The 139,006-nt window shown below is 36.4% G+C and overlaps 1 protein-coding gene across 1 annotated transcript; it reads left to right on the top strand.

Moving 5' to 3' along the window:
- Window positions 1-28,531: 28,531 nt before the first annotated feature.
- Window positions 28,532-101,656, top strand: hs6st1b (heparan sulfate 6-O-sulfotransferase 1b). The gene is made up of 2 exons (XM_065258470.2): window positions 28,532-29,439; window positions 99,392-101,656. Exons 1-2 carry the CDS (start codon window positions 28,919-28,921, stop codon window positions 100,095-100,097), a joined length of 1,227 nt encoding a protein of 408 aa, XP_065114542.1. The 5' UTR covers window positions 28,532-28,918; the 3' UTR covers window positions 100,098-101,656.
- Window positions 101,657-139,006: the final 37,350 nt, after the last annotated feature.

Genomic DNA, 139,006 nt, shown 5'->3' with positions numbered 1-139,006 from the left:
GTCCAAACTGTTCATCATCTGTTTGTCTGTCTGTTTGCCTACTGTTTGCTTGTTTGTCTGTCTATCCACTGTGTCTGTCTATCTCCTGTATCTGTCTGTCTGTCTGTCTAACTCCTTTGTCTTTCTGTCTGTCTATCTACTGTATCTATCTACTGTGTCTTTCTGTCTGTTTTTTCTATCTATCTACTGTGTTATATGTTGGTCCATCCCTCTGTCTGTCTGTTTATCTTCTGTATCTATCCGTCTGTCTGTCTGTCTACTGTATCTGTCCATGCTTCTATCCATCATCCATCCATCTGTTTCAGACTTTTAGAAGATTTGGTCAAGCAAATCACTGGATGTGTGCACAAATCTACTGCAGAAAGATGTTTATTGAACATTTTTACTGTACTGATACGTTTTAGAAAATACAACAACCTAGGGAGAGATGTTGGATGTGCACAGCTGTTATTCTCTTCTGTTGTTTCTGCATGAGCAGTCATAATGTAAAGGGCAGAAGTTGTCTGTGCTTCAGTGCAAAGGGAAACAGCTACATTTCTGTTCCCTTTATTCTTCACACATCTGGAGCATCTTTAGCAGTTTCTGCAGAAAAAAATAATAATTTGGTGCTGTATTGTCCTGATGATATTTGGTCTAATAATTGATGCTGGTTCGAGTATTATTTGAATTCTGGCATTAATCTAATTGTTTTGGCCACGTGGGTCGTAAACAGCACCGTTTGAATTTGCACATGAAAGATGCGAGACATTTGTTTGGGGGGCGTTTCAGAGATAAGTTGGCATGCTTTAGTGTTTAAAAACCTCGAGAGGTTTTAAGAATGTAAAAAAAAAATATTATTACGTATTATTAAAGCTACACATCTCTTTACTATATTATGTATTTTATTGTAAATGTAATAATGACTTTAAAAATAGCTTATTCTTAATATCAACTTAATCATAGGTTATGTCAATTTTAACATGCTTAGTAAAAATAGAAAATGTATATGCTATATGATTGATGTAAATGTATAAGAGAACATTATTAAGATAACATAAATAATCACATTAAATAATTAAAAGTATTATGCTATTTTACAGTTTTTCTCAGTCTCTTTTGTACATTTCTCGAATCATCCTTGACATTTGCAAAGCAATAAGTGCATTTCTCAAAACAATTTGTAGAAATAGCAAAACACCATGGATAACCTGCAAAAGCCACTCTCTTACTAAAAATCCTTAGTTCATCTCTCAAAAGTAAATATCGGTGTCAATGAACATGTCATTGCCATCAGAATGACAAGCCCTTGTAAGACAGTCAAATTGTTTAGTCATTTTGTCAACAGTTTACTTTGGAGGAATGTTCTGATGTAAACTATGGCTAAAGCTTTGATGATAGTTATTGTAAATTGTAGGTTACATCTTCGTGTAAGTTATGTGAGAGTTTGCAAGAGACTGGACAAAATTTACATTTACGCTTTTACTGTTTGTCATACAGAAAGAAAAGACAGCACTGCATAGCATAAAGAAAAAAACAAAAGTCGAAATGTGAACATAGGGCAATCTCCTTAGGGAAAACTGTACATGCAGTGCTGTAGGAATTACACTGAAGTCTTCCTATACCTCCTGACCAAGCAAGCATGTTAAAACAAGGCTAAATTTGGACTGCTAGTGAAAGTCTAATAGACGTCTAACCATAGCCCCAAAAAAGACATACCGGTACTTTCAGAACATGTAAAAGAAACAAAAGCAAACATCTTGAACACCTGCTGACCTTGCTTACATGTTGAAATATCATACATCTTCAAGTTATTTTGGCTAAAATGGCATGTAAACAAATTCAAGGTTATTTAGGGTAGAAGTGGGTTACTCATAGCCGGACTATATTGGGTCTATAGTTAGCCATCATTTCAACGTCTCAGTTTTTGCTTGCTGGGGACGTTCCTGTCTGTTATAGAAAGTCAAGATTCACTTGGGAGCAATTTACCAATTCAGGACACATTTAGAAAAAACGTGTAATGGAAATGTATAGAAATATGTTTGACCAAACCCTGTATTATGACAACTTGTTCAACCATTTTGCATGTTAAGACTATGTATTATACTATGAACTGATGCCTAAATGTTGTGGGGGGTGAGACTATTCAAAAGAGACCCATTATAATACATTTTGATCAACATGAGTGGTTTTGAGAATTTCAATTCTGATCTGAGAAATGTACCAAAGCGATTGAGAAAAACTGTAAGAAAATTAGCATAAACCGAATACCCAAAACAAGTTTGTCTAGAGAGTGAAATCACTTTGAGCACATTGATTATTCTGCGGATCCTGCAAGACATGAAGGAACATGAACCTATGAAAAAACAACTTTGTTCAAATCTCTGTTTGACCTGAGGACAGGCATAAAACATTTATCACTCTCTATTATACTGCAGTTTGATCCCATAACCGTTTGAATTGTTAGATTAGATGGCTTTGTCATGCCATTACTTATATTGATTTGTCTTTAAACATCTATTATGGGGATTCTCTGCTTGTTTAGACATCCTTTCCTGTGACCTTAGAAGAATGTTTATGAGTCATTTTATGAGAGTAAGTTATGTTGTAACAGAGCTACCCACTGATGTCATGTATGTTTTTTTGTAGAAAGCTTTAATTTGGAAACCACAAGCCATTTAACTTCCATAGTATTTTGCTTTTTGTAGGCATTGCTCAACACAGCACACCAGCCTGAGGGACGTAAAGGTTGTTTCATGAGAAAAAGTTATTGCATTTAGATTAAAGATTACAAAGACAAACATTTTTCTTTGAAATAAGATGCGCTTATAATTCGTTCATAATAGGACAAGCAATGTACGTTTTGAAAACAAATATGTTCAGTCCTTATTTCATGTTGACTATAAATTGAATTTGTGTTCAGCAGTCGAATAGCAGACCTATAAATTTGGATGATAAAATCGAAACAAGATAAACCCAGAGAGACAGAAAGGTTTTGCAATGCAGCTCTGTTCAAAACATTTTGTTTGGGTGTTGTCTGTGTAATGTAGTGGTTACAATCGCACTCGAGTGATTCTCACGAAATCTAGTTTCCATTCTCACGAAATCCGTGTCCAGAATCAAAAAAAAAAAAGCTTGAAGCCAATTTTTTTTTTGCACGTATAAGATTAAGGTCTGAATTTACGATAACCATTATTTTTAGAGGATTTTAAACTAGATTATCATTATAAAAAATTATCATTACCGCAACATGATATAATAAATGCATTTACAAACTTTTTTTTGGTAATGAGAACTAAAAAGTTGTCTAGGTACTATGACAAACAAAATTAAAAATTTTATCTGGAGAGAAAAAATAAGAACTGCTTACCTGGTAGCCATCTTGAGTGTCACTGTCAATTATGTCCCTTCCAACAATTTTTTTTTTAAATGTTAGTTCCTTGAGGGCTTAAACAATGATTGAAAATTGTTGCGGAGGATGAGAAAATTGGTCTTGGACACATTTATATTCCTTATTATTGTCTCTACATTTACCAATGATCACCAAATACCACATGTTTCTTTACTGTAAATGTTTATAGTATAACATGCACTGAAGCTTTTTATTTTTATATTTTTTAATTATAAATATTTTCATGTCAAAGAACCCAAATCCTGTCATGGACACGTTGCGGTAATGAAAATTTTCCCCTTAAATGTGGAAAAAAACAACAAAATTGGTTTGTATGATGTCATTTGAAATCATGTGCAAAATAGTACATGAAGAGATGTTTGTAACTGTATGCTTCTTATTTTGATACTCTTACGTTGCATTTACTTTTTTATCAACATTTTTTTTATATCACCCACTCTTGATTTAGTCATAAAACCCATATATTTTACCAATTTGTAAAGCATTGTGTTGTGTTAACATCACAAAGATCATAGGTTCGATTTCAGGGAACACACACTTCATGTATTTTCACATACTTAATATGTTTTTATACAGGTGTTTTTAGTTATTTTACAAAGATAAACTGTATTTTAAAATAATATTACTGTATAAATACAGAGCAATTTAATAAAATAACGTATATTTACAGGGATTAACCTGAAAAGTAGTTGTATTTCATGTATTTTCACATAATTTATCTACAGTTTTATAACAATTATTAACAGTAATATTCTGTCATTTAATGAATTAGGACTGTAAAAGATTCTCTGTATTTTTACGGTTTTTTTATGTAATTTTGAAAAACATTTTTTACCGTAATTTGACGGAATTTCTCTGGCAACTTTGCTGCCAGAGATTTACCGTTTTTTTACGGATTTTTTTAACAGTGTACTGACGAAAATTGTATAGTTTAAATGAACTATAAGTCGCTTTGATAAAAGCCTCATTGAAATGCACAAATGTAAATGCATTTATAAGAGCACATAGCACAGGAACGGCGTCTCTTACTTTGTTCCACAGTGCAAATACCTAAATTCCAGTTTCAGCGGATGAAACCGGTCGATTTCATTTTGCGAGAGGCATTTTGGCTGTGTGCACTTTGAGATATGACTCACTTTTGGGCAGTGGGGGTTATGGAAGCAGATAAAAGACAGGGTGTCTACAGCTGACGTACAGGATTTTAGATGTTCGGCGAGCACAGAAACACACCCTCGGCGAGGCAGAAGGTCACACGCGGGAGGAGGCAGAACTGTGTGAAATGCAAACGTCGTCTCTCGGCCCCTCTCTCTTCGCACCACCAATTAGCAGAGGAGAAGGGTGTGAGGACTGCTGTGTTGACAAAGTGCTCTCGTCCCCCCGCGCGCCTCTCAGCACGCTGTCGTACAGCGTTTTCTCACATCGGCCCGTGTGCTTCTGAGGCAGTGCCTCGTGTCCTCGCCCGACTGCACAGACGCCCTTTATTTGCAGTGAGCGCCGCAGTCATTAGAGCCAAGGTGACCTAGCATTTGCATACACGGTGGTACAAAAGGTACAGGAATAGAAAGAGAAGAGAGTTTTACAAACCCTTTTCCATGACACCAAGAGCATGTCTTTGCTTTCATTGTCTCTTTGATATCATCCTGCAAACACTCGATTAGAGAAATTGAATGTTTGCATTTTTTTAAAAGCTTCAAGTTCATCCCTAGAATAGAGATTGTCAGTTTATGCTGATGACTTCAGATTTGATGTTGATGTGAAGACGGACAGATTGAATAGTCGATAAGAAAGATGAGAGCCGCTCAGCAGATAAATGGAGAAGGAGTAGACTGACTGAAGGACATATTGTTTAATAGCAAAGAAAAGATTTTCTTTTGAACTTTAGCCGGAATCATACTTGTATAAATTCTGTCCTTCACCGTCCCCTGTATACATAGAGTGCACTTTACCAATACAAAGAGTGATTTATCTTGTTTGTGAACTGCTGAGATTTCTCAAAAGCTACTTCTTTATAGAAGTAAACAATTGGATGACCGTAATTGGGCATCAATTGCAATGCGGTTTGTCCAAGGTCAGCCGTTTACACAAGAAATTGTTCGGAAAGAACGTTATTTCGTTCCCACTGTTTAGCTTGTAATAAATCAGCTCTCTTCTGATGCATAACCTCTGCCGGTTGGATTTATACAGAGGGTTGTTATGTAAGCATAGCGAAACCTGGCAAGGGTGAAAAAGCCTTATATCCTCTATTCCACTGCTTGATAAATGAGATGAGAAGACGTTTGGAGTTCTAATGTGTCGGAAATGAAATTCCATAAATATGGAGATTGAAAGCTGCATATAGTACGGTCACACAGCTCGTGCCCAATCTCCATACTCACCCTGGTATCCCATTTTGTGTTGTATCGCAACCACCTGCAGAGTTTTAAGGACATTTCTCAAACCTTGCAGGACAATGAATCATAAATCATTACAAGGCTTAGCTTTAATATCTTAATGGGTGACTTGGAGCCTCCAAGGATTTTAATGTATTGCACATACTGAAATAATAAAAACTGAGTGTTTGAAGAAACACCAACAAGAAATACAGACAAAGATTATGCTGGGTTGTTTCAACACATGGTTTTGACCCAGCTCTGGATAAAAAATACTTTCTCCAGTATCGTAAAGGGACACTTCACTTTTTAAAAAAAATATGCTCATTTTACAGCTCCACTAGAGTTAAACATTAGATTTTTACCGTTTTGGAATCCATTCAGCTGATCTCCGGGTCTGGTGCTATCACTTTTAGCATAGCTTAGCATAATCCATTGAATCTGATTAGACCATTAGCATTGCGCTAAAAAATAACCAAAGAGTTTCAATATTTTTCCCATTTAAAACTTGAATCTTCTGTAGTTACATCATGTACTAAGACCGACGGGAAATTAAAAGTTGCGATTTTCCGATATGGCTAGGAACTATACTCTCATTCTGGCGTTATAATCAAGGACTTGCTGCTGTAACATGGCTGCAGTTTCCGTCAATCTAAGTATTTTAAATATTTTTAAAGTTTTAAATAGGAAAAATATCGAAACTGTTTGGTTATTTTTAAGCGCGATGCTAATGGTCTAATCAGATTCAATGGATTATGCTAAGCTATGCTAAAACTGGTATCGCCAGACCCGGAGATCAGCTGAATGGATTCAAAAACGGTAAAAATCAAATATTTAAATCTAGGGGAGCAGGAAAATGAGCATATTTTCAAAAAAGTTGAGTGTCCCTTTAATATAAACACATTAAAACTTTTCACAAATTTGCAGCAGATCGCGTTCTTTATGTGGATATGTAAAAGAACTGTTTTAAATTTAACACATCCCTTCATGTCAAGTCTTAAAATGTAGTATGTTGTTTGCCTACATTTTAGTTATTACAGGTATGTGATGTCTGACTTAAATCAAAATGATTCTGATTCTGCCCTTTGAGATCCTTTACGAATAATCACATAATGCATTGCTACAAGAAGTAGACTGGACTGTTTTCACGGGAGGAAGTTCTGTCTCATTAAAAATAGATCATTTTGTCCAAAGTGTTTTTGTGCTTAGTGGAATATTGGATCATTAGTTTAGTCATTTCCTAACTGTGAGCATTAATCTTCAAGTCTCTCATGCGATTCACAGCATACACATGGTGCATGTGTGTTGCTATTAAGTTAATTGGAAGCGATCTCAAATCAGTAACTTATATAGTACTCATTTATATCGGATGTTACGTGTACAGAAAGGTCTCTTGGTTTTTACAGCGTATTTAACATGCTACTTAAACAAACCTTATGTGTGCATTTATAAGTTATGGGTGTAGTACACCAGCAATGCATTAGCAGTATTTCTTAGCATTTCTTGTCTTTAGGTTGACCATCTGTATCGCGTCATTGCAGGTCGTGACTGATGAGCCGACATACTGTATCTCATATTTACAGTGTCTTCTCACCATGAATGTGTCAGCCAGTCTCACAACTCAACATAGGTTGACAAAATTCAGTATGCACTCTGTATTCACTTTGTTATGCATAAATTATATCCGCATTAAATATATTGAGATGATGTGGCATATAGAGCTCAATTGATAGAGCATTGCATAAACAGCACAAAGGTTGTGTGTTCGAATCCTAGAAATTCACATGATAAAATATACATTAAATGCACTGTAAGTTGCTTTGGATAAATGCATCTGCAAATGCATAAATAATGAACCAATTTGCTTGAAGCATTTAGCTTGGGTAAATGTAATCCTATCGTTTTTCATGCTTCACAGATGCAAAACCTAGTTTAGTAATTATGTGTCACTTTGGATAAAAGCATCTGCTAAATTAATACTTGCTAGTGGAGATGTAACTGATGAATTGGTAATTGGTTTTTAATTAATTAGTGCCTATACTGTATATCTATGCCAGTCACCTAGGTTCATATGTTTATGTCAGTGTGTACTTCTACAGGTCATACCAAAACCATTTTATCAATCCGGACGTGTGATTGGAATAATAAATAGGACAAGATAATTAAAGAGAGATGTGTCTTAGAAGGTTGAAACGCAGATTTGAGTCTGATCTTTTGTTGTTTGTGTGCCGTAAGATGGTGTAATAACCATTCACCGCTGTGTTATTTGATTACATCGGTTTGCTGGATGAAACTGCACAACATATGTCAATTTTATGCAGTTGTGTCTCAGAACAATATTTTTAATTGACTTATTTTATATGCCTAAAAGCCATTTTGTAAAGCTGTTTATCTTGCAAATCTAATGTACTTGTGCTATTTCAACCCATGGTTAAGTAAAATACACAGAAACCTATGCATTGGTTTAATTAACTTAGAAAATGTCGATATTTGACCCAACCATGGTTTCAAACAACAAAGCATAGGTTAATATTTATTGACCAACACACATGCACAAACAAATATGATAGCATACATATGCAATGCTATTATTATTATTATTTTGAGATGAAAATGTTTTTGACACCACATGGTGACCATGACCAATATTTTTTTGTTATTTACTGTTTACTGCCAAAAATTGTCTCAGTCTGTCACCGGGGCAGTACCATTAAAAAAGGCCCCAATATTCACCATTTCGGTACATATGAAGAGTTTGGTTCCAATACGCAATAAATGTCTTTTTTTCAATGTGTTACATCCAAAAGTATTAAAAAGTAAATTCTTAATTTTACACAAAATCCAATATTTGTTGTTATATCTTTTCTCCCTCTTTTCCCAAAACGCCATAAATTCCACTCCTCCTTCTATAAAGAATGCAATAATTCGCACTATTCAACGCACTGTAAACAATAATGGCGGTGGTTGAATACACACTGAATCCTAGTTTTCCTAATCTACTTTGTACTTCATGATCAACAATCAAACAAAAACAAAATAATACTTCAATGGCATTGATAAACCTGTGGTGGTTTTCTGTGATGGGGAAGAAACGTAATCCATCAAAATCGAATAATTTACGTGAGAGGAACTCTGGAGACGGAAAAATGCCGTCTGTTTCCTGTTATCCTGACAGCATCAAGATTCTGTCATGCTAACACATTGACCCATGGGGATCTTATGAAAAAATGTCCATGATTTTACTCGAAGCCAACAAAAATCGAGCAGAACCAAAACATTTAACAGCCGATCGCTGTCAAATAAGTTTAGCGACGACGTCCTGACACAGCCCAGACTCACGAAATTTTGTTATATAGTCACGTAATTGTTTGACTCTTTTTGACTCTTAAATTTCCACGTTTTTTCGTGATCGTACAACAAATTCCTGTTTTCATGTGATTATCATGTATTGGTATCAAACTCTTCAGATATTTATATTACATTTGGTACCAGTATGTACCTTTGAGATACAACTCTTGGTAACAAAATGTTCCTCTGAGGTACTAACATGAACTTTTCATATGCAAATTACATTTTGTGTAAATATAACCAATATATTTAATATTGACTGAGTAAGGCCATGTTTTTTAAATCGAACCTGATAACATTTTATAATTATGAGAAAGCAAGTAAATCAAAACTTTATTTTAAACCTTTATTATGCTGATCAGGTTCAGTATTTCAACATATTTAATATAAATTCAGCTACAGAGCATAGCCATTGCCATCTGATCCCTACGTCTTCAGTGTCCTTCTAGACTCAATATGTGATTGTAATCAATAGAAGGAATCCCAGTCTGATTATATCAGCACGCTTCTCTGTGAAAATTATGCCAAGACAGCAAGGCCTTGCTCTTGTCTTGAACCCTTCATCTTTCTAAAAATCTGTGTGCCCATTGGTCGAGAGCCCCTGTGTGTCAAGCTATGCTAAGGTCATACTTTTTCATGCTGAATAATTTATTCTTCCTGTCTTATGCTCTGTATCAGGGTCAGTTTCAAAGGTGATACAGCGCATATCAGTACATGAGCCATTTGCAGTGTCATGGGGTTTGGAGAATAGAGGTTGGAATTTGAATTGAACTTTGCTAACCTAACGTTGGGTTTAAAATAACCTATGCTGGGTTGTTTCAACCCAAAGTCGGGTCAAATATGGACATTTTCTGAGGTCATTTAAACCAATGGTTGGGTTTGTCCATATTTGTCCAGGTTAAAACAGCCCAGCAGGACACAGTTTCAACCCATGATTGGGTCAGAAATGGGGTTTTACTCAAGATTGTTAAAAATGTCCGAATATGTACCATTAAGGTTTAGATATAGACTTTTAGGTGCAAATGTGTACTTTTTGTGTAGCGGTAGCACACCAATGACAGCAAAGGACAATTTTTGACAATTTTTTCTGATAATACAGGAGTTAGTGTATTTTTAATTTATGTTTTCACCTATGTGTTAAACTAAGGAATGTCATATGTTTCACAATTTAAATGAACCCTGAACCTTGTCTCTCGCTGCCTCCTTCAAGGTCCCTGTGGCTGTCCTCTCACTTTCCACAGCTGGTAATTAAGCCGCTCAATTCTTCACAACGTCAACCCTGAAGGCTTTTTCATTGCAACAATACGTCTTCTCAAGGACATCAACCGCGACTAACCCACCGACAGTACCTTGACCCCACCTAAATTTTGTACTGGCACTAATTAGGACACCCTCCCTTGTGTTAACAGCGATGCAGGGAGGAATCAAGGTGTGATGAATGTTGCATAGCAGTTTCACCAACCATCTCTTGTGACAGCCAAAGGCATATTTAAAGGAATATTCCATTTTCTTTAAAAAAAAAAATCCGGATAATTTACTCACCACCATGTCATCCAAAATGTTGATGTCTTTCTTTGTTCAGTCGAGAAGAAATTATGTTTTTTTGAGGAAAACATTGCAGGATTTTTCTCATTTTAATGGACTTTAATAGACACCAACAATTAACACTTAAATCAACACGTAACAGTTTTTTTCAACGGAGTTTCAAAGGACTATAAACTATCCCAAATAAGGGTCTTATCTAGCGAAACGATTGTCATTTTTGACAATAAAAATAACAAATATACACTTTTAAAGCACAACTTCTCGCCCAGATCCGGTCGTGATGCGTCAGCGTGACCCCATGCAATACGTCATCACATCAAGAGGTCACAGAGGACAAACGCGAAACTCCGCCCCAGTGTTTACAAGTGTGTTGAAAGAGGACCGTTCCTACGTTGTTGTATGTCAACTGATACTAATGAATGTCTTTGTGTCAGTTTATTGTTTACAATGGTTTTATAATAAACCAGGGTTAACTATTTCCAGTGTGAAAAGCCTGTGACAACTGGCCCCAATGTCTTTAAGACAACTTGCCCCAAACTATAAGAAAATTGATTATCCAAAAAATAAGAAAATTGTGCTAACGTCAGATTGAACCCATGTGAACACGAAGTTGACTATAAAAGAAGTCGTCACAAAAAGTAATTTTGAGATCAAGAGTGCCTCTAGTGTTTGAGTTATGAACAGTGTGACAACTTACCCATGTGACAACTTACCCCGCTCTCCCATACTAATATTCAGTGTTACACATTACAAGTAACTTGCATTATGTAATAATATTACTTTTCTGAAGTAACGAGTAAAGTAATGCATTACTTTATTAATTTAATTTAATTTAATTTAATTTAATTTAATTTAATTTAATTTAATTTAATTTAATTTAATTTAATTTAATTTAATTTAATTTAATTTAATTTAATTTAATTTAATTTAATTTAATTTAATTTAATTTAATTTAATTTAATTTGAGTTACTTTTCAGTTTAATTAATTAGATTTTAAAAAATTATGTACTGAATTTCTGAATGCAGAACTTCATAAAAACACTTGCAAGGCCTGAAAGTGATCAAGCCTTAGCCAACTAAGAAAAACTAACGCAAAAGTTACTTAAAAGTAACGTAAGTATAACTTTCCATGAAAAGCAACTAAGTAGTGCACTTAGTTACTTTTTTGGGGAGTAACTTAATATTGTAATGCATTACTTTTAAACTGCTATCATGCACTCGTTGGTACCAATGTGCACCTCTGAGATACTTAAAAAACCTCTTTAGGTGCAAATGTGTACTGGTACCACCCCAGTCACAGCTAGGGACCATTTTTCAACCATTTTTTCTGAAAGTGTAGCTGCTGTATCAGTCTATTACACCTCAAGACATTATAGGCTTTTTAGATAACAAATTGACTTCTGGGGTTTTGAAGCATTGTAAATTGATGGTTGGTTCTTTATAGAAATCAAAAAAGTTTCTCTACTGGCATCAGACTGTTAACTCTCTTTAGTTCTGACCAAAACCTTTACTGTTGAGATTTGCTGGTCTATGTTATAGTCCTCTATTGCCTGAATCATATAGAAAGCAGGTATAAGAATATCTCCGGCATTAAACCTTATATAAAACCTGCTCTTTAGAGAACTTTAAAGTCGAATATAGGACCTCAATAACATGTTTCAGTACATTATCCCAGATTGTGTGGAAAGGTGAACGGGATGGGATCATATCGCTTCAGGGTAATCTCTCTCTGGCTGGGCTGGGGAACTTCAGTAGAGTGAATGTGACTCTCTCCTCCCACTTGGTGACTTCTGCCCATGCATTCAGGCTGATTAATCTCCATTTCCACCGCTGAGCGTGGAGGAGTTTAGAGGGGATATCACATGCGCTTACTTATTCCCTATATTAGTGCCGTGGGCGTGGGTCACCTCGCTGAGGAGTCTGTAGAGTCTTTCTTTATCTCTCTCGCTCTCTCTCTCTTCTCGGCCCACGTTCTGAATCAGCTGTCAGGACTGCAAAGGTTCCTCTCTTCCAACAACTTTTGTTTCTGTTGTGAATTATAAATAAACCTCAAATGCACCTCTTGATAGGGTGGGAGAAGATTTTTATCAGGACTTTTACAAGAGAAACAGAACAGTTCCCTTGTTTTTGTCATTGTAATCTCAGAGTGATTGGATTCGGTTGCTCTTGAATGGGCTCTGAGATTGGACCATTTTTCTTCCAGGCGTTTTAATTTTCCCCAAAATGGATTCCTAGCTTTCTTTGCATGTATGTTTTTGTGCGATAGCATCGTTTTTCTTTAACGTCGGCGTGTAGGGAAGAAAATTAATAAAGGATATGTGTTTCATCACAGACAGCATGAAGTTAGATAAAATGTAGAAATTCTGCTTAAGTCTCTATGAAGAGAAAACCTTAATAATCTTACCCATCTCTTCTTTTGAGTTTTAGAAAAAATCTAAACAATTTCAAAGTCAAATTTCAATATAACATTTCTCTAATCTAATTAATCTAAGATTACACATTTGGCGGACACTTTTATCCAAAGGGACTTAAGCTAAAAGTATAGTTGCGTTTTTTCGTATACGCTAGGGGCTGCGTACAATGCACGTGACTCAAATTTCGTCAACAAAATAGTAAGTGTGCACCGCATATTTTGTAGCCGTAGGTTGCGCATGCTCATACATGAGAATGTAGAATGTAGCCCAGGAGATGCATTGCATGTTGTCGCAATGCACATGCATCGAATGTCTGTGTACACTTACGAGTCAAATAAACTATGTTTTTAGTGTGTAGGACTGTGCGCGTATGTTCGCGTATACACGTAAAAAACAAACTTACAGTGCATTCAAGGTATACTTTTTTTATTCATACTGATCTCATGGAAAGTCGTGTTATAGTCACAAACAAATTATTATTTTATTTGTGTCCATGGCATGAAATTCAACTTTTTGTGTGCATTGAGCACGATTTTTTTTTCATGTCAGTCGCACAAATTTCTATAAATAGTTTTTCGTGTCCATGGCACGACTTTTTATTCGTGGCATTTTATGTATTGTTTTCTCGTTTTTTTTCCAATTTTCTTACCATTGTCACTTGGGTTGGGGTTAAAATCACTTTCTGTTACATTTTTAGACATCCTAACCCAAATCCCAACTCCAGGTGAGAATAGTTTTAAAAGTGGAGGAAAAACACCCAAAAACCCAAACACCAAATCTAACCCCAAGTGTCGATTTAAAAAAAAATGATAAAAAAATTAGAAAACAATACATACAATGACATGAAAAAGACAATTATGCCACGGACACAAAAACTATTTAAGAAATTCGTACGACCCGTTACGAAAAAGACATTGTGCTCAAGCAACGAAAAAGCTGAATTTTGTGCTATGGACACGAATTAATTAATCAAATTTTTGTGATTATAACATGCCTTGCCATGAGATCATGTTGTTTTATTAGTACACTGTAAAAATATGCTGTAGTTATGCAGCTGGTTGCCATTAACTAACTGTAGATTTAAATGTATGTTATTTACTGGCAACAGTTTGTTCAAAGTTAAATGAACATTAAACATTGACAATTCTTCGTCTTTACAGAATAAAGCTATAAAATAACAGCCTCATGCAAAGCATTCTGGGATTTTGTTTCCCAGAATGCTTTGCATGATGCTGTTATTTTAGTTTTATTCTGTAAAGTTCATGTTTCATGTTCATTTAACTTTGAACAAACTGTTGCCAGTACATAACATACATTTAATTATTTACAGTTACTGCCAGTAATACTGTAATTTCTACAGAAATGTTTAACAGTGTATGTCTATTCCCTGAGAAATAAACCTATGACCTTTTGCGGTGAAACTACAGTGAAGTCTACATATTCATTTCTAAATTACAATAACACTCATATTGCCATCTCGATCATGTCACTCCTCTTCCTTTGTATATATTGCGTTTTTCATGTTTTGTGTTTATACTTAATATCATTTGAGCCTTTGGCAAGAATTTAACATTGTGAAACATGTTGAATTATTAAATTGTGAAAGTTAACGTTTTGTAACCACATACAAAACTTGTTGAACACTGTTCATTTCATAATCAAGATAACGGCAACTTTCAGTCACCCTGCAGGCAAACTCCTTGTGCAGTTTTGCTTTGCATAACCAGCACAATAAAATCTGTCTTGTTAAAATGATGAAAGAGAGCTTTTTAGCCTAGATGAAGAAAACCGCACTCAATCCTGTCATTCTGGTGCAGCATGATACTGTAATACATGGTACACTTGAACGTATCCTGCTATTCCTTCTTGTGTAACCAAATATTGTTTGTGTTGCTCTACGCTGCTGGATTTTACTTTCCTGGATGAATGCGATATCAGCTTTGGTGAGCAAATAAAATGGCGTAACTGTCAGTGGCGGCCGGTGACTTATTTTTTGGAGGGCGCTTGATGCGAAGTTCATCACAATATGTATGTAGCCCGTCATGTGTGTGGTTCGTAATTTCAAAATATGTATTGTGCGCGTTGAGAGATTCTATGTGCATCACGTGTCTTGTCAAAATAAGTGCCTCCTGCAGACGCGTCTAAAGGGTTTATGATAAAAGAGACGCTCACATTTGCCAGATGCTCGCTTAATGTCATGCGTATTCAGAGTTAACTGTTAAGGGAGTGTCTTGCGTGTATTTTGTAAACGTGAGCGTCTCTTTTACCATAAACGGTTTTGACAAAACACGTGATGCACATGGTTCACATGACGCAACAAACACATTTTTTGAAACAATGCACTCCGAACACTTATGTTAAATTGAAAACTTATTTTAAATTGAGTCACCAGTCGCCACTGGTATCTGTCCTGACCTCTGTTTCAGGAATGTAGATAAAAACATGATTGAAATCATGAAGAATGATGGTCTGACTGTTGCTAATGTAAGCAAATTAAATGAAGGAGATTTAAATGTTCAACTACAGAAAAGCTCTCTCAGTGTGCCGATGTCCGATAGTGGGAAAAAAATCAGCCTGATCTCATCTGAATTTGTACACATTTTAAAGGTGACATACACTCTAAAAACAAACGGTGCTATATAGCACCAAAAGTGGTTCTTTGCTCGTTATCATAGAAGAACCGTTTTTTTGTGCCATATAGCACCGGTGAAGCACCAGTGAACCACCTGTGTAGAACCAAATAGTGCTATGTAGAACCATATGTGGTGCTATAGTGGTGCTATATGGCCCCTATATGGTTCTACACAGGTGCTACACAGGTGAGTCACCGGTGCTATATGGCACTAAAAATGGTTCTTCTATGGTTACGATCCAAAGCAATAGTTTTGGTGCTATATAGCACCGTTTGTTTTTTTAGAGTGTAGAATGATTGAATGGGGTATTTATCCTTGTTTTGTGATGAGACATGTAGATCAAAATCTTTTTGTTTGGGTCTGTAATGCCTTAGAAGCTTCCTAAAAACCTCTCTCAGATAGCTCTATTAGGGTGGGGGATTTTAAACAAGTGGTTTTGCACCTATTTGGCTCCCCCTAATGGCTTAACTTGCAATCTCATTACTGATTGGCTGACTTTGCTGCCACTCTAAAAATGTAGCCAATCATTTTAAAGTGGAGCGGCAGGGCGATGCCTGTGATGTCATAAGCATCAGTTTTTCAGATTGGGCCGTTTTCTGGCTGACATTTCTAAAAGAGGAATTTCTATGAGACTGAGATGTTTAGCATGTCTAGCATTTTTTGTATGTTTGTGAATGTGGGTAGACTACCATTATTCAACAAAGACAAGGTAAAAATGGTTTTTCATTCTCTGTCCCCTTTAATTGATTTGTACGAAGTTAATTATGCAAAAACGTACAATTATCATCAAAAACAATAACGAAACCCCACCCCTAACCCCAACGTCAGAGGGGTCAAAGCAAATCGTACAAAAATGCACTGAAAAAATGATTCATTCAATTTACTAAAAAGTAAGTGGTCCAATCAATTTATTTAAAGGAACAGTATGTAGGATTGTGGCCAAAACTGGTATTGCAATCACAAAACTTGTGGCTAAAACTGGTACTGCAATCACACAGCTGTGGCCAATACACAAAATGACAACATAAACATCAGTTGAGGGCTGCAACTCCACTTTTTAAATGACAATATCCTGGCCAGACCACTGTTGTCAGTGATATAATTATTTGAAATGAAAATGATTTCTTAATGTCTAGTGACATATCAGGGCCATTTTATGATTAATTGATATAAATTTCTTACATACTGTTCCTTTAAGCTACATTTAAACAAAAAACAATTAGAAATACAAAACAAAATTTTTTTTTTAAATGTAGCTTAAATAAATTGATTGCAACCGCTTACCTTTAAAAACTTGAGTAAATTGAATGAATAATTTTTTTCAGTGTGTATGAATGTGGTCGTACGAATTAATATGAATTAGCCACATCGTAAAATACGTACGAATTGCCATGAGATAGCGTTGGAAAAAATCATTTTATGTGCGATACCGGTTACACTCTAAAAAATGCTGGGTTGTTTTTAACCCAGGGCTGGGTCACTTGTAGACAGAACACATTGCTGGGTTAAAATGACCCAACTGGGTTGTTTCAACATGATTGATTAACAATAACCCAGCAGTTGGGTTAAAACAACCCATTATTTTGGGTAATTTAACCCAGCAATGTGTTCTTTCCAATAGTGACCCAGCCCTATATATATCGGTGCATCCCTATATAAACAAATATATCAAACTTCTGTGTTTGATGATTTCATAAAAATAACTAATTTCCACATATATCCACATAATGAACACTATGTAGGGACCTCGTGTATCAGTACGCAGCTTGTGAGAACAGATGGACCGTACTGATAAGAGCGAACTGTAGAGTCATATCCATCAATCCTGCATTAGCAGTCTAGCGGGACTCACATGTGGTTGGCTTCCGTCTGTCACGTTTCCAAGTATAGGTCTTAAAAACACACACATACTGAACCCTGACTCATGGGTGGGCTGCAGCAGAGTCCAGACCTCCAGATGTGCACCTCCAGATGAGCATCACTGTCCTATTTTATGCCTCTTTTACTTTTTAATCCTTTCCATGCAATGTTTCTTCTAAGCTGTGCAGACTTCTAAAATTCGCAGAAAGCAGACCTAAACATTGAGATTGTTGAGGTTAAAGTTTGTAATTCCTGCACCTAGACAGACATAATTGCAAAATATTATAAAAGTCACCCTTTATCTGCAAATATGTACTCTTGAAATTTTGTCAAGGTGCATTTTCCAGCTCCCCTAGGATTAAACATTTGATTTTTACCTTTTTGGATTCCATTCAGCTGATCTCCGGGTCTGGCGCTAGCACTTTTAGCGTAGCTTAGCATAAGCCATTAAATCTGATTAGACCATTAGCATCTCGCTCAAAAATAACCAAAGAGTTTTGATATTTTTTCTATTTAAAACTTGACTCTTCTGTAGTTACATCGTGTACTAAGACTGATGGAAAATTAAAAGTTGCTAGGCTAAGCTAAGTCTAGGCTAAGAACTATACTCTCATTCTGGTGTAATAATCGAGGACTTTGCTGCCGTAACATGGCTACAGGATGCGGAATGATCTTACGCACTGTTGAAAATAGTCCCCTGCCATTGAATGTTACTAAGGGGACTATTTTCGGCTGCTGCGTAATATCACTGCGCCTCCCGCAGCCGCAACCTGATCTCACGAATTTCCGTGGCATAGTCACGAAATTTTGTGCTCATTTTTCCGTGGCATTCTCACGGATCTCCGCATTTTTCCGTGGCCCTGCTACGGACTGTCTTTTTTTGTGGCATTATCACGGATTGGTTACTCAACTGTTTTGTCCTGTTTTCTTCCCATTGTCGCTTCGGTTTAGGGTTAGATTTACATGAAATGACATCCCTACCCAAACCCAACTCTAACCCCAACGCCAGGCGACAGTTGATTAAAGTTTAGAAAATATAAAAGAATAAATCAGAAAAAATTATATAAACCAATAGTTAAAGTGACATACTAATGCAAACACCAAATCTAACCCTAAACCGAAGCGAAAATGGTTTGAAAATAGGAAAAAGCAGTTGAGTAACCAATCCGTGAGAATGCCACGGAAAAAGACAGTCCGTAGCAGGGCCACGGAAAAATGCGGAGATCCGTGAGAATGCCACGGAAAAATGAGCACAAAATTCCGTGACTATCCCACGGAACTTTGTGAGATCATGTTGGCAGCCGTGTTACGGCAGCAAAGTTCTTGATTATTACCCCATAGCCATATCTGCCGAGAAGATCGCAACTTTTAATAATCAGGCTAGTATTTTGACATAAGTTTACATGATGCATCACATATTTTGACATGACGAGCCACACACATGACGGACATGTTGTGATGAGCTTTGCATCGAAGCCCTTGGAAAAGAAATCACCGACCGCCACTGATGATGTATATGTTGCTATGAATACACAAAGTGGATACACAGATCAAAGTCGTTAATGGAAGTTGTGCCATTCGGCAGCCATGTTTGCAACACCTCCAGGCATTTGCAAACTATTATTTTTTAGGTTGAAAGTCCTGTCGACTTAGACTCACACCTGTACCTTGCATTACCTTCCTCACCTTATATAACCTTTCTCTTTTACCAAAAATTTGGCCTGAATGTTCCTTCTTCCTTTGTACTATAATCAGGAAACACTTCTCCGAGTCTCTTTGAATGTAACATTTAATTAACCCTGCAATTATTGCATCTGGAGCTTATTAACATATCAAATGAGCAACCGCTGTGCATAAAGGGAGCCTGGGCTTTGGGGAGGCATTGATTACCTTTTCAATGCACTGCTTGCTTTAATATGACTCATTGTGTTCAAAGCAGCCCGTTCATTTTCCCCAGTGCTCATTTTGTTAAATGTAAATGCGTTTTAGCGCATTTTCTCAGTTCATTAGTTTGAGGTCCGCGTTGGCAGCACAGAGATGCTTCGGATAATGGAGCTGGTGGAGGCAGGATTGCCATGTTGGAGAATATCCGAATCATTTCTTGTTTGTTTGTTGATACGTATGATGGGATGGCTTTTGGCAAGAAGCTCACTGCAGCTCTGCAGGAGGGTTGGCAGCGTCTTTAACCTGTCATTCAAACCCTGTGATCAGCTTGGTCTTAGCTGTCATTTCAAAGCATGTTATACACAGAGAGACTTCAGTACTGATACTGTATTACTCATAAAGATGGGTGGCTCTAACTGCAGAGACCTGACATATGTGAGACAGCTGGATAGCTTTGTACTTGTCCTCCGTGTTTGATTTCTCTTCATAAAGTTAGTAAGGAGTACAGTGTTTTAGATGTATGCAGGAATTATACTGTAGCATCATTAATTTTGACAGTAATAATAGCATCATTTAAATCTGCAAGAGACCATTGAGATTTTCTTTAGAAAAGATGAAAATGTAGATGAAACTTCATGCGTTTGCTCTACTAAAACGAAAACCTGACTGGTTAGCAAATATTGATTTGCACTAGCTTGAAATTATTTATTGAATTCCATGATTCAGAATTTTGGCCAATCACATCGTTGAAAGAGTGCAACTAATTTCAAACAATCGATTTTGCCGAATAAAAGCACAAGATTGACCAATGTTGTTCTTTGGAGCGGTTGCTTAGCACAGATGGCTTTTATTGTGATTTTACAAGCATGATGAATTCTGCACCTCAGAAACACAATAAGCACTTTGGCAGCTAAACAGATGCAGACCTGTTCGAGTGGAGAGAGGTACCAAGCACGAGGGTATTGTCATGAGGTCTTTCAATGGACAGCCAATGGGTTCATATGCTTTGCTGTATTAAGAATTTACTTTGTCCTTGACAAATAAAGAAAGAGTGAGTGAGTGTGCGTGCGTGCGCGCGCGCGCGCGCGCGAGAGAGAGAGAGAGAGAGAGAGAGAGAGAGAGAGAGAGAAACAATGCTGTTATTTCTGAATCTGGTGCACAGGTCTGATAATAAAATATCCTTATCATGATCTTTATCTAACAGATACTTAGCAGTCTGTGTACAGTATATGAATAGTTTAGTTGCAAAACGAGATAACTCCGTTTTTTTAATTTTTCAGAAATCTCGTTTTTTGGTTGTGCATTCCAATTAATATCAATTCAACTGCAGTTGGTTTCTTTGATTTAAACCTTCATAACTTAAATAATACAGCTAAGTAGCACCATAAAACAAAATAATAACATGATAACATAATAATAAACATGTTTTGACCAAAATGTTAAAACGGATTTATCTTGTTTTGCAACGAAACGCTTCATATATTAAACAAGGCAAATTTATTGCGAATGCATAATTTTATTTTTTTATTATTTATTGCCTTTTTTAAACAACAATTTTGCCCCTCCCTAAAAAAAATATAGATAAAAATAAATAAATAAATAAAATATATATACACATATAAGAATTTAGAAAAATCTAGTAATTTATAAAGAAATATAAAATAATAGTAACATTTAGAAATCATTTAAAATCACAATAGGTATGTTTACATGCAAACAAATATATTGGGTTTTCAATCGGATCGAAAAGCCTTCATGTAAAACCTTAATCAATGCAACTGAGGTTGATCAGATGCCAATTTCAATTGCATTGAAAGGGGTGGTGTAGTCCAATCGGTGATCTGATCATCAGGAGAGAAGTATGCATGTAAACACATGAATCATAGTTTTGGATGCAAAAAATACCTTGTGCACATGCGCAGAACAATTGTGCTTAAGTTCATGTCTTATATTTACACAATAAACTTTAGTTTACAAAGACTTGAAACTCACCGAGTGGTCAGGGGTGTTCACTGATATGCTCGCTGCAAAAGATCCTTTCCAACAGGTTTTATCGTCGTTTTTTCCAACTCAATTGACTTGTATTAGATGTGCTGTGAGGTACGGTATTACTCAGCGCCGGGAACTTTGTTTCTATTCTTGCAATTGGCAAAGGCAGATTATCGCCACCAACTGGGCTGGAGTGTTTATTATTCACAGCGGAAGAATATACGGGTTTGAGGCGTTTGGAAAAATAGGTCCACAAGTTTACAACGAATGCTAAAACACCTGTCAGAGGTGTTTGCCTGCTAATTTAAGGGTTTTTTTTTATATTTTGCAGACATGAATTCACTCATACAGACTAGCAAATTATAACACCAGCAAAAATACCTTAAAACAATGGTTTTGTAGCTGCCTCCGGGTAACATGTAACACACGGTCTACTCCACTATCTCCACTGTATACTCCACTCCATTTGATAGACTTATTAATTTTGGGGTGGCTAAGATGACATACAGGGTCGATGTTTCCTCGAAAGAAAGTCTGCACGAAAAATAATGAATGCACCACAGTACTCTGGTGTCCAACAAGGTTGTTGAAAGCATTTTGCAGGTTGAGGTCTCCTGTTGTGCATGTAAGCCCTTTAAAGGACAGATGTTATTTCATTATTTCATAGAGTTGCTGGAGTTGGAGGTCATGATGGAAAGTCTGAATTTAACAACACTTTGCTTCCATGGTGCTTCGACAAGCCACCTTGTCTTTGGGAGGCTTTGTCTAATCTAATTTTGCCATGCAGCTGCCTCTGTCTCTGACGTTAGTCCTTTGTGCTTCAAAGGCAAACTCACAGAAACTCAGCGACAGGGAAATATGCAGGGAGTTATTCTGCGGCCTGGAGGAAATTCATAATTTTCACAGCGATACGCTGGACGTTGTGTCTTTGATACAGCATTTCATAGCATTTTAAAAGCTTGTTTAACAGCATCAGCAGTCGGGCATGTTAAATCAAAGCAGACATACTTTCTTGTTTGTTACAGTAAACGAGCTGGCTGGGAAATAGCATGGGACATGTGTAGACCTACAATTGCTATGAAAGTCCACTTATGATTCTCATATTGTTTAAATGCAATTCTCAGATCTGAACTTTTAAATGTAATCTCACTTTAAATCTTTTTAAACATTAACATTTTGTTAATTAATTTGAATTGTAATAATTTATGAAAATTAAAATAATTAATTTTTTTTTTTTAATTGAGGATGCACTGTTGACGTATAGCTCAGAAGTTTACACATTTCAGACATTGCTTTAGCAGTGCAAAAGGTATTCAGGACAGAAGTGGTCGAAAGTGGACAAAACACCAGGTGTGAATTGGCATGTCCACTTGTGATCCACATCTTTATACGAGGTGTACACAAAGGCCTAAGTTTATTTGTGATTGAACTTTTCCTTCAAAGCATTCTGTTACATTTAATGCACACTATTAAACTATAGTACGGCTGGTGTCTGTTCTTTCTCCTCTAAACTGTAGCTTATAAATGATTTAATCACTAAAAAACTCTTGCACATAAGACTTTAAACAGCTGTGTGTGACCACACTAACCAATTAAGCAACATGATTCTAAACTGGTGTCACATTATGTCACATATACTGTACATTACTTCCTATACTGTAACATGCACACCATCAAACAGTCAGTCAGTAGCTGCAAAATGCTGTGATGGAGGAAGTGTTTCCTGTTCTGTGCACTTTTTTATATCACTTCTGTAGCCAAAAGCAACATATTGTGCACACTTGCATACCCTTAGTCTGTCCACATTAAAGTGAAACGTTTTCGTTTGTGTGCAGATGAGTTGAACAAACGTATTGCACATCACAAAGGTATCATCACAATCAGATATAACTACATATGTTGAAGACTAAAGGCTCAATATGTAATATTCTTGCATTAAAATATCCAGCATTATATATTTTGTGCACATGTACTTACATTATCCCAAATATAAATCTTTATTTCAATACTTCCTCCATGAACATGATATAAGGGCTCTATCGGATCGACTATACTCCAATCATTCCATGCTCTTTTACATTGTTGTTATTAGTTAAGCAACCTCTACTGGTAAAAATTACACATTGATCCTTTAACAAAGATTATTAAATGCTGTAAAAATATATCTCTTACTGTTAAAATAGTTAAAGCCACAATAGGTAGATTTTCACCACTAGAAGGCGCTGTTACACAATAACACAAAAACAAAGGTGAAGCTTAATTGCGTTATGAAGAAGAGTGGAACGACGAGAGGTGTTATTTTCGCATTCAGAGTTGGCATGGAATTCGCTTATCATGTTCACAAATGCTTTTTTTACCCGTATGTTTGATAACATTATCGTATGCCATCGTAATGAATTAGCTACAAGGCACAACAACTGCATACTAGGTGCTGTACTGCGTTCGTCCACTTATGTTGCCATAGTTTTTACAACCGGAAACTGTGGATAGCGCAAATATAAAGTCACTAAAATTAATAAATGAATGAGCCAATATTTAAAACAGGAATTTTTCTGGATTTACAACTGTTGGGATCATGTAAGTAAACTTCATTAAGTATATCATACTAAGCAAGTGGATTTTGGATATTTTATTACAAAAATCTTACATAATGTAGCTTTAATGGTAGTTCATGCAATAATTAAAGTCTCTGACATTTCTGAATGTCTTTATTCTCTTTGGGGTGGTTTCCCAGACAGGGATTAGACTAGTCCAAGACTAAAATAAATTTATTTTATTTTAAAGCTCACGTAACACGCTGTTTCTGATGTTAATTTGGAGTACCTATAAACTAGTATTACATCCTTTATATCTTTGAAGAGCCTTTAGTTTAATCAGATTTATAAAAGAATGATTAGCTTTACCGAATCTTTCCGATAACGTACGAAAAAATGAAGAAGGAGTTACTACCGCAGGAGGAGCGAGTACGAGTCATGCAACGCTATACAACACTGTCTAACTTATGATTCACTGCATGTTCTTGTCATTTATATAATATGCACGCGCCTATTTCCAACATAAGACAGAAGTCTTACTTACCGCATGCAACCCAGTTGGGACTGAAATCCAGCACATCAAACACACACGCAAAACTCCGTTGCTACCCCAGATAATAAACTATATCCATTGTTTTCATAAGGCTGTCTTTCTACTCCTTACATTCAAAAACACACTTCTTTTTTTTCCTGCCATTGTTGAGTTTTGAAATTAAACAAAGCTGTTGCGTGTTGTGATGTTTGCAAGTTCTAGCGTCTCTCGCTGATTGACGGGTGGGGCGGGGTTTTCCGGGGGAAGTGCCCAAATAAAGAAGTGATACGTATAGAAAGCCCCTGAAACGTCAACTGGACCTGTAATTAAAAAAAGCTTTCCGAAACTTGTACGAACCCTGGCGAAGTGCATTCGGCACACTGCTTTTTTGACACTTTGCCTACGTTTAGCATGAGGAAACAACACTATAACTGTGTTAATAAGTCAGAATGCTTGAAATACCATTAAACCACCCCTTTAAGAACTGTCAAAACTGAGAACAGCTTGCACTAACATATCTTAAAAATACATCACTGCCATTTGTTTAGCCTCAAAATGCACACAAGTAATGTTTTTAGTAAAGCATGTTTGTTAAAACTAGTTATATTTCCTAATTAAACTAAGGCCTGGCTTAAGCCTGTCTTTAAAACCACCCCTACATCTATTAGAATAAATTGTGACAGCTATAGTTTGAACCTGCAAAGAAAATGTTTGTTGTGCGATCTGGCACAAGCATTTGTTGTTTTAGGTGCTAAATGTGTCATTTGATGAAACAAATAAATAACAACATGAGCAATTAACCATGCAAAACACGCAAAGTGCTACGGCTTTACTTGAAACGTTTTCTCATTTGAACCAATAAATGCAAGCCATCTGTAGTACAGTGAGGCGTATTGATGACAAAACAGTTGAAAAGTGACACCAAACATATGGTGCAACAGTTCTTCCACATTTTTATGCTGTTTGCCTGGATTTTTTCTCCGGAGATTATCTCTGAATGGCTGGACTCTAAAGCCACTGGTCAATAAAGGCAATAATTAAATGCAGTTTAACTTGGGGTCGGGTTTCTGTGTCCTTGCTCATTAAAGGAACTTGAACCACTTTTCTGCTTCAACGCTTTCATCCCTAAAGCCACATAACTAAGGTTAATGGCAGGGACATTAAGACAATGTTCTAACCAACACAAACTACATCAATCGTCATTTGCAGACCTTTCTGACAACAACAGGTTTCATTAAAATCAATCTCATAAATTTGGATGTAGAAATACTGTAAGTATAGTTTACTGGGTTTATATGAATAAAGAACATTCAAGATACTTATTTGATCTTTGTGTGTTTTCCCGAAGATTTTAACTCACTTGGCGTTGCTAGTGTGCCATGCTTAACCTACAGATGAAATAAAGGTGTGAAACATCATTGAGTTAAACCTGAAAACTTCTCCAACTGGTATTAGAAGAAAAAGTTCTGTAAGGAAATATAATTTTCACATTGTGGGGTGTCAGATGATTCAGCCAACTAGACATTTGATGAAGTCATTTGTCGATAATAGAAACCTAATAAATAGTTATTACCTGTCTGGTGTTGTTAGATGAATACAGTTTGCTAAATCAATATAAGTCACTGTCTGTCAGGATAGGGGCCATATTCTTAAATAGGGTTATTACATTTGACTTATTGTGGTTGAAACGTGACCAAAGTGCTTCATGTATTCCAAATGTTAAGTGTTATAAATATAAAAGTCAGGAGGCTGCTCAGGTTGCAGCAACAGTACAATTTGTCCAGTTAAAAGTTGTTCTATCACTGAAATAATTTTAGAGACATTATTTAAAGGTAAAAAAACTACATAGCGTTGCTTTAATCTACTTTGTGATTAAATAGCTAAAACTTTTTTTTGAAAGTAAAGATTTAAATTTTGCATGATTTAAAAACATAAAAATGCTGCTATGGCTTTTGCTTGAATTATTTTCATGTGCTGGACTAATGGGCTCTCTCGCATAGAAAAACACTGCTGATCGCTTCACTGAAGTGGAGAGAGTTCACCCCGTACAAACAAATACGCTTGGGGTCAAGTGATACATTCTAGCCAAACTGACATAAACATGGATGTTTACCATGTAGCCATTGTTAATTTATTGTATGGTTGACACTAATGCGTTTCAGTATTTGAGCTAAAAGGATCAAGGTCACATGCGTCCTACTGAAATTTTAGACTGACAAATGGAATTGGAATGCAAGTAAATGCCTTCATCACTATATGAGGAAAAAATGGAGGGCAAAGCTAGTTGAAATGGAAAAACATGGTTTGGGTTTTCCCACAGTAACATTCACTAACAATGTAAAGTATGCATACTTTTGAGCTTTATTGTCTTTAATAGTGTGTTCTAAAACTGAACATTTTAAACCCTATGGCATGGTTTCCCAGACAGGGATTAGACTAGTCCTAGACTGAAATAAATGTAAGTGCTGTCCAAACTGAAAACAACTTGAACTGACATATCTTAAAATACATGAATGCCCTTTGTTTTGCCTCAAAATTGACACACACAAGAAATGTTTTTAGTAAGGTATGTTTGTTAAAACTAGTTATATTTCCTTATTAAATGAAGGTCTAGTCCTGGCTTTAGATAATCCCTGTCCAGGAAACCACCACTTTTTGTAATACTATAGGCTTAAAACATTTCTTAAACTTTTACTTATATAAAACTTTGCCACTATTGGACAATAATCTATACCTCTACTTTCAGATGTGCTTTGGTCAAAACAGCTTCTGTAAGATACATGATGAAAATGTAGTGAAAATAAATGAAACATAAATGCCATGGAGAAATAAGAATCCAATGGATAAGAATTCAAAACCCAAGATCAGATCAGTAATATAAGCTTCATATTATGTTTGATTAAATTATTTATTCTATCGAATTCATTTAAACATATCTATCATCAATATGTTATAATAATGTGTTTCTTAAATGAAACGAAACAGTTTTGACACGTCCATGTCAGTCCCCATATTCCTCCGTGTCACCCCCTATCGGTTCTCAGGGGAGTTGCAGCAGTAACTCTAAATCTCATCAATCAGGTTTGATGTTTTGGTTCACGCATTTAATTTTTTTTGTACTCGAAATCACATATCTGTCTGCTACAATACTATCACTTTTTTCAGCTTGTGCAAATACACCATAAATCAATTGTTTTGTACTTTTTTGTTATTTCGTCAACAGATTAACCTTAACAATATCCTAAAATCCTCATTTAAATTAAAATCATGTAAATGATTATATTTGGAAGACCCTTTTATCCAAATATTTAAAACAGGAATTTCTAATTTACAAAGCATAATTTTGTCATTGTGTGTGTGTGTGTGTGTGTGTGTGTGTGTGTGTGTGTGTGTGTTATCTGGGAATCGAACCCAGGACTGTAGTAGGGATGCTAAACAATTAATCGCGATTAATCGTTAGCAGAATATACGTTTTTGTTTACATCACATATGTGTGTAAACTGTGTATAATAAATATGTATATATATGTATATGAACACATTCATGTATAATTTTAAGAAAAAAAAGTATATATTAAGTATTTATATTTATATATAATATAAATTATACATAAATATACAAATGTATATACATGTAAAATTTTCTAAAACATACATGCATGTGTGTACATTTATTTATACAAAGTTATTATACACAGTTCACACACATATGATGTAAACAAAAACTTTAATTCTGCTAACGATTAATCGCGATTAATCGTTAAGCATCCCTAGACTGTAGTGATACTTATTGTTCTGAGCTACAGGAACATTTTATAATTATTTAATTGTGCGACCCAAATTTTGCATCACGTTTCATTTATTGGTTTTGAGTATAACAATTGTGAGGAATAAACAATATAATAGTCCAAAAACCAACGCGTCAAATATGTTACAAGCGTGACCACCAAGCGAAAAATTAAAGCCCTGTTCGCTTGATATGTGTGTGCGCGCGCGGGAGTGAGTGAGGGAAAGTGGGTGTCGCTCTTGTGGCCGTATAGAGTAATTATACGAGACAGGGGAAGCATTTTCTGACTGCTGGCTACACAGAGGACTCAACAACAAGGTTTGCGGATTGTTGGGCTGTAATAGGAGTCCCGTGGACGAATTTGAGCTGGTTTGTGGACAGGTCGGAACAAGACTACCGCACGAGTGCCATGTGGATACATGTATCCAAACGCGTAGCGTGAATGTATCGATACTTTTTACAGTGTGTATGAATTTGTACTCTTAAGCGGACATGGACCATGTTTTTACAATGTATCTGATCGCAAGCGGACACAGACTTCTCTATATAGTATGATGATCTGTATGTGGAGAGACGAAAGGGCAAAGCCCCAAAGAAACAGCAAGGACTCGTTGTCGTTTGAGAAATGATTACAAATGCACGACACGGAAAGGAACATGATTGAAAGGACCAGTAAATTTCTGCTGATCGTCGTGGGATCGGTGTTTTTCATGCTGATAATGTATCAGTACGTGGCGCCCGGGGTGATAAACTTCGGCTCCCCGCATGGATACCTTCTCGGTGAAGAGGACATGACCATTTTCCCCTCTCCGGATCCCCATTATGTGAAAAAGTACTACTTTCCTATTAAAGATCTTCAACGCAACATAGAGTTCGAGATAAAGGGAGAAGATGTGATCGTTTTCCTCCACATCCAGAAGACCGGCGGGACCACATTCGGAAGGCATCTGGTCCAAAATGTTCGTCTGGAGCTTCCGTGCGATTGCAGACCCGGACAGAAGAAGTGTACATGCTACCGTCCGAACCGTAAGGAGACCTGGCTGTTCTCCCGTTTCTCAACCGGCTGGAGTTGCGGGTTACACGCTGACTGGACCGAGCTCACCAATTGTGTACCGGGAGTTCTCAACAAAAGAGAGAGCAAGTCTAAAAATTCGAGGTGAGTTGTTTGACTGTTGCATTACAAGGTTTTCAAAACATTCAATAGGCTACACGATGAGTTTACAAGAACTTAAAAGCTTGAAGGCAAATTGTTTATTGCTGCCCCCGCTGATAGACTAACATTACCCTGCTGACAAAACAACAGAAACCATCAGAGAAATTGTAATGGTTTAATGGTGATAATGGGAAATAGATTGGTTTACTATAATGGTCTATGTGGGTCTTTACAGGTAATGTGTTGGTTGGATGTTATATGGCACAACAGAACACTATTAAATCCTACTGGAATAAGACCCAAAACATAAAGGAATTTTGTAATGGTTCAGCTGATGGTCCATTTATAATGAAAACCATAAACTATATATTGTTTTTTTCCAAGTGTATTTTAATACTGTGGTTCTTTTTAAATGAAAGAGGTTACACAAGTTCAACAAAGGCACGTTTAGACAGGCAGTTATCAAAGAAAAATCTTGTACCTGCTACGGTTAAAATTCCACCAAAGTTCCGATGGAAAGTTAACTTGGTGACTAATTGTTGTTTACCAGACACGTTTAAATCTATATTTACATTTGTGCAGTGTTTAACAGAAGACACAACTGTAATTGTTCAATTGTTTCGTACCTCCTGGGTTTGTGGAAGTCGTATCGACTCTTAAGCTACTATTACTGCTGTAAAAAAACAAAAAATATATATTAAATGTCTCCCAAAATCTGTACAATGTTTTTTATAGTTTTACTGTGGCATTATAGTTTAAACCAGTTTTTCTCTTTGTGTCCAGTCATTTCTCTAAGTTAACATAAAAATAAAGTGGCTCGGTCATGTTTATTATCACAACGACTTGAAAACCAAAGCACTTTCACTTGATACACAAGGAAGTTCACCATCTGTGTAACCAGATAAAAGTAAGTAGGTTGTTATAAAAGGTCTGTAGAAAGAGCTGAAATACACTTTTACATCTTCGACCACATCTTTCATGACATTTCTGTGTTTTTTTTTAAAACCTCTCTTGAATGTGATAATGGACACGGTGACTCGTGACTTGGGTAAGCGACTGCTTATTTGATGACAGAAAGTTTAAGACTGTTTGAAACTTGTCTTACCTTTCACTTTCCCAGGTGCTTTCCTAGGTTTTTAAAAAAAAATTCCAATAGTTGAATGACTAAGCATTCCGGTGTACTTTTAGCGGAAGGTCATTTAACGTTTAAACCTTTAATCCTTTTTGATAATGAAGGTATAAACTCACACTCTACAGTAAAGACCTTTTCTGTGTTTGTGAAAATGCCTCGATTCACATGTATTGTGAAAAATCACAGCCAACGTTGTGGATCTAAGTTGAACGTTCGGTCAACTTCAGGCTTAGTTGATGAAAATTGGGAATTTCATGGATGGTTATGCCTAATCACTGAGAGAGAGGCTTTAAAAGCCGACCCGACCAGCGTAATAGGCACCTCAGTCACTGAGTCCACATGCCTTGGCACATGGGCCTAAGTGTGTATTGCACTACTGAGAGAGCCATCAGTTGTTACTAGTTGATCTCAATGGCCTTACACTGTCAGCCACGGCTACACTTAAACAAGCAGAGCACAGTTAACACACTCCCGCTGTTGACGTGTTTGTGCACAGTGAATATGAAGTAGGCATGGGCTGATTACCGGTTTTAAGGTATACCGAGGTTTAAAACGGTCAAGGTTTCAAAACCACTAAAATGTTCTGTGATACTGTCTCCAAGGTATGAGCTGTGCTTATACAAAATTCATTAAATCATGAAGTCATGTGATTGATTTGATGTTTACATTTAATATACATTACGAAAATGTTATATGTGTTGAAAGCATATTATAATTTAAAGGCTTTATTGTACCTGGCTTTTGAAAATAACACATTTTAGTGTTGCAATGGCAAAACCGCAACACCGTGAAATCGTGGTATTTTTGCTAAAGGTTATCATACCGCCAGAATCTTATACCGGCCCATGCCTAATATGAAGTTCAATAGCACAAAATTCTGAGTTGTGGATGTGACCCTGGGTTAAGAGGTAAGGTTTTTAAAATAGCTAAGATGGTACATTGCTAAAATTCCCTGTTGCACTTACATTTTAAATTTTTTTTAATCTAATAAGTTTGAAATTGATTTTAACTTTTTTGACTAGTGAGGAGAAATGGACATATTATGAAATTTTTGCAAAAAAAAAACAAGATGCATAAATCTTTATTGTCCCCAGAGAATATGTGAAGCTTTAGCAAAGTACCATATAAATAATTTATTATAACATGTTAAAATTGCCACTTTGATGTGAGCAAAAATGTGCTGGTTTTGGGTGTGTCATTTTAAATGCAAATGAGCTGATGAAATGCAAACATTGATCGCCATAATAGTGGTTTGTTGAAATTGAAACTTAATTGTGCTGTCCAGTGTTTCCCACAGGATTTTGAGATACTGTGGCGGCGATGACGTCACACGCTGATTAGCATATATGTGACGTCATTGCGTCGTGTTTTACTTTGATCCGTCAATTATATTGCATTTTAACACAACTAGAATGCTATTTTACATAGTTTCTGTTCTGTTGTCTATAAAATGGTGACTAAACAGGACCCAGTAACGACCCACGACTCAGTAACTCTTTGTTTAATCCAATCAGTTCTCTCTTAAACTGCTGCTAAAAACGCGACCTTATCTGAAAAAATCATCATACGTTTACATTGAGGCTGTACTGGTGTTGCTCTTCTCATCAGTGTTGTTGTGTTTTGAGCGCTTTTTTTATTAGAAATACGAGTGGTATTTTATTGTATAGCGCAAACAATTTGTTGCAAATTCAGAAATGTGAGAGAATACACAGTTGCTGTTACTACAGAACACGTGCATGGGCATGCCGCATCATAGGTAGGGAGAGAGCGAGCTCGGACACAGACTCACATCAGAACGGGTATATGTGGGAAACAAGTCACTCTCATGATGAACTTAATCAGCCATCGACTTCTCTGTTAGTAACACCCGTGACTGTTGACGTTTACGCGAAAAAGAGAAACTACACGGAGGAACACGGAGTTAAATACTTTTCACTGTTATGTGAGAGAGGTGCAGGCTCAGCAAAGAGAGGGGAGGGAGCCGGGGGCGCGCGCTGTTGCGCTGCACACAACGAGAGAGGGAGGATGGAGGCGCGCTGAGCGCTCCCTGCAATGAATTAAGCCGTTTTAAATAGTAAAATTAAAATGTAAATGGGAATCATGAAAAATCTATTTGTGGCGGCCAGTGTTGATTCTGTGGCGGCCCGCCACAGATAAATGAATATATGGGAAACACTGCTGTCAATTATTTTTTTCTCTTTCGCTCTGCAAGAAATGGCAGTGCTGAGGTTGGGTAGTGCAGATTAAGGGACGGTATAATTATAATAAGATCCCCTTTTGACATCCCAAGGGGAGGTAAATTTCAATGATGAAAATTTACATGCTAGCAGAGAATGGTTTTCCAAAACTAAGTTACTGGGTTGTTTTTTTTTTCATATTTTCTAGGTTTTCACCCAATTATAGCCCTTAAATATAGGGTTGGGTATCGTTTGAGTTTGAACGATTCCGATTCCTTGTTTTCGATTCTGGTTCCTAACGATTCTCGATTCCGATTCTTTTAAGAGGCAAAAATGTTTAGGATATTTTAAATGAGCTAGCTAACCAATGGTCTTGAAGGAAATAGTCTGACCTTCTCCATCAATTTGAATATTAACTTTTTACTTGTAAGCTTTTTTGGGCTGTTTTTACCTACAAAATAAATATCAAATTTATGAACTTGAATATCGGAGCCAGAGGAAGAGGCAGAGGAGGACGGTCGGCACAGCGCATTGTCATGTTTGACGTGCATAAACAATATTTGCGCAAATGTTGCATTTTGCAGAGATTTCGTGTCTGTTTAGAAAAGTGAAGTCACACTTTAGACCGCCGACGCAAGCTATCCATGTTCGACTCGCTAGGTTATGCCAACACTTCTGGTAGACGCTTCTTCGTTGGTGTTCAGCTGTTTGTTTTCCGGTCGGCGGACTGGGAATCGAAACTAGGAATGGAAATTTTAACTTTTGAATGATTCTGGGAAAATCGCGAAGCTAGTCCCGGTTTCAATCGATTCTCGATACCCAAGCCTACTTAAATATGGAAAATGTCAGATTTTCATAATATGTTCCCTTAAAAGCTAATTCAACTTTATTTTTATAATTTATAGCAACTCCTCACTAGTCTAAAAAGTTTAAATGAATTGTAAAGTTAGGTTGATTAAACTTAATTTAAGTGCAATAAGGAATTTAAATAGTGTATGGTATGGCGCTAGCATCGGCACAGTAATGTGTTGGATTTCCAAGGATCAGTCTGTAAAATCTTTTGGATAAAGTTTGATATACTGAACTGTATTTACTTTTTCCCTTGAAAATTATGTTTGAATGTTCACTTTTTAAAAGTTTCAAGTTAAGACATTTTCATTAAAATCTTTATTCAATTAAGTAGTCATTTATCATAATTTCCATATTTTGTCTGTGCATTTGGCAGATGCTTTTATCTAAAGCAACTTATTTGTGTGTTCCCAGGGAGTCGAACCCATGACCTTTGTGCTGCTAATGCAATGCTCCTGAGCTACAGGAACATTTTTAACAATTTAATTATGCAACGTAATTGTTGTAGTAAATTAGTTTAATTTGCTTTGAGAATAACAGTAAAAGGGAATAAACAGCATAATGGTCCAAAAGCCAATGCGTTTCCAAATTACTCCAAATAACTACATCATATTTATTGCCTCTAATAGCTCTTATCCTATCAGACTCATAAACAAGTCTTGTTTTATGTTTTTTAGTATATTGTTTATCTCTAGTTGCTGGTTTACTGTTTATTCCAGTACTCATTAAATCTTATTTTTAATAGTTTTATGGTGAAGGCAGTAGCATGTTATGATGATCATAAGTCTGGAGTAAAGGCTCATTATCAGGTTGTTCCCATGGGTAGTGTTTCGAACACACACATACACAGAGGCAATTTGACTCGCGACCAGAAATAGAATAAGGTTAGTTAACTCTTGAGGAAAATGCTGTAACTGATAGTACAGCTTCTGAGCTCTACTAAATTAATTTTGTAGCATGCAGATGGCTGGTTAGGTGCTGTATTCATAATGTAAAAAACAACTAATAAATGTTTTAGGTTTTAAAGAATAATCAGTAATCCGCCCTGTTGTTAACCTCTCACCCACACGCTCTTAGTTTTCACCTAAGCAGCATCTGTAGACGGGTGAAAGACCAATCTGTCTGTAACCCCTAGCAACCGACTGTTAACAACGTCTGTGTGCAATTCAAGTTGCTTATCTTAATAATTATGCAACCGTGGCATCATCCATAACCTATCCATGTAGTATCAAAGCTCTTTAATAACCTGAGATTATGATGCAATATCTTGCATAGCACCACACCTTATCCTGCCTTCTAATGTGGAGGTCAAAGTCGAGAACTGGATCAGGCAGAATTGTGATAGATTTAGACACAGTGCTGCTTTTGTGTTAAATGTGGGTTTGTAGCTCCACCGGGACAAGTTTTGGGATATAATGTGAAGGTATGACCTCTTTGTAGGTTGAATGGCTAAAAAAAATTTGTTTTGGACTTTAACGCCTATAACCAGCATCAGATCTTTAGTTTGATATTTCACCAAAGCTGATACGAGTGATGCTTGTTGCCCGTAAAAGTCATGATCATAGGACATTGCTTTCCAAGTGTTGTATCAGTGTTATTGCAATTTCGGATGTATTGTAAATGATAGGTGGTTGTATTCTGTCCCAAGTAGTATTTTTACTTTCACTTTTTTGTCAGTCAAATTAAAAGAACAAATCTGACCACTTGGAAAGTAGTTGTCCGCCAGAGTAAACTTTCCCACAGGTCCTTGAAAGTTTGTAAATCTGGGGGAAGAAATTCAAGGCCCTGGGAAGTTGTTGAAAGTATACATACATAGATACAGGTCATTGAAAGTGCTTGAATTTGTTTTATGCAAGAAGTTTTCTGAAAAAAAAAAAATCATATTATTCCCTGTGTAGTGTAGGATAATATCCTCAAAATGTTAGACTTTTTAAGCACACATAAACTGTTCAATTTAAATGCTTATATATTCTGTATGTGAATGTTGATTCATAGCAAAATGCTTTTTTGCATAGTTGTGTTTGACTAATGAAAATGTCTCGGGTTACGTATGTAACTGTTGTTCCCTGAGAAGGGAACGAGACGCTGCGTCTCCTTTGCTATACTTCCTGCATCCCTGTAATGCCGTCTTTGGCAATATTTCAGATAGCGATATACTTCCTGGCTCCCACGTCACCCTGTCTTTGTCGTTAAGCCTCACCATTGGTTGAATTTGATATACACATTCACACGCACTTACCCCTGGAGGCGTCCCCAAAGTGTCTTTGCAGTGACGCAGCACGAGTTCCCTTAAAGGGGACTGTAACAATGTATCTTTAAAGGTAACACGATGTTATCTTGCTCTCACTTGAAATGTGTCCCCATATTTAGTCCTGGACCTGGAAAGTGCTTGAAAGGTCCTTGAATTTGAAGTTAACTAAGGTGTGGGAACCCTGTTTGGCCTTTCAGTCAAGTACAGTATTACATTTACCTTACATTCAATGCATTTGGCAGATTTTTTATTCAAAGCAACTTACAGTGCACTACAAGGTAGGTATTCATTTTATCTCTGTTCTCTGGGTTCGAACCCATAACCTTTTGCACTGCTAACACAATTATCTACCAGCTGACCCACAGGAACAACATAATTTTAGCTTTTTTAGACAGTAGAGCATAAGAACAATGGGTCAAGAGAACACTTGCATCATTAAATATAGTTCTCAACAGGCGAATCCTCTTTGTGGTCTTGAAGAAGGTGCGTGGACCCGTAATAATAACGGCTTAGGCTGCAGGCTGTGATTTAGTGAGCTGGAAAGACAGGACAGCAGCCTGCTCGGGAACAACCCAGCGGTAAGCCACTAACTACCTGTCCGCAGAGACAAATGAGAGCCAAATTCTCTTAGACTTTCCCCCTCTCTTATTTTCTTGTTGTGCTCATTGTATTTTCGGCTGCATGTACTTGTCTTGCTTTCAGGTCTCCGTGTAGTCATCGTGTGGTAGGCCATGCATTTCTGGTGCTGTAGGGGTGTACGGACACGTTCCCGTCAGCTGTCATCTTCGTTCAGCGTAACTGTAGCGTTTCTCTCCTTTGATGTAATACTGCACATTTATAATCGCATTACTTGCTTAGTAAAACCATGCTGCCTGCCGCAGTGAGGCTCTTAAAGGGATAGTTCACCCAATATTAAAATTTGGTCACTTTACTTCTACTTTGGAGCACAATGTAGTGCAAATAAAGGAACATTTGAAGATCAACTGGCAGGGCATTGCATTGGCAATGGGTTCGATCCCAGGGAACACACATACAGAGGGGCGCAAATTCAAAATATGTGTTCGGAGTGTTATTCGTGTTGCTCATGTTTTCAAAATATGTGTTTGTTGCGTCATGTAAACCATGTGCGTCACGTGTTTTTGTCAAAATAAGTGCTATTTTTTTATAATAAAAGAGACGTTCACAGAATACACGCAAGACACTCCCTTAACAGTTAACTTTGATTACGCATGAGTTTATGCGAGTATCTGGCAAACGCAAGCGTCTCTTTTATCATAAATCCTTTAGACGCGTCTGCAGCAGGCACTTATTTTGACAAGACACGTGATGCACATAGGTTCACTCGACGTGCAGAACACACATTTTGAAATGAAAAACCACAAACATGACGGGCTACATACATGTTGTGCTGAACTTCGCATTGTGCGCCCTAAAAAAAAAATAATACGTCAACGACCGCCACATGTTGCCTTAATTCCAAAATCCTTCAATATGAACCTTTTTTGGTGATTTAGGAGCTCAACAGTCCTAATCCTCCTTCACTTTTATTTTATGAAAAGAAGCAGCTGAGATATTCTTCAGGAATGTGCCTTTTGTGAAAACAACAGGTCTGGACATGAGCCCTCTAAAAATGGCTGGGCTATTTTTAAACCATAATAAGTAAATATTGGACAGAATGCATGCTGGGTCAAAAATGAGTTGACTGGGATGTTATGCAAACATGGGTTAAACAACCCAGCATTGGGTCAATTTTCTCTCCAATATTACCCAACATGGCTTAAAAATAACCCAGCCATTTTTAGAGTGAGGGTAAGGATTCATGTGAGCAGACTAATGTGTCTGCTTCAGGGAAAACTGCATAGTCAGTTATATGTATCTGTGGCTACCTGGCATGTAAGTTTAATGCAGTAGACTTGAACCCTTTAGGCAGACATTTCCTGCAGCAGGCATGAAAGTGGATGAGGTTGGGATGAGCAGTGGTCTGTAGCGCTGTGAGACCCAGGATGTTTGGGGCTAAATTGAATCAGATGTTGTCTGGCTAAGATGGCTTATGGTACGGTGAGAGCCACTCACACACACTTCAGAGGTAATTGGAGGACTTTTTTCTTTAACCTCACATTCGGTGCTTTATCACTAGCATTGCCATACTCATGAAAAACTGGTATTTTGATATTACACAGTTATCAGGCTTTTAGACCCTATCTACATCTTTTGGAGAGGTGCGCATCAGGATATGCACAGCGTATGGCATAGGGTATAGGATAAGGCTGCACAATTAATTGAAAAACTTATTGCGGTTACAATTATGGGTAAAAAATTACATAATCACCCATAATCATTCCTTTAGCATTCCCTCCAGAAAAACGTGATTATGCGATCGCATGATTCAATGCATAATCAGCCAAAGTCGGCATATTTATGCGGGGGGGCGCATTTTTTAAATACACCACATTTTTGCGGCATAAATGGCAGATTTTTGCACGCCGAATATTTGGGGCTTGCATGATTTTGTAATCCCTGCATTTTCGTAGCAAAAAGTCATATATATCTAAGCAGAAAGTTGCAAAATGTTGCATTTACTTCACACATGCGCAGCCATTTCCCCTGTTGTCATGGGAATGTTAGTAAGTGACATAAACGCGACGTGAACATAAATGAACATCAATGAAAAGCTGCAAACAGTTTTGCAAGTTCACACAGTTTTTGCAAGTTCTCGCAGTTTTGGCAAGTTCCATGCAATTTCATTGCTAAAAATTGCATAAATATCCCGCATAGGGATGGGATGATTACCGGTTTCACGATTAACCACGATAAAATGTCCTGATGGTTAGTATTATCATTTACAATTGAAATATCATTATTACCGTGATTTTTAAAACTTGCGGTAAATCTTGTCCAGCCAAAATCAGTTTGACGCAGGTGCGCAAATGCTACATAGTTTTTTGCACAAGAAGGCATTTAAGGGATAATGTATTGCATTCATTCACGATAAACTTATTAGACAGATTTATTTATTTTTTTACCACAGAAATAATTTCAGGTACATGAAATATTAAATTGTGATTTTCAAAATAAAACTTGTTCAAATGTTTTCAGTGTGTCTATCAGTTTTTTTTTTTTTTAAACCTTTCCATCTCATTTTAACAAACCATGATAATATTGATAACCGTGATAACAAGTTCAAGAAACTATATTATCCGTGAGGGGCAATTTGTTGTGCAGCAGCATACAATTGGTCACTTTGGTCACTATAATCATGATATGAATTTTTCATACTCTCCCATCCCTAATCCGTCATATTCCATTGCATTTTTTTAAGAAAACGTGCAGCAAAATCATGGGTTTTTGCCCGCAACCATTACAAAAAAACTCTGCCTTTTTATGGAAGGACTGCTTTAGCCATTCGTTTGGATTTTTTACTTACAACATAACTCCCATAATTATTTGTTATTTACATTATATTATTTAGTTTTGGATGTTTAGAATTGCAGCTGCTTCACAGAAAAATATCAAAACTTCAACGTAAAATGTATTAATCGTCAATCATAACAGCAATTACAATACAAAGGGGAAAAAGCGTCAATTGTGATTATTTTTGGTCATAATCGTACTAGGCATGGGGCGGTATGAGATTTTGGCGGTTTGATAACCTTAAGCAAAAATACCACGGTTTCACCGTATTGTGGTTTTGCCATTATGAACACTAAAATGTGTTATTTTCAGACGTATACAAACAACAACTTTTTAAAAAATCTTTTTTTTTTAAGCAACATACAACATGTATGCTGGGTGAAAATTAAGCCTTAAAATTATAATTTTCTTCTTTAAAAAATATTTTTGTATTATTTTAAATGTAAATTACATGACTTCATGATTTAATGAATTTTGTATAAACCCAGCTCATACCTTGCAGAATGTATTACAGAAAATTTTAGTGGTTTTTAAAACCTCGGTATACCTTGAAACCGAAATCCTAGAGGCTGTTTACACTTGGCATAAACATGCGTTTTCGTCGATCGGATCACAAGTGGACGACGTTAATGCCAGGTGTAAACGGTGTTCAAAACGTTTTGAGCTCGTCCACTTTCGACCACTTTCAACCACATCCAGAGGTAGTCGAAACCACTTTCGATCGGCTCGCTTTGGAGTTGTGGAACGCAAATGTGGTTGAATGTGTTCGAACAGCCACACGCGACCGCCTTCTCTCCGCCCATTTATCTAATGTATTAAACACAAGTTTTACGTCTTTTTTTTACTTCTGGTGTGAACATACGGTGAACAGCGCTATTTTTAGCCTTTCATTGATAAAACTACTGCGGGTGTTCTCCGCAGTTTCGTTTTGAAAGCGTGAAAGTTGCGCGATCCTATTTCATCAGTTGCGCTGAAAATTCAGAGAAAGCTCCAACATATAAACGTACAAAACACTGTGCAGCATGTATACTTGCTAAACAAGCAGCGGACTCCGACATAATATTAGTTTGCGTCCATATAAACTCCCGCTCGCGTTTGAATGACAGCCTCGCCCACCGTCTCACGGACCGTCCCCTCACAGTATTCAGAACAGAAGAGGTCGAAAGTGGACAAAAGAGACGGATTTAAATACCAGGTGTAAACGTAATGTGTCTCTCTCGTCCACTTGTGATCCGATCGATGGTGCGATCCTAGGTGCTCAAATGCCTGTTCAGAGCTTTTTTGTAAGGACAGTAGGTCAGGAGACGCATCTGAACCTTGGGATGTACGTGGCATCAGAAACCACACATCGCATGATAGCATAGTGCACAGCCATGTCCCTAAGAGCTGGGACAGCCTTAGTGTGTTAATCCAATCAGATCAGCAGGGTATTAAAGGCCGTTGTCTCTAAAGACGTCTATGGAGTTACGCTAATCTCTTTAGCAATGTGTGCTGAGGCCAGAGTCTCTAGTGACAAATAGACCGAGACAGTCAGTTCTTAAGTTTACTCAAGGTTATGTTTCTCAAAAGAGGAACATAGTTGATGTTGTTGGCAGATTGAAAGAATTCTGATAAATTATATTACATTTACATACATTTCCTCAGTGTGTTTGTGTTCCTGGCATTGAACCTATCACCTTTGTGTTGTAACACAATGCTGAGCTACAGGAACATGTCATTATTATCAACCTCTGTCATCATGTACTCTTTTGCATGTCATTTGAATCCAAAGGTTATCTAAACTTCTCCATTTTCTTTTTTACACATGAAAGGAAGTCATTTGGGTTTTGAAATCAGGATGATTTTCATTTTTGGGAAAACTTAAGTCATGAAACACTTGTCCGTACCTACCCAAGCGACACAAAATCTTGTTCGGCACAAAAAAGTTGAAATTGATGCTTATGTATGCGTTACACTTTTAATGGTAAAAAATCCTGCTTGAATTCTCCTCACACTGCCTCAGTGATTAGATGACTGATCTTCAAATCATTCGCCAGGACTCAGTGCTGTATGAAATTGAATTTAGGAAAAGCGAAGAACGCAAGATGAGGATTAAAAACAGCTGATCATTGTGAAAAAGGTTCATCCATTTGTAAAAAAAAAAAAAAAAGGATTAAATCAGAGAAAACGTACAGTGGCTTTGCCGCACCGGCGAAAGCTTTTTGCTCGATGTGTTGAAATATAAAGATTAGAAGCATCTCTCACTTTTATTGCTCTCTTCTCGACCGCCTCGTCTAGCATCAAGGCTAAAATGACAGTCGTGTTTTTTAACCTTTGACTTTTCATTGAATCGTTCCGCCGTGAACTTTGATTTCCTTTGTGTGCCAAAAATGGATGACATGATTTCTCAGAAGAATGACATCTTACTTAGGCAGTCTCTTGTGTTATACTGGTACATGCAGGAAATGGGCTGTCCTGGTCCTTCAACAGATTGGTGCTTTACAAGGGCAAATTACAAGGTAATTGGTGGTTAGCAGGAGACACTCTTTAATTACGGCTTGATGGTCTGGAGTGAGTCTGATGGACAGCTATGGATTATTGTGTTTCTCTTTGTTGGTGTGTGCCCGGATGTTTTAAACACCGGCGGGTTCATGTCTCACACTTTCTCCTGTATTTTTAGACAAATCCAAATCTGGAGGTCCATCTCGAGGCGACTAATAATAGGTTGGGATCCTATTATAATGATGACATGCAATCTGTCCTGCTGGACAGCTTCTCTCTCTCTCTCTCTCCATCTCTCTCTGGGAGACTGGGCTCATACTAGCTCATTAAAACATAGTCTTATTTAAACTTGTGAAAAAGGGCTGATGAAGAAGATAAATTTGTGTGGGAACGATGACAGTAAGCTGTAACCAAACAGTGGCTCCCAGTGGGGATTTATTATCAAGCCGTCAGGCACGTCAACATATTTACACATGCACACTTAGTGGTATGTGGTTTTGTATTTGACTGCATTGGACGTCATTGCAATACACATATAGGCCCACATAGAGTATGTCTTATTCTGTACTGCTGAGGAAGCATGTGTTTTATTTAAAATAATATATTTTTAAATTATATATTACTTGTGTTTTGCAAGCCCTTTTTTTAACAAATTGAAAGAGTCCAAGCTGTTTTTCTTTAGTAACACCTAGTAACGCAGTACTAGGTGGGCTCCCATTACCCCAATTTTATGGTGATTAAATAGCCAAATTTTAAATAAAAATCACATAATACGTTAAAGTTTGTACACACATTTGAGGTGGTTTTTGACCTCGAAAAACAGTAAATGCCAAAAATGGTGGATGGAAGCACACTTCAGAATAAATTTTGATATAGTGAACATTAAACCCATGTGACATTGTCTAACATATATGGGGCTCGATTTTGCTCAGTCATGAACAGCTTGATGGAAACACACCTAATTTGCATTTGTTTGGTTTTCTTTTTTTGTGAATTCTGAAAAGATTCACTTCTCGTTTGGTTGGAAAACCCCCTATTGATGAATTTCAGTCATGTGACCTTTTACGCCATTTTAGTTGTCTGCCGCCATCTTGAGTACCTACCGAGTACCGGGGGGCAGGGTTTCATGTTTTATTGAAGCAGCCCTGGGCACCGCCCTTAGCTAGCGGACCCCCACCTGCTCTTAGCATTCCATTGACTCCCATTCATTTTGGCGTCACTTTGACAGTGAATAACTTTACATCTGAGGCGTTTAAAGACTCAATTTGTGCGTCAATTATTTCTAAAGAAACACGAAAATGTATAAAAGGCTCCATTACCTTGTATCTTACGTTATGGCCCAGTAGAAGCAGTTTTAGTAAAACTATGCTAACGATTGCGTCATAACCACGCGACTCTCTATCGCACAGTAGATAAATTACCGTATGGACAGGAGGAGAAGCGCATGTAGAATATGGCGTACTGGCGTTAAACTTTAAAATAAATAAATACTATGCAAAATGACAAAGTAATTAATCAGAATACTAAATATACTTAAAGGAACAGTATGTAAGAAATTTATATCAATTAATCATTAAATGGCTCTGAAATGTCACTAGACATTAAGAAATCATTTTCATGCCATATACTTATATCCCTCACAACAGCTGTCCGGCCAGGATATTGTCATTTAAAAAGTGGAGTTGCAGCCCTCAACTGATGTTTATGTTGTCGTTTGGTATATTGGCCACCAGCTGTGTGATTGCAGTACCAGTTTTAGCCACAAGTTTTGTTATTGCAATACCAGTTTTGGCCACAATCCTACATACTGTTCCTTTAATACAAAATGTACTCCTGTTCACGCTCGCCGTTTCTGCAAGATTCGGTGGGTGATTCAGATTTCTCTTGGCACAGCTATTAGAAGCCTTACAAGTGTCAGACAGGTTGCTCACGTCACCAAGCTCAGTTTGAGTCTGCGCAGTACGCTCGACCCCCCCCCGGAAGTGTGAGCTTCTAATTGCCTTCACTTGTCTCCGTTGAATCCAACGGGGTCGCTGTGTCCATTTCTTTTACTGTCTATGCCGAGTACCAGTAGACTATTGACAAGCATTGGCTTGCTTGCTACGATTTACGGATTTCTTATCTTTTACTGTCTATGATTCTTACGGATACGGGAAATGGCTACAAACGGCAACATTTCGCACCTTGACTGTCATGGGTGTGTTGCTACTCGATCCCTGATGCGTTCTTCCAGCCGCTGTCCACTGCTACTGAACTACCACTATTTTTACAACACTAAGAAGGCGCGACACAACATGAAACTTTGCTTGAAGTATCACCTGGATCTCTACACATGAACACGAGCATTGCGAACATTGTTTGTGTACACAGAGTTTACTAAGAAGAAAGGTTTTGAACAACTGACTTTGGCTGTTATGGTGTCCATTCGCCATCTTTGCCAGACGTAAATAATCGATTTCCGAATGTGAATGAATGAATCTCATGAGAGGCTCCTTTTTTAACTAGAAGGTCAATATTGTTTTTCTCTTGAGACAAAACAACAAATTATTTTTGTATTTATATGGAACTATGCTTTAGGAGCTATCCATCTTTACTCTCCTCCCTCCTTACATTGCATTCGGAGATCGATACATCTTGACTGGGAAGATGGCGGCAAGCGGACCCAAAACAACCAGTCAGTTGTTCAAAACCTTCTTTTTAGTAAACTTTTTGTACACAAACAATGTTCTCAATGCTCAAGTTCGTGTGTAGAGACACAGGTGATACTTCGAGCAAAGAATGATGCTGTTTTAAGCCTTCTTTATTGAAGGCATAGCTTTTAGTTCTTTTGCGACCACTTCAGGTACTCAAGATGGCGGAAGACAAGTTTGAGATGTTAGTGACGTTAGCTGATATTCATGAATTGAAGCAGACATGATGATTTGCATCTTGCAAAAATAACTTGAATTTTACTGACACACAATATTTTGCTGCACCCCCCAGTCCGGTTCAAGTTAGAAAGGTGTGAAAAGGAAACAAGACCAAAGTTTGGGGCTGTCACCCTTTGTAAGCGAAAGGGGGATATAAAGCAGAGAATAACAAAAACACGGTTGGCAAAATTTTATTATATAAAGGTTTTTTTATATTTGGTCTGATGGATGAATTCAATCTTCCATTTCAGAGCCGTTCACCACCTACTGCCTTTACTATCTTAGCCTGTCAACATGCTTACAGTAATTCCTATCTCACTCCGGTTGCTGTCTGGTTTTACCGATTCATTTTGCATGACATAAATCTTCCCATAGCTCTCCTAATGCTCCGAGATCAGAGCCGGGAGGGAATCTTCTTCATCAATCCAACAGCAGGGCATCCAAACCCACCCAAGACACAGCTGATTTTGTGTGGATCTGAACAAACCGCATCTGTTATTCTAAAGCGTAAGGTGTTAAATAAGGAAAAGAAAGGCTGAGCTTGCGAAAACTGATCATTTGGCTGTCGTCTCATATGTTTGCTGCTTTTTCTCTTTGTTGCTGAGCAGATGTCTTCATCCAGTGAGAATTGGGTTCTGTGAAATTTGGGCTGGCATTCTGTTATTAGACATCTGCGTGCTGTTGCATGATATTTGGCTGCGCAGCAGCTGAGGGATTTAGACAGGGGTTTGTTTTTCTTGTGCATTTGGTATACAGTTAAAATGCTGGAGGAATGTCAAAGACAAGGAGAAATTGTCCATATGCGACTTAAACTAGTTTTTTATTTTAAGGATGGTATAGGTGGTGGTATGCAGGCAGCATTGTGGAGGTTCCCACTTCACTCGAGATATTATTATCCATTTATGTTACTATTTATACATCTGCTGGGCTAGCGGTATATCGAGGGAAGTGAGGTCACGTATGTTGAGCTGGCCGGAGGCTGGTTTACATTATACGGAGCATGATTTATTAATGCTATGATGGAGGTCAATAATAGGCGGCTTTTCTGCAGATATTCGTGTGGAGAAGGCGGGCAGAGCCTGAGCTTGCCTGCAGCTATGTGGTGGATGTGGGTGGCTTTGCTTTATGTGTTTTCCCAAACATGAATCAGAATGGCAACAAACAGGGTGTTACTGTAAGGATCTCTGTGGTTTAGACTTAGGTTTATTGTAATAAAGGTTTGAGATTTGTATGAGGAAGAGGTTGGTAGTGATAAAACTGAAGGGAAGAGATAAATTGTGCAAGAGCGGGAGCAAGTGTGCGTGAGAGAGCAAGCGATCGAGAGACATTGATGACAAGACAAAAGATTTACAGTGACCTCCAGAACTGTCTTTGAAGAGTAATTGTAGGTGAAGATTAATAGTGTATTGTTTCCTTCCTTCAAAATTAAAAAGAAAGTATTAGAATCTATCAATCTATTATCTATCTATCAATCTATCACTCGTTCTCTCTGTGTGTGTGTGTGTGTGTGTGTGTGTCTGCTTCTTATATGGTCATACTCGCTTTATGACTGTTTTTAAATGAACCGTCTACTAAATTGTTCTTCTGACCACATAAATCTTGTTTGCTGTGCTCACAGGAGCACAGATAATATATCTAGTATGACTCTCCTCCTCTCCCAAGATCAACTGATGGGTTTTGCTGTAAAGTTTTATTTCGGGTTCAAAAACAATAAATTCTGCATCTCGAATTTGACTTTAACTGTTGTGTTGAATCATATTAAAAAGATATTTCAAACAGAACATTGCTTTCTTAAAAACTTGTCTTGCCAGAGGTATGCCAAAAATATTAGTGACCCACTGGAATAGTCTTTCAATAATGCAAGGGAAGTATTGGAGCACTTCAAACATGCACTTTAGTCTGGGACTAGGATAAGACCTGTCTGGGAAACCAGATTTTTCAAAATAAAATACTAACTTTGTTTCCACCTCAATACTTAGGATTATCACCAATAAGGATTCACGTGTTATGCTACGTACAAACCAAACGTGGAACATTGCGTTACTCGCTCTAGATTACTTGCGGGATTTACCTACGTCTAATGCAAATTTTTCGCTCGAGTTGAATATTTTGCTCGTGTTTGAGGCGAACAGCGCGTGTTTTTGCTGCTAACGCGGCGCCCATATCGCGTCATTTGCATTGCCCCACGCGAGGATGCGTCTGATCGCGTCTTTGCATTGACTTTGTATGTAATATACTCGCACGTTGAACTCGCGTCTGGACTTGTTTGAGGTGTCAAATTTGTGTTTACCGCGGCTAGTTTGCTGCTTGAACATTTTGACATTACTCACTTTAACGTGTGAAAGCCGCACATGAAATTCTAGTCATCGAGACATTCACATGGAAATGCCTGTCATGGGAGGGGCTCCTGTGACTTTGCTCGCTTCCTTAAATCACGTCACTACTAGAGCAAGCTCCTGATTGGTACACGCAACACGTTTTTCCGCCAAAGTAAAAAATTTTCAACTCGCGCATTTCCCGCGGCAGCGCTCAATTAGTGCGAACTAGACGTGTGAATAAGGCGGAATTGCATCTACCGCATCACGCTAAATGCATTATTTCCACCGCAAGACCTCCAGACGCGCGTTAACGCGTTTTCACATTGACTTAACATTGAAATCACTCACGCTTGATGCCTCTACAGTGGCTGGTGTGAACGCGTGCCGTTTCTGTTGCGTGTCAGGTGTGTGTGGCTTTGTCGCATTTTCTGTGTCTTTAGGCGCAGAAAACGCCAGACCGTGCCTGACGCGGCGCTGGCGCGCTGCTGCTGCTGTAGGCGACATATTCATGTTAAGCATAAATATAAAGCCTAATGATAAAGGACACCGCCAACACTGTATTTGTGTACCAAATGACATATAAACATATTTTCCTATTCTATTTTGCCTGGAAATGCTTCCAACATGCTTGCGTGTCGCGTGAAAAATAGGCGTCTGTTCTATTTCTAGCATGCACACGTTTTCCGCGCGGCTCACGCAGGCAGTCTGCAAGCTCTAACCTGTTAACATGGGAGCCGAATTAAAAGTGGACACGCCACGCATCCAGTGTGTCACCGGCCTTAAGGATCATAAGAGAGCAAGTCTTTAAGTTCTTTAGGTTTGATGGTGTGTATGTTTGTTCAAATTACACGGTGTGTTTGGTTTTAATATGTCTGGATCTTTATTGCCTATGGGAGAGCAGGGGAGCTTTGCTGAACTACTCTCCAAATTGACAAGTAGATTGAATTTGGAAAATGGATGATGAAATGCTGTTGAAAAATTCATTTTGTTCTCTACGCTGCAGACGGGTCACACACACACGCACACACACACAAATCCCAATACTGCTTTACTTAAAAAAGTGTCACATATTCTTGACTGCACAGCTGTTTCAGCTCAAGCGAGAGTCCCACAAACTGACACATTTCTCTTGATGATCAAACTTCAATAGAAAATGAAAAGAAGAACAAACTTTCCCACCACAGTGACATCAAATCAATCCAGTTGTGTGTTATTACATGTTCTTAGGTGTTGATGTGTGTGCTGTGTAACTATAATGAAATTGAAAGATGAAAGGAATTCTGGGAACTTCCCAGATTTTTTTAGTCAGAGGTTGCTTGTGCAGAAACTTAATGGAGTTCCTGCTCCTGTTAAAGAAATAAACAGTCACAAATGAGTAAGATTATGCAGTTAAAATAAACATAGAAAGCATAATAAAGGTTCTTAAAAGTTTTTTATGGGGCTGTATGGTTTTATGAAGAACCTTTTACATCCAATGTAAGGCGGATATCCTGGAAATGATTGATAGGAAATATTTGTTTATATTAAAATCTCACTTTCCATTGGCAAGACCTTGGCACAGTTCTTTCTTTGTAAACTCCAAAGGAATGAAATGTGTGAGATGACTCCTGTGTCTTAGAAGAGAAATCTGGAAGCAGAACACTAAGACAAGAATCTCAATTTGCTGTCATTTTAATATCATGCTGTCTAGAAGCAACAATTGAGCTATTAAAAAGATTTTACTTGTGATTTCTCTTTCCTGTCGGCTGTTAGAATTGGCACTAAAGAAATCTTGTGAACTATGGCAGTCTGTTTGACAAGCTCGATAATTGAATTGTCGAAATGCAAATCCATTTCAACGACTTCTGACCAGTTAAAACAAATGAAGGTCCACCTGTGTGAACATCTGTATGCTCAATGTTGTCGCCACACCATGCAAAGGAAGACGTACATCTTGTTGATCGATTTTTGTGAAAGACAATTGTAATCATAATTTAAGCAACACATAAGTTAGCAACACAAGCTGCATGGCCGTAACCACATCTTGAACATTTCCGATTCCGATTTTACATTTCCTTTGGTGTATAAGTGTGTATTAGTACATGTTAACGATATGCAAAAGGTACATACCCCAAAGTAAACGATGATGTGAGTTATCGTCTCCAACGTAAATCTCTTTACTTGGACAACAACAAACACACGGATTGTAGGCAACAGTTTACTTCCTGGGATTGGTGATGTAGACAAGACCGACATTATCACAATTCCTCCCGCTTCGGACTCACAGCTTGTAGGTTAACTCATGTTAGCATTGCATTGTGACCGAATCTTTCAAATATGGTAAAAAGCGTCACCTTTACGGCTGATTTCAGATTTATTCAGACCAATCACAACGTACAGATTAGCTGGCCAATCAGAGACACCGAATTTTCGGTTCTCTGAAAGGGCCGGGAGGATAGGGCTTAGTCCGGGGGGAGTGCATAAGAGTGGGATGCGGTGGGAAGCGGTGCTCCGGTTACGGGCTCCAGGGTGTCAGTGGCGGGGTCCTAGGCCGGCCTCGGGCACATGGTTGGTGGGTAGAACGGCCGATGTTCCTGGGTCCACGGAGATGAGGCTAATCGGAAAGGTCCCTCTGCGGGGCATCCATGGGTTTCAGTCCCGAAGGGTTGGGGTGAACGGTGCCGGAGCTACGGCCGTGGGAATATCAAGGGGAGGTATGCTTTTCAAATCCGTGAGTTAAGAGAGTCAAATCTGGAGCTACAAAAATGTACGGTATGTGGAAAATAATGTGTTTTTTAACCATAAACCACACAAACACATTGTATTATACCAAATACACAAAATTTTGTTTTTAGCAATGAAATAGGCGCTCTTTGATGTGTAAAGTAGTAGTAACACAAACTCAAAGTGAAATTTTAACTGCTTTCTGTTTTGACTGTCAAATTTCAATCTTTGTTGCCAGGCTATATTCCTACCAACTGTAAGAAAACAACATTAAAGAAGTCTGTCTGTTTTCTGATTGGTTGACCTTGCCTTATACAGTGTGGTGCAGCTTGAGGGCATGTTTTTCAATGAATGATTTACCGATCAGACTGGGTTTATTTGGACGGCCAGCTATCCATCACTTTTATCAATGAAGCATGTCCCCGCAGAACCAACCTGCCTGTTCCTTCAATATCCCCGAGTTAGAGCTTTCAAAAGTTTGTTCATTGAAAAAACTGCTGAAGGTGGTTTTCCTGTGAAGCATAGCGCCCAGTGCTGTATAGTGGTCTGTGTAATGTGATGATATGATTGAAAGCTGAACACGCAACCTTTCAAGAAGATCAAATGGAAGGAGTTCTTCATCTCTCCAGTGTGCCATGTTTTCCTTGGCTTAGTGCTGATGCACAAAGCCCCACTTTTTCTTTTGATTTTTTTTGGGGTTGCCCTCTTAACTCCACACTTTCTTTCATCTTTGGTTTTTCTTAGTATGTGCTTTAAATATGTGAGTAGGTGCAATCTGCAGACTATACGGACTTCAAAGAACCGTCAGTTCATATCACGTACCAGCGTTTCAAAAGGTCTGTGTAGATGCTTGCTAGTGCAGGAAACAGTATGTGATTTACTGGATTTGACTTGCACTGAGCATCACCGCAGAGAGATTTACTTCCATTTAAACGTCACGTCACGGGAACTTGATGAGACTTTTTTGCTTAGTTGTTTTATCCGCACCACAGACTTCCTCTTTTTACCACTCACTAGGGCTGTGTGGAGTTTGGCAGTCCGGATGGAATGCGTACAGTTTTTTTTGGAACTGAGTGTTGAAGTTAATTCAAAGAAATGTGACGCAACTTTAATGGAACAAATAGTTCTGATCTGGAGGTTTACCAAACGAGTGTCATTTGTCATTCTAGTATAACTGGGCTGACTTCATTTTATTATGATACTATGATATGTAAGCCTTTAGATTTTGTTTCCTTGTGAATTTAAAGCCAAGTCATTTGCACATTTTCTTGTGCTTTTTGCATTTTTAACGTTGCTTTTGTGATAGCATGGCTGCATCACATGGTTAAAGAGCACCTTTTGTCCGATTCACGATTTTACATTTCCTTTGGTGTGTAAGTGTGTATTAGTACATGTTAACGATATGCAAAAGGTCCAACCCCCAAAGTTAATGATGAAGCGAGTTATCGTCTCTGACGTAAATCTCTTTACTAAAACAAACACGCGGACAGTATTCAACAGTTTAATTCCTAGGATTGGTGATGTAGACGAGACCGACATTATCATAATTCCTCCCGCTTCTGACTCACAGCCTGTAAGTTAACTCCTGTTAGCATTGCATTGTGCGCAAATCTTTCAAACATGATAAGGAGCGTCACATTTCCGGCTGACGTCAGTTATTCAGGCCAATCCCAACGTACAGATTAGCTGGCCAATCAGAGACACAGAGCTTTTCAAATCGATGAGTTTTGTACAAAATCAGTGCGTTTCAGGAAGAGTGTGTACGTATGTGGAAAATAATGTGTTTCTTGAACTAGGCTTGTTGCGATAGTCGGTGAAACGGTGATTACCGGTGCTTCAGCCTCTCACCGTTTAGATCACTTGCCCACCGCGAAACCGTCTTTCACCGTCGTTTTGATATTTTCTTGTAATTAAATCATTTAGTTTTGTTAGAGAGAGCAAACACTTACAACTGAATGTGTCTGCTGCCTGAATCCAGCGGAGCTGAACGCGCGTCATCACAGAGCAGCGGCTGCGGGTGTCAGATTTCATTTATTTCTGTCAGACTGCGACGAGCAGACGATGGCAGAAGCCGCGTGCTTACTCGTTTTTGTTATAATATACATATATAATGTTTAATATAGGCGAGATCGTTTTGTTGTTGTGTTTTTCATTAAGAATAATAATAAACCCATCATTCAAGCAGCGCTTTATGGAGGAATAGCCGGTTGCTCTGCTTGGGACTGGCGGGTTTCTGTCAGAAGTACCTGTGCACATTGACTCAAGCACTTAAACCAGCTGTTGCATTTGCACACAAATTCATACCCGATTTAAAGCAGTGTACGCGAGCGCTGGATTTAAACAACAGTTGCATCTAATTCAAAAGTGAAAGTAAAATGCGCACGTCTGTGCATTTATAAGCCCCTCCCACCCGGTGAAACCGGTATCACTGGGTTTGTCACGCTCTGATTAACCGGTGGGAAAATTCTGTCACCGCAACAACCCTATCTTGAACCATATGCAAACACATTGTACTATACCAAATGCACAATATAACGTGGTATTTTTAGCAATGATATGGGTGCAATTAAAGTAAAAGTGTATTTATTTTTAGATGTCTTGTTTTCCAAAGACCACAAAGGCGGACTTGGCATGGATGAATAAACAAAACCTCGAGACTACAGCTGTGTCCCAAATGATGCACTATACACTATGCACTATTGTATGTAATCCGTCTAGTGCATGTCTTTTAGCAGTGTAATATTGCCTCAAATAGAAGACTATGAGCCAATGAAAATCTATTTATACATTGCATTATAATGTAAGTATTACATGTTTTACCCAACATGACCTCAGTCACCATCAACTGAAGCATAATCGTCTTCTCAGCCAGGTGAACTTTGCTTGCAAAGCACCCGATGGCCCGCCTCCTATCGGCTATGTAAACAAAAATGTGTCCATGGAGTGCACAAAGTGTCCAGTGTTCCACACTTCATTTTTTCGGTTAAATAAGTGCAACCAGGTTCTTGAAGTGCACAGTTACAGTTGCACTCTTAATATTTGTATTTATACTACACTGTAAAACCTAAAAGTTAACTCAACTCAAACCATTTAAGGAAACCGGTTGCATTAAACCATTTAGGTTTTAAAACACATACATTTGAGTACTGTTAATTTAATCAAATTGAGTCATACTGTATGCAGTTATGCACTTATATTTAAGTTCACACTACTTACATGTATGTGTTTTAAAACTTAAATGGTTTAAGGCAACCAGTTTCCTTAAATGGTTTGAGTTGAGTTGACTGTAAATGATGTAGAATAGTGCATAAGTATGCAATTTGGTATTCACCAAAAAAATATTTTTTTCAGTTCAATTTGGATTAATGTTGTGGCTTTAGATATGATGTACTGTAGTGTACCCGTGGTTATTTTGCTAGGACACCTGTGTGATCCTGAGGGGAATTGACTTTATACATCTACATTGATTTTTAGACAGTCTATGTATGTGTGTGTGCATCTCTGTACAGGATATTGTGGTCGGGCCACTGTGCTATTGAAACACAAATGGTGATCAGTGATTTATTGTGTCAGTTATCACCTTCTGTGTCTCTAGTGACTGCTGTCCAGATGGTCTTGCCATTACGATGTGTAAATTACACTTCAAAGTGCAGTCGCTCCTGAGCTCTGTATGGCTTACATGCAGCTTGAATGAATGTCAAAAACAGAGCTGGTATGTTTTGTTAGGAATCGGAGACTGTAAAGCTTTTTTAAATTTGCTTTGTGACCGTTCAGTGGATCTCTTATACATGCTTTTTTAAATGTTAGGGCTAATTTCAAATCTGGATTGTGTGTTTTTGTTAGCACATGTGTTGTTTATTCTGAGGCAGGCAGATTCATCCTGTCATTATTTATTAGGGTCAGAGAAGCTGCGAGTCTTTGATTGATGGCTTTAACTTCCCTTAGCAGGTGTAGAATAATGAGCCAAAGCTTCGCTGCCTTTACCTCCGGTTTCATTAAATCCTCAGACCCAAGCTTTTAGCTGCAGCTCACGCTGAACCAAATAAAGCGGGAATCATATTTAAGCATTTTTCAGGGAAGCAGGGGCTTTTCAGAGCATTGAGAGACAGAAAACAGCTCAGCTGGGATTCTTTCGAAAGGTTTCAGCTGGAATGGGATTTACAGAGGACAGAAATTACCCTTTATCATGTCTCTGGCTTCACTTAAAGGTACAGATCACCCCAAAATGAAGATTTGGTTATCATTTGCAGATAATTCATTCATGATAAGTAATTTTAAATAACTATATTAGTGCTTCCAACCCCTTGTATGTTTCATCTATGTGATGACTACTAATATCCTCTGTCTCCTCTTCTCTAGTCAGCCTTTGAATGGGCTGCTTGCTTCTAAGAGTAAAGGTCAAAACAAACCAATGTCACCATTCATGCTAACAATGCTCCAGTTTCACCCAGTATCCCATACTAATGGGTAGTGAATCGATTACGGCACTCGTGTTAAGAAATGTCAAGGGACAGGCCTCTTTTTTAACGCAATTAAAATTCAATAATGTCTAAAGGATCCCCCCTCATAGATGTCAATAACAGATTTGTTTCTAAATGACAAATGTTGTTTCAAATGCTGTCTCTAAACAGCATTTGATAAAAGGCAAAACATCAGCAGAAATTACTTTTACTATGTGATCTATTAGAAAAATGTGAGTGAATTTTATTTTATTAATTTTTAACTGAGAAATGAGGAAAAAAATACAAATTAAGAAGTTGTGAATTATTTTAAAATGGATTTTTCAGCCGGAAATTTTATAGGGTAGGACATGATTTTAGCCATCCAGGTATAATTTTCTTAAGATTCCCTCATCATTTACTTGGCTGCACAATGATAAAGAATAATGTGATAACTTGCAAAATGTTGCGCTGAGTATGATAATGATTTAAAGGAAACCTCCACCGTTTTTCAATATTTTACTCTGTTCTTACCTCAACTTAGATGAATTAATATATACCTATCTTTTTTAATGTGTGCACTTTTAATTTTTGTACAGCGGTTCTTGGATGTGTTAGCATTTAGCCTAGCCCCATTCATTTTTATGGCTCCAAACAAAAGTTTATTTTGTGCCACCATACTAACTCATGAAACAGTGTTTAAATAGGAAAAACAAGGAAGTGTTTGGTGGCTTCTAAATTCATCCCTGTTTAGATCCTCAGTAGGGCTGGGCGATTAATCGAAATCGAACCGCAATCGCGATGTGCAACGTTGCGATTAGCAAATCGCGAAAGGATGCGATTTGAGAAATATGCAGAGAGGCTTTGTGACAGTCTAACCAATTGAGCGAGCGCAACTATGGCTGTGCTTTCTCCGTGAGAGGCACGTCAACCAAAACAGCGCTTCTCCTAAACTGACGAGGGGTTTCAATTTAAAGCATACGCGCAGCCCGTGTCTCTCAATGCTTGTTAAATACTCGCGCCCGTTTCCCTATTGCAAGACTTTGCGCGTGCGTCTTCCACAACAGACAAGGTGTTTAAACTTGACGCACACGCACAGCCTGTGTCTCTATGCTTATTAAATACTCACGCAGCTTATTAAATACTCACGCCTGTCTCCGCAAGTCCGCACCGCATCGCCCGCGTCTCTCAAAACGGATGATGCGTTTTAGACACACACACGCCCAACAATGCTTACAAGCATGGCTCCTTATTAAAAACAAACTAAAATACCATTTAACTGTGTTGCTAATGTCACTTGAATGAAATGACATTGAACGCATTTGGATTTTATATTCATTTTAAAAATCCCAAATGTAGCTTTTTAATATTTTGATAGTTATGAAGTTGAGTATTACAGTTCTTTGTTTACAAAAACAAACAAACATGCATTCAAATCTTTTCAGTAAACTCAGTCACCCATTTAAATATTTTAAATTGTTGTTAAAGTTGCAGCTATAATGAACCCACTTATTTTAATACTGTTACAGTGTTAGTCCAAGCTAAAGATCATTTTACATTTCATACAATAAGAAGTGTTAATTATATTCTTAATTTCTTTGTTTTTGTTTCCTTATTTTCACAAAAAAACAAAAAAAAACATAAGAATACAGTTAAATCACCAGACCCATAAGCAGTATCAGTAAGATCTAACCATCTAAAGAGGCAGATGCACATTGCATCTGCACATTGCATCTGCTACAAAATTTAATCGCAAATCGAATCGCAATCGCAATTCCTGGCAGAAAAAGCGCAATTAGATTTTTTCCCTAAATCGCACAGCCCTAATCCTCAGGAATGAATGGGGCTAGGCTAAATGCTAACACATTCACGAGGTGCTGTACAAAGATTAAGTGCACCCATTGAAAAAAGATAGGTGTTTATTAATTTGTCTAAGTTGAGGGAAGAACATAGTAAAATATTGAAAAAACGGTTGTGTTTTCTTAAGTTTTTGAAATAAATTTGAGCTTAATTATATAACAAACATACACTTAAAAAATGTAGCATGAAATTAAAACAACTTTGTTATGCAAGTCAATTCAACCTACTTGTGATACCTTGACATAACTTATAAAAACTGTTAAAATTGTTTAACTTAATTTGTTAATATCCACCATTTTGAGATCGTCCTTCACCAGCCTGTGAGATCGCCGATATACGATATTATCTGGTGCGTGGCAATAATTTTCTCGTCTATTTATCTGTTCATTTTTTAATCTTTTATGACTTGATTGGTGGACAAGAAATAGCTGATTTAATGTAACTCTTTCACCGCCAGCGTTTTTAAAAAAAGTTGCCAGCCAGCGCCAGCGTTTTTCATGATTTTCACCAAAGTTTAATGCCATGTTTAATGTTCTTCTTTAAATATATAAACATACAATATACCAAATGAAAGAACAGACCCTCTGCTTTCAAACAAAAAAAACGTTTCATCCTACCTTTAGTGGTTCTTTTGCAATCAGCTTTTGAATATGGGTAGGTTTCTGCAAAAACACCACATTTTGAGCAAAAAGCAGAGATAATTCCATTTTTGTGACGGACTTTTCATAGAGATCCCATTCAGAGCGATCTTTAAAACACACGGACATGCAGCAGCTTGCCATAGGGCAATACTTCTGGGTTTAAAAAGTTGCGGAAGGGCGCCACCTGGTGGATAATAGCGGTATTGCGGAAAGACGGAAAATCTCGGCATTGGCTGGGAAGCGTTTTCTCTTAATTGACGAGATATCTCGTCAATGGCGGGGAAAGAGTTAAGGGCAACACTGTCCCGACTGCAACCTTCATAAAACTGAAGCCATTAAACCGAGCGCATCATTAAAACCGATGAGGGAGGGTAAACGAAACCCGCGCCTTACAACCTAGTGTAAGGAAATGGCGTATTACAAGCTCGTGTGCAAGGAAGAGTCAGAGTCATGTGCATTACAAGTTCAGGTGCTAAAAGGAGTCCATGGCGCGCGCATTCAGGTCCAGGTGCATCCAGGAATCCTTGCACGTTACAAGTTCTCTCGCGCAAAGCCAATAAACCCTCTCTAGCAAGGAAAAGCATGCAATGCACATGTTAATGTGAAACGATATTGATAATAATAGTAACTATCACCAACTATTGTCATGAAAGCCTGCTATCTGCCACATGTCTGACAATCGGCGATACACGACAGTATCGTCTATCGGCACAACCCTAGTGTACATGTTTCACACTTTTTTTGATTGTTGATCATCTTCCACACGTCAGCGAACACACAAGCACTCAATCGTGTGCCAGACTGTTTGCTAAAACTATACATTATATAACCTTAAGAAGAATTGTTGCAAACCATTTCAATATGCATATTGCCAAATGCACGTTTGTGATATTTCAACGATTCCAATATATATCGCCGTATTTGAAATGCAATCTCTCCCTGTTTTTTTTAAAGCCGCTCTTGGGTTGTATTGGCTGTCTCTTATTCTTGGTTTCTCTTAATTGCATGCTTGTCATACGGTCCTAACTGTAAGGATGTAATTAAGCACAACCAGATTCAGCGAGCAGCTGTTTGTGGTCAGTGGCATGGGTTGGGTATGAGGCATGACATCTGAGTCTCTGGATTAACAAATTTACCATGTCATGGTCTTTATCTGATCATATTGACATAAAGAGCAGGCATGGTGTTTTTAGATATGGCCAGAGTTGAGAGTGGCAGGTCAGACTCTTTGTTCCTTATTACATTATTCCACATTTACCATCAATGTGAGTTTCTACATCCGTTGTTTTAGAGCCATCTGGACCCACTCACTATCGTCTTGTACCTCTCTTTCTTCCTTTTCAAAGGTCGGAGGTCAGCTGGCATCCAAGTTTGCGTTTGTGTAGTAACCATTACCAACGTTAGACATAGGGGTCAAAGTTCATCTTTGGTCAATCCCTGAGGGGAATGAAAGTAAAGCTCTTCTTTCATGCCATTCTGCTCTCTTGTCAGAACGATTAGATTGTTTTTCCAGAAGGACAGCAGGTCTGATTGGCCAGAGGCAAAGTATGTTGCTGGTCACTGGTGGGGTCAAGAATAAGCCCACTCCTTAAACCGTGATGTATTGCAGAGTATCCGATTTAAAGACCTTATGCAATATGTATGATGATTATAATTACAGCAGTGATTTTCAACCAGTGGATCTCGACCCAAAAACAGGTTGCAGGAAAAAGTTATGCAGCAGTAACTAACTGTAAATTTAAATGTATGTAAGATTTATGTTCATAATCGTGGACACATCGACTCCGATAATCTAGGCGATTTTGTCGAGCTTCTCTGTGAAATACGGGTCTGTGTAGTAAATGAGGCTCCATCTGAAAGCAGCTGATGGCGATTTACTACTAATCACGAAACCGGGTTTTCTGATGAGATACGCATGAGAATCGCAGGCGATTTATTGGCCACCCCTAATTTGGCATTACCTTTTTCAGTCAATATTAAAGAGATCAATGTTATAATATCACACATTTTGTAGAAAACAATAAAAATGACTTTAGCTGGGTTTTTACAGACTGGGTTACATATTGTTGCGCCGATGGAGTTTGTGTGGTTTTCGGGTTGTCAGTTAAATGCAGATTAAGATCTGAGGCCCGAAGCAAAAACCATTTGAGAACCACTGAATTACAGACTTTGGGTTTTAAGCAAAATTGTTTTGCTAGTTTGGCAACCGCTTGCTCTTTTCGCATTCATCTTTCTGAGATTAACTTTGCTATTTAAGGCCCATTAGGTTGATTGAATGTTTCTGTGTTTTGGTAAATGGCAGTGTTGGGTTGGTGCCCCTTTATATAAACTCAGTTTTTAATCTAGCAGAAAGGTTCATGCATCTGTTCATTTTTCATCCTGCCGGCTGGCTGAGATTCATCGTGGCTGAGGGCAACATATGGTCGAATCACCCAAAAGCCACTGGTTCATCACCTGTTTTTCTAAAAAAAAAAAATATTAATAAACTTGTTGAGAGTGCTCGAGTGGACATAGCTGAAAAGAGCAGAAACATGGTCCTGTGAAAAACAACAGGTGCTGAGAAAGGCTTCTCTGTTTGAGGAAATTTCATCTGGTACATGAGGAATTTGAGGTGTGTTTGTTCCTCTAGCTTAATTGATGGAGCGTTGCACTAGCAACCCCAAGGTAAAAAAAATAAACACCCACATATGAATACCATGATGTGCAGGTATATAGCAGATGTGTAAATGTGAATGCATTTGACTAATCCAAAATGGGCAGATTGCTATAATGTGGGTTAGACTGAATCTAAAGGCTGGCTAGGTGAAACAAACAGGACTTTGATGAAACTGTTGTGATCACGGCTCGCTCCCAGATGCTGGTAGTCCAGAGTTCATTGGTCTGTGTGTAATATCCCTCGATTTTCAGATTATCCCTCAAGCAATCCTGTTAGTGTGATGTTTACACTAGTAATCTGAGCCAGACACATGCAGAACAAATCTCATAAACAAATCTATGCATAGCCACCTGCTCAACGCACCGATCACAGCTTTGATAAAGAAAAAGATTTAACGTGACCCCATGTCATTGGCCGCATGTCATTGTTTGTCTACAGGAAGCATTTACACTGAACTGCTGGTTGTCAAAACCATGTTTATTTTGTGGTAACCATGGTTTTACTACAATAACTATGTTTTTTTTAACCGTAGTAAAACCATGGTTAATTTTTGTAAGCGTCTGATCGTTGTGCTCGGGTTCCTTTCCTTATTCTGTATGTATGTTGTTTTATTATCATCACATAATTTTAATCACTTATTCAAACAATAGCACAAAGCCTCAATAGACTTAATAGATGCACAGTTTGAGGTGTCATTCATGTCCATAGCACAAGTGGTGTGGGATGTATTATTTAATATTGTAGGTTTTTGTAGACCAGTTTCTGCAAACACACGCACAATGATTTAATTAAGTTTTTTTCAGCTTGTGTATGTATTAATTGTCTTTATGACTGTTAGTTCCGGTCCTTGATTCTGATTGGTCAATAGCTGTAGTTTCATTTACCCTAAAACAAAAAAGGAATAAGCCTTTTAGTGATTTTACTTTTGAAAGTTGCGTTGATATTTATTTGCTTTTAATATTTGTATTGACTCCCGACAACGCCCTTCAGCTGTGACTTATTCCACCATGCACCGCAGTCTCTCATACCTCATTGCTTACTTTTGACACAGGCTTGCACACAAAAGTGATTTATTTTACTGTATGTTGTACTACAGTTTATGAATTATATGTATTGGTGCTGAGCTTACATGACATAAGACTAATTTCGCTCTTTTTTTTTCCCCCATGCTACCCCTCGCTCCACATCAACTCAAGGTAAAAACTTTTTATTTTCTTATTCTCCCTTAACTTTATAATATTAAAGTGACCCTTTTGTCAACCATGAAAACATCTGGGTCTCTGGTTTACTTCTTGCACATTTGTCTGTCATCAGGGCCTTGCACAGAGAGTTATGTAAGATATTCAATTGCTTTCCTTCACATTTCATTTATGTATTTGGCAGACACTTTCATATCCGAGAGACGTATGTAAGTGTCGCTGATATGAAATGTATATGGATAGTCTTACAAATTGACAGATGATGTATGTTATGTCTAGTGCTGTGCCTGATCCAGACATAGCGATTTAGAAACATCCGACAAGACATTCTGTAAATAGTTTTTGGTTTCCTGTGTGATTTATATCATAGCATTTATATTTTGGGGACTGCTCTATCATTGGTCGAAAATCTGCTTCCCATATATGTATATTAAACGCATTTCTGATTAGCTCTGATTTGACACTTTGCAGAGCATTTGCATGTACAGTGAAGACAGAAAAATAACTTGCATGGGTGAATCTTTTCACAACACTGTTGTGACACAAACAAGAGCAGTTGGCACAGATGATAAGTATTATGACAATAATATAATCACTATTAATAGAATATTTAGAATTAATATACTGAAAAGGATTGAGTCAGGATTGCTTGGATGAGATTCAAATGCTGTCTGAACTGAGAGCTAATGAATCAAATTGATGATCTTATGGCATAGTAGCCACTTAAGGGTACATCAGATACTCACCATTGTCTAAACAAGTTAAGGTGGACCCATGATAATCTGAACATTTCTGAATGCTATTCAACCTTGCCTTCCTTACATCTGCACATGGTGGAGGATTGTGTTTTGATTCATGTAAAACAAGTCCAGTAAATAAACATTCAAGTACCAATGGCCTGAAGGTGCCGCTTCTTTCAGAAGAACTGGACGTAAAGCCAATCATGTTTGACAGCCAGTCAGTGTGAACTGTGCCATGCACAGACAAATTTGGGTATAAATAAAGTCACATATAATTTTTAGTGTTTGTTGGGAAGTTTGGAATATGTTGTCATTTCTTTAACAGTAAATAATGTGTGAAATATGCTTATTTTAGAGTTGTCTTCTTCACATTTGAAACAATGCTATAGAAGAACCATTTTTGGTTCCTCGAAGAACCATTTAGTCCTTCTATGGCATTGTGAAGCACCTATAGATTTAAGAGAGTATTTAGTTGTGTAAAGTTTGTTTGTAAAGACACACCAGAATTACAACAAATCAATTAGGACTGTTGCTTGAACCTTATGCCACATAATTAACTCTTTCCCCGCCATTGTCGAGTTATCTCGTCAATCAAAAGAAAACATTTGCATAAAAACATGTGTTTCTGATGAATTTGTATGTTAATCTGCAATACCGTGATTATCCACTAGATGCACTTATCCAATTTATGAAAAAACTAGGGCTGTCAAAAGATTAATCGCGATTAATCGCATCCAACATAAAAGTTTGTGTTTACATAGCATATGTGTGTGTACTGTGTATAAATATTATGTATATATAAATACACACACATTCATGTATATATTTAAGAAATATTTGCATTTAAATACTGTATATACATTTCTATAATTTATATTATATATAAATATAAATATTTTATATATAAATATAGCAATTTTTTCTTAAATATATACATGATTGGGTGTGTTTTTATATATAAATAATAATTATACACAGTACACACACATATGTTATGTAAACACAAACTTTTATTTTGGATGCGATTAATCGCGATTAATCTTTTGACAGCCCTAGAAAAAACTGAAGCCAAAACGTTATTTACTAATTTTAAACTCTGTGCATGTTCATCAGTGCAAAATTCCTTCACAAAAATGCAATTATTTCAGCTTTTTGGAAAAAAAAAAATTTTAAGAAAAAGACCCATATTTAAGAGTTTATATGCAGATAAAAAAAAAGATAGTATGAAAGTTTTTTTTTCCTAGTTTGTTTATTGTTTGTTTGAAAGCAGTGGGTCTGTTCTTTCATTTGTTATATTTGTATGTTTATATATTTTTAGAAAAAAATTTACCTGGAGGACATTTTGTGAAACTTTTGTGAAAAATGCTGGCGGGCACCTTTTCAAAAAATGGCTGTCAGGGTATGAGTTAATATTCAAGGGACTGATTAAGGTGTTCCCCATTATCGTATCATTTCTACGGCTCTGGTTTCCATTCATCATCTTACCTATGCAGGCGTTCATCATTTGATTTATCTATTCCCCAGTCACTCCATCCACCCTGGATCTCCATTTCTCTCCTTTGTTTAGTTTCTCTTTGACATACGAGCTGTGGAAATTATGTGAAGTGTGATACGCGTCTAAACATTAAGCTCTGTGCACAGTTGTACAGCGGATAAAATATTAAGCTTTCTCTGAATGGTATTTTGATGAAGGCGGATAACTGGACTCCTGCATATCAGGTTATATCAGCTTCAGAATAATACAGGTACTTGCACATGGCCACGTTCCCACCCAATTGTCGTGCTTCACGCTTTATTTTGTATGTTTTGTTTTTGACCCTGTTGCCTGGTCATCTCATTTGTCTGAGTTAAACCATTTGCGGTTCATTTTTACTTGGTGTGGTGCTGTTTAAATCACTGAAATACCACACTTTATAAAACTTACCATGGCATCAAGGGGTCTGAACATAGAAAATATTAATGTGTTGTTTTTTTATTTTATAAAGGAAATTATACTGTATACCTTATATCGTAATTAGAGCAAATGGGATTAGTGGAGTGTTTAATGAGTGTTTAAGTGGTCCAATAGGACACAGTGAATGTTGCCTTATCTATTTGACTATATAGATTAGCAAAGCTCGACAAAGTTGCATGCACTTTTTAGCTTAATAATGAAATTCATTGTTGACTAAACTTTATGTAGTAAAATTTGTAAGGTGACTCCCATCATCCGAACTGAACTAACATTTATGAACAACAAGTCCTGAGGAATCAAACTCTGTTGCTGTTCATTTAACTGTTCATGTCTGTCAAGTTGATTGACAGCGAGACCGTGTTCTTTCCGTCCATTCACGTGTGCCACTTTCTGTTCCTGCAGAGCACACTAATAAGTCTGTCATGGCGGCCCATGAAGTCACATTCAGCTGTGTGTGTATGTGACCCAAGGGAATGTGGCACTTCATTTCTCAAACGTGACAACAGAAGTGCAGGTCTTTGAAGCCCGCCGTGCTGCAGGAATTGAACCCTGTGTGAATTTGTGAACCCGGGTGTCGGGAAGGAAGCTCTTAGACTTCCAGTCTCCCAAAACACTCACGCAGAGGAACCACCACCTTGCCGATATGCTAACTGCCCATAAATGATTAACGTGCTGCATGTGCCAAACACAATGCTGTATCTCTGCCAAGTAGTAGTAGATGCTTCAGGTTACACTGCGTATATGTGTGTGTTAATTATTGTGATGATACTCCTGGGTTTTGTCTATAAATCTATCTTAAATATAGGTGCTACACAATGCCACAGAAGAACCATTTTTGGATGTATGATTCCTTTAAGAACCTTTAACTGGGGAACCAAAATAGTTATTTTATGGCATCGCTGCGATGAACTCTTTTCAGAACCTTTGTTTTTAAGAGTGTATAATGTTTTGCCAAGATGAATTGTAGCTGCTAAACAAAACAACTTGCATTTTTGGACTCTAAATGGACTCATAGTAATGCATAGTTTTGTTTAAAGGGGTCACAGCGTGACTTTTTCCATCTTTAAGTGCCATAATTTGGTCTCCAGTGCTTCGATAAACCTTGAAAATGTGATAAATATCAACTCAGTAACTTTGTTTGGGTAAGCCATTTTCTGCAAGCGTGTGAAAGATTAGGTCGTTCAGATTTTGCCTGTTTTGTGAGGTAGGTAGCAATGCGAATTACAATTATACCGCCCCTTTATCTGCAATATATCTTTCTGTGGAAAGACTTTTATCCTGCTCACAAAATTGTGTGATTTTGTGATGGGCTGAGTGTTCCTGCCAGCACAATTATTTGTTGACGTGCCTCATGGGACCAAAAGAAAGTTATGCAGTTATGTTTTGTGTGTGTTTGTAGGTGTTAAAGGGATAGTTCGGCCAAAAATGATATTAAACCCATGATTTACTCACCCCCAAGCTGTCCGAGTTGCAGATGTCCATCGTTTTTCAGACAAACACATTTTCGGATATTTTAGAAAATGTTTTAGATCTTTCAGTTGATTAAATGTAATGTTACGGGGTCCACGTCCTTCAAGTCCAAAAAATGTGCATCCATCCTTCACAAAATAAATCCAAGCGGCTCCACGATGATAAACAAAGGCCTTCTGAGGGTAATCCACGCGGCGTTGTTAAATATCCATATTTAAAACTTTATAAATGAAAATAACTAGCTTCCGGTAACGCCGCCATCTTAGACTCCTCTGTATTCAGGAGAGAGTATTAGCGTAGTGTACGCACTTTCTTAGTGACGTATGACAAATTCGGAGGGCGAGGGCACAGATCAGCAGCACAGAAACCTCCATAAACTGCATACGCTCTCATTTTGAATGCAGACGGGACTAAGATGGCGGCATTACCGGAAGCTAGTTATTTTTGTTTATAAAGTTTTAAATGTGGATATTTCTGCAACAAAACGGCGCGGATTACACTCAGAAGACCTTTGTTTATCATCATGGAGCCGTTTGGATTTATTTTGCAAATTTTTTGGATTTGAAGGACGTGGACCCTGAAACTATACATTTGATTAACTGAAAGATCTAAAACATTTTCTAAAATAACTGAAAATGTGTTTGTCTGAAAAACGATGGACATATGCAACTCGGATGGCTTCGGGGTGACTAAATCATGGGTTTAATATCATTTTTGGCCGAACTATCCCTTTAATGCACCAGGGATCTTTGTTTTAGCTCCAAATCTTGATTGGTGAGTTGTGTTAGTGGAGGTGACAGTCTGACATAAAGTGAAGGGTCTGACTGTGGCAAGATCTCCACCCTAGAGTTGCTCTGTGGCCCTGGAAAAATGCTTCTAATTCTCAGCTGTCATTTGGTGCTCGCAGGCAGACCAGCATGCAGGGTCTCCCCACCCAAAGCTCTGAATGCAACATACCGCAGCGTTACACCCCTATGCAACTCGCCTGGATCTTTATAGCAGTAGGTGGAAACGGAAGATAAGCCCCTAAAAAAATTCAGTAGACATGAATAATAAACATGTGAGCTACCACATAGATGCCAGAAGAGAAAATAATTTGCTATTTACCAATTTGTTAAATGATTTTAAACATATTTTAATACAACCACCGTTATGGTGTCTTAAATTGGATCAATTAATGTAATCGTGTTTACAGTATTAAACCACCTCATGGGATTTCACCCTCGGTAACACAGAATTACATCTTAAATGTACTTTAAATCACTTTGTATAAAGCATCTGCCAAATGCATAAATCTAAACTATTTTATAGTTTATATAGTATTAGCATTTAACTCTTTCCCCGCTAGCATTTAAAAAAAAAAGTTGCCAGCCAGTGCCAGCATTTTTCATGATTTTCACAAAAGTTTAATTCCTTCCAGAAAATGTTCTTCTTAAAATATATAAAACATACAATATATCAAATGAAAGAACAGACCCTCTGCTTTAAAAAAAAAAAACATCATCATCAGTATCATAAGTTATTTTTATTACCTCTCAAATATGGGTAGGTTTTTTTCAAAAACAAATTTAGATTTTTTTATCATTTTTCTGAAAGACCTTTGATAGAGATAAGATTCAGAGCAATCCTCAAAACTTACACGGACATACAGCTGTTTTCCCTAGGGCGATACTTCCGGGTTTTATAAGTTGCGGAAGAGCGCCACCTGGTGGATAATAGCGACGTTGTGAAAAGCCAGAAATACACGTCATTGGCATGGTAGCGTTTTCTCTTAATTGACGAATTAACTTGTCAATGGCGTCCCCCAGAGAGTTAACCGGGAGAACGAATTAAGAAAATCACTTGTTGTATTCCCCATCTTGAATAAGCTTCACTGTATGGAAGTTTTTTTCTGCCTATTGTAAAAAATGTAATTACTTGATAAAATTGAAAGTTAAAACCAGACTTACTATTTTATTATAGAAACTGTACGCAAAATATGTGGCAAAACTGATAATTAAATGTAATTATTTCATTATTTATTTAAATTTCCAATGTGATAACGCATCTTCGCTGTCAAATTGAAAAAAATGCATTCATTTTCACTTCAATCTCAAGGTTGGACTAAAGCAACTGTGCATTCATGATGTATAGGTGTTTTCTGTGAACTTATAATCTCACGCAGTGCACAACCAATTGTATTGTTCTTTTACAATCTCTTCTTGCAATTTCAGATCTGATTCATTCATTATTTTCATGTCAGTTCATGTTTAGCTTCGAGTTACAGTGTGAACAACGGATGTCTCACTTGAATGGCTATCATGAGTCGTCCTGTTCCTTAGCACACCCATACATCAAAGAACAGGCATTGCAAGAATATTGGAGTTAAAAGCCAAGGCTGTTGCCTATTGAATCGATTTCTGAAAGGTTAAATGAACAAAAGCAGTGTTCCTGTAGCTCAGTTGCTAGAGCATCGCCATAGCATTTGCAGTGCAAAGGTCATGGATTTGATTTCAAAGAAACACACATACAGATAAAAAATGTAGACACTAAATACACTGCAAGGATAGGTGACTGTGAGATCAAAACATGCGGATAGTCGGATCATCTCTCACACGTAACAGGAAGGAACACTATCTAAATTGGAATTTACTATCTATATTGGGATCTTTTATATATGCAGTTTTTTGTAATTGATAATATAATATTCAACTTTAGGGTTTAGCGGTAGGTTTGGGGGGAAGGTTGCTACCTGCTTTGTTCATTGCCAGTTAACACCCTTTTATAAGTGCAAGTTTTTTTGCCATCTCTTAGTATCGTACACACCTCATGCGTGTCTCTTATTTTTCAGCACAGAGCGACAGACAGAATATAACATTAGCAGGCGAAGGTAATTGTGTCAGAGCCTTAGAGGGGGTAAACCAAAATAACGAAGCTGCTTATCATACTAATGATAGAGAAAATAAAAATGTCACGTCAGTAAAACTACTAACGCAAAGTTTAAGCAATTTCTTTTGACATTTATGCATCTGGCATATGCCTTAAAGGATTGCTCCACTTTCATAAAAAAGAAATCATGATAATTTACTCACCCCCATGTCATCCAAAATGTTGTTGTCTTTCTTTGTTCAGTGGAGAAGAAATTGGATTTTTTTTTAGGAAAATATTCAAGGATTTTTCTCTGTTTAATAGACTTTATTGGACATCAACAGTTTACAGTTTCTATGCAGTTTAAAATTGCATTTTCAATGCAGTTTCAAATGGCTCTAATTGATTCCAAGCGAGGCATAAGGATCTAACGAAACAATTGTCATTTTTGGCAAGAAAAATAAAAAATATGCACTTTAAAACCACAATTTATCATCTTGCACTAGCCGTGTGATGCGCTAGCGTGACCTTACGCATTGCGTAAGCACGTCGAAAGGTCACACATGATGCATGCGAAAACTACCGCCCCAGTGTTTACAAGTGTGGAGAAAGAGGACCGTTCAGACATTGCGGTATGTGGAATGATAATAATTAATGTCTTTGTGTCAGTTTATTGTTTAAAATGGCCCGCAAATGTGCGTTTCACATATATGACGCGTGACCTTTCGATGTGCTTACGCAAATACGTAAGTGCTTATAAAGTGCTTATTTTGTATTTTTCTTGTCAAAAATGAAAATCGTTTCGCTAGATAAGACCCTTATACCTAATTTCGGATCGTTTAGACCCTTTGAAGCCCCCCAAAAAACAAAAGAGCAAGATGGATGTTTTTCGCACTTGTTAAATAAGTTTAGCAAATGAGTGATGTCAAACACATTCTGCACTGAAATCCAACCACTTTCCCTCCATTACTTTGATCAGGCTTCAGTCTTCCACGAAGGACGAATAGCAGGAAATAAGACTAGTAGAGCACAGTACCGCAGTGCAAATGACAGGTGAAGGGCATTTTCCTCTCGCCGGTGATCTGGCGACAGACTTTGAAGTTTAGAGGAATCTTCACACCCAGAGATGTTTTTGTCTTCACTCTCAAGTGGGTGAGATTACAGCATTTTGAGTTTTTTAAATCCTCAGAGAACATGAGATTAGAAGTGCCAGCACAATGAAAAACGAAATAGAGGAGACTTTTTCAAGGGCAGAGGAAGTTTACACTCCGTGTGCCAAAGGCGTACAGAGATCTGACAGAGACCACGTTTTGTTCTTTGATTGCTGAATGATGTTGTGGTATCAAAAGCCCAGATGTAATATTTCTTCCAGCCAGAGAGTAAAAAACAAAGGCAGGCAGATCAAGAGAAGATAGAGAAGTATAAAAGAGAGGGAAGTGTTGTTTGATATGATGTGACGTGGTGAAGTATTATGTGAACTCCCTCAGTTTCTTTTCCTCATTTTCTTGCGGTTTTTATCTATTGAATTGAAGTGGAAGGAAGTTGTCTTATGACATGTGACTCAGCAAACTATGTAAATGTTAATTGCTTTTATTTGTACGTCACAATTGGCTAAAATCTTAAAGGGACATTCCACTTTATTTGAAAATATACTCATTTTCTAGCTCCCCTAGAGTTAAAGATTTGATTCTTATAGCGAATCCATTCAGCTGATCTCCGGGTCTGGCGCTAGCACTTTTAGCATAGCTTGGCATAATCCATTGAATCTGATTAGACCATTAACATCGTGCAAAAAAATAACCAAAGAGTTTCAATGTTTTTCCTATTTAATACTTGACTCTTCTGTAGTTACATCGTGTACTAAGACCGACGGAAAATTAAAAGTTTCGATTTTCTAGGCAGATATGACTAGGAACTATACTCTCAAACTGGTGTAATAATCAAGGACTTTGCTGCTGTAATATGGTTGCAGCAGGCGTAGTGATATTGCGCAGCAGCTGAAAATAGTCCCCTTGGTAACTTTCAATAGTAGGGGACTATTTTCAGGCACTGCGTAATATCACTACGCCTGCTGCAGCCGGTTTACAGCAGCAAAGTCCTTGATTATTACACCAGAATAGGAGTATAGTTCCTAGCCATATCTGCCTAAAAAATCGCAACTTTAAATTTTCCGTTACTCCTAGTAGACGATGTAACTACAGAAGAGTCAAGTTTTAAAAATCAAGTTCCAAACTCTTTGGTTATTTTTTAGCGCGATGCTAATGGTCTAATCAGATTCAATGGATTGTGCTAAGTTATGCTAAAAGTGCTAGCGCCAGACCCGAAGATCAACTGAATGGATTAAAAAACGGTAAGAATTAAATGTTTAACTCTAGTGGAGCTGGAAAATGAGCTTATTTTAAACAAAAGTGGAATGTTCTTTTAATGGTAGTCACTTTAAGCAAATAAACACGCATGTTAACACTATGGCACTATATGGTCTTTCCAAAAATAACAGAGGTCATGGTCATCATTAATTGTGCGATAAGTCGATTAAGTAATTATCACGACAGGCCTATTTGGCACTGGATGTTGTTTAATTACCTGAAAAGAGAATAGGTAAGGTGATAATAAACACTTAACTTACTGTTGTGTTTATTGTCACAATTAAATAGACTGTATTGATGGTTTACACACTTGCGGTAGGCTGCTGGGTACAGTAAGGGACTGTAATTTGATTACCGTTTATTGTTTGATGCCAAGAGCTCTATGACTCACGTTTACTAGTTTTATTATTTTTTTGAGCAGGTGGTAATGACTTATTAAAGGTGTATTTATCGCGTTTTCTTTGTCTTGATTACATTTCCCTTGTTATTGTTTATCTGTAAACCTGAAATTGCCAGAGCATGTTTACTATTTACTGCGAAGAAGTGTTTAATTCGATTATGTGTTTGGCTTTCCACCAACGCCTTTCGACTATGTGATTGATTCGACAGAGTTCAGGTTTATTAAATGCGTGCTTTAGACAGATGTCGACCTTCTTACCTGATGCTTGAGTTATGTTGACACTATGCCTGACAAAAAGCTCCATGTTAAGATTTCAGCTTTTGTTTAAAGCCCTCCGGTTGTTTTGATGGATCGCAAGGACGCCTAACACTTCACAAGCACCTCGCACGTCAGCCAGTTCGCCGAGGTGTCGTGATTTGAAGAAAAAGCTGAAAGGGCCGTGTGTCACCTGTCGCCTCGCCTGAAATACTTGAGTAGCTATCAAACCCACCAGGGCGTGGAAGGTCCGCGCAGTGCCAGCACAAACTGTGTTACTGTGTAACCGTGCATGTCTGTGATGGAAAGCGAGGGCTTACGTTTCTGAAGTGCTAGGGCAGTATTTCTTATCTTGGATGAATGACTGCGGTTGTTTTTCACTGTGAGTGCAGAAGTTCTCTGATTATGCATGAACACTGTCCTTGGTACTGAACTGTCGGTTGAGTGGTGCACTGGTGTATTCACACAGGAAGTGAGGTCATAATGAAGGCGTTGACCTGCCCCTTGCTAACACATAAGTACACAAAAGAGAAAACCCCTTCAGGCTATTGGAGATGGGTGGCACTATATGAAATCAGTGTTATCTAAGTTTCTTCTCATGTTTCAGTCATAATTCTTTAATGACATTTAAATGCATGTTTGCGGCTGTTTAGTACAACATTGGCTAACATGGTAGATATTTTATCTTCAGGATTGTGTTTAACTACATTCCTACAGGAATGACTATTAACTAAGTTACTTATTAAACTCACTGCATACTCTGAACGTTTGTGAATTATTCGGTCATATACAAAGACTCAGTTCTGTATATGGTGTCTGAGGTGTTAGATTATACTTGAATTGTGAAGTCATTTCTTGGTATTGTATGAATTATTTGGATTATGCAAAACACATTACATACTTTAAAGGGATAGTTCACCCAAAAATGAAAATAAGGTTATTAATGACTCATGTCGTTCCAAACACAGTTTAAAATGTTTTATATTTAGTCCAAGAGCTTGATGACCCTTCATTGAAAATCTATGTACGGTATACTGTACATGCCCAGAAAGGTAATAAAAACATCATCATAGTCCATGTGACATCAGTGGGTCAGTTAGAATGTGTTGAAGCATTGAAAATACATTTTGGTCCAAAAATAAAAAATTAGGACTTTATTCAACATTGTCTTCTCTTTCGGGTCTGTATTGAAGCGCATGCGTGAGACTAAAGTCACGTGACTGCAGTTTAGCGGATGGCTTGTTATCGTCAGAAGTGTTTGCGAAGTTTTTTTTTCAAACTAACAGCGTGCTTCTCCCTCAGACTGTAAACGAAGCCCGGGCACACAAAAAAACAAAACACCTGGGGTGCACCCAATAACACGTCAGCCACGTCGTACGTCATCTGTGTCACTGCAGTCACGTGACTGTAGTCTTGCGCTTGCGTTTCACAACAGAAGAGAAGACAATGTTGAATAGTGTCGTATTATTTGTTATTTTTGGACCAAAATTTATTTTCGATGCGTCAACACATTCTAACTGACTGAATCTAAAACATCTTAAACTGTGTACTGCAGATGAACGGAGGTCTTACGAGTTTGGAACGCCATGAGAGTGAGTCATTAATGACATTATTTTCATTTTTGGTTGAACTATCGCTTTAAAGCTGCAATCCATAACTTCTGCCTCTATATCGCCATCTCTGTTTGCAACATTAAATTGCAGGTTAATTAATATATTTATCTTTATGTGGGTTGGTGTCAAACTGACATTTCTTGCAAAATTTTAACTGATAATTTAAACTATAAGCTCATTGTTGTGTATCAGGATTATTATTTATTTCAGTGAGATGTTTAATCGAAAACCATCCCAAGCAAAGACCGAAAAGCCCATGGTTGTACAGGGAGCAGTGTGACCTTATCTTTTAAGTAAATATATTTTCTGGATTAGCTCAGTCTCTGTGATTTAATAATAGGCGGCTTTAAACACCTGCTTAAAAGCGATTACAAGTTAATATTGGAGAGTAATTCGCTATTTCTGGTTTGTAGATTCAGTATCTGAACTGTCTAGCCCATTGGTGTTATTCTTTAAATAAGACAACAGTGGTTAAAAGGTGGAACATGTTCGTTGGGAGTATTAATGATGGAAATCAAATAAGTGCGTTTAAGTAAAAATTACAAATGAGGAAAGAGCCATTCCAGTCTCGGTGTATCTCTGTCACACATGCACATGCATTTAAACCCTCCAGACAGATCCATGTTGATCGATATAGATCGGTTCTGTGTAGATCCATCCCTTGTCTGATCGTCTGTGCCCTAGTGAGATGGGCGCAGCGGTCAGCACACCAGAGCAGCGGGTTGTAGAAAGTCAAGTATTTAACCATAGCTAATTAAACCGTTAACTGGCTTATGTTCTGCTACAGTTACCACACAATTGGGTGTAACAAGCATGTTTATTTGTTGGTTAGTAGGTAATGATGAGAAAATCACAGCATCTCTTTGTGTAATAACCTGACCTGACTGCTTTTTGTCTTTAGATTTAAACCGTTATTGGGCAATAGAATTTAGTTCGTTCTTTCGTTCCCTTTCTTTATTGTTCATTTGTTCTTTCGTTCTTTCACACATTTTGCGTTCTTTCGTTCATTCTTTCGTTCGTTCGTTCTTTCACACATTTCACATTTGTTCGTCTTTTTGATCGTTCGTTCGTTTGTTCTTTATTCTAATGTTCTTTCTTCATTCTTTTTTTTCTTTCTTTCTTTCATTCTTTCATTCATTCTTTCATTCTTTCTTTGATTCGTTCTTTTGTTTGTTTGTTCGTTCGTTTTTTCACACATTTCACATTTGTTCATTCTTTTGATCGTTCGTTTGTTTGTTCGTTCTTTGTTCTTTATTTTATCATTCTTTCTTTCTTTCATTCATTCCTTCATTCATTATTTCATTTGTTCTTTTGTTCGTTTGTGCGTTCTTTCGTTCTTTCACACATTTCACATTTGTTTGTTCTTTTGATCGTTTGTTCGTTCTTTGTTCTTTATTTTATTGTTCTTTTTTCCTTCTTTCTTTCTTTCATTCTTTCATACGTTCTTTTTACGTTCTTTCATTTTTTTTGTTCTTTCGTTCTTTTTTCTTTCTTTCTTTAATTTTTTTTCGTTCCTTTTTTTGTTCCTTCATACGTTCTTTTTTCTTTCATTGTTTCTTCTTCGTCGTCGTCTTCGTCTTCTATTTTTATTTCTTTCGTTTTTTCTTTCGTTCGGGCATTCTGTAAGTCTTTTGATTTTTCTTCTATTGTTTTTTTTCGTTCTTTCTTTCATTCCTTCTTGCGTTCTTTTTTCTTTCTTCGTTTTTGTTCTTTGTTTGTTTTTTTATTTAGTTCATTCTTTCATTTCAGATTTTTTTCTTTCGTTCTTTCTTTTGTTTTTTTTGTTGTTTTGTTCTTTCGTTCGTTCATCCTTTTATTTTTTTATTTCTTTCTTTTGTTCGGTCAATCTGTAATTCTTTCTTTTGATCTTTCTTCTATTGTTATTTTTCCTTTGTTCTTTCTTTCTTTCTTAGTTTTTTTTTTTCGTTCTTTCTTTCGTTCCTTCTTACTTTCTTTTTTCTTTTGTTGTTTCTTCTTTTTTGTTCATTTTTTTATTTTGTTCTTTCTTTCATTTTGACGTTTTTTCTTTCTTTCTTTTGTTCAGTCATTCTTTAATTCTTTCTTTTTATCTTTTTTTCTATTGTTATTGTTATTTTTGTTTTGTTCTTTTTTCTTTTATTTTTTTTTAATTGTGGGGCATTGACTGCTGGCATAAGAAGGTCTTTCTCTTGTATTTTTCTTTCTTTCTTTCTTTCTTTCTTTCTTTCTCCCCTCTCTCTCTCTCTCTCTCTCTCTCTCTCTCTCTCTCTCTCTCTCCCTCCCTCCCTCCTCTCTCTCTCTCTCTCTCTCTCTCTCTCTCTCTCTCTCTCTCTCTCTCTCTCTCTCTCTCTCTCTCTCTCTCTCTCTCTCTCTCTCTCTCTCTCTCTAGTTGGTTGAATTGTGTGGCATTGACCACTGGGCATAAGGAGTTCTATCTCTTGTATTTTTCTTTCGTTCGTTTATTCTTTCTTTCTGTCTTTCTACCTTTTTTATCACTGTCTCATGTTGGTTAAATTGTGGACATTGACAGCTGACTGTGGCATATAAAGATCTTTGTCTCACCTTCTACCAAGAAACATCAGTACATTATAGCACAAGGCCAATCTTTCATCTAAGCCTTTCTGTTGGTTCCCTCAGCTGTCACCCTAATAAAGATGGACACTGTGCTTTAAAATGAAAAACATTTTCATTTTTGCTTCAGCAGCATCATCTTTATTGCATAGAGAAAATATAGGCACTGCAATTATCCAGGGGCATCTCATGTGTGACTAACAACCTGAAGAGGTCAGAAACACTTATTAATGTCATACTGTGAGTTTGCAGCATCTCCTTTTGACTCTGTATCGAAGTGTTTTGTTTATGTGACTTTGTTCAGCGGCCGCTTGTGTTGTTGGACAATTATTTTTAGTTAAAATGATATTTAAGTAATAATACTTTTTGTCTAGTGTATGTGGTGCCATCAGCCAATCAGAGTTAATAAATGTGTTCATAAATAAAAAAGGAAATCTTTAAGGTAGTCAGATTCAGTAAAATGCAATTGCAGTTTATCTTCCAGAACACAGGACCAACAACATCACTGATGTGCTTTTGCCCACATAGCGGAGGGGGAAAACCCCTGGCCAGCATCCAAACAGACTGAGAGAGGGAGAGAAAGGGAGGGAGGGAGGCGGAGGTCGAGAGAGGAACATCATCTGCTTCTCGCTTCAGTTGTTTTCAAAAAACAAGTGTGGGGAAAAATGCTTGACTGTGAATACACCTGTCTGTGTGTCGCCATAGCAACGTAATTAGAAGACCAATATGATGAAAGCAGGGTTTGGTTAGAGATGTCAAAGGGAGGTTATAAGAGAGAGATCTGACAGACAGATCTGAGGTTATTAGAGAGAGAAAGAGAGAGAGAGAGAGACTGTCAGTCTTTACCTGTCACAGCCCAGCTATATATATAATTTTTTTTTTTTTAAATCTTTACATTCACATAAAATCTTAATATTTTAATTATTTATATATTTTATGTATTGTTGTGTGTCCTGCTGATTTAATTTGACTAGTTTGGCAGTTTGGCTGTTCGTTTGAACAACAACTGGGTTTTGGGGTCCTGAAAATGCTAATTTTTGAAACTGGTTTCAAAGTGGAATTTAACACTTCTCCATATGAACTACGTAAGCGCAAATCTGTGATAAAGGTGTCATCATGCGCATGTCATAAACCAAAACAACAACAATGGGAGCCTACAGGATTTTTTTTGTGCCTCCCAATAACACTTCTTCAACAAAATGTAAAAAAATAAGGCGTTTTATAGTCAAGGGTCACTTGTAGTAATAAACCTACCTCATAGTTCTTCTGAACAAAACAGCCGTTTCTCAATATGCGTTCTTGTCTGTACTTGTGTTCTTGTGTACTTATAAAATGTCATCAGTCCCGGCCCAAGTATTGTTCCAGTTACAAGTTCACATCAAGCCAAGTTCACATAACATCCCCGAATGTGTTCTTGATCCTGTCCGAGGATGCATCAGGAGCCAAGATTACCAGAATACATTTCGCGTCAACGGCAATGGAGCTTAAAACCTTCATAATATTCGAAATATTAATCAATCTTTCTGTGTCATAAAATGTAGTTTTAAAAGCTGTTTAGTTGAGAATGTAGATGAACAAACTTCAAATCTGTCGTCAGTTAGTAAATATAGCGCTTATATAAAAATTTCCTCCGACATCTTTTGGATATGTGAGTTCCAGGGAATCAGCGGGTGGTCAGCGCAGTGTACTGAAATTTCAGTACATTTCTGAAATTTGCCACAGTCTCAGTGCAGCTGCTCTGCCCTCCGGTGTATGATGGTCAAATATGAAATAATCCCTTTGGATATATATCTAACTGGCATTTTTTTGTCTCAACAATTTATTTTGCTTTATTATTCATATGAAGTCTGTTATTTGGTGTCATCGTTTAAGTTTAAATCACATATATTTTCTCTATAATCTTTTGTAAATCACTGCCTTTTTACTATATCTGGATTTTCTTGAGTTTATATGTTTTACAAATGTTTGGTAGTATTAAAATAAATGGTTATGTTTTATATCTTATTTCATTTTGTAAAAAAAAAAAAAACTAATCCGTGTATGCACGTGTTGCCTGAACCACATTTTCGTATTTCAAAAAGCAGGGTTTTTGCATTTTATATATTTTGTTTTATTGTTAAAAAACATTAAAATAAGAATAACCAGGGCTTGCACACGTATTGGTTAGACGGAACGACGACCTCAAGTACTCTGCAATTCCATTCCCTTTGCGTCCTCCCATACTCTGGAGTTTGTTCTTCTGAGTTTGAACTTGCGTCCTTCGTAGTTCGGACTTGCAAGTCTGAACTTGGCGTTCTTGGTATTGAGAAACGCCCAACGTCTTTCAATGGTTTCACCGTCGCCCAACATCTTTCGATGGTTTCACCGTCTTGATTGTTTGCATTTATCTATGTAGATTTCACGGACATCGCCATCTTCTGGCTTGGCACAAGTAATACAGTGTATTTAATCGTCTTTGTGTAACTGTGTAAGCACTGATCTTTTTCATAAAGTTGTTGAGTTTAGGTGTTAATTTCTTTATTTTGGTTTCCTTATTTAAATAAAAAAATATAAAAAATCCCAATAAGAATACACAGTTAAATCACCAGACCCATAATCAGTATCAGTAAGATCTTACCATCTAGAAAGGCATGATACAGATTTGCTACAAAATTTAATCGCAAACCGAACCGTAATTTTTGGCAGAAAAATCGCAATTAGATATTTCGCTAAATCGCACAGCCCTACCAGCCATGATCTATTTTCAAACTATAACCTTGTTAACTCACAAACATTTACAAAGTACACCTTTGTTCTAAAAATAAATAAGATTAGTTGGTTAAGTTAAGCATCGGAGGCTAAGCTGTCTGGTAAATGAGATAAAATAGATTGTAGTCCAGACTGTACATAACATCCACAGAATCAAAGAGATTGTGTTTCCAAGTAGTTCTGGAGGATTCGTGGAGGTATGTTACAAGGTAAAATGGTGGGATTTTTCCCTCAGGCTGTTCAGGGGTCTCAACGCTATAAACATTCCTCACATTCCTGCTGCTTATTGGATCAGAACCGTTAAGTTCCCGGGGAGATCTTTTATTACACTTTACCAATGTGGGTGGCGGGTGTTGTCTCTCCCTCTCATTCAGTTATGGCCCTGTTTTACGCTTTGCATGCTTTAAAATGTTTTCATTACTTCTTGCTCCTTGGGAATGCATTATGAAGCTGCTTGGCTACTTTGGCAGTATATCATATATTGTTTGAATTTCAAAAACATGCATAAACATTTTCAAAGATGTGGTAATCTTCTAGGTTAAAGGGCAGGTCAACCTAGACCCGCCTCTGAGGGTTTGCCTTAAGAAAAGGATTTATAAAATCCAGCATGATTCTTGTTTGAGCAGCTCTGTAGTCTTGAGCCTTACCTGGATCAGCTGTCATACATATACATGAAGAGCTACAGTACGTGCCGTACGAAGCTTGAGCTTTATTAAAACCCTCCCTGCTGTCTAAATGACTGTATCACTGCTGTCCATCTCTCTTTATATCTGTCTCTCCACCCAGATCCTGAGTTTTATGCATTTCTTTTTCTCTACTGTTCTGTGATCACTTAAAGGGATAGTTCACCCAAAAATGAAATTCCTGTCATCATTTACTCACCCTTATGTTGGTTTAAACCTGTTTGAGTTTATTTATTCTGTTGAATACAAAAGAAGATAATTTGAGAAATAATGGTAAGCACACTGTTGACGGGACCCTTTGACTTCCATAGTAGGAAAAACAAATATTATGGAAGTCAATGGGTGCCGTCAACTGTGTGCTCACCATCAATTATTAAAAATCTTATTTTTTGTTCAACAGAATAAAGAAACTCATACAGGTTTAAAACAACATGAGGGTGAGTTAATGACAAAGTTTTCTATTTTGGGGGGAACTATACATTTTAAGGTCGGCCTGCAATGTATGAGTAAGGCCATCATTTGACCCTTTTAGTGTTGTCTTTGTTACAAATATGCTTAAAAATCACTGTTTTTTTTAAGGGGACATTTCAACAAAACTTTTTTAAGATGTAAAATAAATCTTTGGTGTCTAGAGAGTGTGTATGTGAAGTTTTAGCTTAACTCTTTGCCCGCCATTGACGAGATATCTCGTCAATTAAGAGGAAACGCTTCCCCGCCAATGACGAGATTTTCCGTCTTTCCGCAATACCGCTATTATCCACCAGGTGGCGCCCTTCCGCAACTTTTTAAAACCGAAGTATTGCCCTATGGCAAGCTGCTGCATGTCCGTGTCTGTTTTAAAGATCGCTCTGAATGGGATCTCTATGAAAAGGCCGTCATAAAAATGGAATTATCTTTGCTTTTTGCTCAAAATATGGTGTTTTTGCAAAAACCTACCCATATTCAAAAGCTGATTGCAAAAGAACCACTAAAGGTAGGATGAAACGTTTTTTTTTGTTTGAAAGCAGAGGGTCTGTTCTTTCATTTGGTATATTGTATGTTTATATATTTGAAGAAGAACATTTTCTGGAAGGCATTAAACTTTGGTGAAAATCATGAAAAACGCTGGCGCTGGCTGGCAACTTTTTTTAAAAACGCTGGCGGTGAAAGAGTTAAAATTTATAGATATTTATTATAGCATGTTAAAATTGCCATTTTGTAGGTGTCAGCAAAAATGTCCTTCCTTTTAAATCCAAATGAGTTGATCTTTGCACTTAATGGCAGTGCCGTGCTTGGATAGTGCAGATTAAGGGGCGGTGTTATCCCCTTCTGACATCACAAGGGGAGCCAAATTTCAATGACCTATTTTTTCACATGCTTGCAGAGAATTTTTCAAATTTTTTATTTGGATTAAGGCACCGGGGACCAAATTGTAGCACTTAAACATGGAAAAAAGTCAGATTTTTATGATATGTCTCCTTTAAAGAACTAGCAGTACACAAATCCCAATCTTGTAACAACAAAATTACAGTAGAAACTTGGACTTTGTTTTAAATTCTTTTCTAGGTGAAACATTGCAAGGACTTGATGAAATACCGCACAGTATGCACCTGGCTTTACATACCACGCATGAATCATATTGAATAAAGTTCTCCTGTTGTGACATACTTACAAGGTTTACAAGCTTTAAACAAATGAAAAATCCTGACTTTTGTATGTGTGTGTGTGTGTGTGTGTTTTTTTAATGCAGCTGTGTCTGTATCCCCAAGTAATCACTCACTACTGCTGTCTACTCGTGTGCATATGTTACCCATCACAATTCACAATAATGTCTGCTCCACAACGACACCCAAGAGGTCATGCAGGGTTTCTTTATTGTGTTGCATGGGAGCTCGCTCTGTCCTTGCACATTCGGCAAACCTTAAACCTGCCAGGAGCCTTCCTTACTTTTTATTTATCACCTGTTCGGATGTGCAACACCTGCGTGGGTCAGAGATAGCTGCTTTATGAGACCCCAGGTAGAACCTGCAGGGGGTCGACAGATCCTGCCTGACTTATGTTCCTCTTCGCCAGGAAAAGATGTCTCTCTCTTTCTCCCTCTCTCTCTCTCTGCTGTCTGTATTTGTCTTTCTTTCTCCCACAAAGAAGACGAAAGAACGGTTGCAGTTAGTTTGTCACGCCTGTACTTTGTCTCGGCTGTTACGACTAACATGCGGCATAGAGCACAGAGAAGGTGAATTTTATATTCATCCCTATAAAAGAGTTTATGGTGCCTTTGATAGTCAGAGAAATCTAGCTGAAATCCCCAAGCACCCCACCCACCCCTGCTTTAACAGGTCTGATGCAGCCCAGGGTGAGATTTCCACCCACTGCTCGTCTCTGAAGCTTTCGCTTGCTTTCTGAAATTATAGAAGCATGAGGAAGACCCTCTTTCCTTCTTCTCTCTCCTCCTACAGATTTCATTTTCTACACGGTATCGTGTTTGAGTATTTTCAGAGATCAGAGTAAAATTAGCTGTTTTTCTCTTGTCTGAGGATTCTATAAATCCTTATTTATCTTCAGATGTCTTTTTTGCTGCTGGTGTATTACATAATTGAGTTGAATTTTAATGAGAAAGCCATAAGAGGAAACAAGCAAAAATAACCGCCAATGGGGTGAGATTTTTTTTTTATAAGTTTACTACTTTAAACAATTAATTTAAGAAAAAAAATTTCACCCCGTTGGCAGATATTTTTGCTTGTGTTTAGCACAATTTCACTTAAATTGTATATTTTTGGTCTAAAATACTGAGTAAGAAAGTCCTTTTTTGCCGTGTACATGTACAGATGTGGCCTTTAAAAACGCGCGTTTTCTCCCGCGGCATTCGCCAAATCGTCTCGCGGAGTCACGCAGAATTCTGCAAGTGTTTTCGGGGGGGCTACTTTCCCTTTTCCCTTAATGTGTTTCGCTTCACAGAAAATCCACCAGGTGGCGCATAAAAAACTACATTTTTATATGCGTTGTCATTGCGGTTGTTTCCAGAAGTTAATAAGGGCATTGCTGAATATTTAATATTTCTATTAAAACAGCAAAGTGACGTCAACCCCTTCTTGCCAGCATAACAGCGCATACATTTATTAAGATGACTGTACGTGCAATGGGCATTTATACTAAGTGCAACAAAGAATTTAGTGTGAGCCTAATACCCTTAACTCTATTTACAATGAATATCTTAATTATTTGTGTTTTCGAATTTTGACACCGTTTCATTGTTTGTTTATAATATTAATAATTATGTCCGTTTTTCTAAAAGTATTACTATTTTAAAGAGATTCATGTGGTATAAAAATACATGTTTTAAAGTTAAAAATGTTGTAAAAATATATTAGTATTATTGTTCTTAATATATTAAGAACAATAATATGACACATGTATATTGCGCTAAAATGCTATACATATGGAAAGAGGAATTCTTCTCAACCACCACCAATAAAGTTAAAAAAATATTCTTTAGAAAAATAGCGTTTAAACCCACGCAGAGCGAACAAGAAAACATGGGCCTATGCTTACATACTGTACAGTGGGCATATGATATCTTTATTTAGTTTTACATATTTAAAACTTTAATAATACCTTTCTTGCGCATATAGGCAGTCAGTGTTATGATTTTTTTTTATCCTTTCAGCCGTTATTCATAACAATAAACAGATTTCCTTATTGAAAGAAAAACGTAGAAAATGTTATTATGGGTATAGTTGATGCAAATAAAGTGTGCAGTATACAAAAAATGCAAACAAATTATTTCTAAAAGTGGCAAGATTTTAAAAAGATAAAGGTGGTATAAAGAAAGACATGAGAAAAGTAGAGGTATGCAAAAGAGCACAGTTTAGTTATTGTTAATTAAAGCGGTTTTATACACCTTTGTTTGAATTGACAAGCATTTTATTCGCCACTTTCAACACATTTTGTGGTTGATTTACTGATTTATTACAGAAAATTGTTGTCAGAAGCAAAGCTATTGTACAAAGCATCTTTATATGTATGTTTTAAAGTTAAAAATGTTGTAAAAAATATATTAGTATTCTTTAATTTAAGAATAACAATATGATACATTTATATTGCGCTAAAATGCAATATACATTATTCTGCAAGCAATATAAATTATTCTCAACCACCACCAATAAAGTGTAAACATTATTCTTTAGAAAAAAAACGGCGTTTAAACCCGTGTTGCGTGGAGCGAACAAGAAAACATATGCTTACATGCTTATTCGGCATATGATATCTTTTTTATTTAGTTTTACAGTTTTAAAAGTGGCAAAAAAGTTCTTAAAATCTAATGAATACTGGTTTTGTAAAATGTATATAACTGCAGATGCGTGCGTGGGATCCGGGCAGGTATCATTTTCCTCCAGACCTTGACGCATGGTCGCGGGAAGGCGAGAAATATATTTTTTTTAGGTTAAAATATTTTGCACAATTGATATATTACTTATGAATATTTTAGGAAATTATTTTTGACACACGTAGGTTATTACGTGTATTTTGGATTTTAATTTCATTACTGTGCCTATCCGTGGCCTCATCCGAGCGCACTTTCTCCGCCTTGCATCTTTTGAAGACATTGGTATGCAGCACCATGACCCAGAAAAGACTCACACACCTTTCCCTGATGCATGCCCACACAGAAATACTGAACTCCCTGGATATTTGTCCTCTAGCTCATGAGAGACTTTGGAATCTCTATACAACCGGCGCAATTCGCGAGGGGAGTTTTTTCTGTTCGAGTAAAGAGCGCGTTGATAATATGCGTATTAACGGAATGACAACGCGGGTTTGTTTATTACATGGATGCGCAGCAGCACAAAAACGCTTTTTAATATGAAAAATTAAAGGATTAAAATGTAACAGATTATTATTGAGTCTCTTGGACATAAATGATGACCAATTATGAGACGTTAGAAGGCGCAAAGAGCTGCTTCATCTGTAGCTAAGTAAATAAATGCTTTGCTTTAAACAAATGCATCTACTTTTAAATGTTTTTTTTTAAATGCTACCCAACGGATTTATTGTATATAATGACTCTGCACCTGTAGATATGGTGAGATGAGAAAACATTTTAAGTAATGCTTTTAAAAAAAACATTTCGCTGTCCAAGTGCTGAAATGGCTCTCCACACGTTTGTAAATTCTTTATCTTTTGTTTGTAACAAATAAAGTATTTTTACAGTACAAACCTTATATAAAGCCTATTCTAAAAATGTAATTATACACCATGTTTTTCTTATTAAAAGTATACAATATCAGAACTAAACCCATTATTATTTTTGTTCAAATTATGAATTATTTATATGTTTAAAAAAGACAGTAATAGTACTATTTAGTAAAAAAAGATCTATATAAAAATATACTAGGTATGTTAATGTAAGAATATTTTACATCTGTTAATCGACGTGTGATCTTAACTTAAAAACGAAAGTAAAATATGTTCGTCCGCATGGACATTGAAAACTGTGAAGTTTAATTAATATTATATGTTGTTATAATATTATATGTTGTATGTAAATTGTAACGAAAGTAATTCCCCCTGGGATAAGTATTTTTGCTTCTGATTAATAGCGCATATTCATCTGAGAACTGATGATGTCTGTGTTTCAGACCCTGGCTGTGTGCCCTGAAGTGTATATGACAATAAAGTAGTAAATCTCAATGTATTTATTTTTAAAATGTATTTTAAATAGGCCTATAGGCTCATAGGTTTTTTGGTTAAAAAAATTCACAGCACCCCCTGTTCAAAATGACTTCCAGCGGCCCTGCCTTGACGCTTTGTGTGTTCGACTTTAAATGGTGCGGCGCTGACTGGTCGGCGTATGACATCAGAGTACCGCGAGAGCAAAGGTAAAGTCGGACCATTTGTAACATTTCGACTTGCTCTCGCGGTACTTTGATGTCTTAGTTGCCGAACTGTCTGCGCAGCGCCACATAGAAACGCCCTTTGACTCTTTAAGGCAAAGTACCAGCAACATGAGAAGTGGTGGCACGCAAAAGAAAGTGAAGGTACGCAGTACGCTAAAATATAAAGTGTCTGTACTGCGAGCACTGGTTTAGTTATTTACATCGTGTGTTGCTCTTTCACCATTGTGCACCCGCGCACTCGCTCTGTAGTTTGTAGCTCGCGCTCCGGCTTCGATAAACAATGCCCGTTTCTCAATACCAAGTAGGGGAGAGTGGGGCAAAGTGAGCCAGTGGGTAAGTTGACCCACCCCCTTTATCTAGGCAACCATACAGATTTGTAGCCGTGTGACCACAAATACAGGTAGCAACCATAATTTATATTTGGCTATGTTAAAGAGAAGGACAAATTAAAGAGTTATGATTAAAGTATGATTTAAAAAAAAAAAAAAACAGTTTTTATCCTATCAAAGTAAAATGTATACATACCAGGTATAATGGCTGTTATGTCAAAGTAGATTTATCCAGGTCTAAATATTTATACCATACATATTGGTGATAGGCTAATGTATAAAACCATGTGAATGATTTAGCTAAAGATTAGCCTGAATTACTAAGCTAGGCAGTTTTCCAAAACGGTGGCTGTGGGGCAAAGTGAACCAGATGGGGTAAACTGAACCAGGGGTTCAACCCCACCATGAGGCACTGTAACCATTGAACATGTTTCATAACAAAAAGAGCCTAGGTTATATCAACATATGTCAAATTAAGTTACCTGATATCCACTTAATTTTATAAGTTATAAACATTCATTTAAAATAACATACAGCGTATGTATTAGGCCTATTTGCTTAAATAGCATTTTAACAAAGAAACTGCAAGGGTTGAAATTAAAACCCAACGCGCTGGTGAAAACTGGATAAACCGGTTTTCTTTTGATTCCCTGATGATGAGGTGATCGATTAGCATTGGGGGTTGGCAAAGAATTGGCAGACCTAGGGGTGGGTGGTTTTTAATTTCTTGACTCTGTGTCACTGGTAGCTGCTAAAACAAGCAGCTAAACCATGTACAATTAATTACATTTTGGAATTAACTTCCTTCATGTCTTTTTATTTATACACTGTAAAAAATATTTTCTGAATTTTTAAGTAGTTAGCATTAAATATGTTTACAAACAATTGGTTTACAAACTCTGGGATGTTTGTGATTATCATCATTCAGAAAAGTGGTGCTTGTGTTTAGACTTGTGTTTTACGTGATTAAATCATGAAGATTACATTAGTTTCTTTTCAGTGTAGAACAGTTTGTAATCAAAATGCAAAAATATAGTATATTTATAAACATCGCTGAAACAAAGAGTGAATTAAAATTAAAAAAGTAATAAAGTTAAAGCTGCTGATAATTTTGTTTATATTTACTAGCCTTTTCTGAGTGAAAAATGTTTAGATTTTGTTAAGTAGCCTAAATCCTACTCCAATTTATTTCAGTGTGGGTTTCTCATTTTTATCAGCTTTCTTTTGCTTTTCAAAGGGCCGTCTACCTTTGCTACCGCCAGTGCTTTAATGTGGGCCGGTAGGCGCCAGTACTCAGTACCGCCACTTCCAAATATAGCTCTTGCGTACCACCACCTCTCCCTGCGCCCAGAACGTACTTCTAGCGTACCAGAACGCTCATTTGCACATCTGTTTAAATCAGAGGCTTAATTTAATCCTTTGGCTGCGCTGCCGCTTTTCAAAGCGCCCTTCACAATGCAAGCTACCTAATTCGTCCCACCGAGAGCAGAGACTACATTACCCATACACCTTTGAGTTTTACAAGTTAAAAGCGCATGCGTAGCTTTTGCTGCTGTCAATAGGCTTGTTCGACTTCATGCGGCGCCCCGAGAATCGACAGCCGGAAGACGTCACAGTATCGCGAGAGCGAGGCGAAATATGATTTCTTGAATCATTTTCGCGGTACTCTGACGTCATCCGGCTGTCGGTTCTTGTGGCGCCGCATGAAGTCGAACAAGCATAGTGTTAACAACGTGGTTTGGAGAGGTGTGTGAAACGCGCAACCATAGCTGCTCTGTTAAAATGAAAATACAATGAATACTTAATATGCCCTCCTGGTTTTAGACTCTGAGGAGTAAAAGAACAAGGCCAGAATCAGAGGACTCTCGCTGGCTGACATCCCACCAAGCCAGAATGATATCGCTGCAGGTACCCTTTTGTAGGTACTACGTGACAATCTCTGCTGTCGCGGCTGTCAGCTTGGTTCCCCTCGACGCAACTTCGGATTTCCTCAGACGATGTGCAGTGTAAAAACATTATTGAAATTGTATTATACATACTTGCTAAACTACAAGTGAACAAAATTTCAATGAATTTGAACGACGTGCACAGGAGTTTTATCACCCGCAAAATGGAAAACAATGGGACAAAATAAAGTGATGACTTTCGAGTTTCAAATGGCCAATATTTTGTTATTCTTGAACCCATAGACATGGTCTTGGTGTCCAGAGAGTATCTTTGCCCGACAGCGACAATATGTTATTAAAAAATAAATTACATCATTATGGATAAATGAGTGCTTGCAGAATATACATATTTGAGAATGCTTATCAGTACTTTTTTGTTTCTTTAACTTTAAAGATGAATATTCTTCTTTAGAGATGGGCAATTTTCAGCAATAGCACATTATATTCAACATTTTGAGCTCATAAAAAAGATTTTTCGCTTATTTAAATGATTTTTTTTATGTTTTTATGCACGTTTAGTTTTGGTGCAATTTCATCAAAAGCTTATAATTAGGAAATACACACAACACGCTTAACGTATATTTTATATATCTTAAAAATGTTGTAAAAATTGCGTATTCTTATATAATAAGAATAACAATATGATACATTTATATTGCGCTCAAAATGATTTAGAAATGGAAAATGGAATTGTTCTCAACTGAGTGCTTGCAGAATATATAGGCTATATTTGAGAATGCTTGTCAGTACTTTTTTGTTTCTTCAACTTTAAAGATGAATATTCTCCTTTAGAGATGGGCAATTTTCAGCAATAGCACATTATATTCAACATTTTGAGCTCATAAAAAAGATTTTTCGCTTATTTAAATTGCTTTTTTATGTTTTTATGCACGTTTAGTTTTGGTGCAATTTCATCAAAAGCTTGTAATTAGGAAATTCACACAACATAACGTATATTTTCCATATGTTAAAAATGTTGTAAAAATTGCGTATTCTTATATAATAAGAATAAAAATATGATATATTTATATTGCGCTCAAAATGATTTAGAAATGGAAAAAGGAATTCTTCTCAACTACCACCAATAAAGTTTTAAAATTCTTCTTTAGAAAAACGGCATTTAAACCCACGTGCACCGAACAAGAAAACGTATGCTTACATACAGTCCGTGTATGATATATTTTTTATTTAGTTTTACATATTTTTATTTATATGCATTTAATAATAGTCTACCGTAAGGTCATAATGTACACACTGTTAAAAATGATTCAGTGGCTTTGTAAATATCTCTAAAATAAATGATTAAAGTAACTTAATAAAATCTCTTAATGCAGTTATGCGATTTTTTTAGTTGGAAAATAAATTACTTAAAATAGAACAGATATTTTGTGTAAAATGTACATATATTATTTGATGTATACGCCTTAATAATATAAGTATTACATTTACAGATTATTTTAGTCAATATATTTAAAAAGGTCAGAGTAATATATTTAAGTTTTTTAAACTGTAATAATTGCATATTTCAAATTATTATTATTTCTATTTGACATCAAAAATGTGTAAGTTTTACGCCTAACTTGAAGTATGAATTACACTGTAAAAAGTCATTCTGCAGGCTTGTAGATTTTATGAAATTGAATATGTAAACTTTATTTAATAAAATTAATTTCATGTAGTTTGTTATTTTTTTTGTGTTAAAATTCTTTAAAAATGACTGGAATAAAAACAACTTATTGTTTTTGTGAAGGATTTAGCTATTCTTATTGTGTATCTGCGCATGTAGCGAATACTGAATAAATCCAACGTAATATTAATCAGCTGTTTTAAATCAAAAACCATTCCGGGTTGTATTGCAGGTCGTGAGTGCTGAGCAGATGGATTTAGGAAATATTTCTGTTATTGTGCCAAAATTCAAAGTTTTGAAAGCATTTCAGTCGAGAATGTATGTTTTTTAAACAAGAATCTGCAGTAGGTTCATAAAGATATCGCCTATTTAAACATTTCCTTCGAGTTTTGTGGCGATGGGAGCTCCAGATAATCATCCGGCGCTCCGCGCGTAAATATACCGGACAACGTCGCCTCACCTCGGCCAGTGTCGCTGAAAATCTCCGCTGGCTGTGACGTCAATGTAGTGTTTAAACTGTGGATAAAATTCATTTCGGGTAAATTTCACGGGCAATCTTAAGTCTTATAAGTCTATAAGCAGGGTTTCTTTGTATAATTTGTTTGTAATTTGTAAATATTAATTACAATAAGGATTAATATGAACTGGGTTTGGACGTAACTTCAGCTTTAGGACCCAGGAGGTCGCATATCTAGGATGCATTCGTCGATTCGCATGCTGCGATTGGTGGTCCAGATGCAACTCATTTTGAGTGACAGAAAAACTGACCAATCATACTGTTCCTCTGAATGGGTGGGTTCTCTTATCACTAACTCTCATAGATATGTAATATGTATGTATCTATTATGACAAATTCTGCTCGCTCGCTCGCTTGGTTCGTGTTATAAAAATAAATGTGACTTTACTGCGGTCTTTTTCGGTTTATTTAGTTTTGTGTTAACTATATCCACAAAGTATTCGAATAAATTGGTAATGTAAAACTATTCTTCGCTGTAAATTAATTGTGTGCTCAATTGCGACGCCCTGTGTTGAATTTTCCCGCGAGTACAGTATCATTACTGAGGGGAAATATAACATTATTCATTTAATTCCACAAAAGGTGAGTAAGATATTAAATGTATAAGTTGTCTTTTTAAAATGTTTAAGCTTTCTACATAATGTAAATTGAACATTCACTATTAATTTCGCGACCTATTATCTAAATTGTGTGTTCATGAAGGCCTGTACTGCAGCTTCCTGCAGGCAACGTGAAACATTGCTGAGGGAGAACTTTATTCACAACAAAAGGTGAGGAATATTATTAAATAAATATATTGTACATATTATATTGTGTATAAAGTGTATGTGTGTGTATATACACATGTGAGTAACTTGGTTAACAAATAAATATGTGACTGTCGTGTGACAGAAAAAAATGTAGGGAAAAGATTTGCCCTAATTATAAATATAGATTATATATCTTTTCAAACATTTTTTGATATTATTTGTGATTCCAATGAGAATTTTTTTATCAGTTTTCAATATTATTGCACAACAAACCTAATAAGCCACAAACTCAGATGAACTCCATTGCACATATCTTCCAGTTTTCTTTAAAACATTTTAATATACAAGTTTAATGTGTAGATTATTTCAATATTCAAGCTGTATACATTTATAAAGGTTTTAAGACATATTTGCTGTTTAATGTTGCAGGATAAAGATGAAGAGGCGGGACTTGAGCAGCTTGTGATGGCTGTAATTGTAAAGAATGGATCTTCTAGGAGTGGAAGCCCAAAGGATGCTGGAAATTGTTATTGAGTTCTTAAAGGTGTTCACAGGGCATGCTTTATCCTTGGATCTATGCATTGAATCTCCAGTATCCCAGGCATCTTTTCAGGTGTTTCAGAAATTTTTCTTGGAGCTGGATTCTTCAAAGTTTATAAACTGATTACAGTACAGTAAGTCTAAACTGCTGTCTGATTTTCTGGGTGTGAATCAATGTAACAGAACACAAACATGGAACCTTTCGTCTGGAAATGTGGACGGTTTTCTTTAAAGACTGTAAAATACTTTTTGAAGTTTACACTGTTACAAATACATCATTAAAATGAGATGCTTTCCTGTTCTTTTGACTGCAATAAAATAAGAATTGATTCATCTTTGTCTGTCATTCTGAAATCAGATATAATACTCATTACTAATAAAAATATTAATGGATGATGTTAAATTAAAATAGTATAATTGAATAGAATTTATTGTATAGTGCTAGGTCTTTGTCCTGTATACCCAATATTTTGTTTAAATTTAAATTAATTTCTAATTGCAAATTGCAGATTACCTTTTTGAATGGGTTACTATTAAAGAGTTTATGGAGTGATTCTAACACAATTTTTATTTTTTGAATTTAATTAATGATATTGCTTGTAATCTGTTGCCACACTTTTATTGAGTAGATATGGCATAATATTTTTTATTGTATAGTGCTAGATCTTTGTCTAGTATACCCAATATTTTTGTTTAAATTTTAATAAAAATTTTAATTGCAAATTGCAGTTTGGCTTTTTGAATATGTAAATATTAAGGAGTTTATAGAGTAAATCTAAATCAATTTTTATTTGTTTCATGTAATTAATGATATTGCTTGTAATCTGTTGCCACAATTTTATTGAGTAGATGGGGCATATTATTTTTTACAGTGTACTTATATTTTCACATTGATATTATTTGAGTAAATGTAGGCAAAAAATAAATTAATAATAAGTAGAAAAAATGTCAATTTTAAACAATCACATAGCCAACGGTTTTTAATCAGCAACAAAGAAACTGCACATTTTGCCGATGACAAACACCTCAGAAACTCCTCCAATTTATGAATATTTACACTCACAATATGATTTTATTTCCTTAGTACAAAAGTATAACATATTATACAAATTCTCAGTGAAATGTATTAAACACCAATGCATACTTTTTATCGTGTTTCATACCATGTAAAGGGAAACATGATAATATGAAAAGTAGCCTACTGTTCAGTAATGCAGAAAAGCGCACCGTACATGTTAAAGCTATTAAAACGTTCAGATGCAAAAATGAACTAAATGTAAAATTAGATAAACTAGTTAATGATATTGCGTAAATGCGCTCGGTCTCTTCAAAGGTCTTCGCGAATTATTTTGTTATTAGACTCGATTATCATACATCACGTCTCTTCTACTGTAAGTACACGGAAAAAATAAGACAAATGATGCGCGTTTGAGTCCGATTTTTATGAAGAATATGTGACTGTTTATGTAACTGGCAAAAGAAAACTTCGCCAACAAAATGTTTGCCAAAAAGCATGCATTTGTATGACATCAAAGTCTATCGCCTAAACATTGATAATCCGTGTCATGTTACTTCAATATCATACAGTATACGCTAAGCATGAAGTCGAGCACACACATTGTCGTCAGTATGGCCTACATGAAACACGCCTGCCCTCTACAGGTTTTTATATTTCCTGCGTCCCCCACCGAACTCCCCTTCTGCGGGATCTCGCAGAATTTCGGAAGTCTCCGCGGCATTCTGCTCTCAGAAACGCGCATTTTTAAAGGCCACATCTGTATGTAAAATGTGCCAAATCAAACAAGCACATTTTTATTCATACAGTACATTCTTAAAAATATCTAAACATGTTGTTTCAGCTACTTCTGTATGATCAGAAGACTACCAAGACTCTTTCATATTTTTTATCTATGTTAAAATAGCTATTGAGAGATGTTCTGGTGGTGCAGGAGACCTTGTCTGTAACATTTTTATTATGACACTACTGCTAATTTTGTACCACACAGTTGTTTGCTGCCTGTGAAATATATTTTCCAGCCCCTGAATAGCATTTTATTAGAAAGATGTCATCTATTCAAAGGTACGATCGTATCGCTGTGCATGTGATGCATGGGGCAGTTTAATATATCTGCTGCTGAGGCCTCATATCAACATTTGAAGGGTCAAGGCTGTTTGAAATGCTGATAATCATAATATAATAATGGATACGCCAGCGTGCCATCATCCCTGTTCGGGCGTTTTCATTTTTTTGAGTGCACAAATGCCTGAATTGACAACTGAATGCTTTTCTTTGTCCAAAATGTTTATGCATACAATAATGGATTTTCAAATAGACTATCTCCCAAAATGACAGATTGGAATTATTCTGCAGTTTGGTGATATTCAAAGAAGTGGAAACAAAAACAAATTACCGGCCCACACAAAGTTGTGTACGTTTTAGCTAGATACACTGCAGAAAAATAAAGATTTTTAATAGAAAAAATTCTTAGTATTTTTGTCTTGTTTTCAGTAAAAATATCTAAAAATTCTTGAGATAAGATGTATTTTCTTGATGAGCAAAACCACCCAAGAAAATAAGTCTAGTTTTAGACCAAAAATATCAAATTTAAGTGATTTTGTGCATAAAACAAGCAAAAAAAATCTGCCAATGGGGTAAGCAAATTTTATAATTTTTTTATAATTTAGTGTTTAAGAAAAATGTTCAAGATTTTTTTGCTTGCCTATTGGCAGATTTTTTTGCTTGTTTTATGCACAAAATCACTTAAATTTGATATAAAGACTTATTTCAGATATTTTTACTGAAAACAAGACAAAAATACTGACAATTTTTTTCTTGAAAATCTTTTTTTTTTGCAGTGTAGTTAAAATGAATTACACACTGCAAAAAATGATTTTCAAAAAAATTTCTTCGTATTTTGTCTTGTTTTCAGTAAAAATGTTTAAAAATTCTTAAATTAAGATGCTTTTTCTTGATGAGCAAAACGACCCAAGAAAATAAGTCGAGTTTTTAGACCAAAAATATCTGATTTAAGTTATTTTGTGCATAAAACAAGCAAAAAAATCTTGAACATTTTTCTTAAACACCAAATTCAAGAAATATTCAAAAAAGATTTGCTTGCCTCATTGGCAGATTTTTTTTTTTTTGCTTGTTTTATGCAAAAAATCACTTAAAATTAATATGTTTGGTCTTATTTACTTGGGTTGTTTTGCTTATAAAGAAAATACATCTTAATTTAAGATTTTTTAAATATTTTTACTGAAAACGAGACAAAATTACTAAGAATTATTTTCTTGAAAATATTTTTTTTGCAGTGCACTACTGCAAAAATTACTTTCTTTATTAGTATTTATGTCTTGTTTTCAGTACAAATTTCTAAAATTCTTGAATCAAGATGTATTTTCTTGATGAGCAAAATTACCTAAGAAAATAAGTTGATTTTTAGACAAAATATTTTAAATTTAATTGAATTTGTGCCTAAAACAAGCAGAAATATCTGCCAATGGGTGAGATTTTTTTCTTGAATTAAGCGTTTAAGAAAAGCGTAAACTTATTTTTAGATTTTTTTTAGTACCCCATCGGCAGATATTTTTTCTTGTTTTAAGCACAAATTCACTTAAATTTTCTATTTTTTTGTCTAAAAACTAAACTTATTTTCTTGGGTCATCTTGATTTAAGAATTTTTAGATATTTGTACTGAAAACAAGACAAAAATATTAATTAAGAAAGTCATTTTTTGCAGTGTATCAACACAGAGCTTAAATCAGTGGATGAAAGTAAACCAGTCTAAAACATATTCAGTTCACCATTATAACACATTTATTTTTAAGAGTGTATTTTCATCAGCTCAGTCCTCTTTTGTATTTTCCATTATTTTATATGATTCTGCATTGAAATATTGTTGTGTGTTTTATAGTTGAAGTTGACCATAATATAGTTGACTTGTAAAGCTGTGTTTGTTCCATACCCCAGTATTATTATCTCTCAGAAGGTGACTAAGGTGTTAAGCCGAATCAGGTTGAAGGATCTCGTGAGGTTTAGGAAACTGTGTGCCAACAGTCAGCAGAGGCTCTGCATCAATAATGCACCAATGCTCCACTTCCCTACTTTAAACGCTCCATAGGGAGAGAAGCATTGAGAGTGAATCTGCTTAAAAGCAAACAAATAGAGATGAATGACTTCACTGTGTATGTATAAGAAAAAGAGCATCTACTTTTATATATAATCCATTATTCTCTACTTGTGTGTGTGCGTATAGGCATTCAAAGTCCCCTCACAGCTGTTTTCTGTCTGGTCTGTCAGAATTGGTGACTGGTTTTGTGCGTTCATCATTTATTTGAGAGGTTGATTTGCATGTGGAGTCTTGTTAGATGTGTGCTGTCAGCGTGAGGTGTCTTCCAGTATGCTTTCTGTCTCGGTTCTGACTAGGGCTGCACGATTAATCGTTTTTAAACCGAAATCGCGATGTGAATGGATGCGATTTTTGAATCGCAAGAGATGCGATTATTTCGATTCAAAACTATCAAATATAACAATCATCTAGTACGCAGTTTTTGACAGTTCGCTTCATGCGCATTTTACATTTGGTGCAGTTTAAACCAATAGAGTGCATTAACACTGAGGTGCTGACTACACGTCAGATAACGTCATTTGGAAAACATGAGCGAGCAGCAGTTCAACTCCTCAACAAAGTGTACGGCCATATGATTTCCGCGATGCGGAAAACACCAACAGAATCGCGAAATGCATACTAATGGAATTAACTGCACAACGCGGAATGTCATGAAGTTGTCAGATTTTGGATTCAGTCATTTTTAAAACCCATTATAACTCATTAACCGGCAAATGAAAGGACAGAAATGCGCGAGAACATTTCCCTTTTGTGTAATGTTGGACTTAAAGAAAGGTGTATATACGTCCGTTTCTCGTCATGCATCGCAAACAATGACAGGCGCCTCATCAGACTATAAGGAGCTTTCATTAAAGCCCAGAACACAGCAGACGAAAGAGGTACATTATACTTTCTTGCACGCGCACATCTGCACCGCTTTGAATATTTACAGGCACTAGGGTTCATGAAGCGCGCACACAGAGAGCAGTCAGCACACGCGTGATCACTAAACTTAAGTTTTCTTTCTCGTCTAAGTGGACATAAACAGCTGGATGTTTATCAGTATATTGAAGCAGAGCAGTTTTAAAGCTGTCTTGTGTCTTAAAGTGACAGTAACCTGGTGCTTTCTGTGTCAGAAATGTTTATTACACACCAAAAAATAAAATCACTCCTTACTCTTAACTGAACAAGCTTCTGCAGCTCCACATTTAAAATCATACAGTGAGGACTGTGCAGTGTTTTATTTGTATTTTTTGCTTATGTTAAATCATAGATTCTAATAACTAATATATTTACATTTATTACAGATGCCTGAAAAGTAAAACAAGATGAGTATAGTCTTATGATTAAAAGAAAAAACTAAACATTTGCTTGTCAGAAGCATTGTTTTAGTGACAGCCAAAATACATTGGCCTATATTGGTGGTGGTTGAGGAGATTCCCCCGTTCATATGTAAAGCGCTTTGAGCACTGGAAAAGCGCTATATAAATGTAACTAATTAAATTAATTATATGTTATTTTAAATAAAACTTTCAATACATTTTTGTTAAAGTGTATTTTAATGTTCTTAGATAAAAAAAAGTTTGTCTGCAAAAGAGCAAAGTCCTGCAGAGAACTTGGTACAATGTTTAAGAGGTTTTAAATAAACAGTAGCACAGCATCTTTCTTTGGTGCTATTAAAACCACCACAACAAACATGGATGTAGCTCTTTTATTATATACTAATGAATCGCACTTTAAATCGCAAATCGCAATTTTGATAAGAAAAATCGCAATTAGATTTTTTCTCTGAATCGTGCAGCCCTAGTTCTGACCTTCAGACTCTCCAGCGGGCCGTACGTTCTGTCTCTCTCAGAAGCCAAGCCTCCTTTCCCATCTCTCAGTGGAGGGCTATAACCTCAATAATGGGATTTATAATGAAGGCTTTGTTTTAATGCATAAATAGCTAAACATAAATAGCACCAGTGCTAAAAGCCTTTTGTCCATCTGACCTGGGTCTTAATTAAATTACGAACACTTTTATAAAGAGACATACGCTCAATAAATTCATTTATCAGTCTCCGCTGCAACAGTCCAGGCGCCTGGTGTGACCCGTACAAGGTCCGTTCTCATTAATAATGAGTCTATTGCCATGTGTTATTATTACTATTGACCGGTGTTACACGGAGCAGGCAGTCGTTATTGGTTTGGAAGTGCCTTGTGTGTTGATGGGCTTAGAGTTTAATCGCCAAACCCAAGTTGTGGCGCCGTATAGAGATCTGGGTTGTCTCTTAGGCCTGCTAATGATTATGAGACCACAGTTTGTCCCCAAATAGCAAGATAAACAAAAGAGTTTTGAAGTAGATAAGTATATATTACAGTGCCACCATGTGGTGGATGATGGTACTGCATGTAGAGAATAAGGGCGTTCGAGTGCACACTACTGGCTTCATTGCTTCCTCCTGGCCAGAGGCAAAGTGACTGCACTGCGTATCTCATCAGCACCCAGCGATAACTAAAGAAGTGCCATGTAGGTCACCGCAATTGAATCTCAGCATCAGCCACTATGCTTGTGTAATGAGTGTGTAATCTGCTCTCGGGCTTTTGACTGTTGTTTGGGGAATCCTTGTCAGATTTGGTCACAGGTTTGCAAAGAGGTAATGTAGGGTGAAGTGAAGGGCCAGAAGGCCTCAGGGCCATAACAGCTGGAGCCAGCAGGAATATGGGGGCGATGAATTGGTGACTGAGAGCTGAATCTTTCTGTCGTCAGTTTATTTGGGATTAATCTGCTGAAAACCACCTGCTAGCTTTCTGGCAGCATCGGCTATCCACCCACTTCACAGCCCCTTCGCGCCTTTCCGTCGAAATTTGCTTTTCCCTGCGGTTTTTGTCCCAGCAGTGTTTGGCTGAGCTCTGTGCCACTTCGAGAAAGTTTTGTTTATTCGTCAGAAATAATTCTTCTAGCATGCGCGTATGAAGTGTTTACAGGAGGGACTGAGGTTACATCACCATCATTATCAGACTGCCTCAGCTCTCCACGGTGTCACATCTTTTCTGTCTCTTACTTCTGTCTCCTGTCACTGACAGACCCCGAGCGATGCCTGTTTTTTCACCTGGGGAAAATGCTGACGTTTTGGCTATTAGAAATCCTTATGATTGTTAAAGATTTTTGCAGATGTGTGTGGATACGATTTTTTTCTTGGTTGCATAAACATGCATGCAATATGCTTACAGATGTTATAGTTTAAGGCTTTTATAAAGCATTGCATTAGCAGCACACAGGTCATGGGTTTAATTCCCAGGGAACAAACATACAGATGTAAGTCGATTTGGATAAAAAATTTGAGAAATGAATAAATATAAAGATTTAATTGAAACTTTTCAAGTCTAACACCAAGTTTTGTTTCTTGTTAAGCTATTAAAACAACTTTTAATGGTGATACTTATGAAGGGATTACAAAGCAAGTCTCATTTATTTATTTATCTTGTTAAATTATCAACATTTGGCCCTTAAACTGCAATAATTATTCTTTTTTAAATATTATAAACTAATTTTCAGTCATTTAAAGGCAAAATACTGGAAACAAGATGTGTGCATCTTATTTGTTTTTTAATATATGACATACAGTATAACAAAAAGTAACAAAAACAACATAAGTTAGTCTATAACATATATAATAATATATGTAATAGGTAAAAGAAAAAAATAAGAGGTAAAAATAAAGGTAGATGTTTGGCCCACATCAAGAAAAGACCCCTGGTATAAACACTGCAAAAAATGATTTTCAAGAAAACATTTTCTTAGTATTTTTGTCTTGTTTTCACTAAAAATTCTTAAATTAAGATGCTTTTTCTTGATGAGCAAAACAACCGAAGAAAATAAGTCTAGTTTTTAGACCAAAAATATCAAATTTAAATAATTTTGTGCATAAAACAAGCAAAAAAATCTGCCAATGGGGTAAGCAAAAAAATCTTGAAATTTTTTCTTGAACACTAAATTCAAGAAAAATTTGCTTACCCCATTGGCAGATATTTTTTGCTTGTTCTATGCACAAAATCACTTAATTTTAAAAAATAAACTTATTTTCTTGAGTCGTTTTAATCATCAAGAAAAAGCATCTTAATTTAAGAATTTTTTGATATTTTTACTGAAAACAAGACAAAATTACTAAGATTTTTTTTCTTGAAAATAATTTTTTGCAGTGTAGTAAATGTTATACATACAAAATCATTAAAACCATGCTTTTTCATCATGCTTTAATGATTGCTTGTGTATATGTTCTGTGTCAAGTATGCATACTGTATACACAGTATTTATCTGATTAATTCCTTACTTCATCACTACAACTTTCCTGATCTCCTTCATTCTCTCTTATTTGCATTTACAAAATTTCCATCGGGGCAGAATCTGGACAAGCTGGATGTGATATGGTGGGAAAGGATTAGGATGTTGATGCCCCAGGGCATGCTGGGAAAACTCTGAGCAATGACAAAGGCATTTATTTACATCTGTTACCTCATGTCTTGTCGATCGCAGGATAAAACTTATTGACAGATAGCTTTTAGACATTAGATCACATGTAAGCCTCAATACTGGTTGGCTGTTTAGCCATGCACAATGAACTAACATGTTTGTTTATAACGCACATAAACTCTTTCCCCGCCTGCGTTTAAAAAAAAGTTTTTTTATGTTTTTCACAAAAGTTTAATGCCTTTCAGAAAAAAGTTCCCTTTTTTAAATATATAAACAATATTATATATCAAATGAAAGAACAGACCCTTTGCATAAAAAAACAAAAACTTCATCCTTTTTTCATTTGTCCTCTTTTTATCACCTCTTAAAATATGGGTATGTTTCTTAAAAAATACGTTATATAAGTTAAATAAGTTTTGAGCAAAAAGCTGAGATAACTGCATTTTTGTAAAGGACTTTTTCTAAAGAGAAAAGATTCAGAATGATGATCAAAACATTCACTGAGTTTTTACTGTTTGGCCATAGTGGAAGTTGGGTAAGAGTGCCACCTGGTGGATAATAGCGGAAATATGGATTGACGTAAAAACTCTTCATTGGCAGGGAAAGAGTTAATAAAGATGATTTATTATTATTCAATATTGTCATACATACATAAATCCATCTATTGCTCTAAAAGGAGTGGGTAGAAGTCAGATTTATTTAAACTAACCCCCGGCCAAATGATAATTATGAAAGGATTACAAAGCAAGTCTAATTTATTTATTTATCTAGTTGAACTATTAACATTTGGCTCTTGCAGTGTTAAACAATGTACAATTTTCAGTAATTAAAAGGCAAAATTCTGGATACAAGATGTGTGCATCTTTTTTAGTTTTTAATGTTTATAATATATGACATTCAGCATAACAAAAATTAACAAAAACAACAAGTTAACCTATAACATATATAATAATATATATAATAGGTAAAAGTCAAAAAATATATATAAGGGGTAAAATTAGTGGTAGACGTTTGGCCTGCATCATTAAATATATTGCATAATATTAGTTAATGCATTACAAATGTTAACAAACCAAACCTTTACATTGTTATTATCTTGGGCTTTAATCTGATCTTGCAAGCACGACTAACAAAGTCCTGTTCATCTCTTTTTTCCGTAGAAAATTTTACTACATCACTTTGCTGAGAGACCCCGTATCTCGATACCTCAGCGAGTGGAGGCACGTCCAGCGCGGGGCGACGTGGAAGACCTCCCTGCACATGTGCGACGGGCGAACACCGACTCCCCAAGAGTTGCCTCCCTGCTACGAGGGCACGGACTGGTCGGGCTGCACCCTGGAGCAGTTCATGGACTGTCCCTACAACCTGGCCAACAACCGGCAAGTCCGCATGCTGGCCGACCTCAGCCTGGTTGGCTGCTACAACCTCTCCACGGTCCCCGATAAGAGACGCTCGCAGCTCCTCCTAGAGTCGGCCAAGAAAAACCTCCGCGACATGGCTTTCTACGGCCTGACGGAGTTCCAGCGCAAGACGCAGTACCTTTTCGAACGCACCTTCAACCTTAAATTCATCCGACCTTTTCTGCAATACAACAGCACGAGGGCGGCCGGCGTGGACTTGGATAATGGAACTATACAGCGTATAGAGGAGTTAAACGACCTGGATATGAAGCTGTACGATTATGCCAAAGACCTCTTTCAGCAGAGATACCAATACAAACACATGCTGGACCGACGAGAGCAGAGACTTCTTCTGAGAGGACAGGCGGCGTTCCACAGACCCTTTCGAGAGGATGGCACCGGGGGAGAGGGCACGGCACGGCTACCCACCGAGGACTACGTGAACCACATCGTCAATGGGTGGTAACCGTATACCTGACACCTGTTAAAACCATAAATATCCAACACGAGCTGTCGGATGGGACCAGCGAATGTTCTGGTTGGGCGTAAATGAGTCTGCCAGCTTCTCAAACTTTTTTTTAAACAAAAAGCTCTGATTTAATAAGACATTATGACATTGTGTTCGTGCCACTGGCCATGTACATTTTTGTCAACCTCAGTGCTGCAGTGCGAAATGAATGGGAAGGTATTTTATTACCTTACATTTACACAAATATTGGTGATGAATAGACTCTTCAGGAAAATAAAAAGAGATTGTTTTTATATATAAATATAAATATGTATAGATCTTAGATTGCCTTTTTAACCTTGTGTTAAGTGCAGCCGGTGGTTGAAACTACTAACAGCTGTTGTAACAGAGTACGATTTTATACAGTAGATATAAATATATAACATATTTGTCCTCCCTTTATCAATAATTGTTTTGTTTAATGTGTCAAAAAAGATTTTCACATGCCCTGGAGGGCACAGGTGGCGTTTGGGGATAGGGGGCGCTGCACCTCCAGACCAGAGCCAGTTATGATTTTTAATCAGCTATGAATAAAATTTCTCATTTTATCTGTATTATCTTGTTTTAGTGGGTAGACTGGGTAACTTATTTAAAGCCCTGCTCTCTCTCTAATCTCAAAGTATTGCAGTACCCTGGTCTGCCTGTAGGTGCCCCCCTAGCGCAAATGTGAAACTTTGCTTATCCCTGGAGATTATGTTGAAATTAAATCCATTCCTTTTAGTTAATTATTGTATTCCTGCATCATTTCTGGTCACCCTAAAAATGGTTATCATGTAATTGTATTGTTATTCCTATTATTATTTGGTTTGTTGTTTGCTTTATAAGCATGTGCTGATTTCTACAGTTTGTACTGTACGTGTTTGTTTTGCACATTTGCATTTGCTGTGACCGGAATCGTTTTTACCCATGATGCAATGCGGTACGCAGCACACATTTGCATTGTGAGTCACATACCCAAAATGAACAAAATCATTTAGCAGTTATCTTGTTTGATCACACGCTGATCAAGATTTCACATAATTTGCCTTGGTCGTGGATTTTGCCAGCATGTAGAATGTGTTAATTGAACTTGCACTGAGCATGTTGGGGCCTGACGTCTCTCACAGATTGTTCTCGTTCAGCTCCGTGTTTGTTATCGATGTCTACAGAGGCTCTTTAACTCGCATCACGCACTTCAGCTGTAATTTGAAACGAACAGACTGCTATTGAAGCCATGTTAAGAGCCATCTGAAAAAAATGTGTGTGTGAAAAATGGATGACGTGATCTGTCAGTATATCATTTGGTAATATGGAAAATATTCTGTTTTAATTAGGAGAATGGAGAAGAAATATGACTATTAATTGTTAAAAGAGTATGTGTGTGTGTGTGTGTATGATAATGCGTGCGTGTGTGTGTGTGTTAATTTAAGGTGTCTAAAGTTTGATTTCCAACAATGTTCATGACTGTGAGTGTTTATTTCAATTATGACCCCTGGATCTTAAAATTACCAATAAAAAGATATTTCCCGTTTCTAAGACATGAATAAGTGTGGATTCTTTTTAATACTCTAACAGTAACATTTTATTCAGTTTATTATAACCTTACAAATCTTATGTCTTACTGACTCTGAAGCAGGGACCTTAAAACAAGAAATGTATAGCCTATTTGTATAAAATATGTATTTGTGACATTGGATTATTCTTCTATATAGTCTAAATCTCTATCTCTCGAACATGTATTTAAATAACTTTTATTAGAGAAGGTGATCTAGTGCATTTTCTATTTCTGTCATTTACATGTTCTCAGCAGACTTGACTCCAAACAACCCGTTCCCTCTTTCCATCTACGTGTTTTTCTTCTTGTTTTATCCCACATCTCTCCGCTGAGACCACAGTGATCCTAGGGATTTGACACCTGCACTGGGACTAGAATTTGACACAGTTGTTGTTTGACTGGTAAGATATTAATTTGTGTTGTTTTTGAGTAAGACACAAATTTCACAGGTTTGTTTACAATCATTTACACAGTAGATCTGCTACATTTATCTAAATATTTTTTATTCTATTTTGAGGCTATATGTGTCCATTATTCATTTTTTTAATACAAATTATAACTAAAGTTAAAATACTTTCAGTTAATGTAAGAGATGTAACTTAATATTTCTTGATACCTCAATTGTATCATTACTTACTATGCACATCTGTAAATAACTCTCCCACTTATATATCATGTATATTAATTTTAGTTCTATGTATTTCTATGTTTCTATTTCTTGTATTTATGTGTAAACAGTGTGTGCAAGGACATAATGCATTTTTTTTTAAGGCAACAGCACAACTGACAAAAATGTATGCACAAACAGATAAATATGTTGACTAACTTTATGTCAAATACTTAGTTAATTCAGAATTATGACATATTGGTTTAATTCTGCTCAATTGTGCTATTAATGCATTTGCACAACAACTACGTTGTCTTATTAAATTAATGTAATTTTAGATGCATGAAATATAATATAATGAAAATGACCAAAACAACAGTAACGTGATTGATTGTAATATATGTTAAACGCTGCAAAAACAGCTGTAATCTACTGTAGCATACACTTTTCGTTTATTTTCAAATTCCATTTTAATTGCAATTTTAAAAACTTAAAAATATAAAATGATTAGAGGAACGCATTTTGCACTAAATTTGACCTCATGTTGAGACTGTATTGGGTTTTAGGAATTTTGTGAGCGTTTCTTAAGATGTTTCAATTCTTCAGGTAACAAAAGGCAGCAGGACGGATGCTGATGACGTCTGTGACTGCGCTGACGTTTGTACACAAAGATGACGTCGCAACGTATGCGCGCGTACTTCTGATATGTAGGCAGTATGGAGCCAAGATGGCGCTGTTCCGAGCAGACATGCTGCGATCCTAATCCTCAGACATCGTCGAGATTTACATGCAATAAGTAAGGAAACGTAGATTTTTTTTACACATTTATGTTAATGACGTTTTAGGGACTATTAATTTTGTTTGAAAACTCGGTCATATGGGCAAACGCAAAGCAAAACATCACTCCGAGGCGAATATGGAGAAAACTGAAAATATGGTGCCATCCCAACTTTTCGCTCCGTATCCTGTTGATACAATGCTAACAGATTTAACTGCTGATTCAGCTGATACAGCCAATCCAGAGAAATCTTTGGCAACTCCATTACCGTGCACCCCAGCTAAAAGCCCTGCAACTAAAAAAGGAAAGATTACATCTCCTGAATCCGACCTCAACAAGGTTATGGCTGCCATTCAGTCTCTTTCTGCAAAATGTGAAGTAATTTTCGAAAAGGTTACATCTATGGAGACAACGGTGAGAAACACTGATCAAGCCATTACCTTCCTAAATGAAACCGTGGAAAAACTTCTTAAAGATACCACCAATCACAACGAGAGGATCTCCGTGCTGGAAAAGAAGACTTCAGAATTGAGAGAAGAAAATAAACAACTCAAACTTCAGTTGCTGGAGGCAAACAGCTATCGAAGAAGATGGGGTCTAAGACTGCACGGGATGAAGGAGGAAGATCATCAAGAAAACACTCGCGATCTGGTGATCAAAGTTCTTGGCAAGATTTCCCCGAAAATAGCTGAGAAATTACCGGAGGTGGTGGATTCGGTGCACAGAATTGGAAAAAGGAAAGACGGCAACGCAGCGAGAGGTGTAATCATTCAATTCAGCATGCGTCACTTTCGTGATATCGTATGGAGGGATGCAAAAGGTTCAAAATTTCTGGAGGAAGCCCATCTCCGTTTAAAAGAAGACCTGTCACCTGATGAAAGAGCGGCACGAGCCAAGGTTTGGCCGCTGGTTCAGAAAGCTAGAGAAGAAGGAAAGAGAGCGTCATTCATCGGTGCTTTTGCTTACATCGAAGGTAAAAAAATCAATATTGACATTTAGTTACTTAACATTAAGTGATAAAGGACATATACAGACAATTCATGTCTGATGTTTTCTTTGGACGATTCATTGTCCCAAACAACCTATAATGAAGACTTTTGTTGACATCTTGTTGCATGTAATATCCCGTTGGGTCTTTTGTTTTTTGTAACCAAAACCTTAATCTAATTTAGGAGGTCTTGTTCATTATTGTTTTTTGTTCTTTTTTTCTTTCAACTGGATGACTGTTTATAATTTTGGGAAATTAGACTTTATTTCTCTCAATGTCAGAGGTTTAAGGAATATTGATAAAAGGAAGGCACTTTTTCTTTTCATTAAACACAGAGAAGCTCAAATAATTTTTTTCCAAGAAACACATTCTTGTGAAAATGATTTAAAGTTCTGGAAAGCGCAGTGGGGCGATTCTGTATTTTTTTGTCATGGAACAAACCATTCTGCAGGGGTCGCTGTTTTCTTAAACAAATTTAAGGGAGAAATAGTGGAAACAGTTTACTCTGGAGAAGGGAGGTGGATTATAATAATTTTAAAAAAAGATGATACGAAATTTATCATTTGCAATGTTTATGGACACAATAATAATTCCTTGAATGTGTGTATGTTTAAAAAACTTAGCCAGATATTACTAGACTTAAAAAAAAAATACACAGATGCTTATCTCCTGATTGGAGGCGACTTTAATGAAGCTCCCAATGATTCCATGGATAGAATCCCTCCAAAGACCAGTACATCTAAGATCTTTGAGTTGCTTTGTGATAATTTACAAGTTTCTGATGTCTGGCGTTTTCTACATCCACATAATAAGGAATATACATGGACAAATAATGATTTGACACGCAAATCACGAATTGATTTTTGGCTCTTATCTACTAATGCAGTCCAATTTGTTTCAGATACTTCAATCGGTTATTCACCTTTATCAGATCATAAATTCATTTCAATTTCTTTAATTGGTAAGGCAGACAGCTGTAAAAGAACTCGCGGTTATTGGAAATTTAATAAGAAATTACTTTTGGATACAAAATTTGTAGAATCTGTCAAGAATAATGCTTCTATTTTGGAAGATGAATCTATGAGTCAGATCCAAAGATGGGAGTTTTTTAAATTCAAAATCAGACAATTGGCTATGCGTAGAGGTAAAGAACTTAAAGTGGAAAATTCTAAAAGATGTCAGGATATTTTAAATGAGCTTCACAAATTATTATCTAAAGACACTTTAAATACAGAGGAGGAAACTTTATTATCTAACCTAAGAAACGAAATAGACCACCACTACTTAGAATTAGCTAAGGGTGCATTCATAAGATCTAGGGCTAAATGGTTGGAATCCGGAGAGAAAAACACCAGTTATTTTTTTGCTCTAGAAAAGAGAAATATAAAAAGAAATTGTATAACCGCTTTAAAAATTGATGATAGCATAAACAAAAACCCCTGTGAAATTAAAAAATATGTATTCTCTTTTTTTAATAAACTGTACTGCTCAAATTATAATGAAACTAATGCAAAATCCTTTCTTCAAAAAGTCAAACCTTACACTCCTGTGATCTCTAGGGAGTTTCAAACGCTTTGTGAAAGTGAGCTTTCTTTAGCTGAACTTACCAAAGCAATGCAATCTATGAAAAAAGGTAAATCCCCCGGCTCAGATGGCCTAACTATCGAATTTTATATATACTTTTGGGATATTATTAAGAGACCATTACTTAAAATGTATAATGAATGCTTTGTTAACGAAGAATTATGTACCACTATGAAACAAGGTCTTATTACCCTGATACCAAAACCTGGCAAAGACCCTCTCTCCCTTGACAACTGGAGACCAATAACATTGTTAAATTTAGATTATAAACTTTTATCATTAGTTTTGGCAAAAAGATTAAAATCTGGTCTATCTGAAATAATTAATGAAACTCAAACAGGTTTTATGCCCAAACGACATATAAGTTGTAATATTAGGCTAATTATGGATCTTATAGATTATGCCCATCATATTAACTCGGATGCAGTTATACTATTTTTAGACTTCTATAAAGCATTCGATACCATTGAGCATAAATTTATATTCTCTACTCTAGATTTGTTTGGTTTTGGGGAAAAATTTATAAAGATGGTTAAAATGATATATAAAGATATTAATAGTTCAGTTCTGTTGCAATTTGATACATCCAATAGATTTTCTATAAACAGGGGAGTTAGGCAAGGTTGTGGAATCTCCCCCTTTCTGTTCCTGTTGGTTGTGGAATTGTTATCTTTGAATATTCTAAATAATCCTGATATTAAAGGGTTAACAATTTTTGATCGTGAGATTACAATTTCACAACTTGCGGATGACACAACCCTGTTTTTAGAGGATACAACTCAGGTTGCGGGGGCCCTTGAATCTATTAATACCTTTTCACAAGCTTCTGGTCTAAAATTAAATATCCCCAAATGTGAAATTCTTTGTTTATATGATAACCTTGAAACCTCTGTAAATAATATACCCATCAAAGACAATGTGAAGTATCTTGGTGTCCAAATCTTTAAGAAAATTTCACTTAGACAAGAAATGAATTTCCTTCCTAAAATTAAAAAAGCAAAACTAATACTCAACAACTGGCTTCAAAGAGATTTATCCTTTCTTGGTAGAGTTCTTTTAATAAAAGCTGAAGGTCTATCTCACTTTATATACCCATCTCTCTCACTTTTTGTTCATGATAATACATGCAAAAAAATTAATAGTTTATTGTTTAACTTCTTTTGGAAAAACAAACATCAACATTTAAAAAAAAAGGTAACTGCGGTAAGAAAAGTGATGGAGGTTTTGACATGTTTGATTTTTTTGACGTTAATTATACCTTCAAAGTAAATTGGATAAAAAATTGTGTCAATTCACCAGATTCTTTTTGGTACTTTATTCCACAAAATATCTTTAAAAGAGTGGGAGGGCTAAAATTTTTGTTAACTTGTAACTTCTCTTCCTCTAAACTCCCCATAAAACTTTCTAAATTCCATGAACAAGCTCTGCTGGCATGGAAACTCTGTTTTGTTCACAATTTCTCCCCACATAAAGTTAAACTATGGAACAACGAAAGCATTTTAGTAAAGAACAAGTCAATTTTTTTTAAGAACTGGCATGAGAAAGGTATTGATTATCTTTGTGATATGCTAGATTCACGTGGGAATGTTTATTCTTATTATGATTTCATGTCTAAATACGATTTCCCAATTGTCCATAAGGAATTTCTTACAGTTGTTAAAGCTATACCTAATGGTCTTGTTCATTTAATGAGATGTCATTTATTATTTGAAGAAATTGTAAAAAGTGAACAGAGTTTTTTAGTTGAAAACAAAAGTATTTTTGACCCAAAATGTAGTAACAGAAATATAAGAAATGTGTTTCAGTCAAAGAAAAAAATCACTCCGAGGGGTAAATTTTTTTGGAATTCTTTAATAAATAAAATTAATTGGAAAAAAGCATGGATACTACCTTATAAATTTTGTGTTCCCAACAAAGTTAAAGAATTACATTTAAAAATTTTGCATAACATCTACCCCACTAATGAGATTATATCTAAATTTAGTAACACTAATTTGAATTGTACTTTTTGTAAGTTTGCCACTGAATCAGTTGATCATGTTTTCTTCAAATGCCCCCTTGTAAAAGAATTTTGGTCTGATTTATCAAAGTTTCTGGGTTCAAAATCCAACCTGATCATAGATTTAAATATGTGTGATATATTCTGTTATTTTTCTCATTGTAAACAAAATATAGAATATATAGGAAATGTGTGTATTTTAATGGCAAAATATTATATTCATAAATGTAAATTTTCCCCAACAGTTCCCAAATTAAACAACTTTTTGTGTGACCTTAATTACCTAATTATAACACTAACAAAAATTAATAATCAAAAAAGTGTCAAATTTGTGAATTTGTATAATGATTTGATGAATGTTACATAAGTCGCTTATTACCTCTGTATTTTATGTTATTTTTATTTATTTTTTATTTATTTTATGTTTATGATTATGTTTTTTATTTGTCTTCAATAATTGCCTTTCTATTCTTCTTTGTACTTATTGTATCTTTGTCATCCAAGATAGTTTGATACTGTATCTTTATTTTTGTGTTCTATTTGCAATAAAAAAAAAAAAAAAAAAAAATATAAAAAAAAAAAAAATATGTAGGCAGTATTGTATTCTGAAGAGAGAGAAAAACTGAAGAGGGTAACAAACTTTTTTTAATATGTACATTTATTTTTGACTTCCCAATGTGATCACACCTCAATCCAGTAGATGGCGGTAATGCACAAAGATTGTAAACTGCCAATAAAATTCACTGAAGAAGAAGAAGAAGTATGCGCGCGCATTTTGGTAGCGGAAGTGGCGAGAATCAGCATCGTGTCAAGCTAAGTATCGAGCAAAGCAACACAGACACATAAGTTATTTTAAAAAGTTGACCATATTAAATAGTATCGGGCTACCAGATCCTTGTACTATAGTGGAGTGGATAAAAGACGCTAGTAGATGGCCAAATATATAATATAAATATACAATAAACAATATACAATTAGTGCAACCGTAAACGCAACAACCAGACATTTGATTTTGATGCTGGGAAACCGTTTTGATAAAATTTCTGAGTTGCTAACACGTTAGAACCACTGGGAAACAACACCAATTCATCACGTGAACTGTAAAACGTCTATACAGCAGATTAAATGGCAAGTAGATAAATAGACGCTTCTTTGATTCGGAGGTTGCCTGCAAAATCTATTTGGCTCCATCATGAGGGGACACGTGTGCATGACGCCTCTGACTGCATGTACTGTAAGTACCTGGAGCACCTGAAACCACAAAAAAATCTGATTTTGGTAGAAATTCAGCAGAAAGTATTTCAATGAATGTTCTGTTGTGTCTTTTTTTATTCAGTCAGACTCGCACTGAAGCACTTTATTATCACTAATGTCGATTTTTGCACGTTTTAAGTTAAAAAAAATCGGAAGTAGCCTAGTGGATTTGAGCATTTTTTATATACAAGAGGGCACTAACAAATTGTATTGTAATTCTATTTTCATATTTTTTATTTACATTTTTAAAAATTATTTAAATAAATAAATCTATTTACGTTATACATTTTTCTGTGTAGGTATTGTAGCCACAATGTGTAGGCGTATGTCTTCTTATATTTGTGTGGGAACAAAATTAAAGACAAATCTATCATAAAATATTCCTGTAGTAAAATAAATGTTGCTAATACACCCAGTATATGCATTTAGATTTTATGAAAAACGATTGTAGTTTAATATATTGTAATTAGTATTAATCACCACGAGAGGGCGCTGTTGGCTCAGTTTTGCATTATGCTTCTCATGAGAATTTACTTGAGCAGAAATTGATGCATTTTGCAGACACTTTGGAGGTATTAAGATAATTTGCTGTAATATTGCTAGTCCACTTTTACATGCTGAAGAAATTAATTTGCAACAGATATATGTGGTTAAAATTTACAGTGTGTCTCTTTTAGAAACATGGATCAAAATAATATTTATGATCCTTACACTCCCTTTCTCCCATAAAATATTTGAGTGTTCCTCCCCATAATACTTCTTACTTTTAACTCAATAGCACGCAGCAAATCATGTGCAAGGCTGGGACGTAAACAAAAGGCTTTTGACTTTTATTAATGAATAACTTAATATGTCCCACCATAATTCTTCATTAACTGCTAGATGTTTTATGTGTTGTTTTAAAGTCCACTGACAGCTTGTAAATGATTTTGCATGCGAGAGAAACAGAGCTTGAGAATTTTAATATTTAAACATGGTTCATTACATTCAGTGTTTTATGCAAAATATTTCAGATTAATATTTCAAAGGTTAAGGAAATGACACTGTAAGTTTCAGAAATAAATGTATGGAAGCCGTCATTTGGGTGGTACCCCTCCACACTTTGAAAACTGCATACTAGTAACTCAAAGTTACGTATCGATACAAAATGTATTCATATCTTTACCTAATTTTTAAGAATACTATCCCAGTGACAGCGTTTGTACTTTTGTTTCTCTGTAACAATGACCATTCCGCATATTTTAGATCGTGTTGGGATTCTTGTAATGCATAACTAACATCTGCCATTCCCTCATTTTTCCCACGGAAAGATAAATACCTGGCCTATCAGTGGGTAGCACATATTTTAAACGCAGGTGACTAAAATTGCATGTTGATCACAGCTTCACTGTGACTTTAAGTAAAATGGCATAGATAAATACTCAGTAATGTATCTCATCTCTCTTATCTCATGTGTCTCTCTGTTTGTAAACCAGCAGGGTGTCTGCTAGGCAAATGTCTACTGAAGCTAATGAAGAACAAGACAGATTCATCACAGCTGATAGTGCTTGTCACACATACTGGATGAACGAGACCCATTTACAGCCCATGTCTGTGGTCTACAGTGCCACTTAAGAGAATTTCAGACCGCAAACCATAAGTTATGGTAAGAGATGCCAGTGCATTTATTTGAATCATCTCAGCTTTTCTTTTTAGGGGAGCTTTCTAGTTCAACCAAATATGAAGTCTCTTGTAATTTACTTATCCTCATGCCATCCCAAATGCATATGACTTCATTTCTGTATCTTCAGCATGCAGATCAGCACTATAAATTCAAATATAGCGTCTTGAAACATTTTACATTTATGCATTTGGCAAATGCTTTTATCCAAAATGACTTTACAAGTGCATTACAAGGTATACATTTTTATCAGCATGTGTGTTCCCTTGGTTCGAACCCATTACCTTTTGTGCTGTTAATGCAGTGCTTTACCACTGAGCTATACAGGACATACTGTATATAGACCCCACTGGAGTCATTTGGATTACTTTAATGATGGATCTTTGCCATGTTGACCCCCATAAAAGCAGTTAACATGCATTTCATAAGTTATTTGTTTTCATTAGTTAATTCATTAGTTATAAAAATAATTTCATTAGAATTATTTATTTTCCTTTAAAGAAAGGTATAAAGAATCTGAGATGCAAGAGGGTAAGTAAATTATGAGTTTAGATTTTTATTCGGGTGAATAATTTCTTTAATTTCAAACTCATTTCATGCTATAAACACCTTTATGTAAATGTTGGCCTGAAACGAGATTTTCATTCAACGCTGTATTACTCTAACTATACGATGAGCCCTAAGCCCACACTATGCCACCAGTGTAGGCTCTCACCTCTCTCACATTATAGTTTTTCTCATTTACGTCTTCTCCTACATTTAGTTTTTGAATACTGGCATAAATGTGATGGAAAACGAGGCAAAACATTATCAAAATAGATTTTTTTGTCGACTGAAAGCCTCCTATCTACTGTAAACTGGCAGTGACTAATATATTCTGGTCAAATGTGTAATAGTGCTATAGTTGCGAGTCTGGCACTTACCTCTGTATTCACAACTGCATTACTCACATTTCAATTACAGATCACATTACTGCCATCATACCTCTCTAGAATACCAATTCATAGGATGATTACCTTTCCTCCCCATCATCTGGAGAAAAATGAGACTTCTGTTTTAAGCTGCTATTGAAGCTTCTCGTCTCTGAAGTGTTGAATGGTTTAGCATTTAGATAGCAGCCTTGAGAGAAATTATAGATGGAGAGAGAGAGAGAGAGAGAGAGAGAGAGAGAGAGAGAGAGAGAGAGAGAGAGAGAGAGAGAGAGAGAGAGAGAGAGAGAGAGAGAGAGAGAGAGAGAGAGAGAGAGAGAGAGAGAGAGAGAGAGAAATCTAGGTGCTGTTGGGAGTTTTATACCCCTTGACACATCCAGACTGTCTTCATCTCCATAGAGTACGCAAGGCGAATTTGAATTAGAAAGTGAATTAGAATAAAGCAAACAGTGAGATTTATGTACTGTAGATGTGTGTAGTATTACAGGAGGTTATTATGTGTATTTTATGTACTAAGATGACTTAGTGAAACCTGCAAGTGCTGTTTATCTCAAACAACATAGGCCCTATCTTAAAGAAACACTGCTGGAAGCATGAAACACAATGGTAATTAAATATAGTTCAACCAAATACGAGGCCATTATTTGAAGAGATTTTGGTTCCAAAACGCGATAAATGCCATTTTTTTTAACCACCAAAATCAGTATTGTATCTGGTCAGTATTAAAAAGCAAAATCCGATATCCGCCGTGTCATCTTTTCTCCCTTTTCCCCCAAAACTAGATTAACGCCAGTCCTCCTTCTCTGCAGAGTGCTATAAATCCACTCAACAAATCACAGCGCACCATTCCACACATTGTAAACAATAATGGTGGCACTTTGAATACACACAGAATCCTAGTTTTCCTCATCTACTTTGTACTTCGCGATCAACAAACAAAAACAAAATAATACATTGATGAACCTGACTGTGGTGGTTTTCTGTGATGGGGAAGAAACTTAAGCCAATCGGGCGACGGAAAATGCAGGTTGCTTGTTCTCCCTACAGCATCAAGCTTCTGTCATGCTAACACATTGACCCCAGCGGATCTTATGAAAAACTTTCCATTATATTACTCAAAGTCAACGAAAATCAAGCAGGACCAAAACATTTACAGTTGATCGCTGTCAAAAAAGTTTAGCGATGACGTCCCAAGGATGACAGCAGCAATGATAGTGTTCTTGATATGACAAAGTAAGAGTTTTGATTAATGCCGTTAATGTTTATTTTTTAATCAGTGTATACCACTAGTCAACTAAATGAATATAACATGGCAAAGATGAATGCACATTTATATATTGATTCAATAGATTTATAGAATAAAAAAAACCTTAAAATATATAAAATAATAATCAGCTTTTATAATAAATCTTTGAAAATTCAAATTATGGATTTGAATTTTTTATGTTATTATAACCTAAAGATGCTATGTGAAAGTTTGTAACAGAAAATAGTGGTTTTCATCATGTCACTTTCTTGGTATAGAAAACAAATTTTTACGGAAATTAGTCAAAATGGATTTATTCTTCATTTATTCACCTTAATGCCATACTGGGTATATGACTTCCTTCCTGCAAATCTTATGACTTAGTTGTTATATGCGTCGATGAAACACTTGAGAACCAATGATCGTCTTGCAGACCGATGCGAAACCTGCAAACCGTAATTTTCGACGTAGATGTGTTTACAATCAAACGTGACGTATCGATCGCTAAATACGAATCATTTTCACTCACAAATGCATCATTTCACTTCAAAAGACATATATTAACACACTGGAGTCGTATTGATTCCATTTCTGCTGATGAAGGCTTCAGCAATTCAATCCCATTACAAAGCTACGAAGAACAAGGATATTATTGAATATAACTCTAAATGTGTTCGACTGAAGAAAGTCATATACACGGAGGATGGCATTAAGGTGAATAAATTATGGGATAATGTTCATTTTAGGTGAACTATTCCTTTAATGGGGACTGTTCTGACTAAATAAAGGGTAAGTGTACACTAAAAATCTTAAAGGTTGGTCAAAAATGGATGAACCCAACCCATTAAGTTGTAATTTAACCCATTGTTGGGTCAAATATAACCATTATATATAACCATTGTAACCAAATATAGCCATCAGCATGCAGTGACTCTTGACACGTCACATACTTAAAAAAAAATGCTTGGTTCTTTTAACCCAGTGGTTGAGTTTAGTCTCTTTTGAAGCCAGGACTGGGTTAAAATAACCTAGCATTTTTTTATGCGGGGTGCCAGGAGTCACTGCATGCTGATGGCTGTGACAGGTTGGGAGATGAACGTTCAGTGTGTGAAGAAAACAGCAGGAGGGTTCATGTTGAGGTCAGGGTCATCTCTGTCTCTCGCCAGGGCAAATTTAAAGGAACAGTTCAACCAAAAATGAAAATTCTGTCATTGTTTACTCTCCTACTGAATTATTAGTTTGCTGATCATCAAATATCCATCCAATATTTAGGCTAATTGCGTGAGCTGTTCCTTGAAATGTCCTTTTATATGGATTTTTTTATTTTTAGATTTGACATTTAATTTATTAATAAATCTAACATTTAATTTAATGAATTCATGATTAATAGCACGGTCGTAGGGATCATTATAATTAAGGGGGAGGTGTCCTCTCATTCTGAGTTAACTACGGGAATAATGTGGTTTGATACTGTACATGATCTTTTGGTGAGATTTAGTAAGATTTACATTGCATTTGTACTTTTATTCAAAGCGACTTAAAATGCAGTACAATAGACTACATACAATTGTTATCAGTAAGGGAGAGCGGGGGCGAAAGTAACATTTTTCAGAAAAACTTATTTTCAAAAGATAATGTTATAGACGTATATATTTTTGCTGTGGTCAATAACTCACAATTGTGGTCTATTAATACGAGGTGGAATTTTGTAAAAATGTAAAACGACTTCAGTATAAATTCACTTTGAACATAAGTAGTGAATTGTTACTTTTGACCCTGTCAGCTGGGACGAAAGTAACACACAGGTGGCTCAAAATTAACACAACAAAACAAAATAGATTTTTGTGTTACACTTGTTTTTATCAAATATACATGACTGTGACCTTGTTAATATGTAACTGCAAACGGTGATATGGATCACTGCTATGTGAAGGGAGGTTTGGCAGCCAATCTGTAGTTAACATTGAATAGATTATATAGTACAGATTTTACACAGTTAAGTTAGCTCTGTATGCTTTAGCTATGATTTGAGCTATTTGTTATTTATTTTAGCTTGTTATCATAAATAAATGAATCTAAAAGTTGTTATTTATTCTACATTTCTAAAGCCATTTGTTTATGTTGTTACTGCTGAAATTGTCTATAATACTGAGTGATATTGTCTTGGTGGAATACCAGAAACAAAAATAATCTTTAGACACTGAAATGTAAACAAACGCCTTTTGTTTGCTTCCAGTTTGGTCAATAAAGTCCTGTTGAATGTGTGTTTACACACGTTTTCACTAGGGTAAGATTACACTTTGGGTCTTTGGAAATGTTTGACCACCACATTGGCTGTAGTAAATCATTTACTCAAAACTGACGTCAAGCTTCACACAAACATCTTCACAGCTTAGCAAACATTGTTTTGCAGTCTGCGACTGGATTTGATTTATTGTCATTCAGCCTACTGTCCATTATTATCTTTAGTAACTAATACACATCCAAGTCTCAGATTTAATCCAGAATTAGTTAAATTTGGAACAGTATCAAGTTTGTTTGTCCTCCATAACATCTTCCACAACTGCAGCTCAATCACTCCTGCAAGACATGGAGATATTAATAAAAATAGGCAACACAAAATGGCAGATAAACATGAACATAAAGGTGTTGGAGCCAAACAACATATTTAATGACAGACAAAAAGAGGCAAAAAATGTAAAGTAAGACGCCATACAATCGATCATTGCAGATAAACACGACTTTAAACCCGTGCCACACTAATGCTTGCCACTCACAATAATTACACACTTAAAAAATATACAAAATCTGTGTACCCTTTCAAAAGGTCCTATAATATGTATCATTTAGGTGTATACAATTGCTACCAATATGTACATTTAAAGTACTAATATGCACAATTGGGTACTTTTTCTAAAGGAACCGTCCTTTTTGTATCTTTCCTTCTGGAAGTGTATTCAGTGATGTTAGAAATACAAACACTATAATCAGAGAGCATTTAAGTGTCTATCTTCTCTATACACAATCACATCTCCTCTGATGGGAAATAGTCCATATGTAACACCTCCCCCAAACTTCAATCCATCCATCATCTTTCCTTCTTTTTTCAAGACAGAGTCCTAAAAAAGCTTATGCCCTTGAAAGAACATCGGCTGCTACGTCTCTTTGTATCAAAGATAACAAGATTGTTTTCCTCTAACAGTAAATTTCATCTTATCAGTTGATGTATTTTACATTTTCTGTACACTAAAGGGTACTGTTGTAAATAAATCCCGAAAGCTAAAGGTCAAGAACGCAGTCAAAGATTATTTTTAGTGATGGAGTTTTGCTATAGTGCAATGTATTTGACCAACAATTTTTCTATACTAAACTATTGAGGCATATGCTGTCACTGTTGCACCTTTAGCAAGACACTTTACTCAGGATTGCTCCAGGGAATTTATCCCTGTAATAAGTGAAATATAACTCACTATCAATGACATCTTGGTTGGACGTGACATCACAATTGCATACTGAATAAGTGCTAGTTTGACCAATTTGAAAATAAACCATCATGTCAGATACAGAATTGGGCTCTGTATTGCGCCTGTATAATGTACAGTTGAGAAATATATATTGTTAATTAGTATTTAAACCAACTTAAACTACTAAAATCTAATTTGTATCTTAAATTATAACAGCACCATCAGGTAACACATGCCATAATTAATAAACCTAACTTAATAAAGTACATAACTAATAAACATAAAAAGTAATGTTAACAATGTTACAAACTGTAAACACTTTAATATTAACTGTAATGTTTTACCGTAACAGTACATTCTTTACTGTAAATAATGTGGTCATTTACATTTACAGAATTTACCGTTCATGTTACGATTACTCGCATCTATTAGCATTTATGGAATATTTTGCAATATTCTGATTCTAAATATTTTATTTGCTCATTTTTAATGACTGCAGACTTTCTGGGAAAAAGTTTCAGCTATCTATATTTTTTTCTGCTAATAATATGGGTATTTTTCTTAAAAAAAAAAAAAGGTTTGGCTTAAATAATTGCATTTTTGTAAAGGAATTTGGTTAGAGATCAGATTCAGAATGATTATCAAAACATTTACAAAGTGTGAAATTAATAAAAAAAAATTTGCTTCAGTTTTTTATAAATTGGATAATTGCGGTATTACAGATAACCATAAAAACTCATCAGGGACACGTTTTTTTTTTCATGCAAAAAGGTTTTCTCTTAAAGGAAAACGCCACTGTTTTTCAATATTTTTCTATGTTCTTACCTTAACTTAGACAAATTAATACATACCTATCTTTTTCAATGCGTGCACTTAATCTTTGAACAGCGCGTCTTGAATGTGTTAGCACTTAGCCTAGCCCCATTCATTTCTTAGGATCCAAACAGGGATGAATTTAAAAGCCACCAAACACTTTCATGTTTTCCCTATTACATGAGTATTTACATGAATAAGTATGGTGGCACAAAATAAAACTTTTGTTTGGAGCCATAGGAATGAATGGGGCTTGGCTGTAGAAGCGCTGTACAAAGATTGAAAGTGCACGGATTGAAAAAAGATAGTTATGTATTAATTCATCTACAGTAAGTTGAGGTAAGAACATATTCAAATATTGAAAAACTGTGTTTTTTTATTTTTTATTTAATTGACGAGATAACTCGTCAATGGCGGGGAAAGAGTTAAGATAAGACGATGTTCAAATATCACAAACACACTATTTAATTTTCATCATTTGTAAATATAATGTTCATTAAAAGACATTTTATATATATATTTAGTTTGTTATCTGGGAATAACAAGCCTGCAAATGTCGCGACTGGCCAATCAGAATCAAGCATTCAAAGAGCCGTGCAATAAAAGGAAATAACTGAACAACAGGACTGAAGAGGGGAGCAACAGATACTTTAACAACCAATAGGTATTTTATGTTTACAGCTATGGCAGACCATTAGCTTTCTTATATGCTACATGTTGGAATTTCAGCAGCAAGTGGCAAATGTCTTTGTGCAGTCATGATCTGACACTGACAAGCCATGTGGAAATGGTTTTAAATTACAACATACCCAAAAACCTGTGAAAGAGAGGTGAGCGGATGACGGCAATTTTACCAGCATGGTTCCTTCTGTGCAGTTCCTCACTGAGACCTTATAGCAGTGAAAAGCATCTGGCAGTGAGAGCAGACTCGGCAGGTGGCCTTATTCGAGCAGAGGCGGTGTGGCGGGGATGCCCGTCCGTCGCGAGGAAAGCCACTGCTTTACTGATTAAACTTCCCAGGATTCGGTTCTGTCTCGGTTACGCCGTGTCAATTACCCACAACTCTTTCCACCACCTGCCGCCTCCTGTCCACAAATTGCTTGTAATTAATGCAATTTTCCTCGTCGGGCACAATAAGGGACAAGCCAGGGAAGTCTGACATCATTACCTCACGCTCCGAGAATTGGGAAGTGGATTTAGGTAACGTGCCTTTTGTGACTTCATTTGCAATGCGATCCTGCTGTGTTGCCTACATGGAGGATGAAAGTAATTTAATCAGCAGAAGACATCATTGTTTGGTCTTTTCTCTGCTCGTCTTTGTTGTGAAAGACAGACCTAAAGCCTGTATTGATCCAGATGCTGATGAGAGTGTGTTTTGCCACACTGTCCAACGGTCATAACAGCTGTTTAGTGTCTCACGTTTTAGTTAAACATATTGATCACAAGCTTATTGATCCTGTTTGATTAGTTTGCACATATTAAAATGAGCAGTATTGGAAATAGAGTACAAGAACAGCTTGTGGGAGTGCACCCAGCATGACCTATGACCCTGGCCTTGCATCCGCTATGTTTCAATGCACCAATATTTGCATAAGATGCATATGTTTGTTACAGTTCGGTGGTCTTGATAATCAACTTTCTTGGATCAGTTAAACACAGGAAATGTATTACCATGTTTTCATGTAAATGAGCATTTTTTATTATGTTTAGATTCAGTAATTTTACTTTAATGGCAATGAAAAGGTTAATAGTCAGGAATTTGAAATGTCTTATTCTTACAAATGTCACTTTAGTCATTTCATTGGTATTTAAAATATGTGGTTGTCTTTCTCTGTAAAAATCTCCACTTCTAAAAACGTCTCCATTCACTTTTCACTGTCCTTGCTGAATAAAGGCTCAAACATTTGGTCAATATCCTAATAAACCTCCTTTAACCGGATAAAAAAACCTTGACGTATAAGTGTCGTCGTCATGCAACATTTCATCAGTGCACTTAGAGGACTTTGCTGAAAAATTGTTTGCCAACAAAGCGGTTCTGAATGGCCTATGGTTGGGCTTTGAAGTGAAAGTATTTGATGAACATATTATACATGCCGTCGATATTATCTCATTTTTAGTCTTTCACAGTCTAATGACCTTTCACAGTCTTCTTGAGGTTCTTCATATGTTACATGTTCTTTATGAATACATTATGGTTAATCTATGGCACCTTTATTTTTAGTGTATGCTGGTGCAGAGACAGTATGAGAATTGAGTCCTAATCAGTAAAGTGTATTTTCACAAATCCTTTTTTATAGATAGAGACAATGGGCCCAATTACAAAGTTTAGCAGATTCCCACTGAGCATCCTCAGATGACAAATCAGCTTTAGATTTCCTCATCTAAGCCAGACATAAAGCACTTCATCATGCCAAGAACGAGAGAACATAACAAGGAAGAAAAACAGAGAGTGAGATGATAATTACATATTTAGAATCAAATACAAAGTGAGCTATTAAAACACTTTGCTGTATGCTGCACAACTGCATATTAATGAGATATAAAAGCATTACAAAGCAACGTTGTTCTTTAAAGGTGTAAGCTCTCAGTTTTAACATCAAAAATAACAAAATGTTTCGTAATTCCTCTTTCAGACAACCTAAAGTCTTTGGAGCATGTATAACCCTTTTCATCTTTTATTTTATGAGCATTTTACAGGAGCACAAAAGGCAAGTGCAGGGATCAATTTAAGGTGATTATTTTCACTTTGGCAGAATTGTGTGTCCTATTGAAGGCTGTCTTTCATCATAAAAGAATTGAGGCCTTTTATATTGGTTGGTATAGGGACAGAGGGGTTTCAGGGCATATTTAAAGACATGGTATTCAAAATCTGTTTAAACCTAGAAAAAAATGATTGTTTTTAGTTCCTAGGGAGTCAGCTGACATTGGCTTAGAACTCTCTTCTATATGTTACATTATTACTACTCTCACGTTTTTTTTTTTTTTTGCCGCTGTACTCTGGTACTTATGTTTACTACAAAATTAGCTGTAATTATGCAGCTGGTTGCCAGTAACTTACTGTAGAAGATAAAGACTGAAAATGTTTTATGTTCATTTAACTTTGAACAAACTGTTGCCAGTACATAACATAAATGTAAAATCTACAGTAAGTTACTGGCAGCTAGTTGCCAGTAATACTGTAATTTCTACAGAATGTTTTTACAGTGTTGTCTTATAACCATTTTAAATTAAGCATTTCTTTAAAAATATTGTGCCTTAATATTTACATTTATGCATTTGTCAGACACTTTATTAAAAGTGACAAAGTGCCTAAATGAAAATTACCCATACCCATGTTTTTTTTAGATAAAAATTAAGTAACAATGGATTTTTTCATGTTCTGATTACTTTTTGCTTTACTACATAAACAATGGTTAAACTATTACTGTAGCAAACCATGTTTTTGTTTTATGATTTTATTTGAAGAAATACTGGTTAATTCTTCAAGTTACTGTAACACTTTTTAATACATACACTCTAAAATACCCTTGGTTGTTTTAATGCAAAATTGCTTCAAATATGGACAAGCAACAATTGGGTAAATTGAAACATTAGTAACTTTCTCATTAATAATTAGAAACATAGTAGTCACTAGTAGTCTAAATTTTTAACCCAGTGTACAGTATAAATAAGCAATAAATTCAAACTAATTCAAAAGCACTATTCGGACGAGATTAGTTTTGCGAACAACGTTTGAGTTTCAGCTTGTCCCCCACGACGTCTGTGATTTTATGTACTGATTCGGATGGGATTAAAATTCTCAGGCTATTCTGGAAGTGTCTGTTTCATGCGTTTGGGAATTGCTGATCATCACGTGCTCTCTTTTTGTAATGTTTGATATTTTGCTTTAAATAATTATTACAGAATATGTCATTTATTATTTAATTTTAACAAATTAAAATAACTTATTCAAAAGTAGCCTATGTGTTTTATATAACTGGCTGCTTATAATAAACCCAAAGAAATGAAGAAATAATGATTAATAACAATTTATTATCTTTTTTAATAAACATTACCATTCCAGCGTTGAATAAGGTTGAGTTTACCTTTAATTTACCCCAAATTTTGTTTTCGCTGAATGGAAAAAAACATCCATATCTGAATGAATGGGACTCAGGAAGTACAATATATGTGCGTTAGCATGCGTGTTAGTGAGACCTTACGGCCGATCACTTTGGCCAAAACACGAAAAGAACCGTGTTTTAAAAAGATATTGCCGGCAAACACAGACATTTGCATCCGAACAGGATTAAATTTCTCAGAGGACCTCTGAGTTCGGCGAAAAACAATAGGTAAATAGCTCTGGAATTCTTACGGAGGTCGTCAGAGAAAAACACAGACATGCTGATTCGGACGGGATTAAAAACACAGAGGACCTCTGAGAAGCACGATTTTTTCAGATGTCCCCCTGTAAAACTAATCCCGTCCGAATAGGGCTAAAGCCTCACCTCACTTTACACGCGTGCACACACACACCCACACACTTTTTCTCTTAAAATCCTCATTTACATTCATTGGGTTGGAAGGGTAACAGCTAACAATCTGTTCAAGGTATTGAATTTTATCTCTTGTCAAACTCTGCATTAAATTTTCACACTCATTTTTATAAAGGGAGAAAACGATTACACACCAGCACAAGCCATCAAGGTATCATGGGATGAGAATGTAATTTCGGAAGAGGTAAATGTCTGCTATAATCTGAGCTTTACTGAAAGGTTTCATCATTGGGGAAATGGAGGTGCATCTAAAATAGGAAGCAAATATTGACATTTTCAACTGAGCACTTCAGGTTTTTGATTTATGCTGGACTTTTCTGGGATCAGTGTAAGATATCCCCTGTGTTGCTTTGATTGGATTCCTGACAAACGGTACATGATTTGGTTTTCTGCACTACAGTCACACTTTTTTCGTTTTATAACAATGTTTTTTTATTTCCAGCATAGAGGTCAGACAGCTAACTGCTCAAAAACATAAAACACACAAATATTGGTTACAATCGTACAACCTTAAAGGAATATTCAATTTTCTTAAAAGAAAAATCCAGATAATTTACTCACCACCATGTCATCCAAAATGTCGATGTCTTTCTTTGTTCAGTCGAGAAGAAATTATGTTTTTTGAGGAAAACATTGCAGGATTTTTCTCATTTTAATGGACTTTAATAGACACCAACAATTAACACTTAAATCAACACTTAACAGTTTTTTTCAACGGAGTTTCAAAGGACTATAAACGACCCCAAACGAGGCATAAGGGTCTAATCTAGCAAAACTATTGTCATTTTTGACAATAAAAATAACAAATATACACTTTTAAAGCACAACTTCTCGTTTTTAAAGCACAAATTTAAAAACGTGAATCGGACAATGGGTGCAATTATACACCAATCCATGTCATCATTGCAAAATTATACCCCAGTATATCATTTTTTAAACCCCAATAAGTTTCACCTGCCTAATTTACATAAGTAAACACACAACGTAGGCCGTATTTGGAGGATGGACAAACGACCTACAGTAAACAATCGTATCCGTGTGGGGATAATTTGGAAAATTAATTAAATTCTAGGCAAAGCTAGAGAATATCGTTTAAGATTGCAAGTCATGTTAGCCTGGTAAGAACCAGACCATTCTCAGTAGTAACTGAGTTATGTTCTTGCAAAGCTTCATAGACAAATCATTTCCAAGGGGCGTCACCAACGGTTGTCGCTCAAATGCCTCTGGGCGCAATTGGATAGACCTAAAACCAATCAGAGCAATTAAGGAGAGGACATATGCAGAGTAAGACTTTACAGAGTAAGTTTAATGCCTTCAAGAAAATGTTCTTCTTTAAATATATAAACATACAATATACCAAATGAAAGAACAGACCCTCTGCTTTCAAACAAAAAAAACGTTTGATCCTACCTTCAGTGGTTCTTTTTTAATCAGCTTTTGAATATGGGTAGGTTTCTGCAAAAACACCACATTTTGAGCAAAAAGCAGAGATAATTCAATTTTTGTGACAGACTTTTCATAGAGATCCCATTCAGAGCGATCTTTAAAACACACACGGACATGCAGCCGCTTGCCATAGGGCAATTAGCGGTATTGCGGAAATGACGGAAAATCTCGTCATTGGCAGGGAAGCGTTTTCTCTTGATTGACGAGATATCTCGTCAATGGCGGCGAAAGAGTTAAAACAGACGTGATAGCTGATTCAAATGAGTGATGTTCCACGGCGGCATCCATCTTCATCATGTACAAAATCTGCTTCACCGTCGCTGTGCTGTCATCATCGTGTAAAGCCCGCCCCAACTTTTCTAATTGGTGCCGCGATTTCGACGGATTAGAAATGGGCTTGAATGGCCTCTTTGCCACACTACTTGCACAGCAAATCTAAATTTTCCAGAAGTTGTCTGGGTTTTCCCAGGCTAAAGTCATGTCATTCTTCAGCAAAAACATGATGAAAAGCCAGCCTAGATGACAGCAAGATGATGAGGTTCCTCCCAGCTCTCTGAAAATACTTTTATCGAGCTGGTGGTCTGACAGGGAGAGACGGTACATCAGCAGTCAATCTGGGTGGTGAATGATGAAACGGACGACAAAAGCAGTTGAATGATATTTGACATACAGCCGCTGTTTTGACATCCTACAGTGTGTCCTGGTGAGATTTCAAGGTGATTTTTGCAAATAAGGAATGAATGAGAATTTCTCCCTCCTGAAATACCCTGGACACTCGGCCTATGGATGTTGGTTAGCCAGTTAGCCAACCACCTTTGTACAATAAGGTTGTATTTAATAGTTAATGCATTAGCTAACATGAACTAACAATGAATAATACTTATACAACTTTTATTAATCTTATTTCATGCTCATTTTTGAAAAGATTAACAAAAAAAGAATAAAATAAATACTGAAAAACTATGTTGGTCAATATTAGGTTATGTTAGCTCATTTACAGTACTAATGTTAACAAATACAACCTAATTGTACAGATTTCCTTTTATTTATCATATTGCACAAAAACTAAATTGTATGAACAGCCATTTACAACTTGCATTTATGTTTTAATGTCGTGTCAGTCTGTATTCACTTGCTTAAATAAGCAAAATGCATCTGGTCCAGATGGAAAGCAGCAACAGCATAAACTGGGCAGCTCCGTGTCCTTCAGATCTGAAAATAGGACATTAGTTTGTGGCTCATGTGTTTCGAGTGATAAAACCCGGCAACAAACACAGATATAGAGTAGCTGAGGCCAACAAAATTAATCTTTCAGACCCTCTATTTCGCTATAAATGTATCCAACTAATACTTTTTAATAAATAAATGATTTTAAATACAATAAAATTGGTATCATTTATATTTGTCTACAAAACATATGTTAGCATGTAACCATGCTGCATTTATTCCTTAGCATTGCAGTGCTATACAAATTTGCAGTAGGTAAACTTTACAGTTAAAACTGGAATATGGCAGCACACTCTTTTCCATTACTTGTGGGAGGAACTTTCATTAGATAGAAGTAGACAGAAGTGATAAATGTCACATTCAGATTAAAATTCAGTCTCTATAGCTAATCAGTTTGATATACAGATATCTGTGTAAATGTTCAGAGACCTGAGCTGTACCGGGCCAGAGGCCTCGTGTGTCGGCCCTTTAATTGCCGTCAGCATTTTTCTAATCACCTTTAATGGTCTGTGGAGAGATTCCTGTCACTGACCCTTCCCTGAGACTTCCCATCTTCTCTCATTAAAACAGACAGAATGAATACCCGACTGTCCTCTTTTCCAGCACACACAGTCAGCACCTAAATTTAGCAAACCAACCTGTCAAAGATCTTGGCTTGCTTTCAGGACTGTATTGATATTGCTGATGTGATATAATATTGTCTTTGAGGTAACAAAATTATTTTAGGCTTCATCGTGTTTATAATCAATCACATACAGTAAGTGACAGTAATTGTGTGTACAGTAGCTGCGGGAAATGTGATTTATTGCTAATCGTAGATGGCATCATGCGCTCGAACTGGCATAAACTCTGTTTACGCAAAACCTGATGATTCATAACTGAATGATTTGAGGATGTGCCAAAGTATGCTTTATTGGAGGCAAAAAAGGTGCTACTTTAAAAAGGAGGGGTGGAAAGTATTAGGTTTAGGTTTGGGTGGGGTTTGATTATGTCCTGGTTGTCCAACATGATCTCACAAAGTTCCATGGTATAGTCACGGAATATTTTGCTAATTTTTCCGTGGCTGTACCACGGACTTTCTTTTCTGTGTCATTGTCACGGATTGGTTACTCAAATGCTTTTTCCTATTTTTAAACCATTGTCACTTCGGTTTACGGTTAGATTTGGTGTTTGCGGTACACTGTTAAAACTATTACTATGATCAATATTTTTGGTGAAGCATTTTTACACTTAAAAAAATTTAGTAAATTTGAAAGCTGTGAAATCGAGTAGATTTCAATAATTACATTAATTTCCTATCACAAGTTAAATTGAGTAAATGGAATCAAAATATTAAAGCAAATCAATAAAAAAATCCTAGTGCAGTCTACTAAAAAATTGAGTTGATATCATTAAAAATGTTACTTAGATGTAGATGAAAATTTTGTGAATATTATTCAACTAAAATAAATTAGTTTTATTTACTACATGTTATAAATTTATTTCATACTGAACCATCAATTATCAATGATAAACAAAGCAATTTGTATACATTATTTTATTGAAAATGGCAAACATTGTACATGTTACAAAAACAATCAGCTGAATAAACTCTGAGAGGTTTCTCAAATTCACAGCATGCAGAATCACCTCTTGAACCCAGACAGGTGGACCAGCAGCACCTGCAACAAAGATAACTTTATTTAAATGGCTGTTAACTTGAAATGAGCAATTATTACAGTTTTAAAAACTAAAATATATAAGTGTGACATTCTCAAATATATTGATTCAAATTTACAACAAATATTAAGGATATCTATTAGAAATAATCTGTTAGTTAAATACTTATTTTATTTGATGTATACAACTAAATAATATCTACATTTTACACAAAAATATCTGTTTATTTTTTAGTCATTTATTTAGGTTTGTCCAACTCAAAAAATCAACTTAGTGACATAAAGAGATTTTATTAAGTTATTTTAATCATTTATTTTAGTGATATTTACAAAGCCACTGAATAATTTTTTACAGTGTAGGATGTCACTTTAAGTATTGGTTTATACAATTTTTTCTGATTTATTTTTATATATTTTCTACATTTTAAACCATTGTCGCCTGGCGCTAGGGTTAGAGTTGGGTTTGGGTAAGGATGTCATTTTATGTAAACCCTAAACCGAAGCGACAATGTTAAGAAAATAGGAAAAACAGTTGAGTAACCAATCCGTGACAATGACACGGAAAAGAAAGTCTGTGGTACGGCCACGGAAAAATTTGGAGATCTGTGACAATGCAACGGAAAAATTAGTAAAATATTCCGTGACTATACCATGGAAATTCATGAGATCAGGACGTCTGTCAGTCAATGGAAGGAAGCCACACCCCTTTTTAGTTTCCCAGTCCCATTTGGAGATCTTGTGCTGGCAGTTACACCCTTTTCAACCATTCTGACCTTTTGTTTAAAGAAGCTCAATTGTATGATTAATCAAACTCATTGACATAACTAATTAATGATTGTCTAACTTTAATTGTATTGCATCTAACTAACACTATTAAGAACTATTAAGTACATTTATTTAAAGACCGATTAGCTCACCTAGAGTTCTCTTTGATTTTCTGGGTAATTGCCTTCTGCCCTGCATGCTGTTACATTAAATACCTGCGCACAATCACACCCTTACGTCAAATATCAGTCAAGAATAAAGATGATTATTTCCCTTTTCTAATTGTCCAGCACCCGAGGGGTTAATCCCGCTATAATGGCATTCGAACAATTACACCCCATCCCATCCGCTGCTGCATTTAACACTTCATGGCTTCAAGGTGAGTGTTGATTATTTTCTCAATGTTTTCCACCTTCTGGCCTTTTCCTTAGTGTGTGTCAGGGCGAGGAGAGAAAAGTGTCTATCATTTAAAATCAGTTTTCTCTTCTGAGCCCCTGGGTCAGCAGTGTCCCGCTGGAGTGGGCATATTACATAAATTAAGTTTAGTCTCAATTTTCCTTGCCCTACAAGGAGCAGGTCACCTTGAACAAATTCAGCTCAAAGTAACATGCGAGCCAATAATCGCCGTGTCTTACTAAGAAAAATGGAACGCCGGTAAACTCGACTTTCATCCGTGGTCATAATTCCTCAGTCGGGGCGGCGTGGGGGGGTTACCACCCCAGGTGCCCCGTTACATTATCTCTATTTTCTAAAGACTGAGTAGTCTACGGTGATGTAGAGAGGATGAGATTCCCAGATGTAACATACATTTGCCGTTTTCTCATGGGCAGAGGAAACCCGAGACATTCTCATTATTTTTGGAAATACCAAATAAATTAGCCGGGCATTCGGGATGTTGTGGAAGGGCACGAAGAAATTCAAGTGACCTTTACAGTCACCACGCTCTGCTTCTGTGAATGACTTGTGACATTAATCTGGCTAAAGTCTGCTAGAAGAAATGGAATAGAGTAAATCATTAAAAGCTTATGATGATGGATTTCTGAAGGGGCTTAACTCTGATTTGTCACAGGGGTAGAGCATCCTGGCTTGGTCATGTTAGAAAAGGCACAGGGTGAATGAGAGAGTGATGGAAGTTGGTATATGCATCTCAGTTTACATTGCTGTAATTCAAAGTAGGCTTTAGTTCTGGAACAGAAGACTGCCAGTAAAATGTCTCTTATTACATCGCACTTTAAAATACTTCATTCTGATAGGTCAGCTGTTGTTTCCCAGTGTTTAAATGTTGCTTTCCATATCTACATTGTATCGCATTACACTTAGTTTACCATGCAATTTGTGTTTTTTGAATTTGATACGTAATTTTGACTGTAAAATAAGATTGGATAAGTCACATTTTCTCTTATTTTAAACAGCACCCACATAAACAGTAGGGTACTTTAGTATAACTTCAATATTCCTAAAATACTGCACTCTCAGAAAAAAGTGCAAAAGGTGTCACTGGGGCCGTAAACTTTAAAAAAAATATACCTTTGTACTTAAAGGGTACATACAGCGGGGAAATCAGTAAGGGGATTTCTAAGTGGGCTCTTGACACAAATTTCCACCACATGTAGCCATCAAGCCACATTTTGAATTCATACAAAGAATTCAGATCATTTAAGTATACAAGTTGAGTCATAATAAATCAATTGAAATGACACGGGGAATAAGTATTGAACACATGAAGAGAACAAGGTCCAAAATGGCATAGAAAGCCAGGAGATCACTTGAAATCTGTCAGTGTTAAGAGAGAAACCCTGCCCCCTATAAGTACCTCAGAGGTACATATCTGTACCTAAGTAGTACATATTAGGAACTTTTTAAAGGGTACCATTCATAATCTGTAAAAAAAATATGGACGTAGTGTCCGTGATGTCACTTTGTGAAGAGCATTTTTTAAGCCTACAGTAGGCAGATTCTGACGTTGTTATCTTGGTTGCGTCATTCATGGACAACAGAAAATCGCCAAATAGGCAGGATGTGAGTGGACCTAAGGTGACTGGTTGCTAAAACCACGCCCACCTAGCTCAGCAGTACTGACAGACGCGGCAATTCACCTGTAACTCAAGTGGCCACGCCCTTAATTATGCAGAACTTTAAGGCTTAATATAATTTAAAGGGATGAGTTACAAAAAAATTCACCCCCTTACAGTTGTCATGAAGGGCAAAATTAGCTATATAGACCAAAATCACTTTTTGTACCAGGCTGTAAACACATTTATTTCTGCTGTGAAGTTGGGCATTTTAACATGGGGGTCTATGGGATTGACTCCCTTTTGGAGCCAGTCTCTAGTGGCCAGTCGATGAATTGCAGTTTAAGTCACTTCTTTGTTGGCTTCATGCCCATTAGTACCATCCCATTCACAGCTTTTGTACCTTTGTTCTGGCAGGGTATAGTGTTTTTAAACCATAGCATTGTAAATATAAAAGTATACTATATTATTTAAAGGAGTAGTCCACTCTATAGATGGTATAGATGGTGCCCATTGACTTACCATAGTATTTTTTCCTACTATAAAAAGTCAATGGGGACCCCATCTTTAAAGTGGACTACTCCTTTAATGAATGTTTTTCAACTCATTAAAGATAATTGGGGAGAACCGGGGCAAAAGTAAAGCGAGACGAAAGGAGCAAAGCGTTTTTTTTTTCAAAGTAAAAGTAAATCGGGTTTAAATATCAGGAGTTCCTGTTGGGAAGAAAATAACACTTGTTACTTTTGTCCCGCTGTTAATACTGTTGCATTATGTTGAAAATGTAATTATTCCAATTTAATTGAATTTAATTTTGTAGTGTTTAAACTTTAAAAAAAAATTATTTTCAACAATTTAAGTTTGTACTGTCAGGTTGCTTTTGAAACATTTGATAAAACTGAAATTTAAAATGAAAATGTTATTTATGGTAAATGACAAAATAAGTTTGCAGTTACATATTAACAAAGTCATAGTATATTTACTAAAAACAAGTGTAACACAAAAATCTATCTTGTTGTTTTACTTTTGTGTGTCATTTTCGTCCCTGCTGGCAAGGTCAAAAGCAACAATGTGCTATTCATGTTCAAAGTTAAATTATACTAAAGTCGTTTTACATTTGTTCAAAATTTCACTTCGTATTGATCCACACTCGTGAGTTATTGACCACCGCAAAAATATCTCTCTGTCTTAAACATTATCTTTTAAAATTAAGTTTTTCTGAAAAATTTCGCCCCTGCTCTCCCCTACTATACTGAATGCAATACACTCTCAGAGAAAAGGTAGAAATAAATCTACAAAAAAAGTGCAAAAGCTCACTGATCCTTTTAAAAAGTACATATTTGTACCTAATGGATGCATATTAGTACCTCAAAGAAACATCTGTTCCCAAATGCTGCATATTAGGACCTTTTTAAAAGGGTACGACTCCAGTGCTTTTGAACCTTTTATTTTGACTGTACCTGTAGTATACATTAACAAAATGTAGTAATAATATCATTATAACTATAGTAAACAAGCATCATGTCAAGCAGCAAAGCATGACTTCATTTTTGAAGGCCATTACCAACAATGCAAAACAAAGTCTTATAAGCACGAGCTTTGTCTCATAATTCACAGAGCTCAGGATGTTATTGAGAGGAGATCAATAAAGTGAGTTTCTAAACGTACACCCGTACTTTATTACACCTATTCTCAAAAGGCAAATATTGTGCCACACACCGGGAGCGTGACTGAAGTTTTATGAGAAAAGATTTATTTATTTATTTCCGTTAGATGTAATTGCCTTCCACAACGACCGCAATAAAGCGAATATAGACGCAGACAAAAACAAACAAATCCGAGACAATAAAATCACAAAGCAGCTACTTCAACCCCGCTGCTGTTCGGGATTCTTGGACAATGACTTTTTCAAAACAGCTTTCAGAGGACTTAGAAGAACAGATATTGAATTTTACAGCGGTTACAAGAGGACAGTTCTGTCTTTGATTTTTATGAATATTTCTCCAAGGGTTTCCAGTCATACTGAATAAAGAGAAAATATATGAGCGTGTTTCAAAATGTAGAATCGCCACTGACACAAAAAATTTATCAGCTGAAAGCAAAAATGCTGTTGAGGTGTCACTCTCTCATAAAAAAAAGGTACAAAAGTTGTACCTTTTGTCAGTGGGATGGTACCTTTTAGAAAGGTCCTAATACAGTATGTACCATTTGGGTTCAGATATGTACCTTTTAGAGGTACCAATGTACCTTTTAGGTACAAAAGTGTACTTTAGGAAATGGTATCGCCCCAGAGACAACTTTTGTACATTCATGTACAAAATGTGACCCAGTCTGTGAAAGCCAGTGTTGGGGAAAGTTACTTTTGAAAAGTAATGCATTACAATATTAAGTTATTCCCAAGAAAAGTAACTGATTGCATTACTTAGTTACTTTTCATGGAAAGTAATGCTTAAGTTACTTTTTAGTTACTTTTGCATTTAATTCAGTACATAATTTTTTTTAATCAAATTAATTAAACTAAAAAAGTAACTTGCATTACTTTTTTAAAAATTAACTTAAATATTAATGTGTACATTTAAAAAGTAATGCATTATTTTACTCGTTACTTCAGAAAAGTAATATTATTACGTAATGCACGTTATTTGTAATGCGTTACCTTCAACACTGGTGAAAGCCAGCTAAAGTCATGGTTTACGCTTTGTTTTTTATATAAAATTATCCTACATAATGTAAAGAACATTCTGTGAAAATGTAATCTTGATATCTTTATATTGACTGGGAAAGTTCATGTCAAAGATTGAAATCAATGTGAAATCAAATAATTTCTAATCTCATATTTAGATTATGAGACATTATCCGGCAGACAGTTCGGTTATACAATAAAAGTCCCTGAAAATAACCCAGTGTAGAACAAATGCAAAAACTACAAACTTTTCAACTTTTCATTTCTGCATCTGAAACGCACTTTAACATTTGATGCACCCACTCAAATACCCCTTCTCAACAAATGCACATTCAACAGCCTCTCCGATGTCATTTTTTGGGACACTGAACAAGGTTTAGATCTTTATCCACCTTGTGTTACCACCACAACCTGTAAGATCTGATTTCTGACGGACAGTTCGGATGTAAACAAGCGTGATATTTGCTCACGATTTATTCTTCAATGTGATATCAACAGCTTGTGATTTTCAGCAACCCTGCACCTAACCGGACCTTAGATCATGAAAGCGGCGTTGCGTGTCACATCCAAAGCGAAGGAAGCCACACATTGGCTCTACGGCCACGAAAAGAGTGTTTAAAATGCATACTTTAAAAAGGGCATGGCGGTAAATATCCTCTGCGGAGCGCTGATAAGGTCAACTGTCAGTCTTCAGGCACCATGAGGCACAGAATGTGAAAATGGGACAATTCATATCCTCTCTTTAAGCTGTCATAGCAGGACTTGTCATGCATACCATTACATGGGGCCAGACTGTAACAAGCTCCCTGGGATGTAAAAAGATATGCACATAATAAAAGTGCCCTCGCCAGCCTGCCCGTGATTGACTGTGAGTACAGCCGTGGGCGACGCGGGGCTGTGCCCACCTATGGCTCGTGAATAGCTTTTCTATTTATAAAGATATGGAGCCTGCTGTTTTATGGACACGTAGTCTTGGAGAAATGAGATTTAGGGCAGGATGGCACACAAACACTCTCAAGAACGTCTTGGAGGGAGCGCGAGATGGGAAGAAGGTTTGAGAGGGAGATCTAAGGATTTTGATTCGAGTTCTTCCCCGGAAAGTTTCGTTTGAACTTTAACCGCACGTGGCTTTATGCACTAGACGCTTGAGGTGTAAACACATCGCTGGAGAGGTTTCTGCGAGAACCTTTGGGTGCTGCCTGCTTCCATCAAACCGTATCTGTTGAAGCTAATTTGTCCAGATGCTGCTACAGTATGAAGACCAAACAGCTTCGACTTCCAACAGTGCAAACTATCTGGTAAAGTAAAAACACTGTTTTGAGCAACACTGTTTTTTTTACCTACTGTATGACCTCTTACAACATCCGACTGAGATTTTTTCATGGTGTGGTGAGAAGCTACAAACAACACATCTAGCTCAGTCCAGCCCATTATTCCCGTGACATGCTTATATTAATTTGCTGATTTAAAACAACATGAACCTTAATTTACTTACCCCCATGTTTTCCAAAATGTTGATGTGTTTCTTTGTTCAGTCGAGAAGAAATTAAGTTTTTTAAGAAAAACTTGAGGTGGAGCCGCGAAATCAAACTTTTGCGCGCCCAAACACTTGCGTGCCCAATTAAACCATGCCAATCATAACGACACACCCCGTTTCTATAGCAGCAAATTAGTAGCTAAAATTAAACTGATCACAAAAATGAACAATTTAACATACACTCACCTAAAGGATTATTAGGAACACCATTCTAATACTGTGTTGGACCCCCTTTCGCCTTCAAAACTGCCTTAATTCTACGTGGCATTGATTCAACAAGGTGCTGAAAGCATTCTTTAGAAATGTTGGCCCATATTGATAGGATAGCATCTTGCAGTTGATGGAGATTTGTGGGATGCACATCCAGGGTACGAAGCTCCCGTTCCACCCCATCCCAAAGATGCTCTATTGGGTTGAGATCTGGTGACTGTGGGGGCCATTTTAGTACAGTGAACTCATTGTCATGTTCAAGAAACCAATTTGAAATGATTCGAGCTTTATGACATGGTGCATTATCCTGCTGGAAGTAGCCATCAGAGGATGGGTAGATGGTGGTCATAAAGGGATGGACATGGTCAGAAACAATGCTCAGGTAGGCTGAAGTATTGAAACAATGCCCAATTGGCACTTAGGGGCCTAAAGTGTGCCAAGAAAACATCCCCGACACCATTACACCACCACCAACGGCCTCCAAAGTGGTAACAAGGCATGATGGATCCATGTTTTCATTCTGTTTACGCCAAATTCTTCTGAATGTCTCAACAGAAATTGAGACTCATCAGACCAGGCAACATTTTTCCAGTCTTCAACTGTCCAATTTTGGTGAGCTTGTGCAAATTGTAGCCTTTTTTTCCTATTTGTAGTGGAGATGAGTGGTACCCGGTGGGGTCTTCTGCTGTTGTAACACATCCGCCTCAAGGTTGTGCGTGTTGTGGCTTCACAAATGCTTTGCTGCATACCTCTGGTGTAACGAGTGGTTCTTTCACTCAAGTTGCTCTTCTATCAGCTTGAATCAGTCGGCCCATTCTCCTCTGACCTCTAGCATCAACAAGGCATTTTCGCCCACAGGACTGCCGCATACTGGATGTTTTTCCCTTTTCACACCATTCTTTGTAAACCCTAGAAATGGTTGTGCGTGAAAATCCAACAACCATGCCATGCTCACATTTTTTAAAATCATCTTTCTTTCCCATTCTGACATTCAGTTTGGAGTTCAGGATATTGTCTTGACCAGGACCACATCCCTTAATGCATTAAAGCAATTGCCATGTGATTGGTTGATTAGATAATTGCATTAATGAGACTTTGAACAGGTGTTCCTAATAATCCTTTAGTTGAGTGTATTATGTATATTTTTGTTGCAAGGGAAAGGGTTCATTGTGACCAACACAGATTCTTTGAGGACCTAGAAAAGGTTCTTCATGGCATTGTAATCTTCAAGGAGTGAAGAGTAACTCTTGATTCCATATTGTCTTTGACAATGCAGTCTATGCATCAAAACTATAAATCTTTCTTCAAAGTAGTTTTCAAAAGCTCAGTCTCAGTTGTTATGCAGAGACACAATCTGTTAATTTGTTAGTATTGTGAAATCAGCTCCTGCATGGCATCACACCTCAAATATTTCATTAAACTGACATCAAGCTTAAATCGCAAGGCGCCGCAGTGTAATTCAGCCCCCTCTTGCTTTCACTGTCTGCACACGGTCACCGATATTAAACAAATATTTTTACTCCGGTGGGTGCAAATCCTTCACCAGCAGGCAGAGCTCAATGAGGCTTTGTGTAAGAAGATCAAACGCTAAAAAGACGAGACGTGTTTAATGTAAAGAAGCTTTAATTATTCCATTAAATCCATTTTTTATCATATAACCCAATGATTTGTACATCAGTGCTAACAAAAAGCAGAACATTAGATTTCCAAGCAAACTGAAATATATGTGTTTACAGTTTAGCAGACAACAAACATTATAATTTACAGCCATCCAGCGAGGATTAAATCTTCTCCAACCCTATTGAGATGCTCTCCAGCGCTCCTACATGAATCCCAAGCGTTTGTTCTGTCTCTTTGTTATTCATTTAGGCTTCAAAATGAATTCTCAGATGGACGAGACACAAACGATGATAAATTCCTGCCTCTGACTTGTGGTAATGTTGTATTTACCAGAAGTCAATCAATTTGCCATAGCGCGCATCGCAGAGGGAGTGCATTGTGGGAGAAGAAATAGAGATTGATTCTTAAAGGGTGACGCTCTCTCCATCACCCAGCTGTTGCAGATACAAACTAAAGGATGATGGATGGCGCTTCGTCGGCTGGCCGGTGTGGCCAGTTTGGACTAAAGAGGCACACCTGTTCTGATTTTAATCCTTCTTGTCCAAGAAAATCAATCTTGAGATCTTCGTTTATCCTGGCAGACTATGACTTTGGAATGAAGCTTGAAATGGTGGCCTCCTTCCGCAATATGTCCGACTAACGTTACTTTCTTTGAGGTGAAATGAGATCCAGACCTTTTGCATTGCTTTTTGAGGTCAGGGTCACATGTGGTGACACAGCTTTAGTCAAATGTACCCTTAAATATTAAAGTTCACAAAGATCCTTTGACTGAAAGGTTCTTTGGGGAACCAAAAATAATTATTCTATGGCATCACTGTGAAAAACCAATTTACTTACCACCATTTCCTGTAAAAAAGGTTTTCCATAAAACTCAGCTGACTTCTGTGAGAAGTTACAGTACTTCCAAAATGTATATTACACATTTATCAAAAGCTTTTATCCAAAGTAACTTACAGTACAGTGCCTTTGTCAGTGTGTTCCCTGGGATTCGAACCCAAGACCTTGTGCTGCCAATGCAATGCCTCTTTAATACAATAAAAATAAAGTAGGGGTGCGCGGTGCAAAAACTAACGCGGGGTTAGTTGTAACACAGACTGTTTACATTGTTGCACAAGATTGAGCGTTTTCTTTTTCCGCTATTTTTTTCATGCTGCCAAAAGACGATCACCTGCAAATTGATGGAAAGGTATAATGTTTTTCCAGAGAGTTATTGATGAACAAGTGTTTTGGTGGCATGTAAGTTAATTTTTTCATCATATGTTTTTTTCAGTTTCTAAGTTGGGTGTGTAAGATACCAAATCCAACGCTATGTCATTTTAATCAGTGTCTTGTTGACTAAAACATAGCATCATTTTGAAATATATCTGCACCTCTTAGCAACTTTTTGGTGAGCTTGAAAATATTTTGACCCAGCGGGGTTAATTGTAACACTGTGTTGCAACTAACCCCTCATCACTTACAATATGAAAACCGCTAACGTTAGCGTAATTCTTGCGGTTGTTTTAAATAGGCTACACATGAATGATTGCTGGCTGCCAACAAAATAAATGTGCCTGGCCTTCTTATCAAAAAAGTGTGTTAAATTTATTTTTGTTCAAATCTTTAATATTGATTGAATGAGGTCACGTCAAAGATTAAAATCATAATGAAATGAATGGCTAAAATCAGACTTTGATGCTCATTATCTCAGAATTTGATTTTTGAAACTGTAGTATGGTTATTACAGTCTGGGTCACATATAAAAAATGTTTTGTCATATTGTGCTGCTTTTTCTCGCATATTTAAACATTTGTATCCATTTATAATTGAACTATTGTTAGAAAAGGGCTGGATGAATGAATACAGTCTATTATAGACAGATTTATAAACAAAATCTTCAAGTATATAGAAAAAATAGTATTGAAATATTTGCCTGCAAACTTAATTTTTAGCAAGTGTTACACATAACCCGCTGCCTGTTACAATTAACCCCACCTATGGGGTAAGTTGTAACATTTGCACTTCTGTCACGTTTGGTGTAATTGTTCAAGAATGGTAAGTACTAGAAACACACTTCAAATGGTCATTTGTAGCAGAGATGTGTGTGTGTTGCTTGTGTAAAAATATTAATCAAACTCAAATATTTTTTGAATGAATGAGCCAAAACCAAAAAGCTCTATATTGTGGAGCCCATTGTATCAACTGAGACAGCCAAAGTTGAAAAAATGAGTGTAATGAGAGAAAAATATGATCAATATTTATAACCTCTTGACCTCTGATCAGTTGTGAAAGGTCAGAGATCAAGTAGGCTTGAGTTCTGTCATTAAGACTTCATTATCATTTTAAGTGGCGCATCATCGTCTCGTGTCTCTGTTTTTTTGAAGGTTAATAGACTGAGGTCATATCCTGTTAATGTATTCCTCTCTTAACATTATTAATCTCTTGACAGACAGGAGTCAAGCCCCCGGCTCACATTTTAATTATTTCGGAATAACTGTGATTGATGCGTTTCTTAACATTTGAATTGAAAGCCACATTGAGATCAGTGTCAATATTAATTAAGCAGACTTTAATATCAAAGAGGGTAATATTTAGCTCAGGCTACATTTTCATTATTATCCCGTTTCAGCTGTCTATCATGCATAACTTATTTGAATCCTTTTTGTTCTTTCTACTTCTTTTTCATTTTTAACATTCGTTGTTGCATAACCAGCCTGGATTTCCCAACTATCCTGCCAGGACCTACCGGGAACAGAAACATAGACAGCCTAAGGCATTGTAGACACAAAGCCTTCCAGTCACATACAGGTAGAAATGAGATGTATGTAGAGCCGAACCGCTGTCAGAGACCACAAAACATGCAGGTGCACAACCACATCCACAAATATTCAGCTGTTACAGATTGGTGTGGGAGAGGAGATGCATAATATAAAAAGAAACCACAAGTAGATTAAGACAGAAAGGCTATGTTGTAATTAATTATTAGCAGACTGTTTACATTATACAGCACACAGTATATAGCAGCGCTATTCAATTTGATGAAAGATTACAAGGGCACGCATGCTAAACCATAATATGTTGCCAATGAAAGCTACAAGTGTGTTCATAGCTTTCATTTGATACTTATCATGGGAAACATTTCCACCTAACAGAAAAATTGGATAAAATCAGGGATTTCACCGTCTAGACGTTTTTAATGTGATGATACTGTGAAGGTGCGGCAGGCATAGTGTTACAAGATCAAGTCATTTAGGAAGAAATTCTGTCAAGTTGTTTTAAACCTGTATATATATATATGTTTTGTGGTCTCTGACAGCGGTTCGGCTCTACATACATCTCATTTCTACCTGTATGTGACTGGAAGGCTTTGTGTCTACAATATAAACTGTTTTGGAGAACTATTGACTATTGACAAAATGAGTGAGTAAATGATGACAGAATTTTCATTTTGGGGGTGAAGTATCCCTTTAAAAGTCTTTATTATACTAAAATGATAAGAGGATATTGTTATTTTAGTGTTCATTTTAATATTCTTTTTTTTTTTCAGAAAATATAGATAAATGACAATAATCATTGCACGGTATTGCATCAGTCTGCCATATCTGTTAATGTGTGTGTCTGTTTAAAGATATGAGCTGTTCTGTTTGCATAACCTGTGTGTACCGCTTGACTCACTGTTGAAAGAAAAGTGATAACAGTTTAAATCCCAGACACTGTGTTTCATTCTCACATACCCTAAATCCCACTGTAAACAAAAAACAATTTCATAAATCACAAGTCTGAGCTGTTTTTTCAGCTAATCCCATTTACCTGTAACACTGGTCTACAAATTTTGGAAAATGATCGACCTCTGAGATAAAATGTGTTAAGGGGACATTCCACTTTTTTTGTAAATATGCTCATTTTCCAGCACCTCTAGAGTTAAACATTTGATTTCTACTGTTTTGGAATCCATTCAGCCGATCTCCGGGTCTGGCGCTAGCACTTTTAGCATAGCTTAGCATAATCCATTGAATCTGATTAGACCATTAGCATTACACTAAAAACTAACTAAAGAGTTTTGATATTTTTCCTATTTAAAACTTGACTCTTCTGTAGTTACATCGTGTACTTAGGCCGAAAGAAAATTTTAAGTTGCAAATTTTAAGGCAGATATGGCTAGAAACTATACTCTCATTCAGGTGTAATAATCAAGGACTTTGCTGCCGTAACATGGCTGCTGCCGTAACATGGCTGCAGCAGGCGTAGTGATATTACGCACTGCCTAAAAATAGTCCTCTTGGTTACTTTCCATAGCAGGGGACTATTTTCGGGCACTGCATAATATCACTACGCCTGCTGC

The sequence above is a fragment of the Paramisgurnus dabryanus genome, chromosome 22 (genome assembly GCF_030506205.2).
Source record: "Paramisgurnus dabryanus chromosome 22, PD_genome_1.1, whole genome shotgun sequence".
NCBI lineage: Eukaryota > Metazoa > Chordata > Actinopteri > Cypriniformes > Cobitidae > Paramisgurnus > Paramisgurnus dabryanus.
Note: the sequence above shows the minus strand (reverse complement) of the source record. Positions and strands in the feature narration are given on the sequence as shown.

What these genes read in the sequence shown, in the direction of transcription:
- hs6st1b (XM_065258470.2), top strand. Translation starts at nt 28,919, where the DNA reads ATGCACGACACGGAAAGGAACATGATTGAAAGGACCAGTAAATTTCTG. An exon ending in AGCAAGTCTAAAAATTCGAG is followed by an intron (nt 29,440 to 99,391) that starts GTGAGTTGTTTG and finishes TTTTTTCCGTAG; the next exon opens with AAAATTTTACTACATCACTT.